The 144,179-nt window shown below is 45.6% G+C and overlaps 3 protein-coding genes across 6 annotated transcripts in view; 2 read left to right on the top strand and 1 right to left on the bottom strand.

Annotated features, from left to right (window-relative positions):
- Positions 1–11,485, top strand: part of asphd2 (aspartate beta-hydroxylase domain containing 2) — a 48,489-nt gene extending 37,004 nt beyond the window's left edge. Inside the window, exons 3-4 of one of the 3 annotated variants that reach the window (XM_078227263.1) lie at positions 6,179–6,292; positions 9,114–11,485. In XM_078227263.1, the coding sequence (XP_078083389.1) occupies positions 6,179–6,292; positions 9,114–9,223 (224 nt within the window). In that variant the 3' untranslated portion in view covers positions 9,224–11,485. Of the gene's footprint in view, positions 1–6,178; positions 6,293–9,113 lie in introns of those variants that run through there. The other 2 variants (XM_078227264.1, XM_078227265.1) reach the window with 2 other exon arrangements.
- A 49,989-nt stretch (positions 11,486–61,474) lies between these two features.
- On the bottom strand, positions 61,475–113,538 carry hps4 (HPS4 biogenesis of lysosomal organelles complex 3 subunit 2). The gene is made up of 13 exons (XM_078227259.1): positions 113,278–113,538; positions 94,519–94,609; positions 92,617–92,760; positions 92,387–92,494; positions 90,603–90,719; positions 86,936–87,030; positions 85,436–85,508; positions 83,902–83,920; positions 79,161–79,260; positions 77,184–78,096; positions 72,787–72,916; positions 68,226–68,328; positions 61,475–65,984 (listed from the first exon to the last, which is right to left on the bottom strand). Exons 1-13 carry the CDS (start codon positions 113,316–113,318, stop codon positions 65,813–65,815), a joined length of 2,106 nt encoding a protein of 701 aa, XP_078083385.1. The 5' UTR covers positions 113,319–113,538; the 3' UTR covers positions 61,475–65,812.
- Positions 113,539–119,821: 6,283 nt separating this feature from the next.
- Positions 119,822–134,575, top strand: dgcr6 (DiGeorge syndrome critical region gene 6). Of its 2 annotated transcripts, none has more exons than XM_078227261.1 (6): positions 119,822–120,003; positions 125,437–125,621; positions 127,242–127,402; positions 128,566–128,666; positions 130,750–130,890; positions 132,451–134,575. In XM_078227261.1, exons 2-6 carry the CDS (start codon positions 125,512–125,514, stop codon positions 132,526–132,528), a joined length of 591 nt encoding a protein of 196 aa, XP_078083387.1. In that variant the 5' UTR covers positions 119,822–120,003; positions 125,437–125,511; the 3' UTR covers positions 132,529–134,575. The 2 variants fall into 2 exon arrangements, with proteins under 2 accessions (XP_078083387.1, XP_078083388.1); XM_078227262.1 differs by having other exon boundaries at positions 119,854–119,983; positions 132,451–133,614.
- Positions 134,576–144,179: the final 9,604 nt, after the last annotated feature.

The following is a 144,179-nucleotide window of genomic DNA, read 5'->3' as shown; positions in this document are numbered from 1 at the left end:
ATCAACTGACACATTAAGCAGTCAGGTATCTCCCTAAATGTTGGCACGAATTGCAAAATGTACAAGCAATCGTGAATTGTTCAGTAAGCTTCACTATTCAGAAACTGCCACTTGAATTTTAGCCCATCTGGCCTGCTTCCCCCATACCTCAAGTAAAACTGATATTGGACTCTACCCTATCCATCTTATTTCTTAAGAAAAATTTCTGTACCCTCCCCGGTCACCGAAGGTAATCAAGCTAAACTCCAGAATATTGCAGCATCCAGCCATATTTGCTGTTCAAACCTGGCACGCAGCCCTAACCTAGCACAGTTTACACTGTTAGAGTTTCTGCGAAGTTAGAATGAGAGATCAAGAGAACCCAGTGGAACTTCTCACCCACAAGGTCAACTATTTGCTTATATTTAATGATGAGTGAAACTGAATTATTTTTAGGAGATAATGGAACAAAATGGGCCTAAATCTGCCTGATACATCTTTACTTGGCACTGCTGTTTGTTTTAGATGTTAGGTGCTAAATATCACAGTTGACATTCTTTATTGGTGTGATGTTTGTAATAGAAGTGATGAAAATTATGCTGTTCTGTAAATAAATAGGTTAAGAGCCAACATTTTTAACATCATTCTTCATCCCAATGTTACTGAGCAATAATTTGTGGATCTTACATTCATAGAGTTATGGAGCACTAAAGGAGATGATTTGGCCCAATTTAGCACTGACTCTCTGAAAGGGCTATCCAATTAGTTCCTCTCCCTTGTTTTTTCCACATTGCCCTACAATCTTACCTTTTTTAAGTACATATTCAACCCCTTTTGAAAGTTCCAGCTGAATCTATTTCTACCACCTTTTCAGACAGTGCATTGCAGATGATAAGTTGCTGAGTTAATAGAAGTGGCTTCACACCAGCTTCTTTGCTAATTATTTTAAATCTGTCGCTGCTGGTTATTAATTTTTTTTGAATTTGTTTTGGGATCTGTAATTGCACTTCATCAGCTGATGGTGAGCACCTGAACCTTTGCATTCTGGTGTAGGTGTGCCTACAGTGCTGTTCAGGAGAAAGTTTAAGGATTTGATTGACCAAGTGACAGTGAAGGAACAGCGGTATAGTTCCAAGTCAGAGTGGTGTGTGTCTTGTCAGGAAACTTGCAAATGACAGTGGTTCAATGCGTGTATGACTTTAATGCTGTCCTTAGTGCTTCTAGGAGCCACTGGGCATTCTTTGCATCCCCCCCCCCCACCCCCCAACCACCCTACTGTGCCACAACCTTTGGTGAATCTGTCCTGGATATTCCCAGCGATAGTGATGGAGGAGTCTGGGAGATAGCCCATCGCTCATAATGTGTGATTTGGTGAGTACCTGTCAAACTATTGCTTGGCTAGTCTGTGGGGCATCTCTCCTAATTTTGGCACAAGTCCCCAAATATTAGTGAGGGGAACTTTGCAGGGCCGACTGGGCAGGATGCATCTTTGTTGTTTCCAATTCCTAAGATCAAGGTTTTCTGGTAATGGTGGGACCCGCCGCAGGAAATTCGGTGACTCAGCCAAAAGTCCATTGACTTTCGGTAGGACTGGGTGATGCCGGCAGTGGGCGGGGCGGGTCTGAAAATCCCAGCCTAGGCCAATGGCAGGCGGTCTTTCCAGTTTTATGCTTCTTCAGATTAGGATACAACCAGGCCATTTCAGAGGGGCTACATATTTTAGTGCCAGTGAAAACAGTTTTTCTCTACCTAGCAGAACTCCACATGATTTTGAACACCTCTGTTAAATCTCCCCTTAACCTTCTCAGCTCTAAGGAAGACAATTCCAGCTTTTCCAGTCTCTCCGAATGCCCCTCATCTTTGGTGCTGTTATGGTAAAACCTCCTCTGTGTGCTCTCACCAATTCCTTGATGCAGCATTGTGCCCAGAATAAGATCCAGTTCAGTGCTCAAATTAAGGTCTAACCAGTGATTTATAAAAATAAAAATTGGCACTTTCCTTTTTTCTGTGCTTCCATAACACATTGATGTCAATGATAGTGAGATGCATGTGTCATTGCTCTCTCATCAGCAATAGGTGACAGAAGCACTTTGGTCAGCTTAATGTTAGTTTTCCAGAATGCTAATACTCCTACTTCCCATTTGCAAACTTCGGGTACTTATCAAAGGCATCAACACCTTATCTGGACAGTCTTCATCGGTTCTCAGCAGAAGGGAGAGTCAACTATCTTGGATCAAGCCTGTAGAGTTTATATTTTAGGAACATGAGTCACTCACGCAGCCGCTCGAGCTTGTTTATGTTGTTTCCTGAGGAGTTTCCTGAGGAGTGGGTGGAATTTACAAATTTTGCTGTGAAATCGGTGTATTTTGTTGCTGCATGTATTTCATGTAAAATTAAACCAACTTGTCAACTTACAATCAATTACAATTAAAAACAGCGGAACCCACATGGTAGCATTTAGGAGATTACAGGAGCCAAGTGCACAAGTTTTATTTTATAACTCATAGAATCATAGAGGTTTACAGCATGGAAACAGGCCCTTCAGCCCAACTTGTCCATGTCGCCCTTTTTTTTTTAAAACCCCTAAGCTAATCCCAATTGCCCGCATTTGGCCCATATCCCTCTATACCCATTGTACCCATGTAACTATCTAAATGTTTTATAGAGATTTTATAATAATGATATTTTCAAGAAACATATTCACAGCCTGATGGTTGAAGGGTAGTGTGACAAGCATTTAAAAAATCATATATAAACCAAGTTATCAAGTGAAGAATATGTAACATGGTTCTGTTCAACTAAGTACTGAATGGATGGCAAAACGCAATCAGAAACATGGGAAATGCATGTCCACTTGTAGGAGTGGACTGAGATGATGAACTTTGGAGAAAAGCACAAGGTTTAAAGTTAGAGTTTATTTATTAGTCACAAGTTTTTTTTTATTTGTTCCCAGGACATAGGCATCGCTGGCTGGCCAGCATTTATTGTCCATCCCTAGTTGCCCGAGAGCAGTTGAGAGTCAACCACATTGTTGTGGCTCTGGAGTCACATGTAGGCCAGACCAGATAAAGACGGCAGATTTCCTTCCCTAAAGGACATTAATGAACCAGATGGGTTTTTTCGACAATTGACAATGGTTTCATGGTCATCAGTAGATTCATAATTCCAGATTTTTTAAAAAATTCAAATTCCACCATCTGCCGTGGTGGGGTTCGAACCCAGGTCCCCAGAACATTAGCTGAGTTTCTGGATTAATAGTCTAGTGATAGTACCACTAGGCCATCGCCTCCCAGGTAAGGCTTACATTAACACTGCAATGAAGTTAGTGAAATTCCCCTAGTCGCCACATTCCAGTGCCTGTTCGGGTCAATACACCTAACCAGCACATCTTTCAGACTGTGGGAGGAAACCCACGCAGACACGGGGAGAACGTGCAAACTCCACACAGACAGTGACCCAAGCCAGAAATTGAACCCGAGTCCCTTGCTCTGTGAGGCAGCTGTGCTTACCACTGTGCCACCATGCTGCCCCTCGTCCGTAGAAGAGTAGTATCTGGATTAGCGTCAATGATAATATGGACAATTTTATGACTTCCCATTTTTTGCAGAACATTATGGATAGCCTCTTTCACGTTGGTTTCAAGTTCGAGCTGCAACAAAGCCTTGCAGTAGAAATTGTGATTCTGGTGCGCCTGCAAAAAAGTTGTTGCGCTGATGAGGACATGCTTTGTTGCGGTAGGCATTGTAGGCTGAGGTATGCAGCATAGTAGTCTGTGCGATCCCATGCACATTTTTAGAAGATGCTTGGCTGAGCGTTCCGCCAAACCATTTGACCACGAATATTGGAGTCTGTTCGTCCCATGTGCGTGGGTTTCCTCCCGGTGCTCAGGTTTCCTCCTACAGTCTGAAAGACGTGCTGGTTAGGTGTATTGACCCGAACAGGCACTGGAATGTGGCGACTAGGGGAATTTCACTAACTTCATTGCAGTGTTAATGTAAGCCTTACCTGGGAGTTGCGAAGTTCAGCAAAGACAAATTGACAAGTCTTCGTGGGATGCCTTGTGTGGTGAAATATCTGTTAAGCTTGATGATTGCTGGTTTCCTCTCAGGTTTGGCGGGTAGGCAAGTTCAAACTACACGGAATACAAATCAACTAAGACTAAATGTTGTTTACTATTCCACCTGCAGATGTCGGCTGCTGTGAATGCCTGTGGGAGGTCCGGGACCTTGTGTAGTTGCAGCAGTTCTTTTGCATGATGCGACTTAAGTGCATTGCACCGTTATAGATTTCCCTTTTATGTCGGTGTACGTGGAGGGGCCAGGACAGTGATTCCTTGGCCTTGTATCTGGTTGCTTCCATCCTGGGGTGCCCTTGGTGAAGTTGTGTGTATTACCTCTGGAGAGCAGTAGGGATGATGAATCGGTGGCCAGGCAGTATCAGTCCATCTTGTACGGTTAGTTCATCTCTGATGGTGAAGAATGTGCCGAGCTCTTGGGAAGCCCCCTTGAGGATTCTGACCAGCCCCTCATGATGATGTTGTGCAATTGACAAAGGTGAAATCATGCTTGACAAATCTATTGGAATTCCTTGAGGATGTAACTAGTAGAGTTGACTGAGGAGGACTAATGGACATGGTTTATTTAGACTTTCAGAAGGCTTTCAATGGGTCTCACACAGCAGACTACTATGTAAAGTTAAAGCACGTGGGATTGCGTTTAATGTCTTGAGATGGATAGAAAGCTGGTTAGCACATAGGAAGCAAAGAGTTGGCATAAATGGATCTTTTTCTGACTGGCAATCAGTGAATAGTGGGGCACCACAGGGAACTGTGCTCAGACCCCAACTGTTCACACAATATATTAATGATTTGGAAGAGGGAATTAAATGTATTATCTCCAGATTTGCAGACAATACAAAGTTGGGTACGAGGGTGAGCTGTGAGGAGAATGCAGAGATGCTTCAGCGTGATTTGAACAGGCTGAGTGTGTGGGCATCTGCATGGCAGATGCAGTATAATGTGGATAAATGTGAGGTTATCCACTTTGGTAGCAATAATAGGAAGATAGATTATTACTTGAATGGGTGTAAATTGAGAGAGGTGAATACTCAGTAAGACCTTGGTATCCTCATGCATCAGTCACTGAAAGTAAGCATGCAGGTACAGCAGGCAGTAAAGAAGGCAAATGGTATGTTGGCCTTCATAGCGAGAGGATTTGAGTATAAGGATGGGGATGTTTTGCTGCAATTGTATAGGATGTTGGTGAGCCCACATCTGGAGTATTGTGTGCAGTTTTGGTTCCTTTTGAGGAAGGATGTCCTTGCTATAAGGGAGTACAGCGAAAGTTTACCAGGTTGGTCTGTCATATGAGGAGAGACCAAATTGGTTAGGATTATATTCACTGGAGTTTAGAAGAGGGGATCTCATAGAAACTTATAAATTCTAACAGACAGGATAGATTCAGAAAGAATGTTCCCAATGGGAGTCCAGAATTAGGGGCCATAGTTTGATTATAAGGGGTAAATCTTTTAGAACTGAAGTGAGGAGAAATTTCTTCCCCCCGGGGGGTGGTGAATGTGTGGAATTCACTCCCACTGAAAGTACTTGAGGCCAAAACATTACCTGATTTCAAGAAGAAATTAGATCTCGCTTTTGAGGCTAAAGGGATCAAGGGATATGGGTGGAAGGGGGGTATCAGGATATTGAATTCGATGATCATCCATGATCAAAATGAATGGTGGAGCAGACTTGAAAGGCTGAATGGCCTACTCCTGCTTCTAGTTTCTATGTTTCTAAAATACTTAAACATGACAAAGTATAATTCTTAACAGCTGGATATCTCTGTTGTTCCATTTTAGCAGTATTCCCCCATAGACATAACTCCCTTCTTCAGAATTAGTTAGTACTGCCTAGGAGGCGATAGAGGCGAAGTACCTGGATGAGCACTTGGCATGCCATAATGTACATGGCTATGGGCCAAGTGCTGGTAAATGGGATTAGGTGGGAGGTCAGGTGTTTCTGACGTATTGGTGCAGATTCAATGGGCCGAAGGACCTCATCTGCATTGTTTGATTCTATAAGTTATATGGTTAGCACTTATAGTGTTGTTTTTCACATTTGATCCTGTTGTGCTTTCTACTGTCTGCACTGTTACTGTTGGTCTGCAATGTTTATTGTCACTATGGTCTCCTGCTATTGCAGGTTTAAAGGTTCCCAGCAGCTGTGAACTGGTGGTAGGTGGGGAGCTGCAATGCTGGGCAGAAGGGCGCTGTTTGCTGTTTGATGATTCCTTCCTACATACAGCATTCCACGGAGGCAAGTATATTGCTAACTGTCAGTGATTATTTTAACCTCTTATCTCTAAATTCTCATTCTTGTCTTCAAACCCCTCTTGGTCTCGCTCCTCCCCATCGCTGAAATATCCTCCAGTTCTACAACCCCCTGAGCTTTCTGTGTCTCTGCAATTCTGGCTCTTGATTTCTTCGTCCTCCCATTGGTGATTGTAGCTTCAATAGTCTAGGTCCTCCGCTCTGGAATTCCTGCTCTTAAATCTCTGTCTCTCTTAACCTTTCCTCCTTTCAGACACCTTAAAATCTACTACTTTGACCCAGTTTTTGTTCTTGTGGACTAATAAAGCCTTACTTAGGGCGGCACGGTAGCACAGTGGTTAGCACTGCTGCTTCACAGCTCCAGGGTCCTGGGTTCGATTCCCGGCTCGGGTCACTGTCTGTGTGGAGTTTGCACGTTCTCCTCGTGTCTGCGTGGGTTTCCTCCGGGTGCTCCGGTTTCCTCCCACAGTCCAAAGATGTGCGGGTTAGGTTGATTGGCCAGGTTAAAAATTGCCCCTTAGAGTCCTGAGATGCGTAGGTTAGAGGGATTAGCGGGTAAATATGTAGGGGTAGGGCCTGGGTGGGATTGTGGTCGGTGCAGACTCGATGGGCCGAATGGCCTCCTTCTGCACTGTAGGGTTTCTATGATTCTTACGTGTCTTGTTCTCAAATTTTATCTGCTATTACTTTGATGAACTGTTACAATCCCTGTTAATGTTACTACTGGGCAAGTCAGATCCCAGAGTGACAAAGACTTTGACAAAGGGTCATCTGGACTCCAAATGTCAGCTCTTTTCTCTCCTTACAGATGCTGCCAGATCTACTGAGACTTTCCAGCATTTTCTCTTTTGGTCCCAGAGTGAAATCTGGCTTGATAGATTCTAACTTTTATTTTTTTTTAGAAACCATGGAGGGCAGTTGCTATACACATTCACAGGAGTCTGCTGTGTACTTTTAACACGAAGAATAAAGGGGGTGATTCTCCCAACCTGCTGCGCTGCTTTTCTTAGAATCTTAAAATCTTAGAATCCCTACAGCACAGAAAGAGGCCATTTGGCCCAAGCAGCAGTGCTAACCACTGTGCTAGCGGGCCAAGAGACTCAAGCAGAGGCATTTTCGCGGGCTCCCTGCTGGGCGCCATGGCCTCTGTGAGCCTCTGGCAGCCCTGCATAAATTATTCAAATTCTCATTTCAATATATTTTAAATATCATTAGCTGGCCCGGGACTGAAATCTCCAGGCCCACTAGCATCCCCCTCACCCCCGGCCAGGAGTGATTCACTCCAGCGGCGTTTACTATAGCCCCCCACTTGCGGGGAGCTGACGGCCAGCCCGCTGGGGTGAAGGGCGGCCATTGAGTCCTCTCAGGGTGTCCGGCACCAGGGGACACCACCTTGGCAGTACCAACTTGGACCCCCCTGGCACTGCCCAAGGGACAAAGTGGCAATGCCCAGAGGGCACCTTGGCACTGCCCACCGGGCACCCAGCGGGGGAGATCAGTGGGGAAAGGGGTCCCACTGCCACTCTGCACGCGAACTGAGTGACAGAGGGAGGGAGGCCAACAATTGGGCTGGACATGAGGGGGGTGGGGCAGGCCGCTGGGGGAGTCAGGGCTGCAGGGGATGTGTTGTTACTGCGGGGAGGGAGGTGTTGAGGCTGCTAGTGCGGGGGGCTTGGGAATGGGGGGGACATTGAGGCAGGCTGAAGGCGGTGGGCGGGGGGGGTCAAGGCTGGCCTGGACACGTTCGGGGAGGCCAGCGATCAGGCCATGGGGAAGTCAGAGAGCCAGCGATGAGGGGTTGCGAGGCTGGCCAGCGATCGGGAGGCTAGCAGTGTGGGGCAACTGCGTATGCACCGATCTCGGCGCTGACAAATCGGCGCATGCACAGTGGCCCACTCAGCACTATGCTGCCGGCCCCTCCAGTGGGAATAGGCCCCACTCCCTGAATTTCAGCATGATTCACGCCTAGGCACTGTGCAGTGCACAAGTGTGTGGAAGATTCATTTTGAAAACTCCCGCTGAAAAAAACAGTGAGATTTACTCCAGTTTTTACGTGAATTCGACACTTAGAATTTTTGGGGGGAGAAATGCCCCAAAATGTTGATTAAACAAGAAAAATTAAATGTAATACACTGGACAAAAATGTTGGTAAGATTTCAATACAGTATAGTAAGTGAGTCAAATTAAACTTAAAAGCTATGCATTATTCCTTATAGAAGTGCCTAGGGTGTTTAATGTGCTTAATGACCTGTTTCATTGTTAAAGTTTTTAAAGTTTATTTATTAGTGTCATTGATAGGCTTACATTAACACTGCAATGAAGTTACTGTGAAACTCACCTAGGTGCCACACTCCAGCGCCTGTCCGGGTGCACTGAGGGAGAATTTAGCATGGCCAATGCACCCTAACCAGCACATCTTTCCGACTGTGGGAGGAAACTGGAGCACCCGGAGGAAACCCACGCAGACACGGGGAGAACATGCAGACTCCGCACAGACAGTGACCCGAGCCAGGAATCAAACCCGGGTCCCTGGCGCTGTGAGGCAGCAGTGCTAACCACTGTGCCACCATGCCACCCATTACTAGTTTCGATCTGATTCCAATGCACTCAGATGGCTATTTGATCCTGCAAGACATCACAATTGAGCCTCGCTTTTCCTCACTAAACGTTTGTGTACTTTTTGTCTCTCACTTATCTCACTTACGTGGGATCCTGTCAGTGTAATTAGGAAAGGTGTTGTACAAAGTGAGAAGTATTTTCTTTTGGCCAGCCTATTACTAATTTTAGTTTTTTTTTTGTGATTGCAGGTCCAAGTGAAGAAGGTCCACGGGTAGTCTTCATGATTGATTTGTGGCACCCGAACGTTGCTGCCACCGAGCGCCAGGCTCTGGACTTCATCTTTTCTCCGGGCCGCTGACTCTTTTCTCGTCCTCTTTTATTTTTTCTCCGGAGTGGCCAATCCAGGAAGCAGCAGAACACCGGAACCAGGGCTCTTGGATCATCAGACGTGTTGTCCTTCCGTTTATCAAAAAGGAATAAGTGGGCACACTAAAGAAATAATAAGCTTTATTTGCTGAAAATTCAAGCAATGCCGTGTTAATGGTTAGGTGGAGAAAAGAGTCCGAAATTTATTTATTTATCTACTGCTTCTGATTTATTTTTTTAACAAAATAGGTCAGGCTCAACTTCCTTTCCACCCCATAGGTTTGTGGGGTGGTCACTGCTGTCTATCTGATTTTTCTCTATAGCTGCACTGCAGTCAATGAGACAATTTTCTGTGATGCCTCGAGCTGTAAAGTTTTTCATTTGAAGCCATCTCTTCTGCGAGAGCTATTCCAGTTGAGACACTGTGAAGGTTTTCCAGGCTTCCTCATCTGGTAATCTACGTTCATTTTTTGGGGGGGGAGGGGGAATGGGATGGGTGGGTGGGGAGGGGGGAGGAGGGGAAGAAATGTGATAGCGTTCTAAGAATTCTACAAAGGCACTCTTGGGATCAGGCGCCCGTGTACAGGTGAGTGGAGCCGATTCCTGATTGAGCATGTTTTTTGGAAAAATGTGTTCCGCCTGGGTCAAAGTTTCTGGATCAAATTGTGATTTCCATAGACTGCATATTGACCCGCTTGTGTATCTCGGCGGTTTTGATGTATTGTGCAGTGGAATCTAAATCAACGTGACACTTCAAATATCCACTTAAAAAGGAATAATTTTGCAAAAAAAATGAAATGAATGGGGTAAAAGGAAAGTTTTACACACGCGCACACACACACACACACACACACACACATTGCTCTGTGGTCATCAGGGAAAATTAAACAATGGATTGACCTTGCAGAGCATGCTAGTTATACAGAAAGAGACTAACACAAAAAAGTTATGCTGTGATTATTAGAACTATTATTTTTGGAATGCAATTTCTGCATCAAAATAAATAAGGTATATCTCATTGTCCCATTTAATGGGAATGTATGGGAAATTATTTGATCTGTAGGGTATCCATATAATGGGAAAGAATGAGAGATTATCTTTGCTGGATTTCTCTATAAATAGGTTTACATTTATTTTTAATCTCATGGATCAATACAATAAAAAAAATCTCTTACTTGAATCTAAAGATACTTAACTTTGGGTCATTATTTTTAATTCTTTTATCGGTGTGCTTTGAGATTAAAACTGTGGAATTATATTTTATTCCTTTTGTGTTTATCAAAGTGGCAGGATGATTAACAGCGCTTGGAAGATTTTTTTGTTCCTTCTCGTGTGCAGTGTCTGAAGCACTTCATGTTCAGGTGCAGATTAGTGCAGCGCAGGATTGGGTATAAACTCCATTATTCTAGAACAACGTGCATGAGACCCACCCAAGGAGAAAAGAAGGGAACTGCCAGTCCCTTCACCTCTTTTGCCATCACTCCTTCCACATCTTAAATCACTTAATTCTGGCACTGTGTGTCGAGTGAACTCCAAATAAGACTGTCCTGTCAAAATGCTTAGGAAGTCAACCAGTGTACCGATTTTTTGGCACTTTAGTACTGTGGATTGGTGTTGACTGAGACATTCTGAACTGATTTCACTTAGGATCTAAACAGCCAACAGAGAATGAGAGATTACCGTCCTGCAGCAGCTGCGTTCAAGTCTAGGTTCCTTGTACCATTGTGTACCTGATTTTAGTGCTACATTAGTCTGTTCAGATTGTAAATGTGGTATAGTGTTATTTTTGTTTGTGCCCACCACTGAATTGGCATTATGTGTACTCGATTCTAAGAGAAGCTAACACAATGCCACATAATTCAAATTAGCATCAATGCTGTTCATGATGCAGTGTTATTTTATGCTTGCCTACTACTGAGAGACTCCATTTGATGGACTATATTTTCATAGGCACGTTTACCTCTGTTGGCCTGGTAATTTTGTTTGCACAACCTGGCCATTGGTTTCCCTCAAATCTTGAGGTGAATTACTTTATCAATGCACTTTATTATATATGATAGCTAGCGTGTATTGCATGTGTACATGTGGAGTTGTGCCGGTGCAAGATTTGGAGAAATAAACCACACGTTCTAATCTTGCTGAGTTTTTATTTGTAAATTGATGCTTGCTGTATTCATCCCAAATTAATATGTCACTGTCTCCCATTGACACAGGGCAGAAATTTACTATATAGCTTTGTGCTGGTTGGCAGAGTATCCACCTTCATGCTTAAAGGAAATAGAAAACAAAACTGTTAAGAAACCTACATTAGTAATTTCTGTTTGCTAAGCAACAGAGACCTTGTTTCTTTCAGTATGAGCATGCTCATCTGTCTAACGCCGGATAATTTAAATTCGGGCTGGCAGGAGCTAAATCTGGGTTGAGTTTAGCTAGAAAATCTTCACAGCTACCCAACACCGGTAGGTTTCCTGCTACTGTTCAGCTAAGATCACCCTACCCATTGAAGGCAGTACCTCATAGGATTATTTGGAGCTCCAGGAAAGGTTCTAGCCCTCAATGACCGTTCTCATCCTGCAGAATCTCACCATTAAGCCACATGGGCGGTACGGTAGCACAGTGGTTAGCGCTGCTGCTTCACAGGGCCAGGGACCCGGGTTCGATTCTCCGGCTCGGGTCACTGTCTGTGTCAAGTTTGCACGTTCTCCCTGTGTCTGCATGGGTTTCCTCCGGATACTCCAGTTTCCTCCCACATTCTGAAAGACATGCTGGTTAGGTGCGTTGACCCAAACAGGCGCACCGGATTGTGGATTTTCACAGTAACTTAATTGCAGTATTAATGTAAGCCTTACTTGTGACACTAATAAATAAACTTTACTTTGGCTGGTCAGGCATTTCTCCACTGGACCTCCCTGATTCGATTCTTAAGTTTGCAAGGTAACAGGGGGAGGGGGGAGTAGAGGGCAGGGGTAGAATTTTAACCCAAAAGAAATGAGGCAATTTTGGATCATTTCTGAAGGGCATATAAAAATCCCAAAAGTCAGAACTTCCTGACTTAAAACTGCCTCTCACTTGTCCAATTCTGATTTAAAATATGGTTGAAAGGTGGGTGGGTGAGCAAGCCGCTCCAAGGAGCCAGGTTGTCACTTTAAATATGATAATGAAGCTGTGAGGCTGACTGTCCACTTTTTAATAGTTAACTGTGATGACAAGTTTCCCCAAACCTCAGGAAATCCACCAACTACTTCCACGGAAAGGCTGCTGGATCCTGGAAACGTGAATTAACACCCTTCTACAGGATACAGTGTGCCTTCCTGTGCAACCCTCCGGTGATGGGGCACCCACCTTCCCAGGTATCAGACTTAACCCCACCCCGAGCATCCAATTGACTCCAGTTGTCCAAATGTGGACCTGCCTATGCTGCTGTCTCTGCCGACCTCTAGCATCCAAATGGAGGCCAAGCCTAAACAGTCAGAGTGAGGAACTGACCATTGACGTCATTAGCATGCCAGAGAGTTAAAACTACACAGCGTGTAGGGGAATCCTGTTCTGTTTGTCTGTTAGTGGATGCTTCGCTAACCATCCAGCTGCCAGGCGGGTCAGGTAAATTGAAAGCTAGGCCATTAACTCTGCTCCAATTTCACATTAAGTGTGTTTCCAACCCCTTGCCCCCAGAAGATAGCAACTAATTGACCGTTTGACAGTTGTTCAGTGTGCAACTGACCCTTGCCTAGGAGGAGAGCAGGTACCATGACCAACTCCCGTGCAGTGTTGTGAACAGCACTGCAACTCACTGTAAAATCCTGAAATACATAAACTGTGCTCCATTTATCAATTGGATCTGCAGAGTTTCAGTGGCAAATGCTGACATGCCACAGTACAATCAAGGTAATGAGGCATATTTTCAATAGAAGAGAAGAAATTAATGGGTGATTTGATAGTTGAATTATGATGGATTGAACAGAATAGGTTGAAACAGATTGTTTTCAGTGATCTTGAACAAGGGCACCTAGACAAAGCAAGAGGTTGTGAGCAGAGAGCAGGAGAGACTTTTTTTTTCTACAGACAGTTGTGAGGCTGTGGAATGCACTACCGAGAATTAGTGCCTTGCCTGGGTTTGGGACTGCATTCCAATCTGACCAACTGAGCAATTAAAGCTATTGGCTTGATGGCACCGGACAAACTAAAGTGGTTCATATGTTTTGCGGATGAAAAGCAGAACCAGCTAGAAGTCTGGCAGCAACTCACAAGTGTTGGGTGGCACGGTGGCACAGTGGTTAGCACTGTTGCTTCACAGCGCCAGGGACCTGGGTTCGATTCCCGTCTTGGGTCACTGTCTGTGTGGGTTTCCTCCGGGTGCTCCAATTTCCTCCCACAGTCCAAAGATGTGCGGGTTAGGTGGATTGGCCATGCTAAATTGCCCCTTAGTGTCAGGGGGATTAGCTAGGGTAAATTCATGAGGTTGTGGGGATGGGGCTTGGGTGGGATTGTGGTTGGTGCAGACTCGATGGGCTGAATGGCCTCCCTCTGCACTGTAGGATTCTATGATTCTAAGATACAAAGCAGAGCAGTTAAAGGTCAGATTATTTGTATTTACATGGAGCTAGGATGGCTGCTTGTTGGCACTGGCTGTGTTCTGGCATAATACCATCTCTATCACCTGCCCTACTATTTTCTCTAATTTCCTCAGTGTAAGTTTTTGTCCGCTTAGAAGAAGCAAGTTGGGACATTTTAACCAAGTTAAAAGCACTGTGCAAGTGAAAGGCTGTTAATATTGCTTTCACCCATGTAATTTAGAATACTGTTCAAAATCTGGACTGTCCTCATATTCCTTATTGCGGCAGTGCTTAAATTGCCTTATTTCCAGTAATACCTCAGTTGCACTGAATTTGGGTACCAAATTCTGCCTGATCTAGTTTATTCTAGCTTGCATCACTTTACTTTTTAGCTAGTACAGCTGGCTCTGCAAAACAGAAATGTACAGTTCTGAATTCATAATTGGCTTCTGGAAACACATCAAATGGATGCTGAAATTTGTTTCCTATTTTTGGCCTGAATTTATCCAGTTTTCAGCAAAACCTGTGTTATCTTGAACACTGGCAATTGGACTTTGTCCAATTTGGAACCATTCTTGGTTTCAAATTGCAGTAAGATCAACCATCATTAAGGGTGCTACTTTGCCTTTGAGGTAAGTTGCCAGAAAAAAAGGGGTGGTGTGGGGGAACTAGAGAGGGAAAAAATTGCTGCGAAACAGAAAACTAAACCTGGCATTTGCTGGGGTTGAGAATCTTCTGCGTTTTCTTACTCCTCAGGAATGGAAGCGTATTTCACTGGAAAGTAAAGGGTGCGATCTTACCACCTCGTCCCGCCCGTCGATCAGCGCAGTGAGGTGGTAAGATTGCGTATGGAGCCAGAAAACTGGTTTGCGCCCGGTTTTGCACCGCACCCAATGATAACCAGCACTGTTTTGCTGGCGGGAATGGCATTGCCCCCAAAAGGGGGAGGGGGGGTGGAGTTGCTGGGGAAGGGGTCGTGATGGGAAATACATTGGGAGGGTCAGAATGCCAGCATGTTGCCATCATGGGGAGGTTACATTGCCATCAATGATGGGGGGGGGGGGGGGGGGGGGGGGGGGATGATGACAGGAGGTCTCCAGATTCACAATGGCTCCCTCCTCCCCATCCCCCACCCCGTCCCCTCACCGAATCGCACTGCTCTCCAAAAGAGTGACAAGAATGTCGTAAGATTTCATTGCTAAGCTTGCCCAAAAATAGGTCTGAAGCACGCCCATTCTCAGACTTTTGTGACACCAAGAATATTTTTTCCAAGATTGCGTCCTAAATGTTTAGTCCCAAGCGTTTCCCCATGGGCCTGGCTTGACGCTTCTTCAGTGCTTCACTGTTACTGATGTTCACGTGTATGCATGCACATCAAGTATCTGCAGGGTATTCAATCATCAAAGATATCACAGTCACATTGCTAGATGGTCTTGTCAACAGTAAATGAGTCACCTTGCAATAAGTGTAGCTGTGTAGCAATCAATTGGAAATGGTGGCTTCTACCCCCCACTCCTCCCAATTCCATTGAACATATTTAAGATCCTAAAAGGAATGATCGCTGATTGCTTCTTTGGAGTCGTGTCATTCCTGTCTTTCTTTAAGTGGCCTGTATTCTAGTCACAGCACCAAGACTTGCCCTGGTCATGGTCACAGAAAGTATCTTATTTTCATCTGATTGCACAACTCCCTTGACCTCGCTGCAATCTTTGGCTATAATTGGCCGTTCAGTTCTCAGATCTATGACCCACCCCTGTGCAGAGACAAATCTACGGCCCCAAGTGTGGACAATGCTGGTAAAACACCACCTTCATTAGCATTAGAAAAAGAATGAATGGTTAATCCTCTTTTTGAGATGTGTACTGTATTTAAGCCTCGCATCTGAATCTTTTGTCCACTTTCAAACATCCAGGAACCTGCAGTGACTTCGGGCTTCTCAAATTGTGATGTGGTTTTTATATTTCCAAGGATTAAACCTTTCTGCTGGGAGGTCAGATCATGGCTCAAGTGGAGTGTTGATATAACGCTTTTCAAGCATTGGGGTAAGAAAGGAATGATCTGAACAAAATATTTTAATGTTTTGGGATGCATCGAGGCTAGTTCTAAGTCTTAGTCTCATCCAGGATCTGTGCTGAGTTAACTGATCACAGTAAGAAGTCTCACAACACCAGGTTAAAGTCCAACAGGTTTATTTGTAGCAAACGCCACTAGCTTTCGGAACTGGCTATTCCTTGAAGTTGAAGGAACAGCCAGTTCCGAAAGCTAGTGGCGTTTGCTACAAATAAGCCTGTTGGACTTTAACCTGGTGTTGTGAAACTTCATACTGTGTTTACCCCAGTCCAATGCCGGCATCTCCACATCATGACTACCATTAACTGATCACAGCCAGGGAGTGATTTTGATTCCCTGGGAATGATCGAGGAAGGGCAAATGTCAGCACAAACATCACTAGAACAAGCAGATGATCATCTTCTTGTCCCATTGCTGTTTGTGGGGGTTTGCTGTTTGGCTGGAGCATGATATTAAGTGAATTGCTTATACGGAGAGCCAGGGCAGACACGATGTGGTGAATGGCCTCCTTCCATGTACAATTAGCTGCCCGGCCCTCAAGAAAGGAGGCGGAGGGAAAACCTGGCATCAGTTCTTTTTTTGAAGTAGGCAGGAACAAAGATGTGCAGGTTAGGTGGATTGGCCATTAGGGGGAATTTGTGGGTTTACGGGGATACCGGGGTGTGGGCCTGGATAAGATGCGCCATCAGAGAGTCATGGGCCGAATGCCCTCCTTTTGCACTGTAGGAATTCTATGAATTAATGCTGATCAAAATCAAGATTGTTGGTTATGTCTAAACCAGAACTTTAAGATGGCATCACATTTGCTATGTTCCAGTAAGAAACTTGTTGTAAGTCATCACTATGTGTCGGGATGGCTGCAATATCTGAGACACATCTGAACATCTCAGTGTAGCATATGAGGTGCCTGAATATTTGCCTGACTTGAAAATAAATACATGTAGTATGAAATGTGGGAAGAACTGTTTTAAAGCACTGGAGTCAATGGTCCACTCTACATAGAGCAGTTGTGCAATTGCTGCATAACACATTGTCTCTCATCTTTTGCATTCCTTTTTCATTGTTTTTGCCCAACCCAAGATGTGGGCAATAAATGTTTTTCACATGCATTAGCTAGCGTAAAAGATATATCTATTTTTCTGACGTAGGGAAGTGTATTTTGAGATGCAACCTTCAATTGTACTTGATTGATATGAATGATGTTTCAGGGTGAGGGGATTGCAGCATGTTTTACTTAGATATTTTTAATTCTTTTGAAGATACAACCTTCGCAGAGAATCTTGTAAGATACTGTGGTCATCATTACCTGGGGTAATTTGACCTTTCCTTGATGTAGAATTTTTTAAAAATTGCTTCTACTGTTCATTCTTTTGAAATAGGCACAGTATTTTAAAGTGAATTTGCATTGATTGCAATGTTACAGGCACACAGTCGTTAGCACTGCTGCCTCACAGTGCCAGGGACCTGGGTTCGATCCCTGGCTTGGGTGACTGTCTGTGTGGAGTTTGCACGTTCTCCCCGTGCCTGCGTGGGTTTCTTCCAGGTGCTCCGGTTTCCTCCCACACTCCAAAAGCTGGTTAGGTGCATTGGCCATGTTAAATTCTCCCCTAGTGTGCTCGAACAAGTGCCAGAGTGTGGCGACAGGGGGGATATTCACAGTAACTTCATTGCAGTGTTAATGTAAGCCTACTTGTGACGATAATAAATAAATAACAGTGAAATGGCAAACTGTTCGAAAACCGAAACCCCCCCCATCATCGCCACTCCCTGACCTTTGCTACTTTGATGTCCTTTGGGTTCTCTGAGACATATTTCCAAGGGAGTTGGCCAGCTGATCTGATGGAAGAGGCCCATCAGCGTAGCTAAGGAACCAATCACTTCAAAGGGGATGATGAACCCTTTAACTGAAGTCTCCCCATCCCCATAGAAATGTCTCAGACGTACAGTTTCACCTCGCCCCATACCCGCGAGAGAGTTGTAACTGAAATTAGAATCTCAGCTAGAAAAACAAAGAATTTGCATTTATTTAGCACCTTTCTTGACCTCAGGATGTCCCGAGTGCTTTCAGCCAATGGAGTTGTTTTAGAAGTGCAGTCACTAATTTTTTAAAAATGCGTAACATTTGTAAAAGTATATGTAACAGTTCAACTTTGATAATATATAAAGTGAAATGCAATTCGACTTCAATACAGTTTCACTTAGGGACGGCACAGTGGTTAGCACTGCTGCCTCACAGCTCCAAGAATCCGGGTTCGATTCCAGCCTTGGGTGACTGTCTGTGTGGAGTTTGTACATTCCCTTTGTATCTGCGCGGGTTTCCTCCAGGTGGTCTGGCTTCCTCCCACAGTCCAAAGATGTGCAGTTTAGGTGGATTGGCCATGCTAAATTGCCCCTTAGTGTCTCAAGATGTAATGGGGGATTAGTAGGGTAAATGCGTGGGGTTACAGGGCTGGGTGGGACGGGGAAAGATGTTCTGTCGGAGAGTCAGTGCAGACTCAATGGGCTGAATGACCACCTTCTGCACTGCAGGGATTCTATGATTCTTTCGGTACAGTATGTGGAACTTAATACATTTAATTATAAAAACAGAAAATGCTGGAAATATTCAGTAAGTTTGACACGACCTGTAGAGAGAGAAACAGAATTAACATTTCAGGTTGTGATCTTTTATCAGAGCTTGCAATTACAGGTGATGCTTGCAACATACATTTTGTGTACAACATTCTCTGGTGCAATACAGCCCAGGGTTTTACACCGTTTCAAGCCTCTTGGTACACAAATGATAGCCTTAGACTGTGGCCTTACCCCCAAGTCTTTACAGCATCTGCCCAAGGTTTCATGTGTCCCTCAGCACTAAGTTTGGACCTTGAAATGCATCCGGCTGCAGTTCTCGGTCATGGAAAGCTCTTGTCAGAGACGGATATGTTTCAGGCAGATCAAAGAGCATCTTTTACTGAGTTGAAGTGTAGTCACTGTTCTAATGTAGGCAAACACAGCAGTCAGTTTGCACAAATCAGAATCCCACAAACTGCAATGGGCAATGACCAGATCTGAAGAAGGGTCATGATGGACTCTCAAAACATTAACTCTGTTTCTATCTCCATGGATGCTGCTAACAGGGTCTCACCTCTGCTGGGGGAAAGCAGAGGGACATCTTGCCTGAGGAGCAAGGATGGGGGTGGGGGTGTTATCGAGACCAGCGGATCAGTCTGCTTGGTTCATCCTGTGCCGTCCCTTTCCATTTATCATCTGAGACCCTTGCTTGGACTCCCCCTCTCCCTGCCCTGCTCAGGACCGGCTGGAATCTTTCCCTCCCCTCCCCCTCAGGTCTACCTCAAGGCCTGTGATGGGACCCAAACTGCGGACTGGTATTTATCCAAAAGACACCGTGATGCAATAATCCCTCAGATTATGTGCTCTACTGTGTGATTGGATCCCACAACCTTCTGATTTAGAGGTGAGAGCAGTACCACTGATCCATGGCTGATACTTAGGGCGGCACAGTGGTTAATAGTGCTGCCTCACAGCGCCAGGGTTCCAGAATCAATTCCAGCCTTGGATGACTGTCTGTCTGGAGTTTGCACGTTCTCCCCGTGTCTGGATTGGTTTCCTCCCACAGTCCAAAGATGTGTAGGTTAGATGGGTTAACCATGGTAAATGTGTGGGGTTACTGGGATAGGGTGTGGAGAGGTAAAACCTGGGTAAAATACTCTGACAGTCAGTGAAGACACGTTGGGCCATATGACCACCTCCTGCACTGTAGGGATTCTATAACTCACTCTACTGCTCTATCTCATAGCAGCATACATTGATGCCAGCACATTTTCTGTTCATTAGATCGAGGCTAATGGCTCTTCCCTTATATTTCCCCATTTCCCCCACCTTACTAAAGTGAGTCTGACAAGTATTGGGCAAGGAAAGAAAAACGTAAATGTTAAAATATTGGGTTGTTAGCATTTGTTCTGTGGTGACTTGCTCTTGGGTTAAGCAGAAAAACAAACTAATGCTCCATGAAAAGTTTGCATGTGCAGCTTTGGCAGAGACAGGATTATAGTCGGGTGCTAAAATAAAAGCAAAACACAGCAGATGCTGGAAATCTGAAACAAAAGCAAAACGCTGGGAAGACTCAGCAGGTATGGCAGCATCTGTGGAAAGAGAAACAGAGGTAAGAGGTGGGACTTTACGGCCTCGCTCACCCCGAAGCCGTAACATCTCGCCCAAGGTCAACGGACCTTTCCATCATCCGCCCCTCACCCTCCAATTCCCGGGATGGTAAAATTCCGGCCAATGTCTCTAATTCAAAATGTCTCTTCACTCTCTGAAGATTTTCTGTCTTCATTTGTTAGAGTTGGGTACTATGCTCCCACACTGTAATGGCATGGCAGCATGTACTAATAGGCTCACAGGGCGCTGTGGGCTACTCGGCTAAGGTACTGAAGTTAACCAAGAGCTAACATGGGCTGGTGCCTTCAAAAAGAAAATTAAAGGCCAAGAAGGGTTGGTGCAGTATATTGGGTTGTAATTAGTGTGCTGAGCCTCTGCATTTCAGTTGGTGAAGATGTGGAATTAATGAGCTGTTAATGGGAGATGTCTCTGGTAGTTACAAGGCCACTCAGGAAATTCACACCTTTTCAAAGTTAACAGGAAAGCATTAACTATGGAGCCAGTATTTGAACAAAATTCTTTTAGTTGAAACCAAGAGAAAAAATGCTGGAAAACCTCAGCAGGTCTGGCAGTATCTGTAAGGAGAGAAAAGGGCTGACGTTTCACTCGAGATTTTCCAGCATTTTCTCTTTTGGTTTCAGATTCCAGCATCCGCAGTAATTGGCTTTTATTCTTTTGGTTGAATTTTCTCTGAGTCATCCTAACTGAAAATAATCCAAGTTTGTTCTAAATATTCTCACTCCTACCACATATTTAGTTACAGATCAATTCATTTTGTTGGCACGTGGAATAAATATAACTTTTGAGTGCTAAAGCAAAATCATGAAGAGTCACACAGACTCGAAACATTAACTCTATTTACTCTCTCTACAGATGCTGCCCGACCCACTGAGTTTTTCCAGCATTTTCTGCCGTGTGTGAGTGTGTGTGCGCAAGCGTGTGCGAGTGTGCGTGTGAGTGTTTTTTGATTGATTCCATGACCAGAGCATTTACACTAATGCAGAAGTAGTGTTAAGCAAGCATGAGCTTTGACAAAGGGTCATCAGGACTCGAAACGTCAGCTCTTTTCTCTCCTTACAGATGCTGCCAGACCTGCTGAGATTTTCCAGCATTTTCCCTTTCAGTTTCAGATTCCAGCGTCTGCAGTAATTTGCTTTTACTAAGCATGAGGGCTCAACCAATTCTGGAGCAGGCAGCCTCACTTAACTTTACATTTATACCATAGGCTTTCTAGATTACGGTGTAAAGAAAACAAGAAACTTAAGGGATATAAGCTCCAGTGTAGTCATTCCCCAGTAAGAACATTTACGACTAATTTTTTGGGAGGCTGAAGCTGCTATCATTTGCTCAGGAGTCTGGAGGTTGCTGATTTAGTGGGTGGGTCGGGGGGTGGGTGGTGGATCTAGTAACTTCTTTCCTTTGTCACCTTGCTGATTTCAAGTTTAAGGTGCTGCACGAACCTACGAATGGTACTGTCTGTCTGCCATGTTTGGACTGCTCAGCATTGTAATTTGCTTCAATTTATGCAATAATATATTCTTTAAACTAAAAGTAGAAATTCCGTATGCTTTACTTTGTATCACATGCAGTTACTTCAGTAAACAAGTAAGGCTGTGATTCTGTTGGCAGCAGCACTCTTGGCTCTAAGTCAGATGGTTGTGAGTTTTTGTCCCACTCCAGAAAGTAAGCACAAAATTCAATGCTGGTGCCTCCGTGCAGTGCTGTGGGAGTGCTGCACTGTTAGATGCGCAGCCTTTTGGATGAGACCGTTAAACCAAGGTCCCATCTGCCCTCTCAACAGTTGCTATCTCAAAGAAGAGCAAGAGAGTTATCCCTGCAGTCCTGTCCAATTTTCATCCCTCAATCAACATCACAAATTCTGATTATCTGATCATGAGCACATTGCTGTTTGGGAGCTTTCTGTGCGCAATTAGTCTGTATTTCCTACACTAAACTGCAAGGACATTCCAAATTACTTCATCAACTGTAAAGAACATTAGAACATCCTCAGCCAATTAATGACTTTAGAGGTCTGGTTGTTCTTCTACTGCAGGAAATGCAGAGGGGCCAAATCTCTCACAACAAGTTCCCATCATTACATCGTGGCAGCTCGGTTGAATCCAGTTTAGACTGAAAGTTCTCTCACTGCAGTTGTTAACCAAAACAGACCGAGACTCCGCAATTGAATGGATGTTATCTGAGCTGCTGGATGCCCATTGACCCGCTGCGAGAGGAGGTGGTGGAAGCAGGCACATTGGCAACATTTAAGAGCCATCTGGATGGGTACATGAATAGGGAGGAAATAAAGGGACATGGTCCAAGAAAGGGCAAAAGGTTTTGTTTTTGGTTTAGTTAGGGCATCATGATCAGCATGGGCTTGGAGAGCCTGTTCCTGTGCTGTAGGCCATACTTTTCTTTGTTCTTTATGTGAGGTTCTGGAAAGTGACTGGTGCCTTTGGTACCACACTGTGACGGGGAGGCAGCGCCTTCAGGGAATGGTAGTGAAAATTAATGAGGCATTTTAAAAATAAAAATATTTCTGATTATGATTTAAACATTGAAGCATTAGTGATTGGGTCTGTGAAGAGGATGAGGTCTCAGAACCAATGATACGTCACTGCTTAACAATTAATGGAAATGTGTTGAACATGGCAGGCAAGTGTTTTAGTAAATTATTCAACCCATTCCCTGCAACTGTTAAATTTTGGTAAAATGCGCAAGTAGCTTGTGGCAACTGCATGCTCAGTTAGTTGGTGCAATCTGTTGTACCTCTCCTCGCCCAAAAAGATGAGCTGATACTTCATTTAGATAACTTTAAGTGGTTAATACACACTAATTTTATTTTGCGCGGAGACTCCATGTTATTTTTAGGTTGCATTCATGGTATTGTCACAGGATCCCATCGTGTCATTGGGCTTGTGGCTTGTCTCAACCCAGTTTCTAGTTGCTGTGCATCTAGAATATCTGTCACTCAAAGAACATATAGTGTGAGGACTTGAAGCAATAAGTGGGCACAGGAGGAAAAAGAATAGCATTTAGGGGATACAACATGGGAGTAATTTGAGGCATGACAAATGTAATATGTTTGTGAGCAACAGGTGACTTTGGACCAATGGTTCCTGAAATCCTGTGGGTTTTCCTCCTTGTCGGAGAGCTATTGCAGGGTAATGAATTATGATTAATCAACACCAGCAATTATTAGCACAATAGAAGGCAGATTCGATTGACCTTTTTTCATTCACCTAGTAATTCCTCTGTTCCGAGGTTGAGTTCAAGATTCCTTGTTGAGGCAGAGTAAAGGAAACATCTGAGCTTTTCTATCTTTGAGTTGCAATATAGGACATTGACATTCTGATATTGGAAACAGTTTCCACAACTCTGCCTGATGTGGGTAAGCAAAAGGAATCTTATTTATATGAAAAGCACTTTGCAAAGGCTACATGCTTGGAGTGAGAACTGTGAAATTCTTTTACGAAGTATGCAATGTTACAGAGACTATCTATCTCAGTGAGGGAGGTGTGTAGTATGTGTGTCGATACCAGTTTATTAGCAAGTCGTCTTCATCTGTGGCTTTTTTCTCTCTATGTGGTGCCTGTTTAAACTCTGGTCAAGTGGTGATTATACAATCCAATATTTACATGAAGAATACAATGTGATTAGATCGTGACATCTGACAAAGCCCAGTGTTGTTGATCAAGTACAGATTTTCTCTCTTTTTTATTCCAATGTGTGACATTTTGATATGAAAAAAGTTACGGCATTATCAGAAGACAAATAGCCAAACTGTTCATTTTAAATAGCAGGTCAAGTCTCCTCTCTATTTGTGGAGTCGGGAAAACAGAGTTGTGTCAATCTGTGAAATTCACATACAAGTACGCGACACACTCATTCTGCATTTCTCTGTACATTGCTTTCAGGTTAACACCCATCTTACAGCTGAGATGTTAAACCGGCAGCCCCTCATGGATGTAAAAGATCTCAAGCCACTATTTCACGGGCGGCACAGTGGTTAGCACTGCTGCCTCACAGCGCCAGGAACCCGGGTTCGATTCCCGGTTTGGGTCACTGTCTGTGAGGAGTTTGCACATTCTCCCTGTGTCTGCGTGGGTTTCCTTCGGGTGCTCCAGTTTTCTCCCACAGTCCAAAGATGTGCGTGTTAGGTGGATTGGCCATGCTAAATTGTCTCTTAGTGTCAGGGGGACTAGCTAGGGTAAATGCGTGGGATTATTTGGATAGGGCCTGGGTAGGATTGTGGTCGGTGTGGACTCAGTGGGCTGAATGGCCTCCTTCTGCATTGTAGGATTCTATGATTCAAGGAAGGGTTACACCCCGTTGTCCTGGCGAATATTTATCCCTCCACCAAGATCACTAAAGCAAGTTATCTTGTTATTACCAAAAGAGAAAATGCTGGAAAATCTCAGCAGATGCTGCCAGACCTGCTGAGATTTTCCAACATTTTCTCTTTTGGTTTCAGATTCCAGCATCTGTAGTAATTTGCTTTTATCTTGTCATTATGTCATTACTATTTGTGGGATCTTGCGTGCAAAATTGTGCAAAATTTGGGAAGGCAATGGCCATTGGTATTATCGAGAAACTATTAATCCAGAAACTCAGTTAATGTTCTGGCAACCCAGGTTCGAATCCCACCACGACAGACAGTGGAATTTGAATTCAGTATAAAAAATCTGGAATTAAGAATCTACCGATGACCATGAAATCATTGTCGATTGTCAGAAAAACCCACCTGGTTCACTAATGTCCTTTAGGGAAGGAATTCTGCCGTCCTTACCTGGGTCTGGGCTACATGTGACTCCAGAGCCACAGCAGTGTGGTTGACTCTCAACTGCCCTCCAAGGGCAACTAGGGATGGGCAATAAAATGCTGGCCGAGCCAGCGATGCCCATGTCCCACAAATGAATGAATAAAAAAATTGCCCGCTCCCTTTTCCATAGCACAACAATGACTATACTTCAAAATTAAGTCATTAGCTGTGAAACGCTATGAGACATCCTGTGATGTTGAAATGTACGACATGTATTTAAAAATAATGCGCAGAGAAATGCAGTATGAGCTCAATAAGCATTCATGTGAATGGAAAGATATATCCTAATGTATCTAGGAGTTGATGTGTTTTGGTTATCCGCACTGCTGGTGCTAGATTTTACAAAGTTTGTTCATTTTTTCAGTGTTGATGTGAGCAAATTATTCTCCGCACCTCACTCGAAAAAGAAACCACAGCTACCCGGCCCACATTTTCCATGGTTTCATGTACATGTGTGATCTGTCATTACTTCTGTAGGTCTAACTTGGCCAATGTGTCTTACCTGCGGTAACTGAACAACTTCTGAGTCAATATGTTGCTCGTCTGAAGAGAAGGGGAACTGATTTATTTGAACCAAATTCTGAGCTTGCTCGCAGCAGCCTCGTGTTTTGGCGAGGTTGAACCGTTGGTGTGTGCGATTGTTCCCTCCCACTGTGTGTAAGACGTTTTGTTCAATGTGCTGTAATTTTAACAAAACACAATGTTATCCAGTGTCACATTCTCAGCGCTTAAATAAATGTGTGTTGGTGACTATAGGTCGACTGGTTTCTGTCTGATCTTATTTTGCCTTTTCGTATCGAAGAAGATTCTTTCGACCTCAATTGCTTTTATTCAGGAGTGTCAGTCCCTACGATCCCGATATGAATTGATAATTTTGCTAAAATAATCTTAGCATCGAACCTGCTTCATAAGAAGGCGCTGAAGAGGTTAAGTGACCACTTACAAAGATCTTCTGGAAGAGGAGAGACCTAGCCCACCCTAAACTAGGACTGTTTTCACTGGAAAGACGGAGGCTGAGGGGAGACCTGATAGAGGTCTACAAAATGATGAGAGGGATAAACGGGGTGAATAATCAGAGGCTTTTTCCCAGGGTGGAAGTGACAATTACAAGGGGGCGCAGATTCATGTTGAAAGGGGGAAAATTTAAGGGAGATGTGGGGGGAAATTTTTCTCAGAGTCGGGGGCAGTTTTTCATGTAGAGAGTGGTGGGTGCCTGGAACGCGCTGCCACAGGAGATGGTAGAAACAGGCACATTAGCAACATTTAAGAGGCATCTGGCTGTTGTCATTTGGTGTACTAACCTCTACCTCGCAAAGGCTGAGCGCCAACTCTCAGATACTTCCTCCCACTGGACCATGACCACACCACTGAACATCAAGCCATTATCTCCAACACCGTCACCGACCTCGTTTCCTCCGGATGCCTTCCCCCGACAGCTTCCAACCTCATAGTCTCCCAACCCTGGATGGCCCACTTCTACCTACTTCCCAAAATCCAAAGAAGAGCTAACCTGGTAGGCCCATTGTGTCAGCATGCTCCTGCCCCAATGAACTTATTTCCTTTTACCTTGACTCCATCCTCACCCCCTGGTCCATTCCCTCCCCACCTACATCCGGGATTCCTCTGATGCCCTGCGTCATATTGACAGCTTCCAGTTTATAGGCCCTAACCGCCTCCTATTCACCATAGATGTGCAATCTCTCTACACCTCCATCTCACACCAGGACGGTCTGAGAGCTCTTTGCTTCTTTCTTGAAGAGAGGTCTGAATAATTCCTATCTGCCATCACTCTCCTCCGCCTGGCTGAACTCATTCTATCTCACAACAACTTCTCCTTTAACTCACCTCACTTTCTCCAAATCAAAGGAGTAGCAATGGGTACCCACATGGGTCCTAGCTACGCTTGTCTTTTTATGGGATATGTGGAACATTCCTCGTTCCAGGCCTGCCCAGGTCATCTCCCACAACTCCTTTACCGGTACATTGATGACTATTTTGGTGCTGCTTCATGCTTTCGTCTGGACCTCGAAAAATCCATCAACTTCGCTTCCAGTTTCCACCCCTCCCTCACATTCACCTGGTCCATCTCAGACTCTTCCCTTGCCTTTCTTGACCTTTGTCTCCATTTCTGGCAATAGACTATCTACCAATATCCATGACAAGCCCACTGACTCCCACAGCTATCTGGACTGCAGCTCTTCACATCCCACATCTTATAAGGACTTCATTCCTTTCTCTCAGCTCCTTTGCCTCTGTCGCATTTGTTCCGATGATGCCACTTTCCAAAGTGGTGCTTCTAATATGTGCTCCTTTTTCCTCAACCATGGATTCCCATCTACAGTTGTCGACAGGGCCCTCAACAGTGTACGGTCCAGCTCCCACGCCACGACCCTCACCCCCTCCCCTCCCTCCCAGAAATGGATAGAGTCACCCTTGTTCTCACATTTCACCCCGCCAGCCTCCGCATGCAAAGCATAATGATCCGCCATTTTCACCAACACCAGTGTGATACCATCACCAAACACATCTTCCCTTCACTCCCTCTGTCAGCATTCTGCAGAGACTGTTCCCTCCGGGATAACCTAGTCCACTTCTCCACTATACCCAACACCTCTCCCGTCACTCATGCAATCGCAGAAGGTGTAACACCTGTCCCTTTACCTCTTCTGTGCTCCCATCCAAGGCCCAAAACATTCATTCCAGGTTAAGCAGTGTTTCATTTGCACTCTGTCAATTTGGTCTATTGCATTCGCTGCTTCCAATGTGGTCTCCTCTATATCGGAGACCAAGCGTAGACTGGGTGATCGCTTTGCTGAGCACCTTCGGTCTGTGCGCAATCAGGACCCTGACCTTCCTGTTGCTTGCCATTTTAACACACGATCCTGCTCCCATGCCCACATGTCTGTCCTTGGCCTGCTGCAATGTTCCAGTGAAGCTCAACACAAACTGGAGGAACAGCATCTCATCTTCCAGCTAGGCACTTTGTAGCCTTCCGGTCTCAACATCGAATTCAACAACTTCAGATGATTTGCTCTACCCCACCTCGACCCCCTTTGTTTTCATTCTATTTTATTTAATTTTTTACTGTTCTCTACCTTTTATTTCTTTATGGTCATTCTCCATTTTTGTACCTCCCCCCTTTCCTTCCCCCTACTTCATCCCCCTTCCCTTACCTTTTCTCTTACCCCCCCCACCCCCGCTTACCCTTTTCTACATTCTACGTCTGTCCCATTTCACCCCCCCCCCCCCCAAACATCTGGCACAGCTTACAGCTTCTCTGCCGTTTGGCCATTCACACCCTTTATTCTCTCTATGGACAGCTTTTAGCAGTCTTTTCCCCTGGTTTCTGTGGCTGTGACTCATCTTTCATTCCCTCCCCTTGCAGTATAAATATCGCCCACTTTCTGTGCCTTTTAGCTTTGACAAAGGGTCATCTGGACTCGAAACATCAGCTCTTTTCTCTCCTTACCGATGCTGCCAGACCTGCCGAGATTTTCCAGTGTTTTCTCTTTTAGCATCTAGATGGGTCCTTGAATAGGGAGGGAATAGAGGAATACTGACCGAGTAAGGGCAGAAGGTTTTTTTTTTAGTTAGGGCATCATGATTGGCATGGGCTCGGAGGGCTGAAGGGCCTGTTCCTGTGCTGTACTTTTTTTTTTGCTCTTTGTTCCTTTGTTCACCCCTCGAGTCAGTTACTGTTGGCATTTCCAAGGTTTTCAACAGATTACCACCGGTACATTCCCACTTCACAGAAGGTCCAATTCTCCTGGCCTGCCTTCTGACCTGTGTGAACATCCTGCCTTCTAACCCTGCAAAATTCAGCAGAGTCAGTGGCAGTGAACATGCTGCCCTTTCCCAAAGGGAGCCTGAAGCATTTGTGCCATGTCTGAGAGATGCAGGAAAAAACACGGGCCATCTTTACTAGTGACTCCTTCCTGAGGCTCGCTAACCAGTCTGACCAAGCAGAAATGGATTAATGATAATCCACACGGTGTGTGTATCTATGGTTGAGACTGACACCTGTATTTTGTTGGTTCAGTTGACGTCAATGGGAATTATTATCGTAATGAGAAGTCCCAAATCAAGCTATTGAGTTATTTCCAGAAGTCAAACTTTCTGTTCATCCAATATGGAGTGTACACACGCTGGGCAAGACCCATTTGCCTAATTACAGAGTTGTTTTTAATTCTTTCATGGGCATCACTAGCAAGTGCCAACATGTGATGCCCATCCCTAATTTACCCTTGAACTGAGTGGCCATTTCGTAAGTTTTGTTAAGAATCAAAGGTCAACCACATTGCTGTTGATCTGGAGTCAAATGTAGGCCAAGAACATAGAACATAGAACATAGAACAGTACAGCACAGAACAGGCCCTTCGGCCCACGATGTTGTGCCGAGCTTTATCTGAAACCAAGATCAAGCTATCCCACTCCCTATCATCCTGGTGTGCTCCATGTGCCTATCCAATAACCGCTTAAATGTTTCTAAAGTGTCTGACTCCACTATCACTGCAGGCAGTCCATTCCACACCCCAACCACTCTCTGCGTAAAGAACCTACCTCTGATATCCGTCCTGTATCTCCCACCACGAACCCTATAGTTATGCCCCCTTGTAATAGCTCCATCCACCCGAGGAAATAGTCTCTGAACGTTCACTCTATCTATCCCCTTCATCATTTTATACACCTCTATTAAGTCTCCCCTCAGCCTCCTCCGCTCCAGAGAGAACAGCCCTAGCTCCCTCAACCTTTCCTCATATGACCTACTCTCCAAACCAGGCAGCATCCTGGTAAATCTCCTCTGCACTCTTTCCAGCGCTTCCACATCCTTCTTATAGTGAGGTGACCAGAACTGCACACAATATTCCAAATGTGGTCTCACCAAGGTCCTGTACAGTTGCAGCATAACCCCACGGCTCTTAAACTCCAACCCCCTGTTAATAAAAGCTAACACACTATAGGCCTTCTTCACAGCTCTATCCACTTGAGTGGCAACCTTTAGAGATCTGTGGATATGGACCCCAAGATCTCTCTGTTCCTCCACAGTCTTCAGAACCCTACCTTTGACCCTGTAATCCACATTTAAATTTGTCCTACCAAAATGAATCACCTCACATTTATCAGGGTTAAACTCCATTTGCCATTTTTCAGCCCAGCTTTGCATCCTATCTATGTCTCTTTGCAGCCTACAACAGCCCTCCACCTCATCCACTACTCCACCAATCTTGGTGTCATCAGCAAATTTACTGATCCACCCTTCAGCCCCCTCCTCTAAGTCATTAATAAAAATCACAAAGAGCAGAGGACCAAGCACTGATCCCTGCGGCACACCGCTAGCAACCTGCCTCCAATCCGAAAATTTTCCATCGACCACCACCCTCTGTCTTCGGTCAGACAGCCAGTTACCTATCCAATCGGCCAACTTTCCCTCTATCCCACACCTCCTCACTTTCATCATAAGCCGACCATGGGAGACCTTATCAAACGCCTTACTAAAATCCATGTATATGACATCAACTGCCCTACCTTCATCAACACACTTAGTTACCTCCTCAAAAAATTCTATCAAATTTGTGAGGCACGACTTGCCCTTCACGAATCCGTGCTGACTATCTCGGATTAATCCGCATCTTTCTAAATGGTCGTAAATCCCATCCCTAAGGACCCTTTCCATCAATTTACCAACCACCGAAGTAAGACTAACCGGTCTATAATTACCAGGGTCATTTCTATTCCCTTTCTTAAACAGAGGAACAACATTCGCCATTCTCCAGTCCTCTGGCACCATCCCCGTGGACAGCGAGGACCCAAAGATCAGCGCCAAAGGCTCTGCAATCTCATCCCTTGCCTCCCACAGAATCCTAGGATACATTTCATCAGGCCCAGGGGACTTATCGACCTTCAGTTTATTCAAAACTGCCAAGACATCCTCCCTCCGAACATCTATTTCCTCCAGCCTATTAGCCTGTAACACCTTCTCTTCCTCAAAAACATGGCCCCTCTCCTTGGTGAACACTGAAGAAAAGTATTCATTCATCACCTCGCCTATCTCTACTGACTCCATACACAAGTTCCCACTACTGTCCTTGACCGGCCCTAACCTCACCCTGGTCATTCTTTTATTCCTCACATAAGAGTAAAAAGCCTTGGGGTTTTCCTTGATCCGACCCGCCAAGGACTTCTCATGTCCCCTCCTAGCTCTCCTAAGCCCCTTTTTCAGCTCATTCCTTGCTAACTTGTAACCCTCAATCGAGCCATCTGAACCTTGTTTCCTCATCCCTACATAAGCTTCCCTCTTCCTTTTCACAAGACATTCCACCTCTTTTGTGAACCATGGTTCCCTCACTCGGCCATTTCCTCCCTGCCTGACAGGAACATACCTATCAAGGACATCCAGTATTTGTTCCTTGAAAAAGTTCCACTTTTCATTAGTTCCTTTCTCTGACAGTTTCTGTTCCCAACTTATGCCCCCTAATTCTTGCCTAATCGCATCATAATTACCCCTCCCCCAATTGTAAACCTTGCCCTGCCGTACGGCCCTATCCCTCTCCATTGCAATAACAAAAGACACCGAATTGTGGTCACTATCTCCAAATTGCTCTCCCACAACCAAATCTAACACTTGGCCCGGTTCATTTCCCAGTACCAAATCCAATGTGGCCTCACCTCTAGTCGGCCCATCCACATATTGTGTCAGGAAACCCTCCCGCACACACTGCACAAAAACTGCCCCATCCAAACTATTTGACCTACAAAGGTTCCAATCAATATTTGGAAAGTTAAAGTCCCCCATGACAACTACCCTGTGACCCCCACACATATCCATAATCTGCTTAGCAATTTCTTCCTCCACATCTCTATTACTATTTGGGGGCCTATAGTAAACTCCTAGCAACGTGACCGCTCCTTTCCTATTTCTAACTTCAGCCCATATTACCTCAGTGTGCAGATCCCCCACGAAGTGCCTTTCCGCAGCCGTTGAACTATCCTTGATTAACAATGCCACTCCTCCACCTCTTTTACCAGCTTCCCTACACTTAGTGAAACATCTATACCCCGGAACGTCCAACAACCATTCCTGTCCTTGTTCTACCCACGTCTCCGTAATGGCCACAACATCGTAGTCCCAAGTACCAATCCACGCCCCAAGTTCATCTACCTTGTTCCGGATGCTCCTTGCATTGAAGTAGACACACTTCAACCCACCTTCCTGTCTACCAGTACCCACCCTTGACCCTGATACCTTCCCCAATACCTCACCACCCTCACTGACTTCTGGACTACAACTCCCTTTCCCACTCCCCTGACAAATTAGTTTAAACCCCCCTGAAGAGCCGTAACAAATTTCCCTCCGAGGATATTTGCTGTTCTTACCTGGCCAGAGCAGGTAAGAACAGCAAAGGACGTTAGTGAACCAGGTGGGCTTTTGCAACCTCAATTTTTATTTTTATTCTAACTTTAATTTTACTTTCAATTTCGGATTTTATTGGATTCAAATTCCACCATCTGCTGTGCAATTTGAATCCAATACCCTTTTTTCGATTTTGATGGATTTTGAATCCATCATACTCTTCTTCTTTCATATAGTGCCATGAGATGTTTAACATCCATAGTGAAGAGGGAGACTGGATTTCAATCGAATCCCCGACAATGCAGCACTCCTTCAGCACAGCACTGAAGCATAGTGTCAGCCGGGGTTGGCCCCTCGACTCCCTGCAGTAAGATTCAAATCCACGGTCATCTGATTGAGAGGTAGGACGCAACCACTGAATCGAGCTGACACGTTTTGACTCTGATCAGTATATCCCCCTTCCCCCTGCAGTTCATCCTGATTTCAGACGTTGACAATTGACATTGGCATGACCTATTTCACTCTCTACTCCCCTGCTCAAGTCACCGTTTTTCAGCAACATCTCACGTTTTTAGTCTCAACGAAAGTACAAAGCAGACAGGATAAATGTTGGGGAGGAGACGCAGAGTGGAAGAGATATAGACACCCTAAAGTTCCCCATGAAAATATCTTCAGCCTACTGCTGCTCTTGTTTCTTTCTTGTGTACAAGTTAAGTTCTCCTTTGACTTTGAATTTTTATTTATCTTTCTGTGAAACCTGTTCTTTTGTCGCAACAGATGAAGCAAATTATTTAATTTGAAAAACCCTATATCTATTTCACCATTCGGCAGCACCAATAGGGCGGTATGGTGGCACAGTGGTTAGCACTGCTGTCTCACAGCGCCGGGTTCAATTCCGGTCTTGGGTGACTGTGTGGAGTTTGCACGTTCTTCCCGTGTCTGCATGGGTTTCCTCCGGGTGCTCCAGTTTCCTCCCACAGTCCAAAGATGTGCGGGTTAGGTTGAACACAAAATACTGTGGATCCTGGAATCTGAAACAAAAACAGAAAAATGCTGTATAATCTCAGCAGGTCTGACAGCATCTGTGGAGAGAGAATAGAGCCAACGTTTCGAATCCAGATGACCCTTTGTCAGAGCTGCAGATCAGGTTGATTGGCCATGCTAAATTGCTCCTTCGTGTCAGGGGGATTAGCAGGGTAAATACCTGGGGTTACGGGTTAGGACCTGGGTGGGATTGTTGTCGGTGCAGACTCGATGGGTCAAATGGCCTCCTTCTGCACTGAAGGGATCTATGCTATGCTATGATTCCAACAGGAACTGAAAAAGTCAAATTCCGTTTTGATGGGACTTTTCTGGTGGTTTTCATTCTCATTCTGCTCAGTTTTATAATTAGACTTGCGAATTTACAATGATTTAATCATTCAAATTCTGTTGGCATTGCATGAGATTACAGGATTTTTACTGTGATTTTTGTGGAACCACATTTCATAAAAGTCACCCTCATTGTGGTTTACAATGAAACAACAACATAACAGCAAGTTATTCAAACACAAGCTGATTGCTCTGAATAGGCCATTAAACACCAAAACAATGTGTGAATGACAGATTAGGCAGCAACACAGCACACCTGGATCCTGCTAAGCTACATGCCAGTTTTGCGTACTGCTGTTATTTTACAATAAAGAAGTCTCAAGTCCAACAGGTTTATCTGGAATCACGTGTTTTTGGAGCGCTTGCTCCTTGCTGTTCCCACCCCAGTCCAACACCGGCATCTCCGCATCATGATTATTTTACAATAATTGCAAATCCACTATTGGATGGGACAGGTTTGAATGGATTCAACTCAATAGGAAACTGCTGAGGGACTTGCAGAGGGAACCTGAGGATTTCCCTCCACTGTATTCCTTGCCCCCCCACCCCCCAAGTCAACTCCCGCCTCCCAAAATAAAGCACACACACTCTCCCTAGTGCTCAGCAGGTCAATCAGCATCTATTGAGAGAGAAATAGAGATATAGGCCAGAATTTTATCAGCATAGAGATATTGGGCTGAATGGCCTCCTTCTGTGCTGTAACAATTCTATGGTTCTATGACCTGAAAGTTTAAAGTTTATTTATTAGTGTCACAAGTAAGTTTACATTAACACTGCAATGAAGTTACTGTGAAAATCCCCTACTTGCCACACTCTGGCACCTGTTCGGGTACACTGAGAGAGAATTTAGCATGGCCAATGCGCCCTAACCAGCACGTCTTTCAGACTGTGGGAGGAAACCGGAGCAAACCCACGCAGACACAGGGAGAACATGCAGATTCTGCACAGAATGTAACACAAGCCAGAAATCGAACCTAGGCCCCTGGCGCTGTGAGGCTAACCACTGTGCCACTGTGAAGTTGGCACATCCGAGTGTCAGCCTGAGCTTGGAACAGCATAATCAAAATGTATGGTTTTGAGCCAAGTTAATATATTCAACTCGAACATAGAATCGTTCAGTCATTTTAAAACGCTGGCGGGATTTTAGGGATACAAAATAGAAACAAAATTGTAAGTACTTTCAATCTGAAACAAAAATAGCAAATGCTGCAAGTAGACTAATTCAACATCAAAGCACCAGCCTATCATTTTTCCTTACAGATGCTGACAGAACAAATGGAGTACTGTCAGCAAGAGAACTGCTATGAAGCACAGACGGAAGCAGATATTCAGTCAACTGGACATCCTTCATGTGTGAGCCTGGGATAATTAATGCCAACCGGCAATTCGACCACAGACACCATCACAGCTGGGACGGATCATGCTCCCACTTTACGTTCACATACACACACACACATACACACACAAACTTCCAACAGGCTGGTTTGAGGTGGCAATCAGTAACATAACCTCTGATCAATATTACTACTCATAGAATCCCTACAGTACAGAAGGAGGCCGTTCGGCCCATCGAGCCTGCACCAACCACAATCCCACCCAAGCCTTATTCCCGTAACACCACATATTTACCCTGCTAATCCCCCTGACACTCAGGGGCAATTTTAACACGGCCAGTCAACCTAACCTGCACATCTTTGGAGTGTGGGAGGAAACTGGAGCACCTGGAGGAAACCCACGCAGACACGGGGAGAATGTGCAAACTCCACACAGACAGTGACCTGAGGCCGGAATTGAACCTGGGTCACTGGTGCTGTGAGGCAGCGGTGCTAAAACTGTGCCACCGTACTGCCTGCCTGCCCGCACCCTCCCGACTCCCGCCGCCCCCTCCCCCCCCCTCCCCCCTCCCCCCTCCCTCACCATAGCTCAGGGGCTTGGGACCCAATGTCACAATCAGATAATTCATTGATGTTTTGGAATATCGTTCACACCTAGCACTGGAATCCAGAACAAAGTGGCAAACCTAAAACTTAAGAGTCAGTCTGTCCGGGTGATGTCCAGCTTTTGGTGGCACAGTGGTTAGCACTGCTGCCTCACAGTTCCGGGGACACAGGTTCAATTCCAGCCTCGGGGGATTTTCTGTGTGGAGATTGCATGTTCCCCCTGTGTCTGCATGGGTTTCCTCCGGGTGCTCCGGCTTACTCCCACAGCCCAAAGATGTGCAGGTTGGGTGGATTGGCCATGCTGAATTGACCATTAGTGCCAAGAGGACTAGCATGGTATGTGGGGTTATGGCGATAGGGCCTGGGTGAGATTGTTGTCGGTGCAGACTCGATGGGCCAAATGGCCACCTTCTGCACTGTAAGGATTCTATGAGCCATAAGAGTCATAGAGGTTTACAGCATGGAAACAGGCCCTTCGGCCCAACTTGTCCATGCTGCCCTTGTTTTTAAACCCCTAAGCTAGCCCCAATTGCCCGCATTTGGCCCATATCCCTCTATACCCATCGTACCCTTGTAACTGTCTAAATGCTTTTCGAAAGACAAAATTGTACCCGCCTCTACTACTACCTCTGGCAGCTTGTTCCAGACACTCACCACCCCGTGTGAAAAAATTCCCCTCTGGACACTTTTGTATCTCTCCCCTCACACCTTAAATCTATGCCCTCTAGTTTTAGACTCCCCTACCTTTGGGAAAAGATATTGATTATCTAACTGATCTATGCCCTTCATTATTTTATAAACTTTTATAAAGCTCCAGAGAAAAAAGTCCCAGCCTATCCAGCCTCTCCTTATTACTCAAACCATCAAGTCCGGTAGCATCTTAGTAATCCTATGATCCTATGTCGGGGAAGTACTTCTTTACACAAAGGATAATGGAACTCTAGAACTCTCTTCAACCCCCCCCGCAACCCCAACCCCCCCTCTCACCCACCCACACGCCACAAAATAAACACTGCTGAGGCTCGGGGTCCATTGAAAATCTCCAAACTAAGATTGTTAAGATTTTTGAGCTCTGACGAAGGGTCATCCAGACTCCAAACATTGGCTCTATTTTCTCTCGCTGTCAGATATGCTGAGATGTTGCAGCATTTTCTGTTTTTGCTTCAGATTCCTGCATCCGCAGTGTTTTGCTTTCATTTTTGACAAGATTTTTGTTCAGCAAAGGATATGGAACGAAGGTGGGTGGGTTGCAGTCAGTGTAGAGATTAGCCATGATCTAATTGGAATGTTGGTACAGACACAAAGGGCGAAGCGGCCTCCCTCCTGTTCCCGAATTAGTCGTGTTGACATGGTGAGTGGCTTTGCCAACCTCCGAGGCAAAACATCCAGCTCTCCCACTGAGGAGGATTTTAATATCTCCGGGAGTAAATGCAGGGCTTGTCTCCAATGATTTGCTTGATGTCAGAGACACCCTGTAATTCGATTGGGTGTAAGGAAGCAATAACATGACATTATCCTAATGTTTCTTCATTAAGCCGGAACCCTGCAATTTACATTCAGTTGTGTGTTCATTTGAGGTTTTTTTTACATAATAATAAAGGCAGGAGCACATTCAATGATCGACAAGATATCTATAGGCCTTAACCCCGTGCAATTTGAAACTGTTACACTAATTGCCTCTTGATGCACACTAACATACCTTTGTTCCCATCCAAAAATTCATTTACATTGTCATTCAGAGAACCCAGAGGTGGAACAACGTCTACAGCAAGTCACAGCTCCAAGTAGTCTGGAACCAGATCCACCTCCCTTGGCAAGACGGATTTCACATCAAGAACAGACAAAAGCAGTGACTCAAGAAACACCAGCGGCATGGTGGCACAGTTGTTGGTACTGCTGCCTCACAACGCCAGGGACCGGGGTTCGATTCCCGGCTTGGGTCACTGTCTGTGTGAAGTTTGCACTTTGCGTGCGTTTCCTCTGGATGCTCCGCTTTCCTCCCACAGACCAAAGATGTGCGGGTTAGGTGGATTGGCCATGCTGAATTGCCCTTAGTGTCAGGGGGACCAGCTAGGGTAAATGCATGGGGTTATGGGGATAGGGCCTGGGTGGGATTGTGGTTGGTGCAGACTTGACAGGCCAAATGGCCTCCTTCTGCACTGTAGGGATTCTATGACTCTATGACTGACGGTGATATCTCCAATTTGAGAGGAAGTCTCTGACCCCTGCACATCTGCAATGCAAAGACAGCGTGAAGCAAAACAAATAAAAACAGGAAATGGTGGAAAAACTCAGCAGGCCTGGCAGCGGCTGTGGAGAGAGGAGCAGAGTTAGCAGGCGGAGTTTTTCCCCAAAAATGGCAAAGTGTCAGGAGCTGACTGAAAACTGCCCGGAAATGGTGCGAACCTGATGATGTTACCCGGTGGTGGGGGATCTCGCCAGCACAGATCCCGTTCCATAATGAGATTTGCGCCCACGGCGAATGGGCCCACTAAATTCTGCTGAATATCTAGAGTGCATTTGACATAAGAACATAAGAACTAGGAGCAGGAGTGGGCAATTCAGCCTTGAGCCTGCTCCGCCATTCAATATGATCATGGCTGATCTCATCTTGGCATCCACTGCACTCTGGGGTAGAGAATTCCACAGATTCACGATCCTTTGAATGAAGTCATTCCTCCTCATTTCTGTTTTAAATCTGCCACCCCTTAGCCCAAAACTATAGCCTCTCATTCTAGAATGTCCAAGAAGGGGAAACATCCGTTCTACATCTACCCTGTCAATCCCGGTTATCGTCTTATACACCTCAATTAGTTCTCCTCTCATTCTTCTAAACTCCAGTGAGTATAGGCCTAAACTGCTCAATCTCTCTTCATAAGACAAGTCCTTCATTCCTGGAGTCAATCTAGTGAACCTTCTCTGAACTGCCTCTAATGTATTTACATCCTTCCTCAATGAAGGGGATCAAAACCGTGCGCAGTACTCTAGATGTGGTCTCACCAATGTCCAGCACAGATAACACTTCTGCCGAGCAAAACAAACTGGGTGGCATTGGCCTGACTCACTGTAGGCCCCTCCCCCAACCTTACCTCAATAGGTTTCACTGTTCTTATAATAGATGGGTACTGATCAGGAGATAGGAACAATTATGTTTTAAAGTTTATTTATTTATGGCACAAGTAGGCTTACATTAACATTGCAATGAAGTTACTGTGAAAATACCCTAGTCGCCACACTCCGGTGCCTGTTCGGGTACACTGAGAGGGAATTTAGCATGGCCAATGCACCTAACCAGCACGTCTTTCGGACTGTGGGAGGAAACCGGAGCACCCGGAGGAAACCCACGCAGACACAGGAGAAACATTCAGACTCCGCACAAACAGTGACCCAAGCCAGGAATCGAACCCGGATCCCTAGTGCTGTGAGGCAGCAGTGCTAATCATGAGATCATGGTTGAAGAGATAATTTTTTAAGAGGTTCTTGAAGGAAGGTGGCCTGTGGAGGGCTGGGGGTTGGTGGGTGGTGGAACAACTCATGTGGTTAGAGAAACAGTTCCTAAGACCATGAGTATAATAACTAAAGAATCAACCATTGGCGATAGAGTGGAGACATAATGAGCAGCCCAGGTTTTTCTAGAGTGTGGCTTTTAAGGGAGAAGTCGAAGGAATGGAACAATGTGAGATGCTCCAAGGAGAAGAGGAATAAAGGGATTAAATGACAGTTTGGGCAGGACGGGTGACAGAAGCTATAGTTAGGTCAGGACTTCAGTAAAAGGGAAGGTGTCAACTCCCGTGAGTCAAATTTCTGCCCAGGTCATGATGACAATGCACCCGTCCACAATAACTTCACAGATGGTAAGCACTTCGTTGCGAAGTGAATTGATTTGATTTGATTTATTATTGTCACATGTATTAACATACAGTGAAAAGTATTGTTTTTTGCGCGCTATACAGACAGAGCATACCATTCATAGAGAAGGAAACGAGAGAGTGCAGAATGTAGTGTTAGAATGAAGTTTTAGAAGCATAGAGCAAGAGTAAAAGATAGAATTAGAAGGTACGCTGGGCACAGCTTCCAAGAAGTCACTTCACTCCGGCACCATCTTGGAAAAAAAATTGACAAGAATTGACATTCAAGAGTGAGGTGTGGAAAGGGGTAGAATCCACTGGGTCAGCGATGTGAGGGGCGAGGGGAAGGGGAAGGATTTTCCCTCAATCAGCTTGTTGGGTTGGTGAGAGAGTTGGGATAGATGGTAGATAGTGGCAATTGCCTTGATGGGCCCTTCATGGGATGCCAAGAGGCACAATGGGAGGCTTATCCAAGAGGGAGTCGAGGATGATAGAAGGAGAATAGGGAAGGTGGGAGAGGGTTAGATTTGAAGGAAGGGGAGAAATGTCCTGCCAGTACACCAGAATGCTCCATTTGCTTTTGACCAAATAATTATCATCCTCTATGGAGCCATTTACTTAGCCATACGTTGTCAAGTCCAACATTTAGGGACCTTGGCACATAACCAGGTAAATCTAGCCGGTTTAGCTCAGTCATCTGGACAGCTAGTTCCTAATGCAGAGTGATGTCAACAGCGTGGGTTCAATTCCCATACCGGCTGAGGTTATTCATGGATGTCCCACCTTCTCAACCTTGTCCCTTGCCTGAGGTATATTGATCCTCAGGTTAAATCAGCTTGTGGTCCTCTGAGACTAGTGACTTTACCTAGACAGGATGTCTTTGAGGAGTACAGGTAAAATTCCAACTGCTTCTCCAGCTGGTACACCCCATGCTTTCAGTTGCATACTGGTATGCCTCCAGCATTTTCTGGTTTTAGTTCCAGCATTTAAATCTTTACGCACCAGGGCATTAATTAGTGTGAAAATCAAGAGCCAAGTGGGAAGATTCCCAGCAAAACGATAAGGTGCCATTAATAAGCCAACCCCCTGGAAACTCAATCATCAGCTGCAATGCTGCAATTTCCTATTGCCAGTTCTGACATCCTAAAGACCTCTTATACTATCCCACCCTTCCAGAAAGAGAATAATTAACTGACCCTAACATAATTCAGCACAAAACGAGGCCATTCTTTCCATTATACCTGTGCTAATCCTTTGGAAAAGTAACCTAAACTCGTCTGCCCTTTCCCCATAGCCCCATCAATATCCCCTTGAAGTATTTATCCAATTCTCTTTCGAAACTTATTATTGAATTGGCTTCTTCCAAACTTCAGGTAACACAATCCAGATCAAAACAATTTGACCGAGCAGCCTATTGGGGGATAGAAGGATTGAATAGGGATAGAAACCGTGCATGGGCAATAAGTAGTGGGTCTAAATAAGGATCAGGAATTGGTGCCAGTTTGGTGGGCCAAAGGGCCTGTTCCTGTGCTGTATTGTTCTTTGAATCATAGAATCCCTACAGTGCAGGAGGAGGCCACTCAGCCTATTGAGCCTGCACCAACCACAATCCCACCCAGACCCTATCCCAATAACCCCACGTATTTACCCTGCTGGTCCCCCTGACACTAAGGGGCAATTTGCCAGGCCAATCAACCTATCTGCACATCTTTGGACTGTGGGAGGAAACCGGAGCCCCTAGAGGAAACCCATGGAGACATGGGGCGAATATGCAAACTCGAGACCCGATGCTAGAATTGAACCCAGGTCCCTGGCACTGCAAGGCAGCAGTGCTAACCGCTGTGCCACCTTGCCACCCATTGTTGTTTATCCTTCTTCTTTTTTGTATAAATGTTCATTTCTGAAGGTGAGTCGTACTGGACTCAAAAAGTTAACTCTGTTTTTCTCACGGTACGGTAGCACAGTGGTTAGCACTGCTGCTTCACAGCTCCAGGGACCTGGGTTCGATTCCCGGCTTGGGTCTCTGTCTGTGTGGAGATTGCACATTCTCCTCGTGTCTGCATGGGTTTCCTCCGGGTGCTCTGGTTTCCTCCCATTGTCCAAAGATGCGTGGGTTAGGTTGTTTGGCCATACTAAAATTGCCCCTTAGTGTCCTGAGATGCGTAGGTTAGAGGGATTAATGGGTAAATGTGTAGGGATATGGGGGAAGGGCCTGGGTGGGATTGTGGTCGGTGCAGACTCGATGGGCCAGATGTCCTCTTTCTGCACTGTGGGGTTTCTATGATTCTATGATTCTCTCCCACAGATGCTGCCTCGGTGGCACAGTGGTTAGCACTGCTGCCTCACAGCACCAGGGACCTGGGTTTGATTCCCGGCTTGGGTCACTGTCTGTGTGGAGTTTGCACGTTCTCCCCGTGTTACCTTATGGGTTCCCTTCGGGTGCTCCGGTTTCCTCCCACAGTCCGAAAGATGTGCTGGTTAGGTGCATTGGCCATGCTAAACTCTTCCTCAGTGTACCCGAACAGGCGCCGGAGTGTGGTGACTAGGGGATTTTCACAGTAACTTCATTGCAGTGTTAATATAAGCCTACTTGTGACACTAATAGATAAACTTTAGATCTGCTGAGTTTTTCCAGCACTTTTTGTTTTTATTTCAGATGTCTGGCAGCTGCAGTATTTTGCTATTAGAATACTATAAATGTTTAATTTCACCAACACACCATTATATATGTTTACGAGCAACTCAAAAAGTAAAACCCTGTTGTTTCCGGAAATTAAAATTTAAAAAATCCATGTTTGAAACAGTCAGCTGCTGCAGCCTGAACTGCTGAGAGATTCCAGCATGTTCTACATAGAAATGGGGCTGTGAAATGGGATCTGAATAAATAATTATGTAATGCAAAGAAACTTTTCTTCTTAGCAGAGGAGTCAATAACCAGGGGGAATAGATTTAAGTTAAGGAGCAAAGGATTTAGAGGGGATTTGAGGAAAAACATTTTCCTCAGGGGTTGTCAGGGGTGGCACGGTGGCGCAGTGGTTAGCACTGCTGCCTCACAGCGCCTCATAGCACCAGGAACCCGGGTTTGATTCCTACCTTGGGTCACTGTTTGTGTGGAGTTGCACGTTCTCCCCGTGTCTGCATGGGTTTCTTCCGGGTGCTCTGCTTTCCTCCCACAGTCCAAAGATGTGCGGGTTAGGTTGATTGGCCAGGTTAAAAATTGCCCCTTAGAGTCCTGAGATGCGTAGGTTAGAGGGATTAGCAAGTAAATATGTGGGGGTAGGGCCTGGGTGGGATTGTGGTCGGTGCAGACTTGATGGGCCGAATGGCCTCCTTCTGCACTGTAGGGTTTCTATGATTCTATGATAAGTGGGGTTGCGAGGATAGGGCCTGGGTGGGATTGTGGTCGGTGCAGACTAGATGGGCCAAATGGCCTCCTTCTGCACTGTCGGACTCTATGATTTTCACCCAGAGGGTGATGGGAATCTGGAACTCGCTGCCTGAAAAGGTGGTAGAGGCAGAAACCCTCACAACATTGAAGAAGCATTTAGATGAGCACAGTGGAACAGTGGTTAGCACTGCTCCCTCACAGTGCAAGGGACGTGTGTTTGATTCCCGGTTTGGGTGACTGCAGAGTCTTCACGTTCTCCCCGTGTCTGCCTGGGTTTCCTCCGGATGCCCCGGTTTCCTCCCACAGTCCGAAAGACGTACTAGTTAGGTGCTTCGGTCATGCTAAATCCTGCCTCAGTGTACCCGAACAGGCGCCAGAGTGTGGCAACTAGGGATTTTCACAGTAACTTTATTGCAGTGTTAATGTAAACCTACTTGTGACACTAATAAATAAACTTGTAAACATAGCATACAAGGCTATGGACCAAGTGCTTGGGAAATTGGATTAGAACAGATAGGTGTTTGATCCTGGTGTAGACATGATGGCCAAAGGGCCTTTGTCTGTGCTGTAGAACTCAATGAGTTACCTCTATTTTTTAAGCTAAATCGCTGGCACATTTTCCAACCTTGTAAAGTGGTGGCACCTCCCACTTGTGGGGGTGGCAATGAACACCATTAAGCAGAGATCTTATTGTAGCTTTTTAATCCCATTCATACGCAAATCTCTTTTAACATCGGTGGACGCCAGGAGGCGAGACACACCCTGGGAATGCTTAAACCCATGTGTAACCCTGGCACCAATTTAAATGGGCTGTCTGAGCATTGGAGTCGTCAGTGATAACTGGACTTTTCCCAGATCTTTTCTGGCTGCATGCGAGGAGTTTTATAAACTGGTGGCATTTGCATCTTTCCCCAGCACAGAGCAGCCGCTTGGCCAAAAGGAAAGGGACCATGCTTCGAGCTGCCCTCGCCTGCTGCGTGCTGCTGAGCCTCCTGCAGTTTCCCTGGGCTCTGCCTATCCATTCCAGGAGGCGCCCCAGGTCCTTCCCAGCCGAGGACGAGGAGCTGCTCTACGATTTCCTGAGCGGGGGGCTGGAGATGGAGCTGAGGGAAGACCCCTCGGAGAGTGGCAGCAACAAGCGGATGGGCAGGAGGGAGACCATGGTGGGACTGAGGCATTCCCACTGCTCCAAGTCGAGTGAGAGCTGGTCACCGGCACCCAGCGCCCCTGCCTCAATCCCCAAGAATGTCCTGTACCGGGTAATAGTCACCACCGCCTCCACTGAACCCCCCTGGAAGGTCTTCCCACTTTGGCACCTAATGATGTTCATGAAAAGTTTCTACAACTGTTGCAAACTGGGCTACCCGTGTAAAAGGATAAAAGGATACCAAGGGCGTCTAATTGGGCGTAAGTATTCCCAACAACTGTTACTTTTGTTACTGGTTGCCAGGAAGATGTTCCTTTTGCACATGGGTTTAAGCATTCCCAGGGTCTAGCTTTCTGAGCACACAAAGGTTGGATATAGTCATAGAGATTTACCGTAGGGGAACAGGCCCTTCGGCCCAACTTGTCCATGCCGCCCCTTTTTTTAACCACTAAGCTCGAGATGGATAAATTGTGCTTAACCACGTTTTTAAAAACCTGCAGAATGTAATAGGAAGACAGAGAACTTGCTGCTAATAATTGCAAGTTTTATTTACAAAAGTTTATTTGTTAGTGTCACAAGTAGGCTTACATTAATACTGCAACGAAGTTACTGTGAAAATCCCCTATTTATATAGTGCCAGTTGTGCTCCTGCCTTAGTTTTAAATCTGGTTTAAATTTACTGGCTGTTCTCCACTTCTGAGAAATTGAGCAGGGAGAGAGAGAGAGAGGATGCATCAAAGTAGCTACTTACTGCAAATGAACGAGAAGGAGTCAGAGCTAGACTCAAAGAAAGGTGTCAGTGAGATACTAAACCATCACTAACTTCTCAGCATTAGTTCAAAGAGTTTATTTCTAAATTGCCAATCTCTGAGACGGCGATGGTGGATTTGGTGTAACGGGGCAAGCAGACTTTAAAAAAAAATTCTGTAGAAAAGCTGTCTTTTCCTGGATGCGGGGGTGAGTTCACAAACGGAGCGGGAGAGTCGAGGAGTCAGTGGCCTAAGGGGATGTTGAAAGTAGAGATTGTGCCCAATGGGGAAGACTCAGAACAAGAGGAGGGCGGGCCGGGGGGGGGGGGGGGGGGTGTGCGGTGGTCAAACCCCAGGCAAGAAGTCTTTGGTGTCTTTAAATTTCACCTCACTGACTTTGGGAATGGAATTTCCTTTAAACCATGTTACCCTACAACTGTACAATAGTGCAACATATATCTCCTGAGAATTACTAGCAGGTGTGAGATTCAGGACCTGTGGTGAATTTGAGTTGTGTACACTTACATCTTCAATCAGTAAATATTAAATACTAAAACATTAGAAACAACCCCTTGGCCACATGTACAAAGTTATCTTGTAGGGAAAGGAATGATGGGTTAGCTTGGATTGTATGTACAAAGCGAACACAAAAACTTTCTTTCTAAAAATGTTTTTAGACTCAATCCTCGTTATCTGGGTGGCACGGTGGCACAGTGATTAGCACTGCTGCCTCACAGCGACAGGGACGCAGGTTCAATTCCAGCCTCAGGTGACTGTGGAGTTTGCACACCCTAGTGCCAGGGGATTGGCAGGGTAAATATATGGGGTTATGAAAATAGGGCCTGAGTGGGATTGTGGTTGTTGCAGACTCAATGGGCCGAATGGCCTCCTTCTGCACTGTAGGGATTCTATGATTCTCCCCTTGTCTGCATGGGTTTCCTTCAGGTGCTCCGCTTTCCTCCCGCAGTCCGAAAGACTTGTTGGTTAGGTTGATTGGCCATGCTAAATTGACCCTAGTGTTGGAGGATTAGCAGGGTAAATACATGGGGTTACAGGGATAGAGTCTGGGTGGGATTGTTGTCGGTGCAGGCTCGATGGGCTGAATGGCCTCCTGCACTATAGTGATTTTCACGGAATCAAGGACCCGGGTTCGATTCCCAGCTTGGGTCACTGTGTGGAGTTTGCACTTTCTCCCCGTGTCTGCATGGGTTTCCTCTGGGTGCTTCGGTTTCCTCCCACAGTTCAAAGATGTGCAGGTTAGGTGGATTAGCCACGTCAAATTTACCCCCAGTGTCAGGGGTTAGCAGGGTAAATATGTGGATTTACGGGGATAGGACCTGGGTGGGATTGTTGTCAGTACAGTCTCGATGGGCCAAATGGCCACCTTCTGCATTGTAGGGATTCTATGATTCTATTACTGTCAGTTGGCTGCAATGCTGCTTGATTTCATATATATTTATGTGTTTCTTATGTAAAAGCAACCTGGTGGGCTGTTTAAAAAGAAGCAAGGTGGACAAGAGCAAATGGTCACAAACACCGTTCTTGTTTCCCAGATAATGAAAAGAAGATGGAGTTCTTCCTGAGGCCGGAGTATTTGAATCTGGATGTACTGAGAGCACAGCTCAACATGCAGATTGCTAACCCGGACAGAGTGGTGCTTGAGGCAGAGATCAGGGCAAGAATGCAAGGCATCACTGTTACCAAAACCACAAGGTAAGGCGACGTCAAACCATCTTGATCTTTTAACCCAGTAATATCACTTGCCACCATCGTCACCAGGGACTGACCTGATGGGTTGCAGAGCCGTACAGGGGAGGAGGATCCCTGGGCTGATGCCACAGTGGAAACTGCAGCATAGACTGGGATAGTGGACACTACAATGAATCTCCATCCCTCTGGGGTAGCAAAGGTTCAGGGCAAACTGCCATTCCTGCTGGTGAAGATGTGTGTCTTCATCAGGTGATGATTGGGCTGGGCTGTGATGCCTTACCTATTCGAACAGTCTGACCACATTCTTTGTCAATGGCTTATTCTTTGGCTTTGACAAAGGGTCATAGATGTGGAGATGCCGGCGTTGGACTGGGGTAAACACAGTAAGAAGTCTCACAACACCAGGTTAAAGGTTCCTTTGAGTTCCTTGTGAGACTTCTTAAAGGGTCATAGACTCAATGTTGTCTCTATTCTTTCTCCACAGATGCTGTCAGACCTGCTGAGTTTCTCCAGCATTTTCTGTTTTTGATTCTTTGTCTATAGTTCTGCATGGATAATGATCTTTGGACAGGGTACCTGAGGGAACCCTGTGCTTGTAGAAAAAACACTTCTAAGGGAGAAGTGTTAAATTTCTGAGTAGATTATAAAAACTGGCAGCAAATGAAGTTTTCTTTTTGAGTTGATTGGGTCACATTGTTGGGAATGTGGTCTGATTTTTCTGGCTGCCCCACTGCAGGTGTGAGTTCCCTGACCTCAGCTGACCATCACTCATGTCGGAGAGTCTCCGACCCAAGTTTTTTATTCTATTTACTGAGGGTATTGTTGGCCAGCGTTTATTGCCCTTCTCTAATTGCTTCAAGAAGGTGGTGGTGAGCTGCCTTCTTGAAACCATTGCATCCATGTGATGTAGGTACACCCACGGTGCTGTTAGGGAGGGTGGTCCAGGGTTTTCATCCAGTGACAATGAAGGAACGGTGATATTGTACAAGGTCAAGGTAGTGTGTGGCTCGGAGGGGAACTTGAACTTACTACTGAGTTTATTTTTGCTGAGGTTAACTGCACTGTCAGCTCATAGAAACCATAGAGGTCCTACAGTGCAGAAGGAGGCCATTCAACCCATCGAATTTGCACTGACCACAATCCCATCCAGGCCCTATCCCCGTACCCCACATATTTACCCTGCTAATCCCTCTAACCTACACATCCCGGGACACTAAGCGGCAATTTAGCATGGCCAATGCACCTAAACCGCATGTCTTTGGACTGTGGGAAGAAACCGGAGCACCCGGAGGAAACCCCCGCAGACACAGGGAGAACGTGCAAACTCCGCACAGACAGTGACCTGAGCTGGGAATCAAACCCAGGTCCCTGGAACTGTGAGGCAGTAGTGCTAACCACTGTGCCACCGTCCTGCCCCACCTCGAATAATAGATTCCAGATCTAGAGAGCTGATGGGCAGAGCTAAGCCTTTGTGTGACCCTGACTCTCCATCCCAGCCCGCTCTCTCCAAAGTATATACAGAAGCCCTGCCAGAATGTGACAATCAAAACTGGGCAATGAAGAACATTGGCAGTTGTCTATCAAGGACCACCCCATTAGGTGAGTGCTTTGTGGAGATTAGTGGAAAGAAGCACAGCCGCCGGGAGCGGGTTTGAGAAGGACTCTGTAAGCTGGCTGGACAAGTCATTGCCACATGGCTCTGACGAAGGGTCACCAAGACTCGAAACGTTGGCTCTGTTCTCCCCGCAAAGATGCTATCAGACCTGCTGAGATTTTCCAGCATTTTCTGTTTTCATTGCCACTTCCTTCAGTTGGAAAGCCCTCCACTCCACGAGTGACCCAATTGATATCAGCTGATGATAAACAGGCACTAGCTGGTCAGTGACGAGCTCACCAACCTAAGCAGACACCTCAGCGATGCAGTTGTATGGCTTAGGCAGGTCATGTTTTCTGTGTAGAGTGGAAATTCCTCACGCTTGGCTAAACCGTGAAAATTCAATCATGCTCTTTACAGATCAGTGTAAAACATTTCTCAAATTTACTGATGGATTTCATTGGGCTCTCCGTCTTCCCACCAGAAACAGCTCAGCCAGTGAAAGCGTACAGTCTTAACTGATGACCGTTTGTGGAATAGGGTCCTAACAGAACAAGGTGTGGGAGGGAGCTTTCTGGGGAGGGGAGAATTCTCACTCAGATTTTTTGAACAAAGAACAAAGAAAATTACAGCACAGAAACAGGTCCTTCGGCCCTCCAGGCCTGCACCGACCATGCTGCCCGACTGAACTAAAACCCCCTACCCTTCCGGGGACCATATCCCTCCATTCCCATCCTGTTCATGTATTTGTCAAGAAGCCCCTTAAAAGTCACTTTCGTATCTGCTTCCGCTACTTCCCCTGGCAGCGAGTTCCAGGCACCCACCACCCTCTGTGTAAAAAACTTGCATTGTACATCTCCTTTAAACCTATGTCCCCTAGTAATTGACTCTTTCACACTGGGAAAAAGCTTCTGACTATCCACTCTGTCCATGCCCCTCATAATCTTGTAGACTTCTATCAGGTTGCCCCTCAACCCCTGTCGTTCCAGTGAGAAGCCAGTTTTGACTTCTGAAAATACTTGGGGTGGAATTTTCCTGTCCCGTCCACCATGGGAATCGTAGAGGGCGGGACATGGACCATGCAAAAGGTCCGTTGACTTTGGGTGGGATTATCCGGTCTTGGGGCGGGCGTGGCTGTAAAATCCCACCCAAGGTATCTATTGATTTGGGAAACTGGAGGGTGAGTCCAGGGAGGGTGCACCCATTAGCCGAACATTACTTACACATCACATCTTCATCTTTGTGTTTCAGAAATGCCACCTGGCACAAGCATGGTGAATCCGAGCTGGCCTTCGACACCTTGTTCCTGTTCAAGATGATGAAGGAGGCACATCTTAAGCAAGGCGGCGGGACGACAGAGTTCTCCCTGATACTGAAATGCTCTCAGGACAATAATCCTCTGTCGTGCAGCGAGCACGGGGTCAGTGTGTTGCGTGCACCTTTCATGGCTATTGGTTACATTTAAAGAAAGTTACATTTTAAAGAGGGGCTGTGCACCATCAGGGCCCCTCCTCAGCCAACCAACCGAACGGATGTGCAGGCAGCTGGGAGGATGGGATTCAGTTCCTTGCTACTTTGTTTGCAAACAATTTGTAGTAGCTTGAAAGCCCCGATAGTGGGATTCGCTCATTAACAGAGGCTCCTGATGCTGGGATTCGTTCATTAACAGGGAATTCCGATGATGTGATTCGCTCATTAATAGGGGTTCCGAGGGTGGGAATCCCTCATTAACAGGGGATTCCGATGGTGGGATTCGTTCATTAATAGGGGCTCCTAATGCTGGGATTCATTCATTAACAGGGGTTCCCAATGGTGGGATTCGCTCATTACCAGGGATTCCGATGGTGGGACTCGCTCATTAACAGGGGCTCCTAATGGTGGGATTCACTCCTTAATTGGGGTTCTGAAGGTGAGACTCAGTCATTAACAGGGGCCCTGAGAGTGAAACACATTCAATTAATGAGGCATCCTTCATCGTCTTCTGTAGATTATGTGAGTTGATGGTGTTATACGTGGAGCAAATTATCAATTTATCCAATGCCCCCCCCCCCACCCCCATCACCGTCCCACCGCCTCCCTCTCACAAGGTGTTGAATTACTGGAGAAGTGCACACGGAAGGACACGCCAACCAGATGATCATCTCCAAACTGTCCAGCCTCACTCAACCACGGGAGCCAAAACAATTGACCGTAATATCACTCGGGACATTCTGGGAGCCAAGATTAACCATTCCAATAAATGGTGATTCAGGCCAAGAACAGAAAATGCTGGAAAATCTCAGCAGGTCTGACAGCATCTGTGGGGAGAGAATAGAGCCAACGTTTCGAGTCTGGATGACCCTTCGTCGGAGCTGATCCAGGCCATATCACTGCTAACGCCACCTACTTACATCAGCATCAGCCTAGAGGTTACACTGTGATGTTGGTGTACAGATATTTAAATGTTAATATGGATTTTTTAATATGGAGTTGCTGCCAGTTTGCAATAACTTCATGAAAACTTGACATTAATATCGCCGTGTCATTTCCAGGTTCGGGTCGGAAGGCAATGTCATGCATATAATCACCCTGGTCATACGCACTTTAGAAAATATGTACAGAATTTGTAAACATACAGAACCTGTAAATACAGATTGAATCTATTTATGTAAATTTTTAAGACTTTTTGTTAATTAAATAAGAGTTAGTCCAGTTAGGATGGCTTTAGTGTGATGTGTTACAAAATGCTGTAAAAAGACATTGATATATGGCACAACATCATGGGCTGAAGGGCCTGTAGTGTGCTGTACTGTTCTATGTTCTATGTTATTAAGAATAGTTTTGTGCTAAAAACTGGTGAATCTTTGTAAGACCATCTCTTTCCTTAGATTGTTTCCCTACTCTCCAAATTCTTCACCTGAGTACGGTTCACAGGTGCTGATTGTATTCTGGTATTTGAAGGTGGCACAGTGGTTAGCACTGCTGTCTCACAGTGCCAGGGACTCAGGTTCAATTCCGGCCTCGGGTGACTGCCTGTTTGTACATTCTCCCCACGTGTGCGTGGGTTTCCTCTGGGTGCTCCGGTTTCCTCCCACAGTCCAAAGATTTGCAGGTTAGGTGGATTGGCCATGCTAAATTGCCCCTTTGTGTCAGGGGAACTAGTGGGGTAAATATATGGGGTTATGGGAATAGGGCCTGAGTGGGATTGTTGTAGGTGCTGGCTTGATGGGCTGAATGGCCTCCTTTTGCACTGTTGATTCTATCTTACCTAGTCTCTGTGTGAGCAGAGACAGGTAGGGCTATATCTTTTATCGTCTGACAGATGGATGAATTTGGTCGAACTAGCACTGCTTACTCACCTCCTAGCCTACACTAACAATGCTTCTAAAAGTAATTCATCCATTTTGATGTGGAGTCAAAGATCATCAATTCCTTCCTTATCTGGCCATGCAGCATATTATAAAGGTGGAATATGGCATTGAAGGTGGCCATTTGGCTCATCATGCTTCCATAGAATCCCAACAGTGCAGAAGGAGGCCATTTGTGTCTGCCCATTGAGACTACATGAACTCCAAAACAGCATCTTACCCAGGTCCGCGCATTTAGTAAGGCCAATCCACCTAAACGGCACATCTTTGGACAGTGGGAGGAAACCCACGCAGACACCGGGAGAAAGAGCAAACTTATTGCCTGATGCTGGCAAGTTGAGATCCAAGTGGGAGTTCTTGTGAGACACACTAAGCTGTGATAGCTGTAAGTCAGTGATGGATGACCACTGTTCCTATCTGAAAGAGTAATAAGCTGGAAGTACAGGAGTACGGCGCTGTGTTAATGTGGGACTGACCAAAGGATGTCAGCTCGCACTGGGGACTCGGTGGCGCAGTGGTGTTTCCACTGGACTAGTAATCCAGGGTAATGTTCTGGGGACCCAGGTTTGAACTCCCCTTATGGCAGGTGGCGAAATTTGAATTCAATAAAAATAAAGATGACCATTAAACTATTGTCGATTGTTGTTAAAACCCATTTGGTTCACTAATGTCCTTTAGGGAAGGAAATCCGCTGTCCTTACCCGGTCTGGCCTACATGTGACTCCAGATCCACAGCAATGTGGTTGACTCTGAAATGGCCTAGGAAGCCACTCAATCCCAGGGCAATTAGGGATGGACAATAAAAATGCCAGCGACGCCCATTTCTCATGAATGAATGAGGGAGCCTTCTGATACAAGACAGCTCATTCTGTTTAATCTCTGATGACAAATTTTAACCCAGTTGTTCAAATCTGTTCTGATTATTTTGGGGCAAATTAAGGTCTAACTTTTAATCATAATTGTGCACCTACATTGTAGAGCCACTTCTAAATTTCTGGCCACAAATCCTGTTCAAGTTTTGAGGTTGGCAGGGTCGATGGTTCAATAGATTACAATGGGGACTTACTAAACCATGGAGAGGCCAGCTCTGATCACTTGGCTGGGATGTTTCAGGTCTCAGCCTGAATGGGAGTAAAGCCACTAAAGGGGCCACTTCTGGGTTGTACCAAGCATCACCAGCAGGCTTATCTCTCTTGAACACAAGAGCGGGGGGTGGGGGCAGCACTGTGGCACAGTGGGTAGCGCTGCTGCCTCACAGCACCAGGGACCTGGGTTCGATTCCCGGCTTGGGTCACTGTCTGTGCAGAATTTGCACATTCTCCCCATGTCTGCGTGGGTTTCCACCCACAGTCCGAAAGCTGCTTTTTAGCGCAGAGGGCCGGGAAACTAGCGGTGGCTGATCCACGCACGGGGTCCAGGCTGCGCGTCGGAAACCGGCCCACTCTCACTGAAAAAAACAGTGTGATTTACTCCAGTGTTTACATGAATTGACATTTAGAATTCTTTTGGGAGCACCCCCACCCCCTGTGCTGGTTAGCTGCATTAACCATGCTAAATTCTCCCTCAGTGTAACTGAATAGGCACCAGAGTGTGGCGACTAGGGGAATTTCACAGTACCTTCATTGCAGTGTTAATGTAAGCCTACTTGTGACTAATAAATAAACTTTCAAACTTTAAACATGGAACCACTGCTTTGGGAGGGGAGAAAACTGGCTTTTCTATTAAACAGTAAGCCAGTTAATAAATGCACACTAAGCTGTCATCTACGCCATTGCTTGCATCAAATGTTTGCCGTCATTAGTGAACAGACAAACATTTCATTATAATTCACTAATTGTTTTTCAGATGTCTTTAATGAAGTTCGGTGGTAAACCAGCAGTGGAAGATGATTTTTTGTGTTTAAACTTAACATAAGACCCCTAATCCTTATAATTTAGTCAACTGGTTGGACAATTCCCTTCATTGTGATGCAGCTCTTTGTGGGAGGGTGTGGTGGAGGAAAGTTGGGAGTCAAATCTTTGCTTAAGTAGGTGATGATGGTGCGGAACCAGTAATCCCTCCAGAGACCTGGAGACTCTCAATGACCTCTCAGTTAAAGTGCTTTTACATTAAGGGAATGTAAGCAAAGGCTGACATTTAGTTTTCTTCACCGTTGGCTGCATTCCTAAGTGTACATGACCCAGACCCACAGGGAACCACAAAGTAACCCACAAAAATGGGCCAGTGATTCTGCTGTCGGATCCAAGCCTCCTGTTCCAGTAAACTAAGTGCACAGGATGGTCTCTGAGTGCCATGAGAGCAGGAGTTTGTATTTCCATTCAACCTTTCCTGACCTCAGGCCACACCACAGCATCACAACCAATGAAGTACTTGCAAAGCGTGCTGTTGTAATGTAAAAATAATTACACACAGCATGCCTCAGGAAAACTGCATCTAATATTGTCATTGAAATATTCCTCCCTCAGCTTTTGCCTTCATGCTCCTATCTCCAATTCCCATCTGAATCATAGAATCCCTACAGTGCAGAAGGAGGCCATTCGGCCCATCGAGTCTGCACGGACAACAATCCCACTCAGGCCCTATTCTTGCAACCGCATGCATTTACCCTGCTAATCTCCCTGACACTAAGGGGCAACTTAGCATGGCCAATCAACCTAACCCACATATCTATGGACTGTGGGAGGAAACTAGGGGACCCGGAGGAAACCCACGCAGACACGGGGAGAACATGCAAATTCCACACAGACAGTCACCCGAGGCTGGAATTGAACCCGTATCCTTGGCGCTGTGAGGCAGCAGTGCTTGCCACCGTGCCGCCCAATTAAAGTTTATTTATTAGTCACAAGTAAGGTTTACATTTACACTACAATGAAGTTACTGTGAAATTCCCCTCGTCACCACCCTCTGCTGCCTGTTCAGATCAATGCAAGTAACCAGCACGTCTTTCAGATTGTAGGAGGAAACCGGAGCACCCGGAGGAAACACACGCAGACACGGGGAGAATGTGCACACTCCACACAGACAGTGACCCGAGGCTGGAATTGAACCCGGGTCCCTGGGGCTGTGAGGCAGCAGTGCTAACCACTGAGCAACCGTGCCACCCAATTAGGATGAGAATAGATAGGTGGCCGATGGCCAGCACAGACATGATGGGTCGTCGGGCCTGTTGCTGTGCTGTAAAACTCTATGGGTGGAATTTTCCCACCAGACACGGACTATACAAAGGCCCATTGACCTCGGCAGGATTTTCCAGTCTCTTGGCAAGCGCGGCCGGAAAATCCTACCCTATGACTCTATGACTAGGATTCACCTTTGCACTCTCCACTTAAACCTCTGTACCACATTCATGGCCACCCCCTGATCTTTGCCATTTCATGTAGTTTCCGTTCCCATAGCTTTGATCACATCTAAGACCATCTCTGAGCACCTCATTGTATCGTTGAACACCAATGTCAAAGAGCAAAGAGAACAAAGAAAATTACAGCACAGGAACAGGCTCTTCGGTCCTCCAAGCCTGCACCGACCATGCTGCCCGACTGAACTAAAACCCCCGACCCTTCTAGGGACCATATCCCTCTATTCCCATCCTATTCATGTACTTGTAAGGACGCCCCTTAAAAGTCACTATCGTATCTGCTTCCACTGCCTCCCCTGGCAGCAAGTTCCAGGCACCCACCCACCCTCTGTGTAAAAAACCTGCCTCGTACATCTCCTTTAAACCTTGCCCCTCGCACGATAAACTTATGCCCCCAAGTAAGTGACTCTTCCACCCTGGGAAAAAGCTTCTATCACTCTGTCCATGCCCCTCATAATCTTGTAGACTCCGATCAGGTTGCCCCTCAACCTCCGTCATTCCAGTAAAACCTGAACTCCATCCAATCCCTGTCTTTATCTTCAGTCCACATCACTTAAAGAACATTTTCACATTTAGAGTTCTCTTACCTTTGAACCTCTTGTTTGTCAAAATATTTCTGCAGCAGTTAATCTGTTGAACCATTCCCACATGTCCACCTTTGAATCCCTTGTTACTGGTACCATCCTGGTCATATCCCTTGGTATGACTTGCAGCTTGCACCCTAAACTCTTGAGACTTCTAGACTCAAATAGTTATAAGGTGCAGCTTAGTTGTATCCATCACAACACCTGGCTGGGCCACACACAAACTATCAGCTATAGATCTCCTCTGCCAAAACTATTCTCTACTCCAAGATTATCCTAGAATGCAAAGACATCCCTTGCTTCCTTTCCCCCACTACCATGCATCTCATTAAAGCCTGTCCCTGGCTCCTCCAATAAAAATGTGGCAAGATCATGTGCTTCTTTATCACCAAGATGGATGCCATCCTTTCTGTTTGCCCACCAAATAAAACCAATCCCAGGTCACTGCACCACTCACTTTCTCAGGAGGCTAAAGAAATGCAGCATGTCCACCATGACTCACCAATTTTTACAGATGCACCATAGAAAGCATTCTTTCTTGGTATGGCTCCTGCTCTGACCAAGACTGCTACAAACTACAAAGGGTTGTGAACGCAGCCCAGTCCATCACACAAACCGGCCTCCCATCCCTACACATCTTGGGACACCAAGAGGCATGGTCGATCCACCTAACCTGCACATCTTTGGAGTGTGGGAGGAAACCAGAGCACCTGGAGGCTTAGGGGTGACCTTATAGAAGTCGAGAAAATAATGAGGGGCATAGATAAGGTAGATAGTCAACATCTTTTCCCGAAGTCTCACAACACCAGGTTAAGGTCCAACAGGTTAATTTGGTAGCACGAGCTTTCGGAGCGTTGCCCCTTCATCAGCGTTGCCTCACCTGATGAAGGGGCAATGCTCCGAAAGCTCATGCTACCAAATAAACCTGTTGGACCTTAACCTGGTGTTGTGAGACTACTTACTGTGCCTACCCAAGTCCAACACCGGCATCTCCACATTTTCTTTTCCCGAAGGTAGAGGGTCTAAAACTAGAGGGCATAGGTTTAAGGTGAGAGGGGAGAGATACAAAAGGGTCCAGAGCATCTGAGATTTTCCACCGTTTTCTCTTTTGGTCCAGAGCATCTAGTCGATTACATGGATATAATGGGCTATGGGCCAAACGCGGGCAATTAGAAATAGCTTAGTGCTAAAAACTGGGTGGCATGAACAAGTTGGGCCAAGAGGCATGTTTCCATGCTGTAAACCTCTATGACTCTATCTTTGGACTGTGGGAGGAAACCAGAGCACCTGGAGGAAACCCACACAGACATTGGGAGAGCATACAAACTCAACACAGACAGACACTCAAGGCCAGAATTCAACCTGGGTCCCTGGCGCTGTGAGGCACTTTGCCAGTGCGCTGCTCCATTTGGGATGGTCACTAAATGCTGGCATAGCCAGCAATGCCCACATCCTGTGAAACAAATTATAAAAAAGTACTGATCTCATGGCAGAATTGTTACAGGTGCAGGAGGAGTCCATTCGGTCCATCATGTCCATGCCAGCTCTCCAAATGAGCATTATGACTTAGTGCCATTCCCCTGCCTCTTGCCCGTGCTCCTGTACGTTGTTATTCAAATAATCATCTAATGCCCTCTTGAATGCCTCGGTTGAACCTGCCTCCACCACACTTCCAGGCAGTGCATTCCAGACCTGAACCTCTCACTGTGTGAAATGGTCTTTCCTCACATCACATTTGCTTTTTTAGCAAATCATTTTAAATCTGTCCCTTCTTGTTCTTGATGTTTTTACAAACGGGAACAGTTTCTCCCTACCTACTCTGTCCAGCCCCCTCTTGATTTTGAACAACTCCATCAAATCTCTTAGCCTTTTTCTTTCCAAGGAGAACAGTCCCCACCTCTTCAATCTAGCCTCATAACTGAAGTTTCTCATCCCTGGAACAATACCTGTAAACCTCTTCCGCACTGTCTCCAATGCATTCAAACCCTTCCGATAATGTGGCTCCCAGAACTGTACACAATACTCCAGCTGAGGTCAACTAATAAATTAGTTATTTCTTCTTTTTCTTTGTATCTAAATATGAACCTTTGCTGAGATTAGTGGGTGAATCCTTCAGCACAGTCAACATTCAGAGAGTCATAGAGGTTTATAGCATGGAAACAGGCCCTTTGGCCCAACTTGTCCATGCTGCCCCTTTCTTTTACCACTAAGCTAGCCCGAATTGCCTGCGTTTGGCCCATATCCCGCTGTACCCATACCCATGTAACTGTCCAAATGCTTTTTAAAAGACAAAATTGTACCCGTCTGAATTGTACTACTTCTGGCAGCTTGTTCCAAACACTCACCACCCTCTGTGAAAAAACTGCCCCTCTGGACCCTTTTGTATCTCTCCCCTCTCATCTTAAACCAGTGGTTCCCAAAGGGTGCGGCGCGCCACACTGGTGCGGCAAGAGAGGATGGCAAGTGTGGCGGGAAGATTCAAGGACAATCAAAGAAACATTTAAACATGGATTAGATATTTTTCCAAAGTGATTGTTTTATACTTTCTGGATGTCCCATGATCATATTATAAAGTAGTTGTGTTCTATGTTATGAATCAAGCACTGCTAGGAGTTGTTTTTTTTTGTTTTTGAATGTATTTCTTATCAATAAAAAATTTGGTGTGGCGCGAGCAAATTTTTATTCCGAAAGTGCGGCCCAGTGAAAAAAGTTTGGGAACCACTGCCTTAAACCTATGCCCTCTAGATTTAGACCTCCTTTGCAATGTGGTTCATTTTAAATATGTTAACATCTCTACTAAATAGAGGACAGTGCAAATCAGACAAAGACATATCACTAATAATGGTCCGAAGCTAAAGGTCTTTTTAAAAATCCCAGTGCCTCAGTAGCTTGTAAGAAGCTATTGCTCCAAAATTTCCCGTGTAGAATCCAGCATTGATCAGTGCACTATTCATATGCAGAAATTTAACCCAGCCATGGTGCATGAGAGTAAATGAGGCGATAACAGCTTTAAGAATGAGTAGCAGTGAATTCTTTGGCTCCCCTACTGCTCCTTAATTTAAATTTAGCAAAGCTTTATTCTCATGCAGAAACTGCATTGAACACCTAACTGAATGCAAATGACAGGATTAGTGTTTTAATGTAAAAAACGTTAGGGCCAGTGCAACAGCATCACCCACGAAGCTGTGAACAGCTGAAATGTCCTTCCTGATGAAAGAGACTCTTCAAAATCCAAGCAAGAGTCATATTGGACTCGAAAGCAGATGACTCTTCATCAAGTCAGGCTTGCCGGCGGGTTTAAGCCCCCTCCCTCTCAGAACCAGTACAAAACTGGCCCCCCTCCCAAAACATCACAAGTGTAGGAAAATTTCAATCTGAATCACAACGGTTTTCTCACCCAAAATGATGCTTGGCACAGTGGGTTAGCACTGCTGCCTCACAGTGCCAGGGACCCGGGTTCGATTCCTGGCTTGGGTCACTGTCTGTGTGGAGTTTGCACGTTCTCCCTATGTCTGCATGGGTTTCCTCCGGGTGCTCTAGTTTCCTCCCACAGTCCAACGATGTGCTGATCAAGTGCATTGGCTATGCTAAAATCTCCCTCAGTGTACCCGAACAGGCGCTGGAGTGTGGTGACTAGAAATTTTCACAGTAACTTCATTGCAGTGTTAATGTGAGCCTACTTGTGACTAATAAATAAATAACCTTAAATTCCACCCAAAGTTTCGAGTTTGGACAACTCTGTCATTGAATCCCTACAGTGCAGGAGGGGGTCATTCGGCCCATCGAGCCTGCACCGACAACAATCACGCCCAGGCCCTATCCCCATCACCCCACATTTACCCTACTAATCCCCCTGACACTAAGGGGCAATTTAGCATGGCCAGTCAACCTAACCCACACACCTTTGGACTGTGGGAGGAAACCGGAGCACCCGGAGGAAACCCACGCAGACACGGGGAGAACGTGCAGACTCCACGCACACAGTGACCCAAGGCTGGAATCGAATCCAGGTCCCTGGCGCTGAGGTAGCAGTGAAAAGTATTGTTTCTTGCGTGCTATACAAAGCATACCGGACATAGAGAAAGAGAGGTTGCAGAATGTTGTGTTACAGTCATAGCTAGGTTGTAGAGAAAGATCAGTTTAATATAAGGTAGGTCCATTCAAAGATCTGATGGCAGCAGGGAAGGAGCTGTTCTTGAGTCGGTTGGTTTGTGACCTCAGACTCTTGTATCTTTTTCCCGATGGAAGAAGGTGGAAGAGAGAATGTCCGGGGTGCGTGGAGTTCTTGATTATGCTGGCTGCTTTTCCGAAGCAGCAGGAAGTGTAGACCGGCTGAGATTTTTCAGCGTTTTCTGCTTTTGTTTCAGATTCCAGAATCTGCAGCAATTTGCTTCTATCTTAACATTGAGTCCAGTCCTGGGTGTTGCACCTCAGGAAGGATGTGAAGGCATTAGAGAGAGTGCAGAGAGGACGGAGGAGAATGGATCCAGGGATGAGAAACTTGAGTTATGAAGATAGGTTGGAGTAGTTGGGACTGTTTCACTTGGAGAAGAGAAGGCTTGAGAGGAGATTTGATAGAGATGTTCAAAATCATGAGAGGGCAGGACAGAGTGGATAGGGAAAAACTGTTCCCACTTGTGAAAGGATCGAGTATGAGAGGGCACAGATTGGCAAAAGAATCAGAAATGACATGAGGAAAATCTTTACATGGAGCAAGTGGTCTGCAATGTTCTGCCTGAGAGTGTGGTGGAGGCAGGTGCAATGAAGTCAATACTGGGGCGGCATGGTGGCACAGTGGTTAGCACTGCTGCCTCACAGTGCCAGGGACCCGGGTTCGATTCCCGTCTTAGGTCACTGACTGTGTGGAGTTTGCATTCTCGCCGTGTCTGCGTGGGTTTCCTCCGGGTGCTCCGGTTTCCTCCCTGTGGTAAACCACTGTTCTCTGTTATCTGTGGTGGTTAACCACTGTTAGTTAGTATTTATTATTACCTGTATATGTGGCACATCCCTGTCGGTTCCGCCCAAGACTCCTCCCCCTGGTCCAGGTATAAAGGCGGTGGCTCCTCCCCCTAGCCTTCAGTACAGACCAGAACGCCGACAGGGATGGCTCCAAGTTCTTGCTAATAAAAGCCTATTTGTCTTGCTCACAACTAGTCCTAACTCGATTGATAGTGTATCACTCCCACAGTCCAAAGATGTGTGGGTTGGGTGGATTGATCATGCTAAAACTGAGGCAACTACTTACTGGCAGGCCATTGGTGGAACTATCACTATTGTTCCACCAATGGCCTGCCAGTAAGTAATTGCCTCAGTTCGCAAAGTAACAATGAATGATCGAAGAGGTACCAGGCAGTAAGCAGCTCTGCCATTGGTGGATGTGTTTTCAGCTGCTTAATCCCTAAACTCTGGAATTTCCTCCGGGAACTCTCCTTTCAAAACTCTACTTAAGACCTACCTCTTAGACCGAGCTTTTAATCATCTGTTCTATTACTTTAGGTGGTTTGCTGTGTGATAATGTTCTTCCGAGATGTCTTGGCAAACTGCAGGGACAATATAAATCCAAGCGGAAGGCACATTTTAGGTTTATTTATTAGTGTCACAAGTAGGCTTACATTAACACTGCAATGAAGTTACTGTGAAAATCTCCTCATTGCCACACTCCGGCACCTGTTTGGGTAGAATCATTCATAGATTCATATCGAATCATCCCGCTTTGACAAAGGGTCGTCTGGACTCGAAACGTCAGCTCTTTTCTCTCCTTACAGATGCTGCCAGACCTGCTGAGATTTTCCAGCATTTTCTCTTTTGGTTACAGAATCATAGAATCCCACAGTGCAAAAGGAGGCCATTCAGCCCATCGAGTCTGCACCAACCACAATCCCACCCAGGCCCTATCCCCGTTCATACTGAGGGAGAATTTAGCACGGCCAACACACCTAACCAGCACGTCTTTCGGAATGTAGGAGGAAACTGGAGCACCCGGAGGAAACCCATGCAGACATGGGGAGAACATGCAGACTCTGCACGGACAATGACCCAAGCCAGGAATTGAACTGGCGCTGTGAGGCAGCAGTGCTAACCACTGTGCCACCGCCCACATGTTGATGTTAATCACGAGTTTGGTGGAAGCCTCGGGGTTGGTACAGAATGCACTGTAATCTCAAACATTTAGCAATTAATTCTGCAGAAAAGCCCACTCTCTCCCCCTCAGTTTAATACTTCAGTCAGAGGAAGACACAGCGAGCAGAGTATATTCAATTTATTGCACAGATGAGAGAACACGGCAGCCTGAGCTGAAACCCAGAAGGCATTTTACTGAAGCCCACATATTTCCATATAAAATTCTACAAAGTATCACGCAGTGTAGAGAGTTAAGAAGTGTCATTAACTGCGAGTAGTATAACAATAATAAATCAGTCAAATGGCAGCATTGAATGCAAGGTCATGCTATCAAGAAATACCAAAGTTATACAAAGTACTGCAGGACTGCATGGCTACCATAGCTAGAATTATCATAGATGTAAATCATAGAATCCTACAGTGCAGAGAGACACCATTCGGCCCATCGAGTCTGCACTGACCACAATCCCACCCAGGTCCTATCCCCATAACCCTATGCATTTACCCTAGCTAGTCCCCCTAACACTAAGGAGCAATTTAGCATGGCCAATCCACCTAACCCGCACATCTTTGGATGTGGGAGGAAAACTGGAGCAACCAGGGGAAACCCACGCAGACACAGGGAGAATGTGCAAACTCCACACAGATAGTGACCCAAGCCGGGAATCGCTGAGAGGCAGCAGTGCTAACCACTGTGCCACCGTGCTGCCCTGATGGAGTTAGGGTCATATGATGTAGACCATTCAATCACATTCCCTTGGTTAATGAGGCTGAAGTCATGAGAGGGGATACAGTGGATTGAGCAGGTGAGTCAGAGCATGTTTTGGTCAGTCTAACTCAGTTGGCTGGATGGCTGGTTTGTGATGTGGAACGACACCAACAAGCGCGGGTTCAATTCATATACCGGCTGAGGTTATTCATGAAGGCCTTGCCTTCTCAACCTTGCCTGAGGTGTGGTGATCCTCAGGTTAAATCACCACCAGGCAGCTTTCCCCCTCAAAAAAAGGAGAAGAACAGCAAAAAAAGGAGAAGAACAGCCTATGGTCTTCTGAGACTTTGGCGACATTCCTTTCGGTGACAAAGGGAATACAGTTGCTCCTGCAGTTGGCACAGTACTGCGGGTAGTAATACGGTGCCAACGGGCAGCTGTGCCATGTTGCTGCTCTTCAGTAGAAAAGAGGGAGTAAAATGATAGCCAAGGATAGCCAAGGGTACCCAAGGGGATAGAGGTTCACTAAAATTCACAAAACCAACTAATACAATCTTTGCTAAAGCTAAACCAAAAGCATAATGAGCTTAATTTTCCACCAGCTGTAATGGGAGAAAAATCTAGTTCAAAGGCTTTAGGAATATCTAGTTCAAAGGCTTTAGGAATAAGAAAAGGCCTATTAAACTCATACCTTTACAATAAATTTCAACTTCAGCTACTTGTCTTATCACCAAGTCTGGCAATTACCGCTGGCTTCCAGATATATATTGAGCCCATTTATACTGTCTGCTTCAATGACCTCCCCAGTAATTTGTATCATCAATCTATCTATTACCCTTTGCATAATACTAGAATACAAGGTGCAATGAAGTCTAAGAGACCTTTCTTTAGTTTGTCAGGTGCAAGACTCAATTCGCTGTACTTTGCATTTCTAATGATTTTAGCAGAGGATAAATAGTTCAAGTCATAACACTGGTCAACCTGCGGAAAACACCTTTTCACTATTACTATCAACTTGTCATTGGAACCGAAATTTGAGACAATGCGCCAACTCTCTCCTTCCCATCACGCTGGGCAAACTCTCAACTTCCAGATGTGTGAGTGAAGCATATTTTTATTTCATAGTTGCCCGCTCTCCCAAACTCAATCAGAGGCTCCAAGATTCGGGAATTGTGACATAAAAACATCAAACAAAATTGTTGGTACGACACCAAAGTGCAGACTGTAGTGTTACACAAAAGTTTCTAAAAGTGAAAGGCGCTTCGATAGACCCCTTCAGCAGCAAAATTATGCGTCCTCAGATACCCTGCATTTTCTCCCAAAGTAAATTATGGGCGGGATTTTCCAGCCCTATGTGCCGGTGGGATCTTCCAGTCTTGCCAAAGTCGACTCCCGCCGTGGGTTCACCAGCGGTGGGACGGGCGAGTTGTGCACGTCCAGATTGGAAGATTCCATTGGTGGCAACGGCGAACGGCCTCTGCCGCCGGAAAACCAGCCACGGGGGAAGGGGCTGGGAAATTCTGGCCTAACATTTTATGTCTGATAAACACGTACCTCATTGCTTTCAGATGCTGGGTACACTGTTCCCTCTCTTTCATTTATTCTACTACTCAGTTTATGGCAAAATTTAAATTATCGATAAATGTTAAGACAACTACCTTTGCTAACTGTCAAAATTCCTTATATCTCTGATCTCAGTGACAGCGTTTGTGTAAAGTGCAAAAACTTAACAGATAAAAAACATCATTATAGGATGCCTAGGCATCAGCGTGATGTTAGAATTAGTCTCCGTTTCGCTGAGCTGGTGGGGAAGGGGTGGTAAAATCAGTTAGATTTCTCACCCCTGTAAAATGTACATAAAAGAGTGAGTGTTCGATTGGTCGTGATGTCCCACTGGACTGAAAAGTCAACAAGATGAGTGAACGCGTGGACTAAGCACGAGAAGCCCGTGAGAACCTGTAGGATTTCACAAGAGAAGAGAAATGAAAATAAAAGTGTGGAAATTATTTTACTAGTGTTGTAATCATTACATGAATAGGAGTGTTGAAAATTGGGATCACACAGCAGATCTTAAACTCTGAAATTCCAACTCCCCCCACCCCCAATCCTGACCCCACCAACATCCCCTTCTCAAACCTCCTTTAAGACGCTCCTTAAAAACAACCTTTTTGAACAAACACTTGGTTGCTTGTCCCAATATATCACGTTTTACTCGATAACGCCCCTGTGAAGCACCTTTGGACATTTTTACAACATTAAAAGGGTAAGGTGGAAGATTTTAAATCACATTTTTCACTTAATGCTTTCATTATTTTGTAATTCACTTGTGGGACATGGGCGTCGCTGGTTGGCCAGCATTTATTGCCCATCCCTAGTGGCCCTTGTTCAGAGGGCAGTTGAGAGTCAACCACATTGCTGTGGCTCTGGAGTCACGTGTAGGTCAGACTGGGTAAATACAGCAGATTTCCTTCCCTAAAGGACATTAGTGAACCAGATGGGCTTTTCCGACAATCGACAATGGCTGCATGGTCATCAGTAGATTCCTAATTCCAGATTTTTTTTTATTGAATTCAAATTCCACCAACTGCCGTGGCGAGATTCGAACCCAGGTCCCCAGACATTAGCTGAGCTTCTGGATTAATAGTCTAGAGATAATACCACTAGGACATCGCCTCTCCTAGAAATAAAATATCAATTGTGTTTTAATTTGTTTAAAGTGTAGATCTTGGACTCTGGTAACCCTTACATTAGATAACTGCAAGTTGTCAGATTGTGGTGGGAGTTGTTCAGGAATGCTCCAGGACTGATCACTTCTACAAATTCAATCACCGCTTAATTCTCATGCCCAAGCCTATAAATTGTACCACATTTAATCAAAGCCACTGACAAGCCAAGGTATGCGGAGAGAATATTAAAAACTTTGTTCCAAATCTATTTGGGAGCTTTCCGCTTCTCAAAATCCACGATATATTTTCCCTCAGACAGCCTGGGATGAGATCAGCCACGATCGTATTAAATGGCGGAGTAGGCTCAAGGGACTGAATTGCCGACTCCTGCTCCGAGTTCTTATCTATGATTTCTGATGATCCATTCATTCTTATGCATTCTTATGGGTGGGATTTTACGGCCTTACTCATCCCAAAACCGTAAAATCCCACCCGAGGTCAACGGACGTTCCCAAGCTCCGACTCCTCGCCTGCTCCGATTCCCGTGGCGTGCGAAAGAAGAAATTTTGCCACCAGTATGTCAGGAAGCTTGATTCAAGTAAAGACGTGACTCTGTACTTCTTCCCCCATGATGTGGAGATGTCGGCGTTGGACTGGGGTAAACACAGTAAGGAGTCAGGTTAAAGTCCAACGGGTGTCTTTATATGCCCTGTTTGCTGTTTATGAGCAGATCTCCCACTCACTGACGAAGGAGCAGCACTCCGAAAGCTAGTGGCATTTGCTACCAAATAAACCTGTTGGTCTTTAACCTGGTGTTGTTGGACTCCTTATTGTACTTCTTCCCCCACCCATTCCCACCACAAAACAAATTTTTAAAAATCCCCAGGGATCTCTCAATTATTAGTCAATTTAAGCAAATACACTGGAATAAGAGGCGGCCCCTGGTACCTGATTGCATCGTCTTAATGATTGTGTCTCGAGTGTATGTGACTTTTAAAAAGTTATATCGTTCTCCATTGGTTCATTTAAAAAACAAATAGTGCTAGCAATTGTCCACGTAATACTGCTGGCAAATCTCGGAGAGCGATGCAACTCAGAGCAGGTTTACTCCATATTTTAGCAGCTTCTGCTTGGCCCTTCCCGGTAGAGCGAATGCACTGTCACGAGGGTTGGGAATACCGGAGTTCCGGGCAGGAGTGGCGAGGTTTTGGAAGTGAGTTTCCTGGGCTGGGTTATGACAGCTGTAAACAGCGGTGGAGGCGTTTCTGTTGGAGAAAGTGGTATCAATTAATGCGGGATTGTCAACCGCGGCAGGGCAAATTACTTCATCTTTTTATTTTCCTGGTCCCTTTTTTGTCTGAGAAATCTAGGCCAAGTCTCCCAGTGTCAGCGCCAGGGGGTGAGCCGCACTGTTAGGAGAGTAATTTAAACGGAAGCCTTATCTACCCTCTTCAGTGGATGGAATGCACTGTCTTGAATCAGAGCAGTAGAGTTCTCTCTGGTGTCCTGGACAATATTAATCCCTTAAATCAACATCACTTGCTGTGCCAAAGATGGCAGCTTTTCACAATGCTGGGGCGGCATGGTGGCACAGTGGTTAGCACAGCTGCCTCACAGCGCCGGGGACCCGAGTTCGATTCCCGGCTTGGGTCACTGTCTGTGCGGAGTTTGCACGTTGTCTGCATGGGTTTTCTCCGGGTGCTCCGGTTTCCTCCCACACTCCAAAGATGTGTGGGTTCGGTGGATTAGCCATGCTAAATTGCCCCTTAGTGTCAGGGGGACTGGCTAGGTTAAATGCGTGGGGTTATGGGGATAGGGCCTAGGTGGGATTGTGGTTGGTGCAGATTCAATGGGCCGAATGTAGGGATTCTATGATTCAACAACAGCTAGTTGGCACTTCAGGTTTTGAAAGGTGCTATATAAATGCACCTCCATTTTTTTTCCTCCTTAAGAATATTTAGAATTGGCTCACTGGTATCGTCCCAGTCAGCTGACAGCAAAATACTGCGGATGCTGGAATCTGAAATAAAAACAGAAAATGCTGGAAAATCTCAGCAGGTCTTACAGCATCTGCGGAGAGAGAATAGAGCCAACGTTTCGAGTCTGGATGACCCTTCATCAGAGCTTCCTTCCCCCAGCTCTCTTCAGTGCTCTGAAGAAGGGTCATCCAGACTCAAAACATTGGCTCTATTCTCTCTCTTCTCAGATGCTGTCAGACCTGCTGAGATTTTCCAGCATTTTTGTTTTTCCATGCCAACCTGTACTTAGCCCCTGGATAATGAGACAGGGTGGATGACCTGATCCACTCCATAATCATCCTAAGTCCCAGGGAGAGTCTTTCTCAAGTAATTCTTCCCTATTGGTCACAGCTCAGCATCAGGAAAATTCCACCACTTGGTTAGCACACATGAGGTATATAAAGGTGGACATTTTTGTGGTGGATTTTCCAATTCTTTTTAGACATAAATCTTCAGTGTTGAGCATTGTGACATAATGCAAAGCATGAGTCCAACACATGGGCAGCTCCAGCTCCTCTTTACCCAGGTAGTAATGATGCCAGTTTCAAACTGGGTCTCTCCTGAGTTAGTTATGTGTGGGGTTAGACAAAGAACAAAGAACAGTACAGCACAGGAAACAGGCCCTTCGGCCCTCCAAGCCTGTGCCGGGTGGAGAGGGTGGTGTGGGATGCTCTTTTGGAGAGTCGGTGTAGGCTTGATGGGTAGGATGGCCGCTTTCTGCACTGTAGGGATTCTATGGTTAACCTCAGCCAGGGAAATAATACTGCCAGCTAGCTGTTGTCGAATCGTAGAATCATAGAATTCTAAAAGTGCAGAAGGAGGCCATTTGGCCCATTGAGTCTGCACCAACCACAATCCCACCCAGGCCCTATCCCCATAACATTTACCCTAGCTAGTCCCCTTAACATTAAGGGGCAATTTATCATGACCGATCCACCTAAATAATACTGGGCCAGCTGGAGATGGGGACCATCGACCCGAATTCGTACAACACCACCCTCCCACCGCCTCCCCACAACTATCCTACCACCGCCCCCCCAACCCCACAGTCATTGGGTCAGGAATGGCTGGGATCATAAAAGCTGCATTAATGGCACTGGCCTTAATCAATTCACAATCAAAGACCTTCAATTTCAGCGGAATGTAAGATAGAATCATAGAGGTTTACAGCATGGAAACAGGTCCTTCGGCTCAACTTGTCCATGCCGCCCTTTTTTTTTTAAACCACTAAGCTAGTCCCAATTGCCCTCGTTTGGCCCCTTTACCCATGTAACTGTCTATGGCACAAATTCCAATTCTCCGAAAATTGTTGGATTACTTGCCCTGCACCCGGTCCATTAACCTCACTGTGAGGTCCCACAACATCTTGCTGCAGTTACTCAGTCCCGGTTTCACCTGCAGTCTGACTGGCGTTATAAACTCGAGACACGAAGAAGTGTATTCCCTCCAACCTTCCCAACTCTTTTACTGTATTGGAACAGAACCTACCGGACAATCATCTCTTGAGTGGTACTATTGTGGTTCAGATCCGTGTGCATCAAAGCTGTTGCTCTGATGAAATGAGCCTTCTGTGCATCAGGGGAGAGCTGAGCTTTAAACAAAAACAGAATAGTTTGGTAGCGATTATTCTATCACAAAGAGAGATTTTACCATTATATGTCTTGGTCGGTGCAACATCGTGGGCCGAAGGGCCTGTTCTGCGCTGTAATGTTCTATGTTCTATGGTCTACCTCAGCACATCAGACGCAATCTTACAGTTTATTATAGAATCCTTACAGTGCAGGAAGAGACCATTTGGCCCATCGAGCCTACACTGACAACAATCCCACCCAGGCCCTAAACCCTTAACCCCATGTATTTACCCTGCTGGGCCAGACCAGACAAGGTTGGCAGATTTCCTTCCCTAAAGGGCAGATGAGTTATTCTAACAATGGTTTCAAAGTCATCAGTAGATTTGTAATTCCAGCTATTTATTCATGAATTCAAATTTCACCATCTGCCGGTACGGGATTCGAACCCAGGTCCCCAGGGCATTACCGTGGATTACTAGCCCAGTGACAATACCACAACGCCACTTCCTCCCCTCGAAGGATGAGCTCCTGCTGCTTGTTCAGGGTGTTGTTGGTGGCTGGGGAAACATATCTGGCCGGCTCACCTTCAGACTTCTCTAAAACTCTCCTTGCTGGATCCCAATCCTCACCATGCCACCAAATCCCAACTCATTCCGTACTCTGCCACTCACCCTGCCCTAGACTAAATCACGTTAACCCATCGACCTCTTTGGCCTTCACTGGTTCCCCATTTCCTGGCCGTTTATATTCAAAACCCTTGCTTTCACTTATAAATCCTCTCACACTACCTTGGCAACCGCCTCCAGCCATACAGAGGCTGGGCTGCAGCCAAACCTACAGGGCGGCATGGTGGCACAGTGGTTAGCACTGCTGCCTCACAATGCCAGGGACACAGCTTGGGTAACTGTCTGTGTGGAGTTTGCACGTTCTCCCCGTGTCTGCGTGGGTTTCCTCCGGTTTCCTCCCATAGTCCGAAAGACGCGCTGGTTAGGTGAACTGGCCAGGCTAAATTCTCCCTCAGTGTACCCGAACAGGCGCCGGAGTGTGGCGACCAGGGGATTTTCACAGTAACTTCATTGCAGTGTTAATGTAAGCCTACTTGTGACTAACAAATAAACTTTACTTTTACAATGGAGTTACTGTGAAAATCCCCTAGTCGCCACACTCCGGCGCCTGTTCAGATACACTGAGGGAGAATTTAGCATGGCCAAAGTACCCAACCAGCACGTCTTTCGGACTGTGGGAGGAAACCGAAGCACCCGGAGGAAACCCACGCAGACACGGGGAGAACATGCAAATTCCACACAGACAGTGACCCAAGACGGTAATCAAACTCGAGTCCATGGCGCTGTGAGACAGCAGTGCTAACCACTGTTCCAGCCAACGGGATACAAGACGGTTGGTCACCCTGACCTCTGCCACCCTGCACTAGATGACACACATCATGAATGGAGCGGTGACTAGGGGGCATAACTATAGGGTTCATGGTGGGAGATATAGGAAGAATGTCCGAGGTAGGTTTTTTACTCAGAGAGTGGTTGGGGTGTGGAATGGACTGCCTGCAGGGATAGTGGAGTCAGAAACTTTAGGAACATTTAAGAAGCTATTGGATAGGCACATGGAGTACTTCGGGATGATAGGGAGGAAATAGCTTGATCTGGGTTTCAGATAAAGCTTGGCACAACATCGTGGGCCGAAGGGCCTGTTCTGTGGTGCACTGTTCTATGTTCTATGTTCTATGACTAAGCGACACACACCATGTAACATCTCGCCCCACCTTCAACAGCTTTCTTAAAACCTACTGCTCTGGTCACCTTTTGGTCAGACCACACCTGGAGTATTGTGTGCAGTTTTGCTGTCCTCATCTGAGGAAGTGCAGCGAAGGTTTACCAGGCTGATCTCTGGGAATGACATGTCTGTCATACGAAGAGAGACTCAGTCGGTTAGAATTATATTCACTGGAGCTTAGAAGAGTGAGAAGGGATCTCATGGAAACTCATAAAATTCTAACAGGATTAGGCAGGGTGGATTCAGAAAGAATGTCCCCAACAGTGAGGGAGCCAGAACCAGGGGTCATAGTTTCGAGGGTAAGGGGTAATTCTTCACCCACCCCTCCCTCCCGTGTCCAATCTGTCCCTTCCTGAAGTATTTTAGGATATCATAGAATGTTCTGCCTAACTGCTGCCTCACAGCGCCGGGGACCCCAGGTTCAATTCCGGCCTCGGGTCACTGTCTGTGTGGAGTCTGCACGTTCTCCCCGTGTCTGCGTGGGTTTCGTCCGGGTGCTCCGGTTTCCTCCCACACTCCGAAGATGGGCTGGTTAGGTGGATTGGTCACGCTAAATTGCCCCTTACTGTTCAAAAATGTGTAGGTTAGGGGGATTAGCAGGGGGGGTAAAATGCTCTGTCGGAGACTTGGTGCGGACTGAGTTGGCCGAATGGCCTCCTTCTGCACTGTCCGGATTAATAAAGAAACTTGATAAAGAGAGTGTCTGGATAGGAGAGCACTGAGGCCATCTGCTGGTCACCTTCCAGACAGCATCTTCTTCTCTCCTGGTGTCTTCACTGGCTTTTGTCAATTGAATTAAATCTGATTTTATTATACAACATCTAGACTGTCCCTAACATACTGAAGAATGTTAGTTCATTTTATTCATTTATCATAAGGACAGAATTTTAAAATTTGTGTCTAATGACTGGGCCATCGCCTGATTCAGACTCAATAGAAATCATTGAAACCCTACAGTGCAGGAAGAGGCCATTCGGCCCATCGAGTCTGCACCGACCACAATCCCCCCCAGGCCCTACCCCCATTTCCCTACATATTTTTACCCGCTAATCCCTCTAACCTACACATCTCAGGACACAAAGGGGCAATTTTAGCATGGCCAATCAACCTAACCCGCACATCTTTGGACTGTGGGAGGAAACCAGAGCACCCGGAGGAAACCCACGCAGACACGGGGAGAAAGCGCAAACTCCACACAGACAGCGACCCGAGCCGGGAATCGAACCCAGGTCCCTGGAGCTGTGAGGCAGCAGTGCTAACCCACTGTGCTACCGTGCCGCCCCAATAGTTAGCTTCTTTTTCAAAAGACTGACTTGAGGGAGAAAACATTTGCAGTGAAATGGGGAAAAAGTTGGGCCGAGTGGATTGTTCTTCAAAACAGCTAACACAATGAACCAAATGGTCTTCTCCTGTGCAGTATGTTTATGATTCTACACAACAATCCCCGGCAGTACGCTGGTGGCCAGATGGAAATGTTTATGAACAACATAGAATGGTACAGCTCAGGAACAGGGCCCACAATGTTGTGCTGTACATGACGCTAAATTAAACTAATCCTATGGTCATTAGCACTAGTGCCTCACAGCGCCAGGGACCTGGGTTCGATTCCCGGCTTGGGCCACTGTCTCCGCGGAGTCTGCACGTTCTCCCCCGTGTCTGCGTGGGGGTTTCCTCCGGTTGCTCCAGTTTCCTCCCACAGTCCGAAAGACGGGCTGGTTAGGGTGCATTGGCCGTGCTAAATTCTCCCTCATTGTACCCGAACAGGCCCCAGAGTGTGGTGACTAGGAGATTTTCACAGTAACTTCATTGCAGTGTTAATATAAGCCTACTTGTGACACTAATAAATAAACTTAAAACTTTGGTCCATATCCCTCTATTTCCTGCATATTCATGTGCTTATCTAAAAGCCCCTTAAATGTCCTTATGCTGGAATTTGACCCACTATCTCAGTCAGAGATTACTAATTAACTCTGCAACAATTGGGTCCAGTGCCCTGGAATAAGGAGGGACAAAAATAATTCTCTGTCTTCTGGCTAATCCTGATCACAATCCAGTGAGCCCTGCTGGATAACCTTCTCCAATAACCCCAACACAGTCAAATTACATACTGACACAAAACAAGTGACATCCTCCAGAAAAAGGAGGGATAGAGAGAAATACACACACATAGAATGCACACGACACACACAAAGACTGACCTGTGAGTATATATGCTGAACACATATACAGAAGAATGGTCTTGTTTGGACCAGGGAGCGGCGCGGGCTTGGAGGGCCGTAGGGCCTGTTCCTGTGCTGTGTTGCTCTTTGTAACACGGTGGCACAGTGGTTACCACTTCTGCCTCACAGCGCCAGGGACCCGGGTTCAATTCCCGGCTTGGGTCACTGTGTGTGCGGAGTCTGCACGTTCTCCCCGTGTCTGCGTGGGCTTCCTCCGGGTGCTCTGGTTTCCTCCCACCGTCCAGAGATGTGCAGGTCAGGTGGATTGGCCACGCTAAATTGACCCTAGTGTCAAGGGGACTAGCTAGGGGTAAATGCATGGGGGTTATGGGGATAATGCTTGGGTGGGATTATGGTCGGTGCGCATTGGGCCGAATGGCCTCCTTCTGCACTGTAGGATTCTATGATAGCACAGACACGTACACACACAGACATGTACACACAGACACACACACACACATACATACTGACCTGTGAGTATATGCTGAATGCGGTCATAATGTGCAAAGTTGTAGCCAATTATGTTATAGAAATTCCTGTTGAGTAAATTCTCACTCAGGTGAACTTCTAAGCCATTTAAAGAAGCCAGGGTGCTGTGATACTGTGGAAGAAACGGAAATGGTTGGATTCATTTGATCAAATGACATTGAGAGATAATTGCCAAGTGGTGTGTCATTGCAGTGAACAGTGAGTCTGATACATGGCACATCCGAACATTGGCAAAATTCAAAGTATCTGTATAAGCATTGTACTTCATAGAATCATAAAACCCCTACACTGCAGAAGCAGCCATTTGGCTCATCTCTCAATGCTTCTATTTTAAAGTGCTCTGCTTAACATTTTCATATTAAATGGATATTTTTCTTTTTCTTTCTAGGGACCTGGGCGTTCCTGGCAAGGTCAGCATTGCCCGTCCCTTACTGCCCTTGAACTGAGGTGGCTTGTGCTGATTTCACAAGTTAGTTAAGAGGCAACCACATTGCTGTGGGTCTGTAGTCACATGTAGGCCAGACTGGGTCTGCGTGGGTTTCCTCCGGGTGCTCCGGTTTCCTCCCATAATTCAAAGGTGTGCAGGTTAGGTGAATTGGCCATGCTAAATTGCCCCTTAATGTCAAGGGGGGATTGTTAGGGTAAATAATTGGGGTTACGGGGATAGGGCGTGGGTGGGATTGTTGTCGGTGCAGGCCCGATGGGCTGAATGGCCTCTTGCTATACTGCAGGGATTCTATGATTGAGGCTGGCAGATTTCCTTCCTTAAAAGGACGTAAGTAAACTAGGTGGGTTTTTATATCAGTCCGTGATAGTTTCATGGTCACCATCACTGAGACTAGCTTTCAATTCCAGATTAAGTAACTCGATTCAAATTCCATCAGCTGCCGTGGTGGGGATTTGAACCCATGTCCCCAGAGCACTAGCCTCAGTCTCTGGATTTTCTTTTATTCTTTCACGGGATGTGGGCGTCGCTGGGTAGGCCAGCATTTATTGCCCACAGTGTTGTTCGGGAGGGAGTCCAGGGTTTAAAATCAGAGACAGTGAAGGAACGGCAATATATGTCCAGGTCAGGGTGGTGTGTGGCTTGGAGGGGAACCCGTGAGTGGTGGCGTTCCCAAGTGTCTGCTGCCTTTGTCCTTCTAGATGGTAGAGGTCGCGGGGTTTGGAAGGTGCTGTTGAAGAAGTCACATGTAGTGACATTAGCAATGCACCGCTGAGAAGTGCATTAAAATTATGTGAATAGCAATTTAAAATAAATGTGATAAGCACTGTACTGAAAATAGTGCATAGCAGCCGATACCAGTTTCCTAAAAAAAACAGTAAACACATTAGTGTCTTATTTGGGAAGCAAAAAATATAATTGAGATGTTTCCAAGCCAAGTTATATGGAGCTGAGATTTGTAGTGCAACATTTCATTATTTTTTGATGTCACATGTTGGTGGATATCACAGTGAACATTAATTAACACATTCCTTTGTCAAAATTCCAGGATAATATCTCAGCCTCAAGTATCTCTATGAAAAAATAATGTCTAATAGTAGGGTGGGTAAAATGTAATACCTTGGTGCTGAACCACACAATAGGTGCTCAGTTGAGTTATTGCATCTGTTAGGATGGCAGCATGGGCAAAACATTATGGTGGCACAGTGGGTTAGCACTGCTGCCTCACAGCACCAGGTACTTAGATTCGATTCCCGGCTTGGGTCGCCGTCTGTGTGGAGTCTGCATGTTCTCCCCGTTTCTGCGTGGGTTTCCTCCCACAGTCTGAAAGACGTGCAGGTTAGGTGCATTGGCCATGCTAAATTCTCCCTCAATGTACCTGAACAGGCACTGGAGTGTGGCGACCAGGGGATTTTCACAGTAACTTCATTGAAGCGTTAATGTAAGCCTACATTTGACATTAATAAATAAACTTTGAAGCTTTTGTCCAAAGATGTGCGAGTTAGGTTGATTGGCCATGCTAAATTGTCCCTTAGTGTCAGGGGGACTAGCTAGAATAAATGTATGGGGTTATGGGGATAGGACCTGGGTGGGATTGTGGTCGGTGCAGACTCAATGGGCCGAATGGCCTCCTTCTGCACTGTAGGATTCTATGATTTGATCTCATTGCTCTGAGTAAAATCAGTCAAGTTTCCTTATCGCAATCAAACCATTTCTGCTGTAGCCATCCCAACCGATTCAAGAACAGCTTCCTCCCTGCTGCCAGACTTTTGAATGGACCTATCCTACATTAAGTTGATGTTTCTCTACACCCTGGCTATGACTGTAACACTATATTCTGCACCCTCTCCTTTCCTTCTCCCCCATGTATGGTATGCTTCGTCTATAGCATGAAAGAAAAAATACTTTTCATTGTATACAATACATGTGACAATAATAAATTAAATCAAATCAAAATTTAGTGAGTTCACGGGAGGCTCCCTCAGCTCAGTCTTGAAGAATGGACACTGTGGCCGGGATTCTCTGACTGTTCACGCCACTGGGATCTTCCAGTCCCGCTGCAGCGGACGAAGATTTGGCTGAGCGCCAAATTCACTCTCCTCACTGGTGGCAGCGGCAGGGCACGAATGGCCGGAGAATCAGAGGTCTGCTGGAATCGCACTCATGTGCGTGTCAATTCAGCAGAAAGCCACAATGTGAAGAGCTATTGGTATCGATAACGGGCCCTTCATTAGGGAGATAACAAAAACCTCAACGCTAGGCTACATTTTTGGCAGCTCTCACACCAGGGACCAATCCAGGGACAATTTGTGAAATAAACTATTTACAGGGTTTTACTGGAAGGTGCTACTTCTTCTCTTGTCTATATCTAATGTTTTTGCAGCCACATTCTGTTATTGTTCCATTCTAATATCGGCCACAAATCTCCCATTGCGACCCACAATGTCGGGTTGCGGTGGGAGACACGCGTCAGCGGCCTTGGAAAGGGATTTGCGCGTGTGCCGGGAACGCATGCTCATCTCCCAGAGCCGGCGAACAGTCGCCGGTCAGACCACGCTGGAAACCAGGTCCCGATTGAATCTCCCACCCCACCAGGAGTACTTCATTCCAGCGGGGCTCAGACCAGCTCCCCACATTCGGGGAACTAGCGGGAGACCCCGCTGGAATGAAGGGAGGGCAATCGGAGCCCCCCCTAGGGGGTCGGGCGGCAGGGGGTAGTACCCCCCGGGCAGGGGCATCCTGGCAGTGCCAGCCTGTGCTCCCGGCATTGCCCACCGGGCATCGGGCAGTGCCAAGGGGACGGGGCCATCGGTGGGGGTGGGGGTCCTGCTGCCACTTGTAGACACAATCGGTCTGGGATGGAGAGAGCGCAGCGATTGGGGGGTCTGGTGGCCTGCCTCCAAGGGGGGGATGGGGGTGGGGTGGTCTGCCAGGGTGAGGAGGGGGTGAGGGGATCGCACTGCTGGGGGGGGTGTGGCCTGAACATCAGGGCGCTCAGGGGCGGAGCTGTGGGGGTCGCGATCGGGCCGTGGGAGGGGTGGGGGGGGGGGGGGGGGGGGGCTGGAGGGGCAGCACTGCGGAGGTCCCAGGCTGGCCAGCAATCAAGGAGTCTGACAGATCGGGGCCACTGCGCATGCGCAGAGTTCCAGAACTGTCAAACTCTAGTGCGAATAGGCCACGCCCCCCTGGGTTTTTGATGAGATTCCCGACTGGGACCCCTGCAGTGCACAGAATGCGGAGATTCACGCGAGAAGCTGAACTGACAGAACAGTTGGGATTTAGAACAGTTCTCCCACCAATTCAACATTTCTGGGAGAATCGTGGCCATCAGTGCTGAAAATGTCGTCAAATATTTTTTGTCTTGCACTCATCAGGTCAAATATTACTTGAATAAATTTATATTAACATAAGTATAAATTGTTGCCCCCTTTACAATTGGTATTCTTGCAAATTCTATCTTGATGAGCACAAAACAAAAAGCTTCGATATCAAGTCTGTTTTTTCAGCAATACTCAAGTTCTGATCATAGAATCCTACAGTTCAGAAGGAGGCCATTCGATCCATCGAGCCTTCACCAACTACAATCCCACTCAAGCCCTATCCCCGTAACCCAAAGTACATACCATGCTAATCTACCTGACACTAAGGGGCAATTTAACATAGCCAATCTGCCTAACCTGCACGTCTTTGGAGTGTGGGAGGAACCGGAGCACCCGGAGGAAACAAATGCGGACATGGGGAGAATGTGCAAACTTCACACAGACAGTCATCCGTGGCCGGGATTGAACCTGGGTCCCTGGCGCTGTGAGGCAGCAGTGCTAACCACTGTACCAACGTGCTTCCCTACTGTGCTACCATCCCACTCTATCTAGCATCATTCATGGACTAGCCTCATTGTTTATCAGACCACCAGGCAGCAGTCAACATTACTTACAACATCTTCAATGGCGCTGTGATTGGCTCTGAATCCATCTTCAGCCAGGAGAAACAGTACCAGCTTTTTGACTGTATGAACATAAAGATTTAGCTTCACCAAATTTCCATGGTCTTTGGATTCATCCAGGTTTCCATCCTTCAGCGCCACAGTGTGTTCACTTACCATGCCCTCTTCGCTATACTCTGCCGATAATGAAGAGCTCGGCGAGTCTCTTCCCAAGGCACTTTGAGACAGCAGAGTGTCACCATGCAGCGGATAGCTATGTTGTTGTGAGGACAAAGTTTGGACCTCAACAGAAGAGGTTAAAGGGGACCCAGCACTGGCATCCTTCTGGTTGCAACCAATATGACTTTCAGATTCAGAAGGAAGATGCACTTTCGGAGAATCTGAGATGGTGCATCTACTTGCAGAATTTAAAACTGGATTGCAGATACTTTCAGAATATCTTGTCGCTCTTCCAATGTTTTTGTCATTTCCATCCTCTGTCAATTCCGCATAGAGATTGCAAACTTCTCTGTGAACTGTGTCACATTGTCCCTCGTCCAATTTTGGTGAAAAGAAAGAGTTGCTAGCTGGGGAACAGGTTATAGGAATGGAAGACAATGGGATTTTATTCTGAGGATGAGAGCTTGCACTCTCTGAAGACTTGTAGTCAACTTTTATTGGAGGAGGTTGTGTGGAATGTTCTTCTTGGTAGTTCTGAGCAAGGAGCACAGAGTCTGCAGGTCGATCAATGTCTTTGCAATTTGAACGTGGGTTCTCAAACTCAGTGTAGTTTTCACTCTCTGCCTCAGAGTGCCTGTACTCACCATTCATCTCCTCAAGATCTGGACTGGTTGAAAGGGTTCTGGAAAGAGGCTGTTTCGGAATCTTCACCTCAGTCAAATCTGGTTTTGGAGACTCAGGTAAACTACAAAGTGACAAAAAGATGCAAAATCAGCTTTGTTCCAAATTTTAGAATCATAGAATCCCTATAGTGCAGAAGGAGGCCTTTCGGCCCATTGAGTCTGTACCGACCACAATCCCACCCTGGCGGGAGAGCGGCAGAGAGTGGCTCTCTGACCCAGATCATCTGGGGGGGTGGGGGGGGGTGGTTGGTGGGAGGAGGAGAGGGGGTGTGACGGGTCCATCTGGCTCACCAAGTCAGTTACAATACGCCGTTCAGCATCTACTGAACCATCTTGGATACAAAGGGTAATGGCATTAGGGTTCTGCATGGAAGCCTTGCTTATGCTAAAAATTATATCCTTGGTGTCGGCAGCCATTCCTGGTGTTACAGTACTGATAGCACCAGGAAGATCGACCAGTACCATTCATTATCCTTTGTATCCAAGATGGTTCAGTAGATGCTGAACGCAGTATTGTAACTGACTTGGTGAGCCAGATGGATCCACAAGGCAGAAGGACCATCTTTGTGTTGACCAAAGTGGATCTAGCTGAAGAACATACAGCTTATCTTGCTAACGGAAGGATGGTGGAGGGAGACCAGCGATCGAGGGGGGGTGTGCTCTGCCGAGGGGGGCCTGCCTCCCAGGGGGGTCTGATCCGGGGGAGAGGGTCTGCTGGTCTGCTGGGGTGGTTAGCGGGGGGGTCCGGGAAGGATGGTCGAGGAGGATGGTGACTTCACAAGGGCAGAGAAGGCTTCGGAGATTCCCCTGCAGAATAGAAATCCGCTTCGGACTTTTATTCTGCAGGTCGCTAAAAGCGCGGATTCGGAACGGGCCAGAAGACGGTAAAGTGGGATTTGGCGGTAGAGTTGGGCACGCGGTTCATTAAGTCGATTTAAATGCATGCCCGATTCGGGCGTGGGCTGGAGAACGTGCACACTCCACACAGAAAGTCACCCAAAGCTGGAATCTAACCTGGGTTCCTGGCGCTGTGAGGCCGCAGTGCTAACCACTGTGCCGCCCTATTGTGAAACTGTATTCCGGCGCACATCAACACTTTACCCGTATCCTGAAATGCCCATCTCACCCGTGCATCCATCCAACTGGGAACTGCCGCAGGGCTGCAGACTCTTCTTCAGTAACAAATACAGTCAAAATCGTTATGTCCTTCGGTAACGGTGGGTCTTCTGCAATTAAAAATAGAGACAGCGGTATGTAATATTCAGTGAAACATTACTCAGTGGAATATGACTACCCCAAAGGGCTTGCTTTAAGAATTACTGCATCAGAAACATTCGGTCCCATGAAGCATCTTGTTCTCTGGTGTTGAACAGGGTGCACTCACTAGACGTAAGAGCCAAAATTCCCTGGCCGTTCACGCCAGCGGGATTCTCTGTTGCAGTGAACAGCGATTAAGCTGAGCGCCAAATTCTCCATCCTCACTGCTCGCTGTGGCGCGGCATGAACAGCCGGAGAATCCTGGTCTCAGCCGTAGGTGAAGTCAGAAAATTCCGGCCAAGATGCTTTCAGGTGTACCTTGGCATCTTGGTTCGGGGCCAAAGATACTGAACATAGGGACTAGGAGCAGAAATAGGCAAATTCGAGCTTGCCCTGCCATTCAATCAGATCATGGCTGATCGCTCCCTGAACTCAAATCCACCTCCCCACCTATTCCCCTTATCCCTTTTTTAAAAATTAGAAATGTGTCTATTTCGCTTTTGAAACCATTCAATGATTCAGACTCCTCCGCGCTATGGGGCAGCGAGTTCCACAAATTCACCACCCTTTGCGGGAAGTAGTTCCTCCTCACCTCAGTTTTAAATCTAGCGCCTTTCAACCTGTACCTGTGACCTCTTGTTCGAGATTGCCCCTCAAGAGGAAACATTTGGTCAACAGTTACTTTATCAATCCCTTTGAAAATTATATATACCTCGATCAGATCCCCTCTCATCCTTCTAAACTCCAGCGAGTACAAGCCCAAACTGTTTAATCTCTCCTTGTACATTAACCCCTACATCCCCGGAATCAATCTGGTGAACCTCCTCTGAACTGCCTCCAATGCCGCAACGTCCTTCCTCAAATAAGGAGACCAAAACTGGACACAATACTCCAGATGTGGTCTCACCAACACCCTGTACAATTGCAACAACACTCCCCAACTTTTATATTCCAGTCCTTTTGCAATAAATGCCAACATCACATTTGCCTTTTTTATTACGTGCTACACCTGCACACCGACTCTCTGTGATTCATGAACAATGACACCCAGATCCCTCTGCCCGGACGCATTTTGAATCAGCTTTCCATTTAGGTAACGATTTGCCTTTCTATTCGTTCAGCTGAAATGGACAACCTCACACTTACAGATCATAGAATCCTACAGTGCAGGAGGAGGCCATTCAGCCCATCGGGTCTTCACTGACCACAATCCCACCCAGGCCCGATCCCCAAAACCCAGGGATTTACCCTAGCTAGTCCCCCTGCCACTAAGGGGCAATTTAGCATGGCCAATCCATCTAACCCGTACATCTTTGGACTGTGGGAGGAAGTCGGAGCACCCTGAGGAAACCCACACAGACACGTGTAGAATGTGCAAACTCCACACAGACAGTGACCCAAGCTGGGAATCGAACCCAGGTCCCTGGTGCTGTGAGGTAGCAGTGCTAACCACTGCGCCACCCTACATTATCCCCATTAAACTCCATCTGCCAAATTTTGGTCCATTCTCCTAGCCTATCTATATACATCTGTAGAATCGTTATATCCTCTTTCCTACCTATTTTAGTATCATTTGCAAATTTTGCAATGTTACACTCTGTCCCTGCTTGTAGATCATTTGTATAGATTGTAAATCTATATAAATCGGAAATCAGCACCGTTGCTTCACTGAGCCTTTCCTTACATCTGAAGCCTGAGGCTAATTGGATCAATTGAGGAGGTAATTGTAACGGCAATGGAATATGGGAGATCTGTGTAAAATGGACTCCCACTGGCCAGAACAAAATAGATTGGACAATTTATACTGGAGCTGTGAGGCAGCAGTGCTAACCACTGTACCACCGTGCCGCTCACAGTGGCACAATGGTTAGCATTGCTGCCTCACAGCTCCAGGGACCTGAGTTTGATTCCCGATTTGGGTGACTGTCCGTGTGGAGTTTGCACGTTCTCCCCGTGTCTGCATGGGTTTCGTCCAGGTGCTCCAGTTTCCTCCCACAGTCCAAAGATCGGCGGGTTAGGTTGACTGGCCATTCTAAATTGCCCCTTAGTGACCTGGGATGCGTAGGTTAGAGGGATTAGCAGGGTAAATATGTGGGGTTACGGGGATAGGGCCTGGATGGGATTGTTGTTTGTGCAGACGTGATGGGCTGAATGGCCTCCTTCTGCACTGTAGGGATTCTATGATTCTATATGAATGGTCAACAATGCTGCATTGATATGAAAACACCTTTAAAGTCAGAACTAAACCTGAGTTTATCCATCTGGTCTGCTAAGGAATGTTTCAGCCATCTTTATATCAAAGTCAGACATTGAAGTTTAAATTTCAGGGTGAAATCTCTAAAGCAAGACAATTATTCCAGTTTAGTTTACTCTTCCCTGGAGCAAGCCTTTGGTTAATGATAACATTCCTGTCTTATTCAGAAGATGTGGAGATGCCGGCGTTGGACTGGGGTAAACACAGTAAGAAGTCTCACAACACCAGGTTAAAGTCCAACAGGTTTATTTGGTAGCAAAAGCCACTAGCTTTTGAAGCGCTGCTTCTTCATCAGGTGAGTGGGACTTCAATTCACAAACAGGGCATATAACGACACAAACTCAATTTACAAAATAATGGTTGGAATGCGAGTCTTTACAGGTAATCAAGTCTTGTCAAAGCGGCTTTGACAAAGGGTCAGCTGGATTCGAAACGTCAGCTCTTTTCTCTCCTTAGAGATGCTGCCAGACCTGCTGAGATTTTCCAGCATTTTCTCTTTTGGTTTCAGATTCCAGCATCCGCAGTAATTTGCTTTTATCTCACCAGACAATCCCAGTAAGTGGACATCAGGGCCGGAATTCTCCAATCGTTCACACCAGCGGGATTCTTTGGCTGAGCCAAATTTTCTGTCCTCGCTGGCAGGGTGTGAACGGCCAGAAATATCCAGTCCAGAGCTCCAACTCTGAACTGATATCTAATGGGATATTCGCGCTCAGTGGGTGACCCCACACTCCAATCATGTGAGTTGTGGGAGCTCATAAAATCTTTTTGTTCTTCACAACACAAGACTATATCGGCATTGTATGATGAGGTTAAGGCCTGTCAGATTGTTAATCAGCCCGTCCTTTCTTTTATTCATTTAAGGGATGTGGGCATCGTTGGCTAGGCCAGCATGCATTGCCCTTCCTTTATTGCCTTGAGAAGATGGTGGTGAGCTGCCTTCTTGAACCACTGCAGTCCATGTGGTTTAGGTAAACCCGCAATGCTGTTAGGGAGGGAGTTCCAGCTTTTTGACCCAGCGACAGGGCAGGAAGGGAGATATATTTCCAAGTCAGGAAGTTGAGTGGCTTGGAGGGGAACTTCCAATTGTTCCCAGATATCTGCTGCCCATATCCTTCTAGATGGTAGTAACTGTGGGTTTGGAAGGGGCTGCCTAAGGAGTCTTGGTGAGTTCCAAATGAATTTTGTAGATGGTACACACTTAGAATCCCTGCAGTGCAGAAAGAGGCCATTCGGCCCACTAAGTCTGCATCAACTCTCCGAAAGAGGATCCAAGCCATGCCCTCCCCTCCATCCTATCCCTCTAACCCACATGTTTACTATGGCCAATCCACCTAACCTGCACACCTTTGGAGTGTGAGAGGAAACTGGAAACCCACACAGACACGGGGAGAATGTGCAAACTCCACAGGCAGTGACCCAAGCCGGGAATCGAACCAGGGTCCCTGGCACTGTGAGACAGCAGTTCTTGTTCAAAACATGTTCAATCTTGTCCAAAAAGGTTTGGAAGGATAGCTCCAGCAATTACAGGCCAGTTAGTTTAACATCAGTGTGTCTGGAAACAATTATTTGGGGTAGAATTAGTTGTCACATGCCGAAAAATGTGGGCTGATTAGGAAGAGCCTCCAGTAGAAATGACGACAACATTGCCCAACCCACTGTCTAAATGTCCCATTGCCGCTTGGTTAGCCTTCCGATACTCAGGGTGGGATGTTTTAAAGTCTTAAGTTTATTTACTATTGTCACAAGTAGGCTTACATTAGCACTGCAATGAAGTTACTGTGAAAAACCCCTAGTCGCCACACTCCAGCGCCTGTTCGGGTACACTGAGGGAGAATTTAGCATGGCCAATGCACCCTAACCAGCACGTCTTTTGGATTGTTGGAGGAAACCGGAGCACCTGGAGGAAACCCAGGCAGACACGGGGAGAACGTGCAGACTCCGCACAGACAGTGACCCAAGCCGGGAATCGAACCCGAGTCCCTGGCGCTGTGAGGCAAGCAGCAGTGCTAACCGCTGTGCCGCCTCACGTCCTTCCGGCCCTACTCGCCAGCGGAATCTTCCGGTCCTGCTGAAGGCGACCCCCTGGTGGGTTGAATGAGCCATGCAAAACACCGTAGACGTCAGTGTGAAGATCCCGCTGGTGGGCCAATGGTGAGCTGCCTGCGCTGCTGGAAAACATGCCGCAGCGGGGGGGGGAAAGAGTGGAAAATCCGACTCTCGGTTTCTAAGCTCACGGAAGAATAAACCCTTGGGTGAGAATTTTGAAGACAGAGAATTCCTGCGTAACAGTGACCCAGGAGACAACAGACTTGGGAGAGAAGAAAACTGCGACAGAAAATAAAATATATCTTACCTGTTCTCTCGGTCAGATTCTGAAAGAAAAGGCCATGATTGAATTAAACCTCTGTGTCAGCGTACAACCATTCTATATCATATGAGACATAACTCATGTTCTGGCGTATAGATGCACACAAATAAAGGGGAACATCTCTAATGGGAAAAGTGTGAAAACAACAGACATGCATCTCATATGCAGCACTCACCATGCTGCATCAACACTATCTTATTGAGAAAGCCAGGTGAATGGCCAAGTCCCAAAGTGCATAACACCACCAAGGATGAAGAAGAGAGAAATGTGGTCAACAGAAACAAAGCTTGTGTTAGGTAATAAGGGGGTTATGGACTTCCTTGGGAAATTAGGAATGAGAATAAGAGACCATACTTCAAGTCTCAATCTCAAAACTGCTGGAAGTGCAGGGGAAATAACTAGTGTATAAGGCCACATACTGGGAGCTTGTGAGAAGACACAGTTGACAGGGGGATTGAGCCTGGCATAATCATTGAAAAAGAGAGGAAAGCGAGGGAGCAGGAGTAGAGGAAATGGAGAGAGAGAGAGGAGGGCAGGTTGGGAGAGAGGGGGGAGGGAGAGAGAGGACAGAGAAAAACGTGGAGAGAGAGAGATGGGAGTGGAAGGATACAAGGTGGCTAGAGAGATAGAATGGTGAGAGAGAGAGGCGGGATGGGAGAGATAGAAACCGGGGGGAGAGAGAGAGAGAGAGAGGGAGACAAGGTGGAAGAGAGAGAAAGCTACAGGGTGGAGAGAGAGAGAGAGAGCGCGCGAGTGATCACACAGAGACAGCACAGCAATGGCAGGTGAGAATGAGCAAGGAGGGGCAGAGCTGATGGATGGAAGCAGGAAGAGAGGAGAAATAATTAAAGGTTGGAGAATTTATCGAGTATCAATTACAAAGCTCTTTTCCAGGCCCTGTCCACAACTGTGAGAACTTCCCATCATACTGCTAAGGATTACATCTAATCCACAATCGTACATTGAAGGATGTCGTATGTGTGGTATAGAATGACAACAACTTGTGGTGGATGTGAAACAATCTGGGAATAATAGCTACAGATGCAGGAGGCCACTCTTCACAGGGTTTGTTTCGGCCACTAACACAAGACGTTAATAATGTTGTACATCTGAGGCCAGTTTGTTGTAAATTCCCGTGCAGCACCAAGTGGACACTTCAGTGAGATATTATTTATACAGTGAGAGCAACAAGTGAAACTCTAGGATCTTGTGATGAAGTCCAGCACCATATATCCCTGAAATTTGCTTTGCCACAGACTGGCTGAAGGCTGAATACCCAAGTGGTCAGAAAAGGTGTCCCCAATCAAAAGCTCAACCTTGCACGAGCTGCCAGCTCTTGTGCAGTGGAAAGACTTCACACTTTCAGCATTGGAATAATATTTTTATACTTTTCAATGTAGGAAGCCACTGCACCGATCTGCAAATTTTAAACAAGTAAATTGCAGCATTGCACAGAATATATTTTTCTTGCACAGTATTCAATCAGCACCCCTGTGTAAGCAATGATCTGGTGACCTACCTGACTGTTCACACTGGGTTGATACGCCAGTATTTTGGCTGTTATTACGGGTGGAAGTTGAGTGCTGACAATTCTGTAAAACAACACATTTACTCATTGTGCCGTGTGCATCAGCACACAGCTTTAGACCAGAAAGCGTATCAGCCTAACATTAAATTAAAGCATTCATGATGTACCTGAAAGATTAATTAGAGTAATTCCAATGTGCCCAGTTCCTACCACCCAATATTCTTTCTATCTGAAAGCAGTGACACATGCTGGAATTTCATTAGCTTTTGGGGTCATTCTGGGGCTTTTGGATTCGTTTTGGAATGGTATGGTGGCAAGCACTGCTGCCTCACAGCGCCAGGGACGCTGGTTTAATTCCAGCCCTGGATCACTGTCTGTGTGGAGTTTGCACATTCTCCCGGGGTGTGCGTGGGTTTCCTCCCACACAGTCCAAAGACATGCAAGTTAGGTGGACTGGCCTTGTTAAATTGCCCCTTAAGTGCCCAAAGATGTGTAGGTTAGTTTTAAGTGTGATGTTTATTTATTAGTGTCACAAGTAGGCTTACATTAACCCTGCAATGAAGTTACTGTGAAAATCCCCTAGTGGCCACACTCCGGCGCCTTTGGGTACACTGAGGGAGAATTTAGCATGGCCAATTCACCTAACCAGCACATCTTTCGGACGATGCGCGGAAACTGGAGCACCCGGAGGAAACCCACGCAGATACGGGGAGAACGTGCAGACTCTATACAGATAATGACCCAGATAAGCTGGGAATCGAACCTGGGTCCCTGGCGCTGTGAGGCAGCGGTGCTAACCACTGTGCCACCATGCTGCACATTAGTGGGGTAAATACATGGGGTTATGGGGACAGGGCCTCGGTAAGATGCTCTGACAGTGCCTCGGTGCAGACTTGATGGGCTGAATGGCCTCCTTCGGCACTGTAGGGAATACTTTGATTACCAAAATGGCCTTCTTCATTGCACGAGTCTGGACAGGGATTGTCAACCTGCTATTTGGCAATGAAGGGGTCACAGAAAAGGGTGACCCTGTCCTCACCTGACCCATGACACACATGCATGTTTCTTCCCCATCTCCTGCCCAAGAGTCTGAAGCTGATTGGGATATCTCCACCTTTGTCCTTCCTCCCAGTCGGTTCTGATTCACATCAGTTAACTAAGCACAGACTAGATAAGCTGTAGTAGCATATCGAGTGGAAGGAGCTAGCGGGATTTTCCAGCCGCACTCGCCCCAAGGCTGGAAAATCCCACCCGAGGTCAACGGACCTTTGCATAGTCCGCGTCTTGCCCCACTACGATTCCCGTGGCGGGTGGGACGGGGAGATTCCGCTACTTGTGTCCTGGGGAATGAGAGGTGAACATGCATCTTAAAAGAAGAAAATCGTAATTTAAAAAGATGTACCTCAGAAAAAAAAAATTAAACAGCATAAGACAATTATTATGGTGTTGGCTGTTACAAATGAAGGGGATGCAAATGCATTGCAAACTTACAGGTTCGTATAAAGGATGCAACCAGCCAGTATCTCCGGGCAGCGCTGACAGGTCTGTAAGATGAGGGCGGCTTTCAGTAATAACAGGGGATCCACCTGTTGTTGGATGGAGCAGAGGACTGCATCAGAAAACTTGCCCGAGAAAGCAACCCCAGATCGCTACACAGCCAAGCCGAGCAGAATTTAATCAGGTGAAGTTTTAGCAACATACAATCGATAAACCAAATTGCTTCCCATTATAAACCACTTAAAACATCAGAGGTGCCTCAAGGTTTGCTGTATTCCGTGTGTCATATCTGCAGTGCTAATATTTCTGTTGTGTTCGAATGTTTTCCAGGTAAAATCATTGAGCCTTAATATAGATGATTTATTCAGAGGTGCAATGCGGCACTCTACCATCCAGTGCCCCACAGCAAGTTGTCACCTTAGAATCATAGAATCCCTACAGTGCAGGAGGAGGCCATTTGGCCCATCGAGTCTGCACTGACCACAGTCCCAACTGGACCCTATCCCCGTAACCCCACTTATCTACCTTGCTAGTCTCTCTGACACTAAGGGGCAATTTAGCATGGCCAATCAATCTAACACACACATTTTTGGACTGTGGGAGGAAACCAGAGCACCCGGAGGAAACCCACACAGACACGGGGAGAAAGTGCAAACTCCGCACAGACAGTCACCTGAGGCTGGAATTGAACCCGGATCCCTGGCGCTGTGAGGCAGCAGTGCTAACCACTGTGCCACCCCCTGATGCGCTGTTTGAGTAATGTCGCACAAAATGCAGATTTACGGTCTTTGCAGCTCAGAGTCCCTTAATCGTCAACCATGAATACCTAATTAAAACTGTTTATTCGAGTGGTCAGGGTCTGGAATGTGCTGCCTGGGAGTGTGGTGGAGGTAGGCTCAATGCAGGCTTTCAAGAAGACACTGGATGGTTATTTGATTAAAAGCAATGTTCAGCGGCACGGGGAAAATGATGTGGAGATGCCGGCGTTGGACTGGGATGGGCACAGTATGTAGTCTCACAGCACCAGGATAAAATCCAACAGGTTTATTTGGAATCACGCGCTTTCAGAGCGTTGCTCCTTCATCAGGTGATTCCAAATAAACCTGTTGGACTTTATCCTGGTGCTGTGAGACTTCTTACTGTATGGGGAAAAGACAGGAGAATGGCATCAAGTCACGATGTTCATTTGGAGAGCTGGTGCAGACACAATGGGCCAAATGGCCTCCTTCTGCACCTTAACAATTCTGTGATTTGTCTCATTCAACACCTGCGTCAAAGCTAAGATGGCAACAGAGCGTCCCCAGCATATCCTCTAATTTTGTCTTTTACTCTTCTATGCTTTTAAAACTGTACTTTAACTCTTTTAAACTCTCTAATAATATTCTATTTCAATCCATCAGGCTTTTGAATGGACCGACCATATATTAAGCTGATCTTTCTCTACACCCTGGCTATGGCTGTAGCATGATGTTCTGCACCCTCTCCTTTCTTTCTCCCCTCTGTACTCTATGAACGATATGCTTTGTATAGTGCGCAAGAAACAATACTGTATCCCAATAGAATCACAGAATACTACAGTGCAGAAGAGGTTCTTCGGCCCATCGAGTCTGCATTGACGCATGATGGGCCCTAACCTGCCCACCTAATCCCACTTGCCAGCACTTGGTCCACAGCCTTGAATGTTGTGGCGTGCCAAGTACTCATCCAGGTATTTTTTAAGGGATGTGAGGCATCCCGCCTCCACCACCCTCCCAGGCAGCGCACTCCAGACCCTCACCAACATCTGGGTAAAAAAGTTCTTCCTCAAATACATGTGACAATAATAAATCAAATCAAATCATTGCTATTTGAGGGATCATATTACACATGAAATGGCTGCCGCACATTCCCACGTAAAAAGTCAGAGCTCTTCAAAGTGATTTTACATACATGAAGCACTTGGGAATGTTTTTTTTGTCAGATTGTAAGTGTAACATGGCAAAGTGATATTAAGGAAATGAATAAAACTGTGACAAATGGATTGCAGTGTGGTTAAACACAACATCATCCACTTTGAACCAAAATTGGATAGAATACATTATTTTCTAAATGGTGAAAAGCAAGGCACAGTGGAGGTCCGAAGGGAGTACATAGATCATTAAAATGTCACAAACAGGTACAGAGAATAATCGACAAGGCTAATGAAATGCTAGCCTTTATACACAGAGGACTAGAATACAAGCTCGTAATAAATCCACGGAGGTGGAAGTCCCTTCACCAGAATTCCTTTATTTACAAGATCCAACAACACTATACAGAGCGCGCTCAGTGTGCAGTCTATATCCGGAGTGCCAGAGGAACTGACACTCATGTTTAAGTACAGAATATGGGGCTCCTTGATTTGACCATCAATTTGGCCCTTAATCAGGGACATCTTTTGTTGTCCAACCAAATAAACAAAATCAAATTAACTTAGGAACAACTCAAAAAGGGACAGCTCCCTAAAAGGGGAACCGCCTGAACCAAAAGGAAACCTAAAACATCAAATTAAAATGTGATTAAAGGGGTCAATAATACATCCCAGTCCCTGTGGTGCCCAGCGGGCACGGGAGGCATCAACTGTGCCCTCGGACACCGCATGCTCCCTTTCCAGGGACACCCGGCCGCGAATGTAGCCGCGGTAGTGGGGCAGACAGTTGGGTTGGACGACCCCCTCGATCGCCCGCTGCCTGGACTTGTAGATGGCACGCCTTACCAGCCCCAGGAGCAGGTTCACGAGGAGGTCCTCCGCCTTTCCCGCCCCCCTCCGCACCGGGTGGCCTTTAATCAGGGAGTTCATAGTACCATGAGCGATTCTGGACACCCCACTTTGGAAAGGATATATTGGGGCGATTCTACCGGCACCAGGTTTGCGCCCGATTTCTTGCCTCTTGCAATCTTACCGGCACCGGGTATCCGGCACGGTCAGCCTCCCGCTCATTTCCGGCGAGAGGCTGAATAAATTATTTAAATCCTCATTTAAATGTAATCGATGAGCCTGGGATGCAAGTGCCCGCGCTCATTTGCCTTTGTGGCCTCATTGGGAGAGGTTCTTTCTGGCAAGGATCGCTTATGGTCCCCACGAATGGGGACCAGTCATTATGGCCTCACCGGTAGAAACGGAGGCCATTGAGACCGCCCCCCCCCATCCCACTCCAGAGAGGTCAAAGGCAAGGACGGGGGTGCCCCTTGGGCAGTGCCAGCCTGGCAGTGCCCACTGGGCAATGCCAAGGGGCAGGGCCTGCTGCGACTTAGCATTGGGATTGGTTGGGGGTCCCCACTGCCAGTCTGCAAGTGATCGGTGGGGAATGGAAGGGGAGGGGTGATTGGTCTGGGAGGCCGGGGGAGGGAGCAGGGGCGTATTTCCGTGTGGTGTGGGGCTCATAATCGGTCGCAGGCTCCTGCGGTAACTGGTATCCTTCAAAGTGTGAACATAGGCATGAAGGCCTCATTCTGTGTTTTATTATTTGACAATTCTATCCTCCACAAATGAGTTTCCATTCAAAGACCAACTATTCCGGAAAATAAATTGATTTTTGGTTCACTATTGAATGCTGTTTAAACCATTGGAAAAACGAACTGTCACAAAATAATCTCCCAAAGTAACATGTGAAAGTGGAGAGTGTCCGGAGATGAAACGTACCTCAGTCCTGTCCAGGTTACACAAGGAGTTGAAGGTCTGGTGCAAGTTGCAGCTGTTTTGCTGAACATGCTCGGTGTACAGATCCCACTGACGAGTTAGCTGTTCTTGCTCCTGCAGCTACAGGAGGGAAACCAGAAATAGAAATGATTGCGATGCCCGTAAGCTGGGTTCTGGAGGTCCAAGCGCTGGGCCAGATCAACAGGACGAAAGCCTTCATTCAACAATCCTACATGGAATGCAGCGCAGTCGTTTCAATGTCATTTTCACTGGTTAGTGCTGGGCGTCAACAGGGCAAAACCTGCCCAAAGCAGGTTGGCAATCCCAAGCAATGATCTGGCTGGCTGATTCACAAATGGAAAGATACATTCTCATTTTTCTGGGAAAATTCCACCCAATGTTTACTGTCTACTCTTCCCGCTGCCTCGGCAAAACAGCCAGCATAATTAAGGACCCCACGCACCCCGGACATTCCCTCTTCCACCTTCTTCCATCAGGAAAAAGATACAAATGTCTGAGGTCACGTACCAACCGACTCAAGAACAGCTTCTTCCCTGCTGCTGTCAGACTTTTGAATGGACCTACCCCGCATTAAGTTGATCTTTCTCTACACCCTAGCTATGACTGTAACACTACATTCTGCACTCTCTCGTTTCCTTCTCTATGAATGGTGTGTTTTGTCTGTATAGCGCGCAAAAAACAATACTTTTCACTGTATGTTAATACATGTGACAATAATAAATGAAATCAAATTAAAAAGTGTTGCGCTCCAGAGAAACCGGTCTGTTATCTCTCCAGATCTTACGATACTGCCAAAAAATAAATCAAGGGGGCGGGTTTCACAGCGTCATACAGGAGGGTGGGGCTTCACATGCCAACACAACGCTCAGAGATCAGAGTGCCATCTTTAAAGGGTGCCCCAATCATAATCTGAGTAAACCTCCCTCCCCATTACTCCCCCATAGAGGTCTCAGGAGTCCCCCCTCCCCACCCCCCATCAGAGTTGGCACTTTTCTACCCACTCCCCCCCGCCCCGCATCATCGACCCCTTCTCTACTCCCTCCGAACATCAGCCCCTCCCACCCCCGATTATCGGCCCTTCCCCCTGCCCCCCCCCCAACATGGCAGTGCCAACCTGTGCCAATGGGCAATGCCGGAGTATTGCCAGGCCACTTCCTGTCCATGTCCCTCTCCCCCAGGAGATATACTTATCTCTATGACCCCAGGGAAACCTTGCGACAGGTTCACGCCTAAGTGAACATGTTGCAAATGGTGCTGGCGTTCGGTGAGGAGAGGATGTCCCGGAGAGAGTGCTTGCTAATGTATTAAAATTAGCTTTCTAATTTCCCCTCACACGCTGCACCCAAATCAGTCCCTTTAAGTTAACGTGGACACTGGGTAAAAAAATATTTAAAAGGGGCCACAAAACTATTAAAAAACCTAACCACTGGAAGGTCTGGCCTACATGTGACTCCAGATCTATCGCAAAGTCTATAGATATCAGATGGGCTGCAATGGTTCAAGGTGGTGGCTTTAATGCACCCTTCCCAAGGCCAATTAGAGATGGGCAACAAATGTTGGCCTTGCCAGCGGTGGCCAGATGCCATGAGAGAGAAAAAATCCAAAAATATTACAGCAGAGGGGCATGCAATTCAGACATTCCTCCCTTACGGCACTGCAGCAGCAATACAGCAAGGTAAGTATCAAGTGAAGAAGGTTTTGTGTTGCAATTCTAAACCCTGCGGCAGCAGAACACATCCATTATTCAATGAACTGGGAAACATTACCTGGTATGTACGTTTATTGGATCCATTGTAAAACGTAAAGACACCTATGAGTTGATCCAGAAATCGCTTACAGCTCACGTCTGGGACTTCGATGGCACATCCAAGAGCCTACAACATATGATTATGAATTATTTAAAAATAACTGCAGTCAGCGGGGGTTGGAAATCTGCGTCTGTTTTAATTGCCAGGCGCTCATCTTTTCCATGCGAAGGGATTCACTTTATACCCACCCAGAGGTATTCCCCGTCCACCCGGATAGCGAACTTCAGCTTTCGCAGGCGGATCAAACTGGGTGGTGATCCGGAAATCTCGGTGATGCAGCAAACCACACCGGCAATCTGCCCGCACAGCAATTCCTGTTGGTCAACGGTTGTCTGTTCGAGAAAAGTGGATGAAATCTTTAGAGAATCAGTCAACGAAAGATGGAGAGTAAGAGGCAGCCAAGAGGAAAGTCAACGTCCAAAGTGACTTTGCCTTTATTTGAGGGTGGAAAGTCCTATGTTACCCCCATCTCCTCTTTAAAATGAGCTTCAAAACGAGATAACCCTGCTAAGTCGGTAAAGGCAACATGAAATGAGCCTGAACCCCACAAAAAAAAAACAGCGGGATGAGGAAATCAACCATCATTCTGAATGCATACTTCAGTAAATCAGGTGTAAAAAGCATCCATGTGTGGATGTTCGGCAAAAACAGACTCAGCTATAATCACCTCCTCTCAGTTGACAGGTTTGGCAACACGCACAATCTAAATTCACCCATGAAAAACGGTCAACTGTACAAAATGCAGGAGAGGCTTAAAACAATGCTCCCACGTGCAATAGCACTCTGTGAAGAAGACGGCAGTAAATTAATGTCAAAATCAAACATAACAAAAGGGAGTTGAAAGCGAACTTTCTCCTCTCCAGAGTTTATCTGATGAAAAGTGGAAAGCATCACCTGATGCTGGTCCAGTTGCTCTTGTTAGAATGTGACAACTTTGATTGGTCACATTACATCCAATGGGAACAAGATGCAAGGGTCAGCTGACCCAGTAAAACATGGAACCAATTACAGAGTGATGTAATAGTCAGCTGACTCACTATAAATAAAGGAACTATGTAGAATTGTGGGGAGTTTGGAGTGGCCCAGGGCGAAGCCCCAAGTTTGGAGTAATGATGTTTCGTTATTAAACCCTTTCCTTGATTTATTAAAAAAACAGTTAAAATTAGAGAAGTGTGTAATTAAATTCCCAGCACCGCTTGAATGTCCACCTGGTAGGTTGGCATGTGAAGCATCACTAAACACAACCAGTTCTCAGTTAGCACGAGAGTGGTAGCACTATTGCTGCCCGCATGGATGAAGGACAAAGAAAATAGATAAATCACCATGTGTTATTGCCCATGCAAAAACTGGATGGGGATGATATTGGTTTCAGCTGCAAAGTCTTGCCCCTCACTGTGGCACAGTGGTTAGCACTCGCAGCAGCAGGGACCCGGGTTCAATTCTGACCTTGGGTCACTGTCCGTGTGGAGTTTGCACGTTCTCCCCGTGTCTGCGTGGGTTTCCACCGGGTGCTCCGGGTACCTCCCACGGTCCAAAGATGTGCAAGTTAGGTTGATTGGCCAAGCTACATTGCCCTTAGTGTTAGGGGTACTAGCAGGGTAAATATGTGGGGTTACGTGCATAGGACCTGGGTGGGACTGTTGGTGGTGCAGACTCGATGGGCCAAATGGCCTCCTTCTGCACTGTAGGTTCTATGGTTCTATGTTGCCTTGCCAACACTCACTGCCATTGCTCCACAGGTACTGTTGCCTTTGCCTGTGGAACCGTAATTCAGTGATTCGGCATCTGCAGGGAAATTGCAAAGAGTCTTAAAATAGAAATTGTTCCAAGAAATCCTAACTATTGTTCAGTAACCCTCTCTGCAGAGAGAGTGACATTCATGGGCAGTCACATGGGTCAGCCGGTATAAAATCAGAAAGCGTTTGGGACACTTTGTTAAAACAGACAAAAAGACATAATAGTGCAAAAACGTTATCAGCACCTCACAGACAAACTAAGTTAATGCAACCAAATTTACACAGGATTCATGGTTCCCCTCACTAAGAAAAAAATAGGAAAAAACAAAGCAACCTCTTTAATTCTGGTCTCACCTGTGATGGGAAAAAATAATTGATACCAGCTCTTGTTGGGTCACCCTCTCCTTTAACTTTTGAAGTATCGTAAAGAAAGAAATAGTTGCACCTAGAGAAAAGGAAGAATAAAGGAGAACGATTAGCTACACAAATACACGCATGCTGATATCAGTTCAATTGTACCTCGATGTCCATGGGAAGGACAGTGGTGCGGTCGTAATGCATCAGACTGGTAATCCAGAGGCTCAGACTAATGTCCTGGGACCTGGGTTTAAATCACTTAATTAATAAATCTGGAATTGAAAGCTTGCCACAAATCTATCACTGAAACCAAATCACCAGCCTACACATAACTCCAGATCTATGCCATTGTGGTTGACTCTCAACGACCAGGGCGGCATGGTGGCACAGTGGTTAGCACTGCTGCCTCACAGCGCCAGGGACCCAGGTTCAATTCCGGCCTCAGTCACTGTCTGTGTGGAGTTTGCACTTTTTCCCCATATCTGTGTGGGTTTCCTCAGGGTGCTCCCGTTTATAGAGTCATAGAGGTTTACAAGCATGGAAACAGGCCCTTCGGCCCAACTTGTCCATGCCGCCCTTTTCTTTTAAAACCCCTAAGCTAGTCCCAATTGCCCGCATTTGGCCCATATCCCCCTATACTCATCTTACCCAAATAACTGTCTAAATGCTTTTTAAAAGACAAAATTGTACCCGCCTCTACTACTGTCTCTGGCAGCTTGTTCCAGGTTTCTTCCCACACTCCAAAGATGTGCGGGTTAGGCTGATTGACCATGCTAAATTGACCCTAGCGTCTGGGGTATTAGCGGGGTAAATGTGTGGGGTTACGGGAATAGGGCCTGGGTGGGATTTCGGTCGATACAGATTCGATGGGCCGAATGGCCTCCTTCTGTACTGTAGGGAAACACTGATATCAGAAGGGCTGCAGTGGTTCAAGGTGATGGCTCACCTCCATCTTCTCAAAGGCAATAAGTTTTTAAAGTTTATTTATTAGTCACAAGTAGGCTTATATTAACACCTCAATGAAGTGACTGTGAAAATCCCCTAGTCGCCACACTCTGGCGCCTGTTCAGGTATACCAAGGGACGATTTAGCATGGTCAATGTACCTATCCAGCACGTCTTTCAGACTGTGGGAGGAAACCAGAGCACCTGGAGGAAACCCACACAGACATGGGGAGAATGTGCAGACTCTGCATAGACGGGAATCGCCCAAGCTGGGAATCGAATTCAGGTCCCTGGCGCTGTGAGGCAGCAGTGCTAACCACTGTGCCACCATGCTGCCCTTCAATGCTGCCTTTGTCAGTGATTGCCACGTGCCATGAAAGAAAAGTCCAAAAATATTACACTGGTGTTCAATTCAGACGTTCTTCCCATACGGCAGCAGCAATTCAGCAATGCAAGTACAATGTGAAGAGGGTTTTGTGTTGCAATTCTGAACCCAGCATCAGCAATACACACCCATTATTCAATGAACTGGAACGCACCCCTGGGATTCCACTTCCTTCCTTTGTTTCAGATGTTGTGTCAATTTGGTACATGAAGGAAGAGGTGCGTGCATGCTGGGGAATTAAATTTCAAGACTTCAGCATCAACACCAGGTACTCCCAGTCGAGATGCAGCGTAGCTAGTGGATACAGGGAACTGCCTCTCTTTTGTCTGAAAATGTACCTCAGAGAGACATCCTTCACCCATCTTTCAACCTGTCAGAATGGGATTGCCAGTTCATTGCATGTTTGGAGCAGTGCTTTTTGTGGAATGTGGCTATAGGCTTGCCATAAAGGCTTGAGAGCATCCACCACTTGGAACTTGGTGTCAGGAAGCTGAAATTGAGTGTGCTTTTAAAAAATGTATTTTACGGGTGTCACTGGCCAGGCCAACATTTATTGCCCATCCCTAGATTAGCTTGAGATGATGGTGGCGAGTTGTCTTCTTGAACTGCTGCAGTCCCTATTTTGAGAGGTGTAAGAGAATTGGCAGCTGTGAGAATGGGTGAGGGACGTCTCTCTGAGGTACATTTTCAGACAGAAGAGAGGCAGTCACCTGTATCCACGAGCAGAGAATCATTAATCTTCAGTTGGCACTGGGGAGTCAGTATAGTTTTGGATATTCCAGTATCTACTCCTGTGAAGATGGAGGCAGAATTGAAATTCTTACAATCTCAATGGTAAAACTATATAATTGCCACAGAGTTAAACAAGAAACCTGAACATCTAAGAGGAGCAAGTTTGCTACAGTGCTTGGGAAAGAATGCTACAAGCTATATTGCATCCTAGACCTCACTCATCTGCAGAAAAGCCAGGCTTGTGAAATTCTGGAGGCCTTAAGGACCCACTTTAGGCCCTCTACTAATGTTACTTATAAATGCTACGTATTCAACACCAGAGTTCAGGAAGAGGAGGAGAACATTGATCAGTACATGACTGCATTGAGATGCCTAGCTGAATCTTGCGAGTTTGAGATGATCTGATCAGAGATAGGATTGTCTGTGAGAGGAAGCCTGCTGAGCAAAGGGAAGCTTACTCACAAGAAAGCTATTGACGTGTGCAGAAGCTCTGAAGTGGTCAATAGTCAACTGCAGCGTATTGGGAAGAAGAAAAGCAAGCTTATGAAGGTGGTTTCTGGAGAGATGTCAGGTGATGATTCTGATGAATCACTCTACCCCAGATCAGGTTGGCACCCATCCATTGACTCTGTCTACACTTCCCGCTGCCTCGGCAAAGCAGCCAGCATAATCAAGGACCCCACGCACCCCGGACATTCTCTCTTCCACCTTCTTCCATTGGGGAAAAGATACAAAAGTCTGAGGTCACGCATCAACCGACTCAAGAACAGCTTCTTCCCTGCATTAAGTTGATCTTTCTCTACACCCTAGCTATGACTGTAACACTACATTCTGCACTCTCTCCTTTCCTTCTCTACGAACGGTATGTTTTGTCTGTATAGCGCACAAGAAACAATATTTTTCACTGTATGTTAATACATGTGACAATAATAAATCAAATCAAAAAATCTGAAGGGAAATAACGGTTTGTGCCTATCGGAATGATGACTGTGGAAGAACAGCATCAAGTTAATGTGAAGTGTCAGGTAGATAGATACCAGTGCCAGAAGCAACATCATGAGCTCTGCTGACCTGTTTCAAGTTGCTCAAGATTAAAAAATGAAGGCATCAAAGGTACAGTTAAGGCAATATGACGCAACAGTGCTCACCCCAAGAGGATAAGATAGGCGAGAGCCCAATGCAATGGGAAGGAAGAAGATATGCCATTCCAAATAGTGGACACAAAGGAAGATTCATTCATCTCCGTTGAAACAAGTCAAAAACTTGGATTGGTAAAGACTGCATGTCCCAAAAGAGAGTTTTTCACGGCCAGTGAGTGCTGAACAAATCCTACAAAAATTACAAAGATGTTTTCACAGGTCTGGGACATCTTAGAATCTTAGAATCCATACAGTGCAGAAGGAGACCATTCAGCCCATCAAGTCTGCACCGACTCTCTGACAGAGCATCATACACAGGCCCTCTCCCCGATCCTATCCACTCAACCTCATACACTTCCCATAGCTAATCCGTTTAACCAACATACCTTGGGACACTAAGGGGCAATTGAGCATGGCCAATCCATCTAATCTGCACATTTTTGGATAAAACCGGAGAAAACTCACGCACACACGGGGAGAATGTACAAACACAGACAGTGACCCAAGGCCAGAATTGGACCCGGGTCCCTGGTGCTGTGAAGTAGCAGTGCTAACCACTGTGCCACCGTGCCGCCCTGGTGGATATCATCGTGAAGCTGATTGGAGTGTGAGACCAACTCAACATGTTCAAGGACAGCTCCAACTGTGCTCATGTTCAGCCTGAAAGATAGAGGAGCTCGAAAAGATGGGAGTAATCAAAACGGTGACAACTCCCACAGACTGGATTTGCTACACTCTAGCAGTGACACAACAGGAAAGCTGAGAGTGTGCAGAGATCTAAAGGACCTCAATAGCTTTGAAGAGATCTCATTGCCACATGCCAACCACTGAAGGAACTTTACCACAACTTTCCAAGGTAAAGGTAAAAGTTTATTTTAAGTCACAAGTAGGCTTACATTAACACTGCAATGAAGTTATTGCGAAAATCCCCTAATTGCCACACTGTTCAGGTACGCCGAGGGAGAATTTAGCATGGCCAATGCAACTAACCTGTACATCTCTGGACTGTGGGAGGAAACCGGAACACCCGGAGGAAACCCACACAGACACGGGGAGTACATGCAGACTCCACACAGACAGTCACCCAAGCCCGGAATTGAACCCAGGTCCCTGGCGCAGTGAGACAGCCATGCTAACCACTGTGTCATTGTGCCACCAAGTCATTAAGTACGTTTAAAGCAGAGATTGACAGATTTCTAACACCAAAGACGCAACAGATTATGGGGATATAATCAACCTCAATCCAATCAACTTCAAGATGATATCCACTGGGGTGGCATGGTGGCATAGTGGTTAGCACTGCTGCCTCACAGTGCCAGGGACCCAGGCTTGGGTCACTGTCTGTGTGGAGTTTGCACATTCTCCCCGTGTCTGTGCGGGTTTCCTCCGGGTGCTCCGGTTTCCTCCCACAGTCCAAAAGCCGTGCTAAATTCTCCCTCAGTGTACCCGAATAGGCGCCAGAATGTGGCGACTGGGGGATTTTCACAGTAACTGCACTGCATTGTGAATGTAAGCCTACTTGTGACTAATAAATAAACTTTGGATAGTGTGAGAAAAAGGCATCAAAGTAGATGATTAGCCTTGATCGTATTAAATAGAGGAGTAGGTCTGATGGGCTGAATAGCCTATTCCTCCTATGTTGCTTTGTTCCCAACATGAGAAATGAGATTAAGGTTCACGTTAGCTAGTGCAGTGCTTGCAATGAACATTAACCTAAAGAGCCACATATGACACATAACAACCAAGACAGACTTTGGATGAGACCGCCTCACTCCTTTTGGAACTGACCATCTCATCACCGCCCACTACTAAACTATTCAGTTTACTGGGAGCTGGACACGTTGACGCCAATGACCACCAGTGAGATTGCAGAATGCCTGAAAACACACTTCAGTCGTTAAGGGATTCCTGACATTGTGATAAATGACAATGGCCCTCTGTTCATGAGTGAAGAATTAAGGTGGTTCGTAAATGATTGGGAAATTCAACATTACACATCATCTCCACACTGTACCCAGTCAGGTGGAAAGGCTGAGTGAGGCAGCAGTGAAAATTGCCAAAGAGATCAAACAAAATAACTGTACAGATGTGTACAAGACAATCCTAGTGTAGAGAAACACACTGACCAAAGGTGTGGAAAGTAATCCAGTTCAGCAACTAATGTCATGCTGCACACAAACTCTTCCAATAGCTAAACAAAGAACAAAGAAAATTACAGCACAGGAACAGGCCCTTCGGCCCTCCAAGCCTGCACCGACCATGCTGCCCGACTGAACTAAAACCCCCTACCCTTCCGGGGACCGTATCCCTCTATTCCCATCCTATTCATGTATTTGTCAAGACGTAATTGAGAGTCAGGCACTCATTGCTGCGGCTCTGGAGTCACATGTAGGCCAGACCAGGTAAGGACAGCAGATTTCCTCCCTTGAAAATGCCACAGAAGCCAGAAGTGGTAACGGGCGTGAGAGATAAAATCAAAGTGAAAAGACAGAAAGACAAATGTTACTTTGATTAGGCTGCCTAATCACCACCAGAAAATTGGATTCAGAGCAAACATTCAATGTTCTCAACAAAAGTCAGCCCACTGGCAACTTGAGAGTTAATTATTGGCCAGGACTCTGGGGAGAAAACTTCTGGAGGGAATTGGGGTATATAGTTTTCATGAAACAGGCAGGTTCCCTACTCCTGACAGATTCATGGGCAAGTGCGTGCACTAGTAGTAGCAAGAAAAATCCAGGATTCCCAAGGAGAAGGGCGGCACAATGGCACAGTGGTTATGGGGGGCAGGTGGCACAGTGATTAGCACTGTTGCTGCAGGTTCAATTCCAGCCTTGGATCACTGTCTGTGCGGAGTTTGCACATTCTCCTGGTGTCTGCGTGGGTTTCCTCCGGGTGCTCCAGTTTCCTCCCACACTCCAAAGATGTGCAGATTAGGTGGATTGACCAAGCTAAATTGCCCCTTAGTGTCCCAAGATGTGTAGGTTAGGCGGATTAGTGGGGTAAATATATGGGGTTATGGGGATATGGCCTGGGTAAGATGCTCTGTCAGAGTGTTGGTGCAGACCCGATGGGCCAAATGGTCTCTTTCTTCACTGTAGGGATTCCATGATGATTAAGTAACATCTCCAGCATTCTATAGGCATATGGCCCATAGTTTACACCATATCTGCCCTTACCCCTCAAGTTGTTCTCCAGTTACCTCTGCAGATTTCTCAATTAATATACTTCTTTGGGAGTAAGCAGCTTTCTGTACAAATTCAACAAACTATACTTCAAGTTGGAGACTAGTAAGCAGTGAAATATCTTTAAAAGGCAGTCTTTTTTGGGACCATTATAGCTTAAGGCAAGTGATTGGTCATATTGCATCAGCACAAATCCCATGATTTCACAATGTGTATGGTATTACTCATCACATTTGGCGCAGTAGATGGAATATTTAATTGCTATATCTCTGCTCTTTCATCTCCTGCAAGGCATCTCCTGATAGGTTCACAAAACAAAAAATCTTTTACGATTGGCATTGTCACTCATGATTGTATGCAGATACTCTGTCACTTTGCGCATATTTATTAGTGTCACAAGGAGGCTTACATTAACACTGCAATGAAGTTAGTGTGAAAATCCCCGAGTCACCACACTCTGGCACCTGTACACTGAGAGAGGATTTAGCATGGCCAATGCACCTAACCAGCAGGCCTTTCAAACTGTGGGAGGAAACCGAGGCATGGTACATTGGGGAAACTATGCAGACGCTGCGACAACGGATGAATGAACACCGCTCGACAATCACCAGGCAAGACTGTTCTCTTCCTGTTGGGGAGCACTTCAGCGGTCACGGGCATTCGGCCTCTGATATTCGGGTAAGCGTTCTCCAAGGCAGCCTTCGCGACACACGACAGCGCAGAGTCGCTGAGCAGAAACTGATAGCCAAGTTCCGCACACACGAGGACGGCCTCAACCGGGATATTGGGTTCATGTCACACTATTTGTAACTCCCACAGTTGCGTGGACCTGCAGAGTTTCACTGGCTGTCTTGTCTGGAGACAATACACATCTTTTTAGCCTGTCTTGATGCTCTCTCCACTCACATTGTTTTGTTTCTTAAAGACTTGATTAGTTGTAAGTATTCACATTCCAACCATTATTCATGTAAATTGAGTCTGTGTCTTTATAAGCTCTGTTTGTGAACAGAATTCCCACTCACCTGAAGAAGGGGCTTAGAGCTCTGAAAGCTTGTGTGGCTTTTGCTACCAAATAAACCTGTTGGACTTTAACCTGTTGTTGTTAAACTTCTTACTGGAGGAAACTCATGCAGACTTGGGGAAAACATGCAGACTCTGCACAGACAGTGACCCAAGCCGGGAATCGAACCCGGGTCCCTGGCACTGTGAGACAGCAATGCTAACCACTGTGCCGTCATGTCGCAGTATAGTAAAACACTTAAGAGTTAGGGACATTGATTTTGATTTGATTTATTATTATCACATGTATTAACATACAGTGAAAAGTATTGTTTTTTGTGCGCGATACAAAGCATGCCCGACATAGGGAAGGAAAGGAGAGAGTGTAGAATGTAGTGTTACAATCATAGCTAGGGTGCAGAGAAAATTTCAACTTAATGTGAGATAGGTCCATTCAAAAGTCTGATGGCATCAGTGAAGAAGCTGTTCTTGAGTCGGTTGGTACGTGACCTCAGACTTTTGTATCTTTTTCCTGATGGAAGAAGGTGGAAAGAGAGTATGTCTGGGGTGCGTGGGGTCCTTAATTATGCTGGCAGCTTTTCCGAGGCAGCGGAATTGACTAAAACTACCAATAAAAAAATCTAAGGGTTACATCAGGGAGTACTTATTCATTAAAAAAAAGTGGTCAACATAATGAATAGCCTCCAAATAAGGCAATGGACTGGTAGTCTATCCAATGACACTCTTGTGAAGCAGCTTGGGATCTTTTACTACGGTAAGAGTTACTACACAATGCAGATTGTTGTTGGAGATACGAACAATTGTATTGGAAAACAAATGCACCGGTTTAATGAAAAACAGGGTGGCACAATGGGGAGACTGCAAGGTATTGCTGGAAAGATGAGCCAAGAACCAAATGACCTTCCCTGTGCATTCTAATCTTGTGATCACAATTAATGTGAAGATTTGAGAAAACAATGGTAGTTTGTTTCAGCACCAGACTGTACGAGACTATCCCGTTGTCTTGAGCACTCGACATTATTGCAGATACAGCCCTTGCAGGGAATGTCTAGATGATTTCTGTGTATTCCGATTTAAAACAAAACACAAATAAAGGGCATTTTATCTCTGTTTAGAAACACGCAGGATTATAAATGAGTAAAACAGTGGATTTTTTTTAATGTACTGTGGCTCCCCTTAGTGGGCAGAAAGAGCCAAGCAGCAACAAGGAATGAAGCGGTTTACAAAACAAATATTTAATGCAAATTGGGAAATTGACCTCAGGTAGTCTACATTCCCGCTGCCTCGGAAAAGCTGCCAGCATAATCAAGGACCCCAGGCACCCTGGGCATTCTCTCTTCCATCGGGAAAAAGCTACAAAAGTCTGAGGTCATGTACCAATCGACTCAAGAACAGCTTCTTCCCTGCTGCCATCAGACTTTTGAACGGAGCTACCTTATATTAAGCTGATCTTTCTCTACACCCTACCTATGACCGTAACACTACATTCTGCACCCTCTCCTTTCCTTCTCTACATTCAGTAAGCTTTGTCTGTATAGCGCGCAAGAAATAATATTTTTCACTGTATACCAATACATGCGACAATAATAAATTAAATCAAACCTCTCCCCCACCTTCCCCCCACACACACACATACACCTGACCCAAACTGTTCAGATGGTGAAATGGAGTGCCTTGTTCAATCAAGAGTATTCCAGACCAGATCCCCAGTTTGTGCCAAGTCCAAAAGACGTGCTGGTTAGGGGCATTGGCTGTGCTAAATTCTCCCTCAGTGTACCCGAACAGGCGCTCGAGTGTGGCGACTCGGGGACTTTCACAGTAACTTCATTGCAGTGCAGTAAGCCCACTTGTGACACTAATAAATAAACTTTAAAAAACTAAGTTTAAGTTAAACTGATGGGTGCTGGAACTAATGTTGAGTCAACCAGGGCCACTGGGAAAGGTCAGTTTGTTATTACTGGAGCAGATTAATCAAATGACACAAATGTATTTACGGGGCAATGATATGCGTACATGAAATTGGAGAGCAAAATACTGCGGGTGCTGGAATCCGAAACAGAAAATGTTGGAAAATCTCAGCAGGTCTGACAGCATCTGTAGAGAGAGCATAGAGCCAACGTTTCAAGTCAGGATGAGGGTCATCCTAACTTGAAACATTATCCAGGATTTTACGGCCTTGCTCATCCCGAAACTGTAAAATTCTGCCCGAGGTCAATGGATCTTTACATGGTCCGCCCCTCGCCTGCTACGATTCCCGTGACGGGTGTGGCGGTAAAATCCCGGCCATTAACTCTGTTGTCTCTCCACAGATGCTGTCAGACCCGTTGTGATTTTCCAGCATTTTCTGAAGAAATGAGAGGATTTGTTGATGGCAAGGGAGAAGGCCAGTTAGTCCAAAAGGCCCGTTTCTGTGCTGTAAATTTTATGGAATTCCATGTATACTTACACTTTTATTCTGGAATTGTTGCTAAATGTTAAAGGCCTGTGTGTTAAGAACTGGCAACCCTGGCACTGTACCAAGTACAATATAAAAAGCACCATTAGTTGCTCTTAGCAATGAAGTGGGAGAGTTACCATGGCTGGTCTCAGCACTGCTGATCTAATCATTGAACAAAAATTACTTAGATGTCCCAACTCAACCGCTATTCAGTGGTCTTGCAGAGCAAGTACTTATGTACAATGCTGTATGGTGACAGAACCAGGCTCAACTGTGATGCTCTCCTCAGTCAGAGAATCCTACAGTGCACAAAGAGGCCATTCGGCCCATTGAGTCTGCACCGACCACAATCCCACCCAGGCCCTATCCCCATAACCCCATGCATTTACCCTAGCTAGTCTCCCTGACACTAAGGCGCAATTTACCATGGCCAATCCACCTAACCCGCACATCTTTGGACTGTGGGAGGAAACCGGAGCACTCGGAGGAAACCCACGCAGACACGGGGAGAACGTGCAAACTCCACACAGACAGTGACCCAAGGCGGGAATTGAATCCCGGTGCTAACCACTGTGCCGCCCGGAAAATAACTTTCTTACAATTGCTGTCTGCGTTCACACAGTGGGGGTCTTGGGGACAGTGCCAAAGGCAGCCAAGATTCAGCTATGATTTACTATCTCTGTGAGAAAGAGAAAAAAGAATCATTTAGAATTAAAAAACTTTCTTCTTGTAGTTGGTGATTTGAATGCTCCGGTTTGAAGTCTGTACAGAATCCTTCAAAGATAGTCAGATCATTATGCTTCAATATAGCAAATACAAACTGAGATTTAATTTTCTTCAGTAGAATCGTCTCAAGTATCCTCCACACTGTAACGCTGAGAACATTTAGCCAGGAGGATCATGGCAATGTTTCAGAAAAGTCATGCAAGAACACCAAACTTATTTACAAAACTCCAACAATGTGTGTTGAGAAATGGAAGGGAGGAGAAATTCCACAGGTCAGATTTTGGAGTCTTCTTGTCAGGAGCCAGGCTCAACCGGAAACCTGGATTGTTTTACCGGAAAGATTGGGAGATTAGGCATTGTGACAATTAAATTTTCAGGGTATGGAGTGCGTAATGGAGTGAGAAAGGGTGTGAAGAGCATCGAATGTTACATTTCACATTGCAGCGTTCCCTCCAGCAGTCATCCTGGCCTTGACATGACTGTTGTAATGTAAACAAGACAGCGTTAAGTGTCTACAGCAGCAGAAAATACCATCCTTTTCTTCGCTGTCTTGGCACAGTTGTTAGCACTGCTGCCTCACAGCGCCAGGGACCCGAGTTTGATTCCTGGCTTGGGTCACTGTCTGTGCGGAGTCTGCACGTTCTCCCTGTGTCTGCGTGAGTTTCCTCCGGGTGCCTCCGGTTTCCTCCCACAGTCTGAAAGACGTGCTGGTTAGGTGCATCGGCCAAGCTAAATTCTCCCTCAGTGCACCCAAACAGGTGCCGGAGTGTGGCGACTAGGGGATTTTCACAGTAACTTCATTGCAGTGTTAAGGTAAGCCTACTTGTGACTAATAAATAAACTTTATTTTCAAATTGTTATCTTTGTTTTCAAATCCCCTCGTGGCTTCTCCCCCTCCCCATCTTGGTAACCTTTGCTAGCCCTACAAATCTTTCGACATAACTGCACTCCTTCAATTCTGGTCCATTTGAGCATCTCCAATTTTTATCACTCTTATCACTGGCCGTCATATGCTGTCAGCTCCCTAGGCTCTGAGCTCTAGAATCTTCTCCCTCAACAACTCCATCTCCACAGCATTCCTTGACACTTCGACGCTATAAAAATGTAAGTTGCTGTTATTGTCGACACAGTCACTGTCAACATCCTTGGGGTTACTATTGACAAGAAACTGGACTTGCCACATAAACACAGTGGTCAGAGGCTTGGAATACTGTGGCGAGTAACTCACCTCCTGACTCCCAAAAGCTTGCCCACCATCTACAAGGCACAAGTCAGGAGTGTGATGGAATACTCCCCACTTGTCTGGATGGGTGCAGCTCCAACAACACTCAAGAAGCTTGACACCGTCCAGGATAAAGCAGCCCGCTTGATTGGCATCACATCTACAAACATTCAATCTCTCCACCACCGACGCTCAGTAGCAGCAGTGTGTACTATCTACAAGATGCACTGCAGAAATTCACCAAAGATCCTTAGATAGCACCTTCCAAACCCACAACCACTTCCACCAAAAACGACAAGGGCAACAGATACATGGGAACCCTGCAAGTTCCCCTCCAAGCCACTCACCACCCTGACTGGGAAATATATTGCCTTCCCTTCACAATGTTGGATCAAAATCGTGGAATTCCCTCCCTAACGGCATTGTGGGTCAATTCACAGCACGTGGACTGCAGCGATTCAAGAAGGCAGCTCACCACCACCTTCTCAAGGGCAACTAGGGCTGGGAAATAAATGCTGGCCCAGCCAGCGATGCCAATGCCCCACGAATGAATAAAACAAAAAGTATCATGGGATACTGGAAGCATCCAATTTTGCAGGGCCTTGAGTGGGCAAAGCACTGGGCTGCCTGGCAGACTTTGAACTCCTACCCTGCAATGGGCAGGAAATGAAAATCTTGATCGCAATTTTTAATCAACTCTGTATGTACAAGCTTATATTTATTTGTTCAACTCTTACCTCTGGCTGTGGTTTGGAGCTATATCAGTATCATCGAGAGCTTTACCCCAAGTGACACTCAACACGCTGCTGGATACCACCCTGCAATGGTGTGGATGCAGAAGGCCAGAGACAAAGACAAAGCAATATACGTAGAATATACAGAGAGAGGAAAGGAAAGGAAACTAGCTTGTCTTTCCCTGTTTGTTCACATTTAAACAATAATTTGTTAACATATAGCAACCCCCCCCCCCCCCCCCCCCCACACACAAACATTTATAGTGGATACATCCGTATTAACACAATTAGATCACTATAAACATTGACCAGTAAAACCATGATAGGTTGGTTGAAAGTACTGTGCTGAGTTAGCAAAAGCAGTGTCCCACCATTTATGAAGCATCCTCAAAGGTCATGAAAGAGTCCCTTGGGTAAATTTAAATATCATTCCCTGTACCTTTGCGATTCAGTGACAGATTCTACAAGAAACTACAAAGGGTCGTGAACGAAGCCCAGTCCATCACGCACACCAGCCTCCCATCCATTGACTCTACACTTCCCGCTGCCTCAACAAAGCAGCCAGCATAATCAAGGACCCCACACCACCCCGGACATTCTCTCTTTCACCTTCTTCCGTTGGGAAAAAGATACAAAGGTCTGAAGTCACATACCAACCGACTCAAGAACAGCTTCTTCCCTGCTGCCATCAGACTTTTGAATGGACCTACCTTATATTTAGTTGATATTTCTCTACACCCTAGCTGTGACTGTAACACCACATTCTGCACCCTCTTCTTTCCTTCTCTATGAACGGTATGCGTTGTCTGTATAGCGCGCAAGGAACAATATTTTTCACTTTATACTAATACATGTGACAATAATAAATCAAGATTTTGCCCATCACAGGATTGATTCGAACGTGAAACCTTTAGGGAGAGAATGGGAACTTGGAAATCTATCACCATTCCTTTCTCATCGCTGGGTCAAAATCCTGGAACACCCTTTCTAACAGCACTGTGCAAGTATCTTCACCATGGAGGCCTCAGAGTTCAAGAAGGCAGCTCATTACTGCCTTCTCAAAGGCAATTAGGGATGGGTGATAAATGCTGGCCTTGCCAGCAATGTTGGCATTCCGTGGGAATCACTTTGTTAGAAAAGGAAAGGAAACAAGCAATTGACTGGTTTTTGAATTCTGTCCCCGTGGTTACTCCTTGATCAGCTAACCAATCCCGCCATGGCAGATGGTGGAATTTGAATTCAATAAAAAATATCTGGAATTAAGAATCTACTGATGACCATGAAACAATTGTCGTAAACACCCATCTGGTTCACTAATGTCCTTTAGGGAAGGATATCTGCCCGCCTTACCTGGTCTGGCCTACATGTGACTCCAGAGCCACAGCAATGTGGTTGACTCTCAATTGCCCTCCAAGGGTCACTAGGGATGGACAATAACTGCTGGCCAGCCAGCGACACCCATGTCCCACAAATGAATAAATAAAAATTGGAGCAATTGTAGCCTGGCATCTTCTTTCTAATGCAGACTGACATTTGTGCGGTACTGAGGGAGTGCTGCACTGTTGGAAGTGCCATTAAACTAAGAGTGTCCCCCCATATCTGCTCTCTCAGCCGGATGCAGAAGATTCCGAAGCACTGTTTCGGAGACGAAAGGAGGTGCCCTGCCCACTATTTATCCCTTAATGGACATCGGCAAAACAGGTGACCTTGTCATTATCTCACTGTTCTTTGTGGGGGCTTGCTGTGTGTAAAATAGCAGCTGCTTTTTCTTACATTACAGCAGTCACCACACTTCCAAAGTGTTGCATTGGCAGCAAAGCATTTTTGGACAAACTAAGACTTTCTTTCTTGCTTACTTGCTTTCTAAAAGATTGATCAGCTCCTGGGAAACCCTGAAGGCCTCAGAACGATGATGGGGTGGAAGAAAAGCACCCAAATAAGCAAAGACTAAATGATTCCTTTTTCTCCTTCACAGGTTTTAATATGGTAATTGTGATAACCCCCAGGACCTTCATGGGGAATTACTGATTGACCTCCCTGTATTTCTTTCGATACCAATCAAGTAAACGAACTCAAATTAACTTAGGGACAAATTAAAAGGGGCAGCTCCCCAAAAGGAAGGGGGGAACAGCCCGAACCAAAAACAAAGTCGAAAGGAAACTTAAAATGTCAAACCAAAAGGTGATTATCGGGGTCGATAATACACCCCAGCCCCTGCGGCGCCCAGCGGTCGCGGAAGGCGGACCTCCCTGTAGGACTTGTTGAATACGAGCTCCTGGGGGATTGGTAATTAACTAACCAGGTGGAGCTCGTATACCGAGCCCTGTATAAAGCAGGCCCCTGAGTGGGTCCATTATTCCGGTTGGGACCTGCTTGCGTTCACCACAGGCTTGTGGTTTTGCTTTATTTTGTGTAATGAAGCACTGTTCCTTTACAGTCGACTCCTGGAATTATTATACTAATATAAACAGAAAGTGCAAGAAATACTCAACAAGCCAGCAGTATCTGCGGAGAGAGAAGCGGAGTTAACATTTCAGGTTAATGGTCATCAAAAGATCTAACGAAGGACCATCACCGACCTGAAATGTTAAATGTGTTTCTCTCTTCACAGATGCTGCCTGACCTAGATGAATATTTCTTGCACTTATTTTATTTCAGATTTCCAGCATCTGCAGTGTTTTGATTTTGCCTTAATATGGTAATTTTTATTATTATTTTTTTAGAAGTTTTGACTCATTTACAAAAGGTAAATAAAAGCACCAGACTATTTTCAGGAACCATCACAATAGCAGCAACAGCACGTTGAATACTGTGCAGCTCTGTGCAAAAATGCACACAAGTTTGAATTAAAACTTAGGGTAGTTGTAAACGTCCTTATATCCTAAACATTCTAAACGGGGCATTGAGTTTAAAAATTGGCAAGTCATGTTGCAGCTTTATAGAACCTTAGTTAGGCCGCACTTAGAATATAGTGTTCAATTCTGGTCGCCACACTACCAGAAGGATGTGGAGGCTTTGGAGAGGGTACAGAAAAGATTTACCAGGATGTTGCCTGGTATGGAGGGCATTAGCTATGAGGAGAGGTTGGAGAAACTTGGTTTGTTCTCACTGGAACGACGGAGGTTGAGGGGCGACCTGATAGAAGTCTATAAGATTATGAGAGGCATGGACAGAGTGGATAGTCAGAAGCTTTTTCCCAGGGTGGAAGAGTCAATTACTAGGGGGCATTGGTTTAAGGTGCGAGGGGCAAGATTTAAAAGAGATGTACGAGGCAGATTTTTTACACAGAGAGTGGTGGGTGCCTGGAACTCGTTGCCGGGGGAGGTAGTGGAAGTGGATACGGTAGTGACTTTTAAGGGGCGTCTTCACAAGTACATGAATGAGATGGGAACAGAGGGATATGGTCCCCGGAAGGGTAGGGGGTTTTAGTTAAGTCGGGCAGCATGGTCGGTGCAGGCTTGGAGGGCCGAAGGGCCTGTTCCTGTGCTGTAATTTTCTTTGTTCTTTATTCTCTGTATGGGCGCATGGTTACAATACTCATACAAGTCATGGGGTCACAACACAGAGTCAAAACAACACCTTGCATTTAAGTAGCAACTTTAATTTGTCAAGACATTCCAAGGTATTTCATGAAAACATCTTCAGACACTGAACCAAAGAAGCAAATATTAGAACAAGTGAAAGATTGGTCAAAAAGTCCAAAAAGTTCCACAGTCCGAAAGATGTGCTAGTTAGGTGCATTGGCCATGCTGAATTCTCCCTCAGTGTACCTGAGCTATGGTTGGCCTCAACATTGCTGATCTAACTATGTACGGCACGGTGGCACAGTGGTTAGCACTGCCACCTCACAGTGCCAGGGATCCGGGTTCAATTCCTGTCTTGGGTCACTGTGTGGAGTCTGCACATTCTCCCCGTGTCTGCGTGGGTTTCCTCCGGGTGCTCTGGTTTCCTCCCACAGTCCAAAGACGTGCTGGTTAGGTGCATTGGCCATGCTAAATTCTCCCTCAGTGTACCCGAACAGGCACCGGAGTGTGGCGACTAGGGGATTTTTACAGTAACTTCATTGCAGTGTTAATGTAAGCCGACTTGTGACACTAATAAATAAACTTTAAAAAGGGAGGACTTTAAATATATTAAAGTTGGCAAAAAGATTTCGGGGGGGGTTTCAGAGTTCAGAGCCAAGTTGGATAAACAAATGACTGTCAATGGTGGAGTTGTGAACTAATTGTGTCGATCCATGGGCATTTTCTGAAGTATTAAAATAAAATTCTGAGAAAAACAGTGATTATTACTGCAGCAGTATATGTCACAGCATCAAAAATCGGGGAGGCAGTGGACTAGTAATCCAGAAACCCAGGGTCATGCTCTGGGGACCTGAGTTCAAATGATGGTGAAATTTGAATTCAATTAAAAGTCTAATGATTACCATTGTCATAAAAATCTATCTGGTCACTAAGGCCCTGTCAGGGAAGGAAATCTGCCAGCCCTACATGGTCTGGCCTACATATGACTCCAGACCCACAAATGCCCTCTCAAATGACCTAGCAAGCCACTCAGTTCAAGGCCAATTAGGGAATAAGCAATAAATGCTGGTCCATTGAAAGAATTTTTTAAAAAATCAAGTCATGAAATCCTCTTCTGTGAAGTGTGTTTTCATTGATGGTAAAGTGGGGAGAGTTCTCCTTCTGATCAGTATCATTTTCATGACAATAATGATCATTTACAGTACCTGCAAAGAATTGGTTCCTGGTTTTTAAAATTCTCACTTTTGTTTTCATATTAGTCCAGTGCCTCACCTCTCGTAGCTCCGAAACCTCCTCTGATCTCCAAGATCTCTGCACGCCTCCAGTGCTGGCCTCTTTGCACATCCCCAATTTTAACTCCTCCACCACTGGTGGCCGTACCTTCAGCTATCTGGGTCTTATGCTCTGCAATTCCCTCCCCAAACCTCTCCCCAATCCTCTACCTCGTTCCTTACTTAAGGTACCCGTCAAAAGCAGCCTCGTTGACCAAGGCTTTGGTCACGTGTCAAAACATCTCTGGCAAAGAGTCGTGCGGACCGGAGACATTAACTCGTTTTTCTCTCTCCACAGATGCTACCAAACCTGCTGAGTTTTTCCAGCATTTTCTGTTTTTACTTCAGATTTCCAGCATCCGCAGTATGTTATCTTTAGTAAAATATCTCCTTATATAGCTCAAGTGACTAATTTGAGCTATATCTCATTTACTATATTACCTGAGCTCAAGTGACTAACGTTCTTTGGTGACCCTCCAGTGAAGCACCTGGGACAAGCTTACAATGTTACCTGGGACAAGTTACCCAGGACTGCACCATTCAGCAAGGCCATGCCTGATCTTCCACCTCAGCATCACTTTCCCTCACTGTCCCCATAATGGGGCAACACAGTAACACAGTGGGTTAGCACCGCTGCCTCACTGTGCCAGTGACCCAGGTTCAAATCCAGTCTTGGGTGGCAGTCTGTGTGGAGTTTGCACATTCTCTCTGGGTCTGCGTGGGTTTCCTCCGGGTGCTCTAGTTTCCTCCCACAGTCCGAAAGACGTGCAGGTTAGGTGGATTGGCCATGCTAAATTCTCCCTTAGTGTCAGGGAGATTAGTAGGGTCAATATGTGGGGTTACAGGGAGAGGGCCTGGTTGGGATTGTTGTTGGTGCAGGCTTGACGGACTAAATGGCCTCCTTCTGCAGTGTAGAGATTCTATGAAACTTACTATGTTACCTGGCACAAGTTTACTGTTACCTAGGACAAGTTTATTATGTTACCTGGGACAAGTTTATTATGTTACCTGGGACAAGTTTGCTATGTTACCTGGATCAAGTTTACTATATTACCTAGGACGAGCTTACTATATTACCTGGGATAGGTTTACTATGTTACCTGGGACAAGCTTACTGTATTATCGGGGATAAGTTTACTATATTACCTGGGACAAGTTTACTATGTTAAACGCACTACATAAATACGAGTTGTTGATCTTTCCAAGACACGAAAGCAAAGTCTTGCCCTTTACGATTTAACGCAATGTAATCCATCAGACATGGACGCAGCTGGGAGTCAGGTCTGGGCTTGTTACTTGCGTTGGAAGCAAACATTTGACAGAAGAACTAACAGAGTGCCGTGGAATACCAGTCATTCCCCGGGCAGGCACAGCGCTCTCTGAGTAACTTCGAAATATTTGCAAATCCGAACACTTTCGCTCTAGTGCACGGACACTTACCATGCTGCGGCTTTCTGTTCTGTAACAGCCGCGGTGGCCATTTACTAATTCCAAGGGCTTCCGCCAAGTGTTAAAAAGGCTGGTATCCGGGATGCAGCCCCCCATCAAGACCAAGGAGCAGTGTGTGATGCGCTCATCTCCTTCCAGAATGGATTACAGGCTGCAGCTTCAGATCGGTGCAAAGCAGCAGACAAAAGACGTTCCTCTCCCTCTCCACCCTGTCAAAATTATCTTTCTCTTCCTCTTCCCGTCGCTTGTTGTGTTGCGTTGCAATGTTAAACCTAATTTATACCGGTTCAGTTCTCTGCTCCCTCCCTTCACGCCCAGCCACACCTCCTAAACTGTTGGCTCTCTAGCTGGTTTTCCCAGCTCTACAGCAACCCTTGCTTTACTGAACTCCACTGATGATGGCTAAGGGATGGCGGATTTTCACATGAGTGTTTCCAAGGACGCTGTTCTCCTACCTCGGCAGTGTGTCATCCGCTCTGTGCTTTCACACTTCTTAAAGTTTGTTTCATTGAAGTTTATTTTATTAGTGTCACACGTAGGCTTACATTAACACTGCAATGAAGTCACTGTGAAAATCCCCGATTCACCACATTCCGGCGCCTGTTCGGGTACACTGAGGGAGAATTTAACATGGCCAATGCACCCTAACCAGCACATCTTTCGGACTGTGGGAGGAATCCGGAGCACCCAGAGGAAACTCACGCAGACATGGGGAGAATGTGCAGACTCCACACAGACAGTGATCTAAGGGTGGAATCAAACCTTTGGGGGTCTCTGGCACTGTGAGGCAGCAGTGTTAATCACTGTGCCGCCCACGTTCTGGTGTGCATGATGTGGAGATGCCAGCGTTGGACGAGGGTGGGCACGGTAAGAAGTCTCACAACACCAGGTTAAAGTCCAACAGCTTTATTTGGAATCACGAGCTTTCCCAGCGCTGTTCCTTGATCAGGTGAATGGACCACTCACCTGATGAAGGAGCAGCACTCCGAAAGCTTGTGATTCCAAATACACCTGTTGGACTTTAACCTGGTGTTGTGGGACTTCTCACCATGTTCTGGACACTTCTGGAAGGAAAGTCAACCCAAGGATTTTTCTATCCAGTGCGCCAGATCGGCCTAGGATTTCACAAAGTCATTTAGAGATTGATTTATTACAGAGGAACATCCAATTAGGAGCGGGAGTAGGCCATTCGGCCCCTTGAACCTGCTCCATTATTCACTCAGATCATGACTGAGCTGGTTTAAAAACAGAAAGTGCTGGCAAAACTCAACAGGTCTGGCAGCATCTGTGGAGGGAGAAACAGAGTTAACTTTTCAAGTCCAGTATGGCTCTTCCTCAGAACTGGCAGATATGATTGTGCAGGTTAGATGGACAGCCCTTGTTAAATTGCCCCTTGGTGCCCCAAGATGTCTAGGTTAGGGGGATCAGCCATGGTAAATGTGCACGGTTATAGGGTTGGGGGGAGAGGAAAAGTCTGGGTAGGATGCTTTTTTGGAAAGTTGGTGCAGACTCGATGGGCTGAACGGCCTCCTTCTGCACTGTAGGGGTTATGTGGTTGAGCTGATTGTGGCCTCAACTTCAAATTTCTGCCTATCCCCATATCCTTAGATTCTTGACTATGAAAGGAGTCAATCTACCTCTGCCTTAAATATATTCAATGAGTCTGCCTCTGGGGAAAACCCGTGATCTGCAGGAGAGAAAATCTCTCCTCATCTCCATGTAAATGGGAGACCCCTTATTTTTAAACTGCATCCCTTAGTTCTAGTCTCTCCCACAAGGGGAAGCATTCACCTCATCAAGTTCCCGTAGGATCTTATATGTTTCAATAATATCACCTCCCATTCTTCCAAACTCCAATGGATATAATGGTTGTAGGAACATATAAGATTATGAAGGGAATAGAAAAGATAGAAGCAGGGAGGTTGTTTCCACTAGCAGGTGAAACTAGAACTAGGGGGCATGGCCTCAAAATAAGGGGGATCAGATTTAGGACTGAGTTGTGGAGGAACTTTTTCACCCAACAGATTGTGAATCTGTGGAATTCCCTGCCCAGTGAAGCAGTTGAGGCTACCTCACTGAATGTTTTTAAGGCAAGGATAGATACATTTTTGAACAGTAAAGGAATTAAGGGTTATGGTGAGCGGGTGGGTAAGTGGAGCTGAGTCCATGAAAAGATCAGCTATGATCTTGTTGAATGGCGGAGCAGGCTCGAGGGGCCAAATGGCCTACTCCTGCTCCTAGTTCTGATGTTCTTATACACCCAGTAGGGTGGCACGGTGGCACAGTGTTTAACACTGTTGCCTCACAGCATTAGGGTCCCGGGTTCAATTCTGGGCTCGGGTGACTGTCTGCATGGAGTCTGCACATTCTCCCCATGTCTGTGTGGGTTTCCTCCGGGTGCTCCGGTTTCCTCCCACAGTCCACAGATGTGTGGGTTAGGTTGATTAGCCATGGTAAATTGACCCTTAAGTGTCAGGATAAATGCTTGTGGTTACGGGAATAGGGCCTGGGTGGGATTGTTGTCACTGCAGGCTCGATGGGCCAAACAGTCTCCTTCTGCACTGTAGGGATTCTATGAACCTTTTCTCATAAGAAACTCCCTTTCCCCCATCCCAGGTATCAGTCGAGTGCACCTTCTTTGAACTATTCTAACATGTTTATGTTCTATTTTAAATAGGGAGACCAAAACTGTACGCAGTACTTTGGATGTGGAAAGTTTCTCCTCTTGCTTTCTCAGGCATCTCTTGTTTGCATATGTTTTCTGAGTGGTTCTCCATTTTGGGTAAATCTGCAGCACTTTGTGTGCTGTCAGATCTTCAGGCTCTATTTCACTCCTCTAATGTATTTCCCCTTATTTCAAATTGGACACTAGTATCAGACCCCACTGCTTGGTTCCTCTGCCTTCACCTTGAAAATCATACACATAATCCAACACCTATTTCTATTTTCAAAACAGTACCTCAGCGGACGCCACATGACCAGATGGTGTATACTAAAACAATCTTTACATGCCAGGCCAAGGTGGCACGGTAGCAGTGGTTAGTACTGCTGTCGCACAGCGTCACGGACTCAGGTTCAATTCCAGCCTTGGGTTTAAAGTTTATTTATTATTGTCACACGTAGGCTCACATTAACACTGCAATGAAGTTACTGTGAAAATCCCCTAGTCGCCACACTCCGGTGCCCGTTTGGATACACTGAGGGAGAATTTAGCAGGGCCAATGCATATCTTTGGACTGTGGGAGGAAACCGGAGCACCCAGAGGAAACCCACGAGGAGAATGTGCAGACTCTGCACAGACAGTAACCCAAGCCGTAAATCGAGCCCGGAGCCCTGCTGCTATGAGGCAGCAGTGCTGTCCTGTCTGTGTGGTGTTTGCATATTCTCCCCATGTCTGCGTGGGTTTTTTTCCGGGTGCTCCAGTTTCCTCCAACAGTCCAAAGATGTGCAGGTTAGGTGGATTGGCCATGCTAAATTGCCTCTTAGCGTCCCAAGATGTGTAGGTTAGATGGATTAGCCATGGTAAATGTGTGTGGGTATAGGGATAGAGCAGGGGAGAGAGCCTGGGTAAGATACTCAGTTGGAGGGTCAGGGCAGACTCAACGGCTGAATGGCCTCTTCTGCACTGTAAGGATTCTATGATCCTAAGATGTTACACAGATAAGCACAGGAAATGAGCAGCAAGTGAAGATGCAAAGATGAACCAGGAAAGCTTGGCTGGAGGGAGGTGGATTGCGAGAAGATGAGAGAGGTGGAAAGTGTCACACTGCGACAGCTGAAGGCTCTGCCACAAATGGTGGTGCAAGGGTGGATGGCGAATAGAAAGAAGGAATCAAAGTGCATTTGAGAGGCGTTGAGGGGCAGGAAGAGTTTCTGGGGAAAGGTTGTGGGGACAAGGCCAAATATAATAAATGAAATGCATTGTGAATGAGGAACTCGTGCAAGTCTTCCTCTCTCTGTATTAGTGTCACTGGGTGTGTGGATAAGCACGTGACATTGAGAATCTCACAGAGAGAAGGACAGAAGGGAATTGGGGAAGTCACAAAATAAATTTTTAAATAGGCTTGCATTTATGTAGCAGTTTCCTGACCTCAGCACTTTACAGTCACAAAAGTATTTTTAAAAGTCTAGTCACTGATATGGAAAGTTCTGTATCAAATTTACACATGGCAAGTTCCACAAACAGCAGAGATAACGATCACAGAATCTTTAGTGATGTTGGTTGCTGGATCATTTTTGACTTGAGAAAACTTCCCTGTTCTTCGAAACAGTGCCATGTGATCTACCCAAGAGTTCAGATAGGGGCCTCTATTGAACATCTCGTCTGAAAGACAACACTTCCGTCAGTGTAAAACTCCCTCAGTTACTGCACTGGGAGTGTTAGTTTTGATTCTATGGCCATGTCTCTGGAGCTGGAGTTGAAACCACAGCGTTGGGAGGTGAGAGGACTCAGCCACAGCTGATACCTAAAAAATTAACTTAATTTTCTTAAACTGGGTGCAATGGAACAGTTGGCATTACCCAGCACCCTAACACCCACTGCAGCCCTGCGACCCACCCAGGAACGTAAGTATGCCATTCTGCCCCCAAATTTATACCAGCCGCCCCCACCCCCCCCCCCCCAGTTATACAAACAATGTGAGTGGAGAGAGCATCAAGACAGGCTAAAAAGATGTGTATTGTCTCCAGACAAGACTCCACTCATGTTGTTTGTATCTTAAAGACTTGATTAGCTGTAAGTATTCGCATTCCAACCATTATTCATGTAAATTGAGTCTGTGTCTTTATATGCCCTGTTTGTGAACAGAATTCCCACTCACCTGAAGAAGGGGCTTGGAGCTCCGAACGTTTGTGTGGCTTTTGCTACCAAATAAACCTGTTGGACTTTAACCTGGTGTTGTTAAACTTCTTACTGTGTTTACCCCCGTCCAACGCCGGCATCTCCACATCCTCAATACTACCACCAGTGGGAATTTTTCTCTCCCTCTCCACCCTGTTGCAATCCCCCATAATTGAGAGTATCTCTATCAAATCTCCCCTCAACCCTCTCTTCTCTAAGGAAAAGAGTTCCAACTTCTCCAATCTATCAATGTAACCAAATTCCCTCATCCCTGGAATCATTCCCACGAATCTTCCTAGTACTCTGATGCCTTCATATCCTTCACTTCATGGAGTGGCCCTCTTTTTAGGTCAAACCAAACCAAGTAAACAAACTCAGATTATTAATTAGGTGTTGCCCTCTTTGCCCAGTACCGGAAACATTGAGGCCTAACTTGTGTTTCATACAGGTTCACTGTCAGACCCTCGCTCTTGTATTCAACATTCCTATTGCGAAAGACCAGAATACCATATGCTTTAGTAAACAATCTCTGAACCTGTCCTGCTATCTTCAATGAATAAGAGAGCCGGTGGCTTCGTGGTATTGTTGCTGGACTAGTAATCCAGGGATCCAGGGTAATGCTCTGGGACCCCAGGTTCGAATCTCACTGCTGCAGATGGTGAATCATCAAAACCCATTTGATTCACTAATGACCTGAAATCTATCATCCAGACCCTCAGCAACATGGTTGACTCTTAACGGCCCTCTGAGGTGGGCTAGCAAGCCACTCCACTCTGTTCAAGGGATGGGCAAAACATGCTGGCATTCACATCTATGAATGAAAAGAAAATATATACCCCATGTCTCTCGATCCTGTACCCTCTTTAGAAATGTACCCTTTATTTGATGCTATCTTTCCACGCTTTGTCCCCCATACTTCACACCATGAGTAGAGTAAGGATAATACAAAGCAACCGATCCTAATTCTCTTCTCAAACATCTCTAACAAGACCACCATAGAGGGAATCAACTGTCCTCACTTCAATAAAAGCTCTGAAGAAGTGCAACACAGTTGTTAGCACTGCTACCTCAGAGCGTCAGGGACCTGGGTTCAATTGCCGGCTTGGGTCACTGTCTGTGTGGAGTTTGCATGTTTTCCCCATGTCTGCGTGGGTTTCCTCCATGTGCTCCAGTTTCCTCCCACAATCCAAAGATCCACGGGTTAGATGGATTGGCTATGCTAAATTGCCCCTTAGTGTCAGAGAGATGAGCAGGATAAGTATGTACGGATATGGGGATAGGTTCTGGGTGGGACTGTTGTCGGCACAGACTCGATGGGCTGAATGGCTTCCTTCTGCACTGTAGGGTTTCTATGAAGTTATATTGGATTCCAAAGGATAACTCTGTCTCTCCACAGAAACTGCAAAACTACTACTGAGTTTTTCCAACATTTAAGGCTAAGCTCCACCTTGGCTCTCCCCTCCGTCCACTTTCACTCAAGTTGACCTTACCACTGAGGAAGCAACTGGAGAACCTTCTGGAGGGGAAGGGAAGTCACCCATACAACGTGAGGGCGCCACACTCAAGATGGCGGCGGCGGGGTGACGTTGTCCAGAGACGCTGGCGACGCCACACTCAAGGTGGCGGCGGGGAGACGTTCTCCAGAGACGCTGGCGACGTCAAATTCAAGATAGCGGCCGGGAAATGTTGTCCAGAGACGCAGGCGACGCCACACCCAAGATGGCGCCGGTGGAGAGATGCGGTCCAGAGACGCTGGCGACGCCGCACTCAAGATGGCGGTAGCGGCGGGCAGACGCGCGAGAGAGACGGTTAAAGTCGTTAGGAGCGCGGCCTGGGGCAGGATTGACCTTAAAATGGGTTTGGCATATTTGAGTTAGGTGTGGGTTGTTTTTTTGTGTGATTTTATATGATACAAAACAATGGATGTAGCCGCTATTTAGCATTTACCCCCTTGTGTGAAAGAAGCGTTGCCTTTCCCTTGATGGTATAACTCTCTTTATGTTGAGAAGTGAAGCGGAAGATGTTAAGGCATGTTATGTGAGTTATTTGTGGAAGGTTTTTGGCATCATTGGCATCTTCTGTACAGAGTCTGGGCAGATCCACAGCTACTTCAATCCGGAATGAGGGTTACCAACCCTCCCGGACTGCCCTGGAGGTTCCAGCAATTAAAGGTTAACCTATTGCTTTGACAAAGGGTCATCTGGACTCGAAACGTCAGCTCCTTTCTCTCCTCACAGATGCTGCCAGACCTGCTGAGATTTTCCAGCATTTTCTCTCTCGGTTTCAGATTCCAGCATCCGCAGTAATTTGCTTTTAATTTATTGGGTGTTGTTATGAACAAACCCGGTAGAGAGAGAAACAAATCCTTGGCTTTAAAACAAAATATTTGAGCGCATTAACTTATAGCTGTTAAGTTATTTAATAAAATTGGTGGGAAATTAGGCGATTCAACTGGGTGGGTGAGGTGGGAAGTCTTGCAATCAAATGTCCAGAATTACTTGCAAACCAGAGTTGGCAACCCCTAGAGTGTGAATTTCCCCATCTGAAACACTTGTTCCTGATCCAACTGTGATGAATGAAAGCGTGCATCCAAAATGCACCAATTGGAAAGTCTGACCTGGAGTTGCTGTTGTGATACGGTGAAGGTTTTTTAAAAAAGTTTTTTAAAAGTTTATTTATTAGTCACAGGTAAGGCTTACATTAGCACTGCAATGAAGTTACTGTGAAATTCCCCTAGTTGCCACAGTCTGGCACCTGTTCAGGTCAATGCATCAACCAGTGTGTCTTTCAGACTGTGGGAGGAAACCGGAGCACCCGGAGGAAACCCACGCAGACATGGGGAGAACATGCAAGCTCCACACAGCTTCTTCCCTGCTGTGACCCAAGCCGGGAATCGAACGTGGTTCCCTGGCACTGTGACGCAGCAGTGCTAACCACTGTGCTACCGTGCTGCCCCATTTCAGAGTAGTTGTGATATAAAGGCAGCGGATGTAGAATCGGTTTGAGTTGAAATCGTGAATAGCAGGGGAAGGAAGACAAGGGTGGGAGTAGTTTGTAGACCCCCGAAATGTGATCTCTCAAGAAGTCCGAGCATAAATGGGGAAATATCAAGCGCGTGTTTGAAGGGAATTGCAGGTGGGCAGCATGGTCGGTGCAGGCTTGGAGGGCCGAAGGGCCTGTTCCTGTGCTGTAATTTTGATTTGATTTATTGTTGTCGCATGTATTAACATACAGTGAAAAGTATTGTTTCTTGCGCGCTATACAAACAAAACATACCGTTCATAGAGAAGGAAATGAGAGAGTGTAGAATGTAGTGTTGGGGTGTAGAGAAAGATCAGCTTAATGCAGGGTAAGTCCATTTAAAAGTCTGACAGCAGCCGGGAAGTAGCTGTTCTTGAGTTGGTTGCTACGTGACCTCAGACTTTTGTATCTTTTTCCCGACGGAAGGTGAAAGAAAGAATGTCTGGGGTGCGTGGGGTCCTTAATTATGCCGGCTGCTTTGCCGAAGCAGCGGGAAGTGAAGACAGAGTCAATGGATGGGAGGCTGGTTTGCTTGATGGATTTTTTGTTCTTGTCATGGGAGATTTTAATCGGCGTATTGATTGGACGAACAAAATTAGCAAGGGTAGCATAGAAGAATTTGCAGAGTGTCAGGGATTGTTTTTTGGAGCAGTACGTTGTGGAATCTACCTGAGAACGGGCGACTTTAGATTTGGTTTTATGTAATGAAGAAGGATTAATAAGGCATCTTGTGGTTAAGGAGTCCCCCTAAGGGGGGATCTATGGATATCTAAATGACCACAGTATGATAGAATCCCAGATACAGTTTGAGGATGAACGCCATAGGTTCATAACCAGTGTCTTCAGCTGAGGTAAGAGCAATTATACCGTTATGATGGAGGAGGTGTCAAAGGTGAACTGGGTAAATGAGCTAAGATACAGGTCAGTAGATGAGCAGCGGCAAATATTCAAATAGCTGGTCCAAAATGCTCAGCTGTAGTTTATCTCAATCAAAAAGAGACAAAATCCATGGTTAACATAGGAGGTCAAAGATAATGTTAAGTTGAAAAGCAGGATATGCAACATTGCAAGGGGTAGTGGTAGACTGGAGGGCTAGGAAGTTTTTAGGATCCAGCAGGAAAAGACTGAAAATCTCATAAGGGAGAAAATAAAACTTGCATGCAGCATTAAAACAAACCATAAGAGTTTCTATGGATATCTAAATAGGAAGCTGGCGGCTAAGGTAAATGTGGGACCTCTACTGAATGAGGCTCGTGAATTGATAACAGCAAACGAAGAAATGGCGGATATGCTAAATACATTTTTTGCGTTGTGAATATCCTTAAGATATCAGATGGGCTGATTTCAAATAACATGTAGAGCTCATGTATTCGAGAAACTCAAGGGGCTAAAGGCAGACAAGTCACCAGGACCTGATGAACTGCACACTAGGGTTTTAATGGAAGTGGCTGCAGAAATAGTGGACCCATTGGTTGAAACTTTTTGTAACTGGCTAAATTCCAGGAGGGTATCAGAGGATTGGAAAAGAGCCAATTCAAAAAGGGAAAAGGGCATGAAACTATCGGCCAATTAGTTTAACATCTATTATTGGCAAGATACTGGAGTCAATAACAAAGAGGAAATAACTAATCATTTAGGAAAGCTGAATATAATCAAACTAAGTCAACATAGTTTTATAGATCGATCATGTTTGACAAATTTGCTCAAATTCTTTGAGGATGTAACAGAGAATAGATGGAGGGGAACCTGTAGATGTAGTGTATTTAGATTTGCAAAAAGCATTTGACAAGGTGCCGCGTAAGAGGCTGGTGCATAAAGTAAAAGCCCATGGAATTGGAGGAAGTGTGTTAGCATGGATTGAAAACTGGCTGTGACACAAAGCAAGAGAGTTGGAATAAATGGGCCCTTTTCAGAGTGGAAAGATGTAACTAATGGAGTACCACAGGGATCAGTTCTTGGCCCGCAATTGTTCACTATTTACATTAATGACCTGGAGGAAGGAACAGAATGTAAGGTTTCCAAATTTGCCGATGTTCTCGTGCATGAATCACAAAAAGCTGGCAAGCAGGTTCAGCAAGTAATTAAGGCAAATGGCATTTTGGCCTTTATTGCAAAGGGGTTGGAGTTTAAAAATAGGGAGGTTGGTTGCAATTATACAGTGTGTCGGTGAAGCCTCACCTGGAATACTGCGTATGGTTTTGGTCCCTTTACCTTAAAAAGGAAACAGTAACATCGGGGGCAGACCAAAGAAGATTCACCCCGCTAATTCCTGGGATGAGAGAGTTGACCTATCATGAGATGGGTCTGGGCCTGTATTCCTTGGAGTTTAGAAGAGTGAGGAGTGACCTTATTCAAACAATTAAGACCCTGATGGGGTATGATAGGGTAGATGGCAGGATGTTTTCACTAGTGGGAGAGCCTCGAACAAGGGGATATAGCTATCTACAAGATAAAGGGCCGGTCATTTAAAACTGAAGAGTGTGGAAATTTCTTCACACACAGGGTGGTGAATCCCTGGAATTCTCTGCCCCAAAGAGCTGCATCATTAGAAGTATTTAAAGTGGAGGTGGATATGTTTTTGAAAGATCAAGGAATAAAGGGCTACGGGGAAATGGGACAGAAAAGGAATTGAGGCCAGCATAGGTCAGCCATGATCATGTTGAATGGCGGGGCAGGCTTGCTTCCATTTCTTGTGTTCTTGTGTGTGATGTAAGAAACTGGGGAGCCAATCTGTGCACCTCAAGGTCCCTCAACCAATTAGCTAATGAGCAGATTATCTTTATATTGCAGGGGAATTGCAGTTTGGACACCCTGAGTAGATTCTAAACGTGCAAGTTAATTAATTTGACCAGATTGCACATAGGATACCATTTTAACATTAGACTGCTGGCAGGGCGAGGGGGGTTTGAGACTCGCTGACTGACCAACTTTTAAAGTTTTAAGTTCACACCCTGAAATGATGCCTAACGTTACACAAATAATACAACTCCATTAGGAGTAGGTAGCTGAAATGGGTCATGATCAATCCCTTGACAAATTATTACTGGTAAGAGGTTTTTGACTGAACCATTTGCCTTTGTGCCAGGCGCTAGTCCAATCTCACATAGACAGGGTTGCCAGCCTTCCAGGTTTGCCCTGGAGTAATGAAATAATTAATGGACACTGTTGTGAGCAACTCTGGGAGAATAACATCATAGGAGCCCTAAAAACAAATTTGTGCTTACTTTTCAACTTCCTTGAATGTTTTTGATTTCTAGTTATAAAGGTTCCCTGTATTGAAGCTGGCAGGAAAAAGCTGTTTACTGGGTTGAGGTGGAGGGACCAACTGTTGATTCGATAGTTAATTTAATAGCTGTTTATAGTCGTTAGCACAGGGAAAAAGCTAGGTGCTTTAAAACCTTAAAGCCTCTCCTCGGTTCTCTGTACATTGCACAATTTCTGGCTAATGGAAGGACCGTAGAATCCCTTCAGTGCAGGAGGAGACCATTCAGCCCATCAAGCCTGCACCAACAACAATACCACCCTGGCCCTATCCCCACAACCCCACATATTTATCTTGCTGGTCTCCCTGACACTAAGGGGCAATTTAGCATGGCCAATCAACCTAACCCGCACATCTTTGGACTGTGGGAGGAAACCGGAGCACCCGGAGGAAACCCAAACAGACACGGGGAGAATGTGCAAACTCCACAGTCACCTGAGGCCAGAATTGAACACTGGTCCCTGACGCTGTGAGGCAGCAGTGTTAACCACTATGCCACCGAAATATGAATGAATAAATAAATTCTGTTCTATGTGGGGCGGCACAGTAGCGCAATGGTTAGCACTGCTGCTTCACAGCTCCAGGGTCCCGGGTTCGATTCCCGGCTTGGGTCACTGTCTGTGTGGAGTTTGCACATTCTCCTCGTGTCTGCGTGGGTTTCCTCCGGTTTCCTCCCACAGTCCAAAGATGTGCAGGTTAGGTTGATTGGCCAGGTTAAAAATTGCCCCTTGGAATCCTAGGTTGCGTAGGTTAGAGGGATTAGCGGGTAAATATGTGGGGGTGGGGCCTGGGTGGGATTGTGGTTGGTGCAGACTCGATGGGCCGAATGGCCTCCTTCTGCACTGTAGGGTTTCTATGGTTTCTATGTGCTATGGTAACAATAGTGAAATATGTAATTATATTAAATGCCAAATTCACTCGTCAAATGAAAAAGAGATAAATACTATCTTTTAAAAGCCTGCAAAATAAGTTTATAATTTTCTGCACTTTAGCCATATTAGAATTGATCATTAAATCTCTCTTTTAGGAGAGGGTACTCCGAGTTGAAAGGAACAAGCATCTTGTTACTGTGGTGATTTTTCCCTGAAACCTCCAATCGAAGATGAATAAAAACATCGGGGTGTATGAAGAGCCAGCGGACATTGCTAAGCAGCAAGAACAGCACTATCATCTCCTCTCTCAGTTACAGAGTCTGGTCAAAGACTTATCCAGGTAACAGGATATTGAATTAAGACTTCAAGATTCAATTTGTAGGCTATTCCTGCAATCTTGCTGAAACCCTCTGAACAATACATTTTACACTGGGTTTAAATCCCTTCTTCTCCTTTTCATCTGTACTTGAATGCCTTATACTGTACGTCTTTAAATGATTTATAAAATTCAGCTACTTCACTTTAAAAATCATCCAACAAAGCATGGACTTGGTTGTTTGTTTCTATTAATAAATTTGAGACTTGAGCACAAAAATCAAGGTTGATGCTCCAGTGTAGTTCTGAGGAAGCACTGCTTTATTTGGGGGGCACCATCAGCGAGATGTGATAAGCTAAGGCCCTGTCTGCCCTCTCAGATGGCCATAAAAAATCACATGGTACTGTTTTGAATAACAAGGGAAGTTGGGGGCCTCCTGTTGACCTGTTCCAGGCCCTGAATGAAGTGGCCATCAGCAGCTTGAGTGTGGCCCATTGGGATGGTCACTTAGGCTCCGTGCCTTAATTCTGTGGTTTTTGTCCATGCTTGGTTGGTCCTGAAGGAGGAGTACATGGTGACCATTGGTACTCCTGAGGTCTTCTGCAGCTGGTGGGCACTGCAGGTGGCTTGGTGGATAGGGAATATGATTTTCGGGTTCTAAATTTATTTTCTTGTTGTTCCCCACGTTTAAAAGAATGGGGTACTTTTTTGTTTTTTTTTCCACTAGATAACACAAGCAACCAGTGTCTCCTTGTTTAAAGAGTTAACTTTTCAGCACAGCAACTTCAATCAAAGATAGAAAAGAATTTAGATTTATTGAAAAAGGAATAGAACAATGATAAGAAGTGGAAAATATACGCACACTGATTTTGTGAAATGTATTTTATTTACTTCTCCTTGTCTCATACCAGTTTAGCTATTTAAGTTTTAAAGTTTTATTTACTAGTATCACAAGTAGGCTTACATTAATGCTGCAATGAAGCTACTGTGAAAATCCCCTAGTCGTCACACCCTGCCGCCTGTTTGGGTGCACTGAGGGAGAATTTAGCACAGCCAATCCACCTAACCACGTTTTTGTACTTTGTGGGAGAAAACCGGAGCACCTGGAGGAAGTCCACGCAGGCACGGGGAGAATGTGTAGACTCTACACAGACGGTGACCCAAGCCGGGAGTCAAACCCAGGTCCCTGGTGCTGTGAGGCAGTAGTGCTAACCACTGTGCTTCAAATGAAGCATTTTAAAGGTCATTCCATGTGGTTAAGTGGATCGGCTGTGCTAAATTCTCTTCAGTGCATCCGAACAGGCACCAGAGTGCGGCGACTAGGGGATTTTCACAGTAACTTCATTGCAGTGTTAATGTAAGCCTACTTGTGATACTAATAAATAAAACTTAAATAGCTAAATTGGTATGAGACAAGGGGAAGTAAATAAAATACATTTCACAAAATCAGTGTGTGCGTATTTTCCACTCCCTCTCATCCCCACGCCCATATCTTGCTTTTGGCCTTCTGTTTCCTTATTTCTTTTTTATCTGTACATTTTGCCAGCTACTCCCGAAATGTTAAGGTGTCTGTTCTTTCCGTAGATCCTGACTGGTCAGCTGTTAGCTTTCCTGTGATGACATTTTTTTCCCTTCCATTTTTAGCTCCTGCCAACAGCGCTTGTCCTATGATATACTAAGTAACCTGGCCTTGGCATTGATTGATGGGACTGTCTTTGAGATTGTTCAGGGTTTGCTTGAGATTCAGCACTTGACTGAGAAAAACCTCTACAACCAACGTCTGAAGTTGCACAGCGAGCACAGAGGTAGGACTGCTGAGTCTGTCCCAGACCAAAAAAACTGGACTTCAACAGATAAAATGGCAGGAGGGATATAAACTTGTTTTAAAATGTGTTTCCGCTTAAACATCAAGTAAACATTGTTGCAGAAATAGCCAGAGGTGCAGGAACCGCTGCTGTTAATCATTTTAAATTATTTAACAGTTACATAGTGGAACCAAAATACTGGCACAGTGTTTTGGATTACCAGCATGCTGTGCCAAAGGTCTGTTCCACCATATCAGTCTTCAGGCCCTTGCCATATCCCTCTTGATGGCCAGTGTGAGCACAGTCACAGCAGAGACGTGGCAGCAACTCACTTGGAAAGTCTGTATTAGGGAGAGAAAGAAGAGGATACCGCACAGACAAGTAATTTTCTGCCACTTAGTGCAAATTGAAAACAACAACTGCTTGCATTTATACAGCACCTTTTTATATTATAAAATCTCCCAGTGCACTTCACAGAAGCATCATCAACCAAAACAGCTGATCTAAGAATGCATTGTGTATGCTGTTGCAGTGGTTACATTGCACTACCGGGTTTATTTAATTTGAAAGAAAGACTTCACAGTTCACAGGCAGACCTGGAAACAACCACCCTCCCTCAAACAAAAAAAGTTATCAGAACATAGGAGTTAGGAACAGAAATAAGCAAATTCAGCCCTTCGAGCCTGCTCCGCCATTCAATCAGATCATGACTGATCTCTCCCTGGCCTCAAATCCACCTCCCCACCTGTTCCCCATATCCCCTTATCGCTTTTTAAATTAGAAATATATCTGTCGCCTTCTTGAAACCATTCAATGATTCAGACTCCACTGCATCACCCTCTGCGAGAAGTAGTTCCTCCTCACCTCAGTTTTAAATGTACTGCCTCTCAACCTATACCTGTGACCTCTTGGAGATTGCCCCATCAGAGGAAACATTTTCTCTACATTTACTTTATAAATTATTTTTTAAAATTTTATATACCTTGATCAGATCCCCTCTCATCCTTCTAAACTCCAGCACATATAAGCCCAAACTGTTTAATCTCTCCTCATACGTCAACCCCTTCATCCCCAGAATCAATTTGGTGAACATTATTATGATGTGTTATTTGATAAAATATTTTCTTTACAGAAAATTCAATTTGTACTGTTTTTGCCCTTAGTCCTTAAACAGGAGCTGCTAAGGAAACACAAGGAGGCACTACAGAACTGTAAAACCCACAACCTAGCAGTGTTGAGAGCAGCACAGCAGAGAGAACTTGAGGTAAGCCAGTTCAGTTGAACTGCTTTCAAAAACAGCTTCTCTGATTTGTCTAATGATATTATTTCCAGGGATTGGCTTTTCTAATTCATGAGTCATTTCAGTTTCTGTACACTTGATTTATTATTGTCACATGTATTAGTATACAGTGAAAAACATTGTTTCTTGCGCGCTATACAGACAAAGCATACTGTACGTATAGAAGGAAAGGAGAGAGGGCAGAATATAGTGTTACAGTTGGGGTGTAAAGAAGGATCAACTTAATACGAGGTAGGTCCATTCAAAAGTCCGATAGCAGCCGGGAAAAAGCTGCTCTTGAGTCGGTTGGTACGTGTCCTCAGACTTTTATATCTTTTTTCCTGATGGAAGAAGGTGGAAGAGAGTGTGTCCAGGGTGCATGGGGTCCTTGATTATGCTGGCTACTTTTCTGTGGCAACGGGAAGTGTAGACGGAGTCAATGGATGGAAGGCTGGTTTGTGTGTTGGACCGGGCTTCGTTCACGATCCTTTGTAGTTTTTTGTGGCCTTAAGACCATAAGACATAGGAGCGGAAGTAAGGCCATTCGGCCCATCGAGTCCACTCCACCATTCAATCATGGTTGATTTCAACTCCGTTTACCCGCTCTCTCCCCATAGCCCTTAATTCCTCGAGAAATCAAGAATTTATCAATTTCTGTCTTGAAGACGCTCAACGTCTCGGCCTCCACAGCCCTCTGTGGCAATGAATTCCACAGACCCACCACTCTCTGGCTGAAGAAATTTCTCCTCATCTCTGTTCTAAAGTGACTCCCTTTTATTCTCAGGCTGTGCCTCCCCCGTCCTAGTCTCCCCTGTTAATGGAAACAACTTCCCTACGTCCATCCTATCTAAGCCGTTCACTATCTTGTAAGTTTCTATCAGATCTCCCCTCAACCTCCTAAACTCCAATGAATATAATCCCACGATCCTCAGACGTTCATCGTATGTCAGGCCTACCATTCCTGGGATCATCCGTGTGAATCTCCGCTGGACCCGCTCCAGTGCCAGTATGTCCTTCCTGAGGTGTGGGGCCCAAAATTGCTCACAGTACTCCAAATGGGGCCTAACCAGTGCTTTATAAAGCCTCAGAAGTACATCCCTGCTTTTGTATTCCAAGCCTCTTGAGATAAATGACAACATTACATTTGCTTTCTTAATTACGGACTCAACCTGCAAGTTTACCTTTAGAGAATCCTGGACTAGGACTCCCAAGTCTCTTTGCACTTTAGCATTATGAATTTTGTCACCGTTTAGAAAATAGTCCATGCCTCTATTCTTTTTTCCAAAGTGTACGACCTCGCACTTGCCCACGTTGAATTTCATCAGCCACTTCTTGGACCACTCTCCTAAACTGTCTAAATCTTTCTGCAGCCTCCCCACCTCCTCAATACTACCTGCCCCTCCACCTATCTTTGTATCATCGGCAAACTTGGCCAGAATGCTCCCAGTCCCGTCATCTAGATCAGGATGAGCAGAGCAGGAGCCATACCAAGCTGTGATACAACCAGAAAGAATGCTTTCAGTGCTGCATCTGTAAAAGGTGATGAGAGTCGTAGCAGACATGCTAAATTTTATTAGTCCCCTGAGAAAATAAAGGTGCTGGTGGGCTTTCTATAGTGTCGGCATGGATGGGCCAGGACAGGTTGTTGGTGATCTGGACCTGTAGCTCTTGACCATTTCCACTTCGTCCCCATTGATGTAGACAGGGAAATGTCTTCCACTACACTTCCTGAAGTCAATATTATCTCCTTCGTTTTGTTGACATTGAGGGAGAGATTACTGTCACGCACCAGTTCACCAGATTCTCTATCTCATTCCTGTACTCTGTCTCATCGTTGTTTGAGATCCGACCCACTACAGTGGTGTCGTCATAAAAAATATGATTTTTTTCCCCACCCAAGACCGCTAAGATTGTATGAACAAATACTTGACTTGACAGGGCTTCTTAATATGTTTTGTATATTTAAAAAATCCTCTTCCAATACATCAGTATAAATTTGGGGCAGAACCAATTGTTTTCTCTTCTCCTTTCTTCCACTTTACTGACTGAAGCTCTCACATTTTTCTAGACCTTGGAGCAGAGAGTTAAGGATGAGCAAAGAATGATGGATGAGAAGATAGTCTTGGAGCTGGATCAGAAAGTGATTGACCAGCAGAACACACTGGAGAAAGCTGGCGTTCCAGGATTTTACATTACTACAAACCCTCAGGTGAATCCATTCATAAATATATATATATAATATAGTAGAATCCTTTTCATCACTTTGAGTCACTTGTCTTACTAATTGGTGTAAAGTGTCATTGATAAGCAATGAACCTAAATAAAAAGATCCATTCACTATTGCACTTGCAAATCTGTTTGAGCCTTAGCTCCAAACTTTTGCATCTGTATGCAGGTCCAAAGCTGTGCAGGTTAGGCGGATTGGCTACGCTTAATTGCCCCTTGGTGTCCCAAGATGTGTAGGCTGGATGGATTAGCCATAGTAAATGTGTGGGGTTACAGGGATACGGTGGGGGAGAGGGCCTGATAAGGTAAGATACTCTGTCAGAGAGTCGGTGCAGACTTGATGGCCAAATGGCTTCTTCTGCACTGTAGGGATTCTATGATTCTAATGCTTGTGTATTCAAGTAACAGGTGAAGATGGGAAGAGGACTCTCATGAGGCAGACAGCAATCCTGCTTAGTGGTCTTGATGGACCGATGTTGCAAAGCTGCAAACCATAGGCTCTCACTATGAGCAGTGCCACAAAAAATCTAGCAGTGTATGTGCGTACTTGTGTCTGATATTCATGTTCATTGAATACTGATGGGTATTCTTAAATTAATATTAGTTGGGATATATTAAAGTTTTATTAGATTCTGTATTAGAACGAAGACTGTTTTTATCTTTTTATAATCATTGATATCCACTTTAATGTGTACTGCATGTATAGTTCTGGAATAAACTTGTAAACATCTTGTAGTCTTCATGCCTAAAAGCCCACTTCTCCTGTGGGAGAGTGGGAAGACATAATGTTTGAAGAGAGACTCTGGACCCTTATAATTGGAGATGTGCGGGTTAGGTGCATTGGCCATGCTAAATTGCCACTTAGGGTCCCAGGATGCGTAGGTTAGAAGAATTAATGGGGTAAATATGTGGGGTTGCGGGGATAGGGCCTGGGTAGGGTTGTTGTCGGTGCATGCTTGATGGGCGGAATGGCCTCCTTCTGCACTGTAGGGTTTCTATAATCTATAATATCCGGATAGTCATAACTTGACCAACAATTATTTAACAGGCTAAGTGAGAAAGGGTAATGGCTGTTAATGGTTGCTTTCCTTGGAGGGAGATGCGGTTCACTTTCTCAGACCCAAAATAAGCATCTGTGTGAAGTTGCTGCCCTGAACTCGGGTGAGGGTGAATGTTGAGGGAGTGCTCCTGATCTAGGATGGTCTATATTTGGGGTTAGAATTATAATCTACTTCAGTAGGTTGCTCTGGTTTTAGAATAAATTGCCTGAAAGCAGCCAACCCAGTGCAAAAGGTTGAAGTATTTCACGTGCAATTAATGTTCAATGCAGATCGAGCTTCCGCAGTCTTTTACACTGAAAAACATTGTGTTAGAATTTGACTCTGCCAACAAACTCTGCCACACCCCAGATCAAATTAATGAGCATGGCAAATTTCTGCCAATTATGGCACTTTATCGTTGACAGGAAATGGTTCCTTTGGGTTTTTAGGGACACCTTCAGTGGTCCAAGCTTTAAACGGTTTCATTTCCCTTTATCTTGCAGGAGCTGATTTTACAGATGAATCTGCTGGAACTGATCTTAAAAATGCAGCAGAAAATATCTGAATCTGGGAGTTGCTGATGCGACAGTGTCATGGGGTCTAATTCAAAGCACGTATGAAAGGAATAATCCAGCTCATCCAGGAAATGTCCAGAAGCCACTGGATTTGAAATAGCCAAACTACAAACCTTTAGTATCCGCCATCCCGGCTTGTCAAGTGTTATTTGTACAGGAAATCCTGGTGCACTCGTTATGGTTGGTTGAACAGTGAGATTCCTGTACGCTTCAACTTGGATTGTGTTAGATGTCAAATCATTGTACACTACGTGCACTGTGAAAGGTGGATCACAAAGCAGATTGCAGTTGTCCCTGTTCCACCTTTTGGTTCAAATGCTGCAAATCGAATCAGCTATTTGATTTGCGCCCTTCTTGATTCGAATAGATTTTTTAAAAAGGGAGAAGTTTGATTTGCACAATACATCTGCAGGACTGACTGAAATGTCACAATGATTATTTTTGAATGTGATTGGTAAAGACGTGACAGTGATATCAAGAGCCGTCCTTTGGACGGCCTCTTTTTGGTTCATGCATGTTAACCAGGAAGGAACCATATAAGCGAATGTATAGAGGCACATCCATTTGTATCACCAGGGAATCTCTGTGCTGAAGGTAAGGGAAACATGCGCAAGAGCATGATATACTGACCAGGGAGTGTTGGAAAGACCGTTTCCAGCAGATTGTTATTGTTATGGGTTCACCGAGAAACTGTGTAATCATTGTTTAAAATGTATAACTTAATCACACAGCTCACTGTGGTCTTTGAGGATGAGCATCTGCAGCTTTTCGTTGGAAGTAACTTTTGTGATATCACTGGAAAATGGTGTCAAAAATGTCACAATGCTAATGTAAAATGAATATCTGTTCATAAAGCCAGTATTGTAGGGGCAAGATGAGATAAAATCACGAGCAGACAAGTCAGTCTTGTGGTTGCCTCACCAAGACTGCTCACTGAGCTACCATGTGCCTCACTATATATATTTAGAAATTATCCTGGCATGCCATTGTTGTCTATTTTTTAAGTTGGTCTGTATATGTTTCTGGTAATTAATTGAACATTCCACTTTTTTTTTACACTGTTGAATAAAACTTATTTTTTTAATTCCATTTAAAATCATATTCTACTTGTATTTTTTAATAATTTATTCAATAAGTGTATGTCTTTATGACCGTATTTGCAACATGCAACAAAAAAGTTAAGTAGAATCATGAGACATTTTGAAATGGTTGTCCAATTTGCTGTTTGTTGTTGATTTTGGATGGGTTTGTTTTTTAAAAGTAACCATAAATTAAGTCATCACCCAGATTTGAACAGTATTTGAGTAACATGACTTGATACATACAAGATTTTAAAGCAGTGTTTCACTGTGCCTTATTTTGAGAACCAAGACTATTCAAATCGTAGGTATTCCTCCTGTTACACTTGAAATGTAATATCCAGAATCACAGAATTGTTACTGTGTCGCAGGAGATCGTTTGGCCCATTGTGTTTGCACCAGCTCTCCACATGAGCATTGTGGCTCAGTGCCATTCCTCTGCCTTTTCCCCGTACCCCTGCACGTTGTTTTTATTCAATTAATCATCCAATGCTCTCTTCAATGCCTCGATTGGACCTGTCTCCACCACACTTCCAGCAGTGCAATCCAGAACTAAACCACTTGTGTGAAAAAGATTTTTCTCTCATCACATTTGCTTCTTTTGCAAATCACTTTAACTCTGTGCCCCTTGTTTTTGACCCTTTTATGCGCAGGGGTAGTTTCTTTGTATCTACTCTGTCCAGCCTCTTCATGATTTTGAACATTTCTATCAAATCTCCCTTTAGCCTTTTCCAAGAAGAACAATCCCAACCTCTCCAATCTGTCCTCATAACTAAAGTTTCTCCTCCCTGGAGCCATTCTTGTAAACCTCTTCTGCATTCCTTCCAATCCATTCACATCCTTCCTATAGTGTGGTGCCGATAACTGTACACAACATTGCAGCTGAGGTGGGCAAGTGTCTCTGTAAGGTCAGCATATTCTCCTTGCTCTTGAACTCTATGCTTATTTTAATAAAGCTCAGAGTACTATATACTATATCCACATTCAGTTTGATTGATGTTGTCCAGTGATAGAGGAAATGTGCATGTTGTCAGCTTTCAGGAATTGCCATTCATGTAAGAGTCATGTATTGCTGCGTGATTGTTAATCTCCAGGGTTTTTTAATAATGTATTATCATCATATAACAGGTATCAACCTAACCAGGGTCAGGTGTGTCACATCAAAACTATCCTTGTAGTTTCCAGAGAACTTTTATGTCTAAATTCTCTGGGAAAGGGCCAAAATCCTCCAATAAATTAAAACCCCCATTGATTCTGATTTGAACTTGATCATACTAGGGACAGAATTTCAAGCAATGGCGCTGATTGACAGTCTGTAGCCAATTACTACTTTACTATTTACTATTGGTTCATTGTTCATTTAATTTCATGTATGTATGAATTTCTGCTCTGCATCTTGCTTCACCTTTGATTCTTTTAAGATATCTTTGGATTTCTTTTTCTCTTGTGTACTTTTTTGGCCCGTTTTCTATAAATTCTGCAACTAGTCTTCTGATTCCAAAGGCTCTGGCCTTCTTCACGAATCTACTGTGCAATACCTTGTCAAAGGCTTTTTCAAAATCCCCGTATCCATGAAATGTACATAGCTACCAGAAGCTGTAGAGGCTTTTTAAATTCAGTTTGATCTTCCTGTAACCAAAGCCATTGCAAAGGTCTGTAATATTCCATGTCATTGAATGGCCAACCAGTATGGCTCATTAGTGGAGGCTTTGAGCTACCAGTGCAGCTTAAGCACCTCCGACTGCACACCAGATGACCGGACAAGCTACTGGCAGCAAACTTATTAGTGGTCTTGAGGGTCTTCTAGTTAGATAAATCAGTATTTATTTAAAACTTTCTAAACTTTGTTGCAGGGAGCACCTAAACACCTTGGAGGAGGCAGTAGTGTAGTGGTCCATCACTGGACTCGTAATTCAGAGGTCCAGAGTAATGCTCTGGTGACCACGGTTCAAATCCCACCACGGCAGATGGTGAAATTTGAATTCAATAACAACCTAGAATTAAAGGCTTAATGATGACCATTGTCATATAAACTCATCTGATGCACTAATGTCCTCCTAAGAAAGAATCTGCTGTCCTTACCTGATCCAAATCCATAGCAATGTGGTTAACCTTAATTGCCCTCTGAAATGGCCTGGCAAGCCACAGTTCAGGGGCAATTAGGGATGGGCAATAAATGCTGGCCTCACCAGGGACAAAAATTATTTTTATATTTTCTTTTATGGGATGTTAGACCAGCATTTATTGGCCACCTCTAATTGCCCTTGAAGGTCGTGGTGAGCCGCCGCCTTGAACTGTTGCGGTTCCTGTGCTCTTGGAACACCCACAGTACTTTTAGGAATGGAGTTCCAGGATTTTGACCCAACAATAGTAAAGGAATGGCAATATCGTTCCAATTCAGGAAGGTGAGTGGCTTGGGAGGGGAAACTTAGGTGGTGGTGTTCCCATGCAATTGCTGCTCTGGTCCTGGTTGAACTGGTGCGGCAACAATAAACTCTCAATGTCAACAAAACGAAGGAGATTGTCATCGACTTCAGGAAGTGTAAATGAGAACATGCCCCTGTCTACATCAATGGGGATGAAGTAGATAGAAAGGGTCGAGAGCTTCAAGTTTTTAGGTGTCCAGATCACCAACAACCTGTCCTGGTCCCTCCATGCTGACACTATAGTTAAGAAAGCCCACCAACTCCTCTACTTTCTCAGATGACTAAGGAAATTTGGCATGTCAGCTATGACTCACCAATTTTTATAGATGCACCATAGAAAGCGTTCTTTCTGGTAGTATCACAGCTTGGTGTGGCTCCTGCTCTGCCCAAGACCGCGAGGAACTACAAAATGTTGTGGATGTAGCCCAATCCGTCATGCAAACCAGCCTCCCATCCATTGACTCTGTCTACACTTCCTGCTGCCTCGGCAAAGCAGCCAGCATAATTAAGGACCCCACGCATCCCAGACATTCTCTCTTCCACCTTCTTCCTTCGGGAAAAAGATACAAAAGTCTGAGGTCACGTACCAACCGACTCAAGAAGAGCTTCTTCCCTGCTGCTGTCAGACTTTTGAATGGACATACCTCGCATTAAGTTGATCTTTCCCTACACCCTAGCTATGACTGTAACACTACATTCTGCACTCTCTCATTTCCTTCTCCATGAACAGTATGCTTTGTATAGCACGCAAGATACTTTTCACTGTATGTTAATACATGTGACAATAATAGATCAAATCAAATGAAGATCATGAAAGATCCTTGGTGAGTCACTGCAGTACGCCTTGTAGGTGTACATGCTGCTGCCACTGTGTCAGTAGTAGAGGGTGTGAATGTTGAAGGTGGTTGATGGGGTGCCAATCAAATGGGCTGTTTTGTCCTGGATAATGTTGAGCTTCTTAGAGCTACATTCATCTAGACAAATGGAGAGTATTCCATCACATTCCTGATTTGTAGATTGTGGATAGATTTGGGGAGTTGGGGAGTTACTTGCTGCAGAATTTCTAGCCTCTCACTGCTCTTGTTACCATTGTATTTATATGGCTGGTCCAGTTCAGTTTCTGGTCAGTGTTAACCCCCAGAATGTTGCATGGTGATGGTAATGCCATGGGAGGTGGTTAGATTCTCTCTTGCAGATGGTCATTCCTGGAACTCGTGCGGCACAAATGCTACTTATCAGCCAATCCTGAAAGTTGTCCAACTATTGCAGCATATGGACACGTTGCAATACATTTTAAACTTTTACATATGTATGCTTAGCTGTTTGACCAGCTTATCCTGTTAAACTAGTTTGTGGCATGCAACTCTTAATTTGACTTTTCAAAAGGTAATTAAAATCAGTTTTCTGTGGTGGTTTCATTCAGAATGAACATTGGCCCAGAAATTGGCAGAAAAATAATGGCACGTTCAAGACGCTCACCATTATAAGTGTGTGGAAAACCTGGCAATTTGGTTTCTACACTCCCCCAATTCAGAAGCAGACTGCAAGACACATGACAATGCAGAATCGCTGAGCAGAAATTGAAAGCCAAGTTCCACACACATGAGGACGGCTCAGCCAGGATCTTGGGTTCATGTCAACGTGCCCCACGAGTTCATTAGTTCATTAATGTCCTTTAGGAAAGAAAATTTGCTGTCCTTACCTGGTCTGGCCTACATGTGACTCCAGAGACCCAGCAATATGGTTGACTCTCAACTGCCCTTGGGCAAATCGGAATGGGCAATAAATGCTGGCCAGCCAGCAGCACCCATGGCCCACGAATGAATAAAAAACAAATTATGGTCCTGACATGTCACTGAAACTTGTTCCAGAAAAGGAACAATGAAACAACAACATGCATGTAAATAGCAGTACACCTCAAAGAGTAGTATTAAGAAGGTTTTGACACTAAGCCACAGTAGTATATACCAGGAGAGATGGCAGCTTATTCAAAAAGGTAGGTAATGCCTTTTGGAAGGTCTAATAGGAAATATCCAGTAAATGGCAGAACCCTTACGAATATTGATAGGCAAAGGGATCTGGGTGTACAGGTACACAGGTCACTGAAAGTGGCAATGCAGGTGCAGAAGGTAGTCAAGAAGGCGTACGGCATGCTTGCCTTCATCATCCGGGGTATTGAGTTTAAAAATTGGCAAGTCATGTTGACGCTTTATAGAACCTTAGTGAGGCTGCACTTGGAATATAGTGTTCAATTCTGGTCGCCACACTACCAGAAGGATGTGGAGGCTTTGGAGAAGGTACAGAAAAGATTTACCAGGATGTTGCCTGGTATGGAGGGCATCAGCTATGAGGAGAGGTTGGAGAAACTTGATTTGTTCTCACCGGAGCAATGGAGGTTGAGGGGAGACCTGATAGAAGTCTACAAGATTATGAGAGGCATGGACAGAGTGGATAGTCGGAAGCTTTTTCCCAGGGTGGAAGAGTCAATTACTAGGGGGCATAGGTTTAAGTTGTGAGGGGCAAGTTTTAAAAGAGATGTACGAGGCAGATTTTTTACACAGAGAGTGGTGGGTGCCTGGAACTCGTTGCCGGGGGAGGTAGTGGAAGCGGATGACTTTTAAGGGGTGTCTTGACAAGTACATGAATGAGATGGGAATAGAGGGATATGGTCCCCGGAAGTGTAGGGGGTTTTAGTTCAGTCGGGCAGCATGGGCGGTGCAGGCTTGGAGGGCTGAAGGGCCTGTTCCTGTGCTGTAACGTTCTTTGTTCTTTGAGGTGAGAGAGGTAAATTGGTGGGGAGGCTGAGGGAGACAATGCCAGATCTTGCTTGTTTGGAATGATGGAAGTGAAGGATATGCAAGATGCCAGAATTGGAGTGCAAAGATCTGAGAGAAGTAGGCTTGGAGGAGATTACAGAGATGGGAAAGGAAAGGTTAAGGAGTGTATTCCAAACAAGGTAGATGATTTTTATTTTGAGGCATTGTTGAACCGAGAGCAGCAAGCACAATGGTGATCAATGAAAAGTCTCATAACACCAGGTTAAAGTCCAACAGGTTTATTTGGTATCACAAGCTTTCAGAGCATTGCTCCTTCATCAGGTGAGTGGAGAGTTGGGTTCACAAACAGGCATATATAGACACGGACTCAGTTGCAAGGTTGGAATGCAAGTCTTTACAGGTAATCAAGTCTTTACAGGTACAGACGGTGCGAGTGGAGAGAGGGATAATCACAGGTTAAAATGGTGTGAATTGTCTCAAGCCAAGACAGTTAGTAAGATTTTGCAAGTCCAGGCCAAATGGTGGGGGTTACATGTAGTGTAGTGAACCCAAGATCCTGGTTGAAGCCGTCCTCGTGTGCGGAACTTGGCTATCAGTTTCTGCTCAGCGATTCTGCATTGTCATGTGTTTTGAAGGCCGCCTTGGAGAACCCTTAACCCAAGACGGGAGGCTGAATGCCCTTGACTGCTGAAGTATTCCCTGACAGGAAAGGAACACTCCTGCCTGGTGATTGTGGGGTGGTGTCCGTTCATCCGTTATCGTAGCGTCTGCATGGTCTCACCGATGTACCATGCCTCAGGACATCCTTTCCTGCAGCGTATCAGGTAGACAACGTTGGCCGAGTCGCATGAGTATGTACCGTGTACCTGGTGGATGGTGTTCTCACGTGACATGATGGCATCCATGTCGATTATCCGGCACGTCTTGCAGAGGTTGCTGTGGAAGGGTTGTGTGGTGTCGTGGTCACTGTTCGCCTGAAGGCTGGGTAGTTTTCTGCGAACAATGGTCTGTTTGAGGTTGTGTGGTTATTTGAAGGCAAGTAGTGGGGGTGAGGGGATGATCTTGGTGAGATGTTCGTCTTCATTGATGACATGTTGAAGACTCCGAAGAAGATGTCATAGCTTCTCCACTCCGGGGAAGTACTGGACGATGAAAGATACTCTGTCGGCCGTGTCCCTTGTTTGTCTTCTGAGGAGGTCGGTGCGGTTTTTCACTGTGGCGCATCGGAACTGTCGACCGATGAGGCAAGCACCATATTCTGTTCTTATGAGGGCCCCTTTCAGCGTCTGTAGGTGTCTGTTGCGTTCTTCCTCATCTGAGCAGATGCAGAGGGTTTGTCTATAGGGGATGGCTTCTTTTACATGTTTCGGGTGAAAGCTGGAGAAGTGGAGCATTGTGAGGTTATCTGTGGGCTTGCAGCACAGTGAAATGCTGAGGCGACTGTCCTTGATGGAGATGCGTGTGTCCAAGAATGCAACCAATTCTTCAGAGTTGTCCATGGTGAGTCTGATGGTGGGATGGAACTTGTTGATGTCATCATGTAGTTGTTTCAGTGATTCTTCGCCGTGAGTCCAAAGGAAGAAAATGTCATCGATGTATCTAGTGTATAGCGTCGGTTGAAGGTCCTGTGCGGTGAAGAGGTCTTGTTCGAACTTGTGCATGAAGATGTTGGCATATTGAGGTGCGCATTTGGTCCCCATGGCTGTTCCATGTGTCTGGGAGGCCAGAACCGGGATCTTGGGTTCATGTCACACTACGTATAACCCCCACCATTTGGCCTGGGCTTGCAAAATCTTACTAACTGTCCTGGCTTGAGAAAATTCACACCTCTTGAACCTATGCTCATCCCTCTCTCCACTCGCATTGTCTGTACTTATAAAGACTTGATTTCCTTTAAGACTCACATTCCAACCATTATCTTACAATTGAGTCTGTGTCTATACATGTCCTGTTTGTGAACCCACTCTCCATTCATCTGATGAAGGAGCACTGCTCCGAAAGCTCGGTGCTACCAAATAAACCTGTTGGACTTTAACCTGATGTTGTGAGACTTCTTCCTGTGCCCACCCCAGTCCAATGCTGGCATCTCCACATCTTGATCAATGAAAGTCTTGGTGTGAGTTAAGATAGGGCAGCAGAGTTTTGGATGAGCACAAGATTTGGATGATGGATGGGAGGTCGTCCGCAACAGCATTTCTTCGTCAAACCTGAAGTGACAAAAACATGGATGAGGATGAGCAGCTGATGTACTGAGCCATGATTGGAATGGGGGATCTTATGGCCTCCTTATCTAAGGAAAGATATACAGGCATTGGAGGCAGTCCAGAGAAGATTCACTCAGTGGATCACGGGTATGGAAGCATTTTCTTGTGAGGAGAGGTTAAGTAGGTTGGGCGTGTGCTTAGAAGAATGAGAGGTGACCTTGTTGAGATATACAGGGTTCTCAGGGGGCTTTACAGGGTAGATGCTGAGAGGTTATTTCCCTTTGGAGGAAAGTCTAGGACCAGAGGGCATATTCTCCGAGCAAGAGCTCACCCATTTAATACAGAGATGAGGATGAATTTCTTCTGAGGGTAGTGAGTCTGTGGAATCCTTTATCATAGAGGGCTGTAGAGGCTTGGTCGTTAAATATGTTCATGGCTGAGAGATTTTTAATCAGTAAGGGAATCAAAGGTTATGGGGTAAGGTGGGAAATTGTAGTTGAGGATTATCATATCACATCAGTCATAATCTCAGTGAATGGTGCAGCAGACTCGATGGGCCAAATGGCCTACTTCAGCTCTTGTGTCTTGTGGTCTTATTATGATCTTGATGATGGAGCAAATACGTGGTCAGAAGTTCATCCCCGAGTCAAACGCAACACCAGAATTGCAAACAGTCTGGTTTAGCGAATGCCAGAGGTGGGAATGGAAAGGGTGGTCAGGGAATTGTGCTGGGACCCAGTCTTCCTAACACTTAACTGAAAGAAATTCTTGCTCATCCAGTATTGGATGTTGGCTGGGCAGTTGGATGGATCGGAAAGGTGGTGCTGGAATAGAACTATCAGTAGACGTGTGGAAGCCAACATTGTGTATTTGGATGTTATCAAGAGGGGGCAAGTAGTTGAGAATTAGCTTAGCAAAATTCGCCTTTTCCCAATTTAAAACTTTTACTGAAGCAAAATATTGTGGAAATCCAAAAATGCAGGAAAGAATTAGCATCTGTGGATAGAGGTCATGTTTCAGTCTGGCAACCTTTCATCAGAATTCTGAAACATTAACTCAGTTTCTCTCTCTGCTGATGCTACCTAGCCTGCTGAATACTTCCTGCTATTACTTCAAATTTTTACCCTTGAGAGCTGGTTTTCACATATAATCCCAGTACGTAGGTTTAACGGAATATAGCTCCCTGAAAGTGGCCACACAAGTAGAAAGGGGGTAAAGAAGGTGTATGGCATGCTTGCCTTTATTGGTGGTGGCATTGAGTACAAGAGTCAAGATGTCATGTTGCAGCTTTATGAAACTTTAGTTAGGCTGCACTTAGAGTATTGCACTTAATTCTGGTGGACACATTACAGGAAGGACATGGAGGCTTTGAAGAGGGTGCAGAAGAGGTTTACCAGGATGCTGCCTGGATTAAAGGGTATAAGCTATAAGGAGAGGCTGGAGAAACTAGGGTTGTTTTCTCTGGAGTGGCGGAGGCTGAGGAGAGACCTGATAGAAGTCTATAAAATTATGAGAGGCATAGATAAGGTTGACTGTCAGAATCTTTTTCCCAGAGTTGAAATATCTAATACTAGGGAACAAGCACTTAATTTTATTTGATTTATTGTTGTCACATGTATTGGTATACAGTGAAAAGTATTGTTTCTTGTGCACTATCCAGACAAAGCACACCACTGATAGAGAAGAAAAGGAGAGAGTGCAGAATGTAGTGTAACAGTCATAGCTAGGATGTAGAGAAAGATCAATTTAATGTGAGGTAGGTCCATTCAAAAGTCTGATGGCAGCAGGGAAGAAGCTGTTCTTGAGTCGGTTGGTATGTGTCCTCAGACTTTTGTATGTTTTTCCTGACGGAAGAAGGTGGAAGAGAGTATGTCTGGGGTGTATGGGGTCCTTAATTAAGGTGAGAGGAGGAAAGTTCAAAGGAGATGTGAGGGGTAAGTTTTTACACAGAGAGTGGTAGGTGTCTGGAATGCGCTGCCGGAGTGGTGGTGCAGGCAGATACAATAGGGGTGTTTAAGGGGCTTTTGGATAAGCACATGAATATGCAAGGGACAGAGGGATATGGACCAAAGGCAGGCAGAAGGGATTAGTTTAATTTGGTGTCATATTTCACGCAACATCACGGGCTGAAGGGCCTGCTCCTGTGCTGTACTGTTCTAGGGTCTATTTGTCCTTTTCTATAATTGTGCTAAGCCTGAGTTATGATCACTACTACCAAAATGCTCCCCCACTGATAATCCTTCCACCCGCCCAGTTTCATTTCCTAAAACCAAATCTAGAACTGCCCCCTTTCTCCTGGGTTTGCAAAAATGAAGTTCTCCCAGATGCATTTTAAGAATTCTGCACCCACTGCACCCTGTACTCTGATTTTATCCCTGTTAATATTCCGGTAGTTAAAATCCCTCACCATTGCTGTTTCACCTTTTGTTTTGCAAAGTATCCATCCATTTGCTCTTCATCTCAATCTTTAGGTTTCTTTGGATAAGGAGACAATTGGACTGGATGGTCTTGCCTCACTGCCTTGTGATCAATTCGCACTTCCAGTAATTCATGGTGCATAAATAAAACTATCTGAGTGATAAGGTTAAAAATAAATCCCAACGTCTTCGGCTCCAATGTAGCTCCAATAATCCTTGTGCCATTTCCAATATCTGGACTGAATTAGAATATCCTTTTGCAAAGTTAAGTCTTCCCCCCCCAGAACGGTGGCTATTAATAACCATCAAAAAAATACCCCATACCGGATTAAATACCCAGCCAGAGTAATATAGCTAGAAACCAAAAGTTGTGATCAACAGGATAAAGAGAGCTGGCTTCACACATAATCCCGGTTAGCAGGTTTAACAGAATATTAATTCCTGGAGCTCAAATCGCTCATGGAAATGTTTTCTCTCCAACAGGTCATCCGTTTCCTCAAAATGACTTCTCCTCTCTTACCTCCCCCTTGAGTTTAAGCTTCTCTGACGTGTCCAACTATTTAAAATTGGAGATAGTTTCCAGCGCTTGGTGACCTCCTGGTGTCCAATTGGTGCAAGGTCTAGCTGAACACCCTATCTGTTTTAATGTCTGACCCCTTCTGCTTTGGCAATTTTGCCTCTGAGTTTCGTTGAATTCCCCAAGTCTCCCCTGGTGCTGAAAATGCCTTACCCGCCCCTTTTGACCTCTTTGTCC

This window comes from Mustelus asterias, chromosome 13 (assembly GCF_964213995.1).
Source record: "Mustelus asterias chromosome 13, sMusAst1.hap1.1, whole genome shotgun sequence".
Lineage (NCBI taxonomy): Eukaryota > Metazoa > Chordata > Chondrichthyes > Carcharhiniformes > Triakidae > Mustelus > Mustelus asterias.
Note: the sequence above shows the minus strand (reverse complement) of the source record. Positions and strands in the feature narration are given on the sequence as shown.

What these genes read in the sequence shown, in the direction of transcription:
- dgcr6 (XM_078227261.1), top strand. Translation starts at nt 125,512, where the DNA reads ATGAATAAAAACATCGGGGTGTATGAAGAGCCAGCGGACATTGCTAAG. An exon ending in GTTGCACAGCGAGCACAGAG is followed by an intron (nt 127,403 to 128,565) that starts GTAGGACTGCTG and finishes TTTTGCCCTTAG; the next exon opens with TCCTTAAACAGGAGCTGCTA. An exon ending in ACATTACTACAAACCCTCAG is followed by an intron (nt 130,891 to 132,450) that starts GTGAATCCATTC and finishes TTTATCTTGCAG; the next exon opens with GAGCTGATTTTACAGATGAA.
- hps4 (XM_078227259.1), bottom strand. Translation starts at nt 113,318, where the DNA reads ATGGCCACCGCGGCTGTTACAGAACAGAAAGCCGCAGCATG. An exon ending in ACAGCGCCATTGAAGATGTT is followed by an intron (nt 72,917 to 77,183) that starts GTAAGTAATGTT and finishes TTTCTTCCACAG; the next exon opens with TATCACAGCACCCTGGCTTC. An exon ending in ACTCAAGAGATGATTGTCCG is followed by an intron (nt 65,985 to 68,225) that starts GTAGGTTCTGTT and finishes TTTCTCCAACAG; the next exon opens with AAACGCCTCCACCGCTGTTT.